Here is a 144,179-nt window from a genome sequence, read left to right on the forward strand (position 1 = left end):
ATCCATCATTTCATGAACCTGAGATACAACTTCTAGAACATTCTCATTCTAGTCTCTTTGTTTTAAAATATAGAATTTCAAATTATATGGGTTAATCAAACAAAAGACGAAAAATCAAATAAAGGAGGAAACCTCATTAATTCCATTACTACTTTGTTTATCTGCCCCTAACTTTGGTAACATCCTGGATTCAGACATAGAAAGTCAATGCCTTCTGGCATCTATTTTAGAAGGTTGGTTTGCTTGTGCAGGGGATATTTGTATGTGCAATTGTGGTGGTAAGTTATTTTCATATACAGTCACTGCACTGAACTGAAAGGGACTGAGCATTGAACTCAAATTTTGTGGAAAACAAGACCGTAGTGTAATTTGAAAATAAACATTAGGAGATTGGTTCAAGATGGTGGAGTAGAAGGATGTGTGCTCGCTCCCTCTTGCAAGACCACTAGAATCAAAACTGCTGAACAGTCATTGGCAGGAAGACACTGGAACTCACCAAAAAAAGATACCCCACATCCAAAGACAAAGGAGAAGCTGCAATGAGGTGGTAGGAGGGGTGCAATCACAATAAAATCAAATACCATAATCACTGTGTGGGTGACTCACAAACTGAAGAACAATTATACCACAGAACTCCACTCACTGTAGTGAAGGCTCTGAGCCCCATGTCAGGCTTCCCAACCTGGGGGTCCAGCAATGAGAGGAGGACTTCCCAGAAAAATCAGACTTTGAAGGCTAGTGGGATTTGATTGCAGGACTTCAACAGGATTGGGGGAAATAGAGACTCCACTCTTGGAGGGCACACACAAAATAGTGTGCACATCAGGACCCAGGGGGAAGGAGCAGTGACCCCATAGGAGACTGAACCCGACCTACCTGCTAGTGTTGGAGGGTCTCCTGCAGAGGCAGGGGGTGGCTGTGGCTCACTGTGGAGACAGAGACACTGGCTGCAAAAGTTCTGGGAAGTACTCCTTGGCATGAGCCCTCCCAGAGTCCGTCCACTATTAGCCCCACAAAAGAGCCTGTAGCTTCCAGTGCTGGGTCACCTCAGGCTAAACAACCAACAGGGAGGGAATTCAGCGCCACCCATTAGCAGGCAAGCAAATTGAACTTTTACTGAGCTCTGCCCACCACAGCAAAACCCAGCTCTATCCACCACCAGTCCCTCCCACCAGAAAGCTTGCACAAGCCCCTTAGATAGCCTCATCCACCAGAGGGCAGACAGCAGAAGCAAGAAGTACAATCCTGCAGGCTTCAGAATGAAAACCACAATCATAGAAAGTCAGACAAAATAAAAAGAAAGAGGATTATGTCCCAGACAAAGGAACAGGGTAAAACCCCAGAAAAACAATTAAATGAAGTGGAGACAGGCAACCTTTCAGAAAAAGAATTCACAATAATGATAGTGAAAATGATCCAGGACCTCGGAAAAAGAAGGGAAGCAAAGATCGACAAGATGCAAGAAATGTTTAACAAAGACCTAGAAGAATTAAAGAACAAACAAACAGAGATGAACAATACAATAACTGAAATGAAAAATACACCAGAAGGAATCAAGAGCAGAATAACTGAGGCAGAAGAATGGATAAGTGATTTGGAAGACAGAATGGTGGAATGCACTGCCATGAAACAGAATAAAGAAAAAAGAATGTAAAGAAATGAAGACAGTCTAAGAGACCTCTGGGACAATATTAAATGCACCAACATTTGCATTATAGGGGTCCCAGAAGGGGAAGAGAGAGAGAAAGAACCCGAGAAAATATTTGAAGAGATTATAGCTGAAAACTTCCCTAACATGGGAAAGGAAATAGCCACCCAAGTCCAGGAAGCTCAGAGAGTCGCACATAGGGTTAACCTAAGGAGAAACACAATGATACACATAGTAATCAAATTGACAAAAATTAAAGACAAAGAAAAATTAAAAGCAACAAGGGAAAAACAACAAAAAATATACAAGGGAACTCCCATAAGGTTAACAGCTGATTTCTCAGCAGAAACTCTACAAGCCAGAAGGGAGTCACATGATATATTTAAAGTGATGAAAGGGAAGAAGCTACAACCCAGATTACTCTACCTAGCAAGGATTTCATTCAGATTTGACGGAGAAATGAAAAGCTTTACAGACAAGCAAAAGCTAAGAGGATTCAGCACCACCAAACCAGCCCTCCAACAAAGGCTAAAGGAACTTCTCTAAGTGGGAAACACAAGAGAAAAAAGGACCCACAAAAACAAACCCAAAACAATTAAGAAAATGGTAATAAGAACATACATATCGATAATTACCTTAAATGTGAATGGATTAAATGCTCCAACCAAAAGACACAAACTCACTGGATGGATACAAAAACAAGATCCATAAATATGCTGTCTACAAGAGACCCACTTCAGACCTAGGGACACATACAGACTGAAAGTGAGGGGATGGAAAGAGATATTCCATGCAAATGGAAATCAAAAGAAATCTGGAGTAGCAATACTCATATGAGATAAAATAGACGTTAAAATAAAGAATGCTACAAGAGACAAGGAAGGACACTACATAATGATCAAGGGATCAACCCAAGAAGAAGATATAACAATTATAAATATATATGCACCCAACACAGGATCACCTCAATACATAAGGCAAATTCTTAAGAGCTAAAAAAGAGGAAATCAACAGTAACAAAAGTTGTGGGGGACTTTAATACCACACTTACACCAGTGGACAGATCAACCAGAGAGAAAATTAATAAGGACACAAAAGCTTTAAATGACAAAATAGACCAGATATATTTATTTAATATTTTTAGGACATTCCATCTGAAAACAGCAGATTACATTTTCTTCTCAAGTGCACACAGAACATTCTCCAGGATAGATCACATCTTGGGTCACAAATCAAGCCTTGGTAAAAATTAAGAAATGTGAAATCGTATCAAGCATCTTTTCCGACCACAATGCTATGAGATTAGAAATAAATTACAGGGAAAAAAACATAGAAAACACAAACAAATGGAGGCTAAACAATACATTACTAAATAACCAAGAGATCACTGAAGAAATCAAAGAGGAAATCAAAAAATACCTAGAGAAAAATGACTATGAAAACACGATGATCCAAAACCTATGGGATGCAGCAAAAGCAGTTCTAAGATGGAAGTTTATAGCAATAGAATCCTACCTCAAAAAACAAGAAAAATCTCAAATAAACAATCTAACCTTACACCTAAAGGAACTAGAAAAAGAAGAACAAACAAAACCCAAAGTTAGTAGAAGGAAAGAAATCATAAAGATCAGAGCAGATATAAATGAAATAGAAACCAAAAAAAAAAAAATAGTAAAGATCAATAAAACTAAAAGCTGGTTCTTTGAGAAGAAAAACAAAATTGATAAACCTTTAGCCAGACTCATCAAGAAAAAGAGTGAGAGAACTCAAATCAATAAAATTAGAAATGAAAAAGGAGAAGTTACAACAGACAATGCAGAAATACAAAGCATCCTAAGAGACCACTACAAGCAACTCTATGCCAATAAAATGGACAACCTGGAAGAAATGGACAAATCCTTAGAAAGGCACAGTCTCCCAAGACTGAACCAGGAAGAAATAGAAAATATGAACAGACAAATCACAAGTAATGTAATTGAAACTGTGATTTAAAATCTTCCAGAAAACAAAAGTTCAGGACCAGACAGCTTCACAGGTAAATTCTATCAATCATTTAGAGAAGAGCTAACACCCATCCTTCTCAAACTCTTCCAAAAAATTGCAGAGGAAGGAACATTCCCAAACTCATTCTATGAGGCCAACATCACACTGATACCAAAACCAGACAAAGATACTACAAAAAAAGAAAATTTTCTTATGATGAATTTTTATGCTGATGAATATAGATGCAAAAATCCTCAACAAAATACTAGAAAACAGAATCTAACAACACATTGAAAGGGTCATACACCATGATCAAGTGGGATTTATCCCAGGGATGCAAGGATTCTTCAGTATATGCAAATCAATCAATGTGATACACCACATTAACAAATTGAAGAATAAAAACCAAAATGCAATCTCAATAGATGCAGAAAAAGCTTTTGAAAAAATTCAACACCCATTTATGATAAAAACTCTCCAGAACGTGGGTATAGAAGGAACCTACCTCAACATAATAAAGGCCATATTTGACAAACCCACAGCAAACATCATTCTCAATGGTGAAAAACTGAAGCATTTCCTCTAAGACCAGGAACAAGACAAGCATGTCCACTCTCACCACTATTGTTCAAAATAGTTTTGGAAGTCATAGCTGCAGCAATCAAAGAAGAAAAAGAAATAAAAGGAATACAAATTAGAAAAGAAGTAAAACTGTCACTGTTTGCAGATGACATGATACTATACATAGATAATCCTAAAGCTGCCACCAGAAAACTATTAGAGTAATCAATGAATTTTCTAAAGTTGCAGGATACAAAATTAATGCACAGAAATCTCTTGCATTCCTATACACTAACAACAAAAGATCAGAAAGAAATTAAGGAAACAATCCCATTCACCTTTGCAACAAAAAGAATAAAATACCTAGGAATAAATCTACATAAGGAGGTAAAAGACCTGTACTCGGAAAACTATAAGACACTGATTAAAGAAATCAAAGATGACACAAACAGATGAAGAGATATACAATGTTCCTGGATTGGAAGAATGAATACTGTGAAAATGACTATACTACCCAAAGCAATCTACAGATTCAATGCAATCCCTATCAAATTACCAATGGCATTTTTTACAGAACTAGAACAAAAAAATCTTTAAATTTGTATGGAAACACAAAAGACCCTGAATAGCCAAAGCAATATTGAGAAAGAAAAATGGAGCTGGAGGAATCAGGCTCTCTGACTTCTGACTATACTACAAAGCTACAGTAATCAAGACTGTATGTACTTGCACAAAAACAAATATATAGATCAATGGAACTAGATAGAAACCCCAGAGGTAAACCCCCCTCACCTATGGTCAACTAATCTATGACAAAGGAGTAAAACACATACAATGGAGGAAAGACAGTCTCTTCAATAAGGGGTGCTGGGAAAACTGGACAGCTACATGTAAAAGAATGAAATTAGAACACTCCTTAACACCATACACAAACATAAACTCAAAATAGATTAAAGACTTAAATGTAAGACCAGACACTATAAAACTCTTAGAGGAAAACATAGGAAGAACACTCTTTGACATAAATCACAGCAAGATCTTTTTTGACCCACCTCCTAGAGTAATGGAAATAAAAACAAAAATAAACAAATGTTACCTAATGAAACGTAAAAGCTTTTGTACAGAAAAGGAAACTATAAACAAGATGAAAAGACAGCCCTCAGAATGGGAGAAAATATTTGCAAATGAATCAGCCGACAAAGGATTAATTTCCAAAATATATAAACAGCTCATGCAGCTCAATATTAAAAGAAGAAACAACCCTATCAAAAAATGGGCAGAAGACCTAAATAGACATTTCTCCAAAGAAGACATACAGATGGCCAAGAAACACATGAAAAGCTGCTCAACATCTCTAACTATTAGAGAAATGCAAATCAAAACTACAGTGAGGTATCACCTCACACTGGTTAGAATGGGCATCATCAGAAAATCTACAAACAACAAATGCTGGAGAGGGTATGGAGAAAAGGGAACCCTCTTGCACTGTTGGTGGGAATGTAAATTGATACAGCCACTATGGAGAACACTATGGCGGTTCCTTAAAAAACTAAAAATAGAATTACCATATGACCCAGCAATCCCACTGCTGGGCATATACCCAGAGAAAACCATAATTCAAATAGACACCTGCACCCCATTGTTCATTGCAGCACTATTTACAATAGCCAGGTCATGGAAGCAACCTAAATGCCCATTGACAGATGAATGGATAAAGAATATGTGGTACATATATACAAGGAATATTTCTCAGCCATAAAAAGGAACGAAATTGGGTCATTTTTAGAGACATGGATGGATTTAGAGACTGTCATACAGAGTGAAGTGAGTCAGAAAGAGAAAAATAAATATCGTATAGTAACACATATAGTGGAATCAGAAAAATGGTACAGATGAACTGGTTCGCAAGGCAAAACAGAGACACAGATGCCAAGAACAAACGTATGGACACCAAGGGGGGAAAGAGGGGGCGTGGGGAGTTGGTGGTGGTGGTGGGATGAATTGGGAGATTGGGATTGACATATATACACTAATATGTATAAAATAGATAACTAATAAGAACATGTTGTATAAAAAAATTAAAATTAAGAAAAAGAAACATTAGCCTTACACGTGTTAAATTAATTAAACAAGGCGGTCATTAGACTGCGGTGGTTCTAATACCTTAGCAGTCTGCTTAAGCAAACCAAAACCTAAGCCTAAATTCCTCACGGTTAAAAAATCAAAACCTAAGGGTAACCAATCACAAAAGCCAACTCAGCTTTTTCATATAAGGCAAATGATTAAGTCACAGCCATCAAATAATTTCCACACTTTGCTTCCACCTTTTCCAGCAGCGGCACACTCCTAAACACTTGAGTTTGGTGCTGGCACTTGGAATCAATTTTTGCTTAAACTCTTAATTTTTAAAATATGCCTCAGTTTATCATTTAACACAGGTGAAAGTCAACTTTAAACATTCATATTGACTACAACATGAATTAATATGGAATTTTTTGGAAGGATGAACACAATCCAATCTTTATTTTTATAACTGTATAAATGTGATTCAAATGTGTCCACCAATAGTTTTTCAAAAATAAACCACTATAAATAAGCAAACTATATCTGCTCATTGATATGGAGATGGATACCCTAGGTCTCTCATTGGGCTCAATTAAGGGCCACTCACATTTTTAGTATAAAGTGTAGCATGATGTTAAGCCGTTTTATCTTTCACACATACATGTTGTACTTCTGGCTGACAATGCCAAAAAAAGTGAAATGCGTCACCAATTTGCATGTCATCTTATCTTAGGGTCATACTAATTTGTGTATCAGTCCAAATTTAGTATATGTGTTGCCAAAGCAAGCTCAATATTGGCACTTTTAATAAAAGTGAACTTTGAAATACTTTAAAATAATGCTACTTTATTATTTTGAGTGACTCAGTGGTTAAAGTTTCCTTTCTCCAGAGCACATTTTGCATATTTCCTCTCTTTTCTCCACATAAACACTCAATTATCTGGAACACTTTGAGTAGTTAAATTGCTGGGGAGTCGGTTTTTGCCCCTCCACCCGATAAGCACTGCATATCAAAGGTCTGGAGCTGAAATTTCTGAACCACAGATATGAAATGGCCATATTGACAATTATTCAATCCTTAGAGAGACAAAGACCCAGTGTTCTATCCTTATTGGGCAAAATTACTGTCCATGTTCAGCTGATGGGAATTCATTTGTCCCAAAGCCAAAAGGTCTCTGAACTCATTCAGGACATAAAAACAAATTATAATAGTTTTAAGGCAGTGGAATTTCGAGTTAGGATAAAGTAATGTTTTGAGTTTTTCTGCATCTTAGAATGTACACATCCTGGTTTAAGATTCAGACCAATAATTATGGTTGACCAGTAGGTTTTTTAGCTGACAAATGACTGGCTGACTTGGAAATCCGTTCTGAAAGCCTCCAGAGAGCAACATGCTCATATCCCTGAGCTTCCAGCTCCTGGATTTTTCACATAGTTTTTACAAAAGGTGTATCAAAGCTTTGTGTAATGAAATCTTTCAGAGCAGCCAAAAAAATATAACTTCCCCACCTGGATTCAGTTGTGAGTTAGAGCACATTTAATTTCAAGTCAATAGATTCCCTGCACATCAGCCCTTAAGGGATTAAAAGACAATTCTAGTTTTGTTGCCCTAAATGTACTGTTATTGTTATCAATTCATACAGCCTTGAAATAAGTTTTCAATAAATCTAAGATTAACTATTATTTTCTCACCTATAAATAAAATATAATCATCTTAAAAATCAATGAAGGGAAAACCATCATATCCATTAACCTGGCTCAGAATCCCTCTAGGCCCTTGCTATGAATCACAGTGCTGTGGATTTTTCATTTTATTGAGCTATATCTCTTTATATGGCAACCAGCAGGCAAAAGAAAAAATATCATATCTAAAAATCAAAGACTACAGTTTTTTGTTCTGGAAACCACTGAGGCAGGGGCTGAATATTCTTTTCTGCCTGCGGTTAATTTTTTTTCCACTTTAATTTGCAATTAGATGCAATAAAAGAAAAAAATAAAATAAAATAAGGACATTGCCTCAAGCAGCTAGTGGCTTTATTACCATCTCTACTGCCAGTCTCCACTTTTTATCACTTCCAAATCCTTTGTTTTTAAAGTCACCTGCACAACCCTGCAATGTTATAAACACCTTTAGTTGTCTTCACCAACTGTCATTTCATACCATCTGCTGTTACAATCTCAAAAGCAGTAATGCATGGGGGTCAAGGCCACTTTCTCTCAGGAAACTAAAAAAAACAGAGCCAAGTCATTTAGTGTTTTTTTTTTTCTTTCCCCTGTCAGCTTTACTACACCCTGGAGTGGACATTTTCCTTTCCTTTCAGCTGTGAATGTTCCTCAAAATACGTGAACTTCACAATAAGGTAACTATACAAAAACAAGGTTTTATAGACAACCCATTATCAACTAGCAGAAGGGGGTGATTAGTCATCTGCTCCACTTGAAATAGATCCAAAAACTTAAAGCCAGTACTGCAAAGAGAAATGCATTCATCTCAAGAATCTAGAACTAGAGCAATGTGAGGGTCATCTGCAGCAACCTTTTGAAAGGCTGTTAGTAATCTCAAAAGCTGAGCAACGAGGAGTTGACCAGCTCTCCCACTGCCCAAGATACAGTATTTTCCCCACCCCCATAGCACCTCACCTTAGATGATCCACAGTTTTGACCTATCTTTGGAATAGAGTCATAAAGACCACCTTTTGTTTCTGCTTTTGCTGGCTACTAAAAATGATCTATTCAATTAATCTACTTCAACCACTTTGTCCAGTTAGATTCTCTAAAGTCATAACCCTTTCTTAAAATGAAAGGAGTATTTATCAGCATGTTCCCCTCTCTTTATTTCAAGTCATTACAAATTCACGTAAGATTTTTCAACATGTGAGAGGCCTAGTTTGCCCTCAAGACAGTTCACATGCAACTCCAAGTTTTCCCCACATAAATAAAATATAATCACCTTAAAAATCAATATAAGAAAACAATCAGAACCATTAACCTATCTCAAAATCCCTTCAGCCACTTGTATGAACCACACAGTGCTGAGTCTTTCATTTTACTGAACTGTATAATTCTTTGTATGGCAACCAGCAAGGGAAGAAAAATCAAAGACTCGCGTGTTGTGTTCTGGAAATCGAAGAGAAGTGAGAATGTGAAAATAGATTTTGACCTTTTTTGATTGTATAAAAAAAATAAATTTTGGAGACCCGGGAAACAATGGTTTTGAGCTACTGGAAAGACATTAGCTTGGTCTGGATTCTGACTTTGACAATGCTTCATCATGAGCAAGTTATAAACCTGGGCATCAGTTCTGAAAATTGTCAGAAACTTTTCTTTAAGATTTAAAAAAAAAAAAAAAGGAAGAGAAAGAAAAGACTGGTTTTAAAAGTGGAAGTGTGTGTCAAATGCAATGAAAAGACAAGACTGATTCAGGCTCAGACCTGTAAAAGATGAGCTGAAATGTAAATACTCATATGAACTTGGTCACTGTCACTGCTTATTGGTTACCTATTCTCTCCTTTCTCACTGAAATTTCTTTGTAAGGTTCAATAATGAGGAGAAATCAGAAACTGTAACTGGACTTTAAACATTTAATTTTATCAATGTTTGTAGAATCTCATAATACATTATAATATATCTCATTGAGACTTTAAGAAAATATCCCTTCTTCCTTAACAATCCCCCATCCCTTTGAAAAACTGAAATTCCTCTTCAATTAATGCAAGGATAAAGTAAATAATTTTCTAGTAGTGTATCTAACAAGCCATGAACATGTTAAAAATATAAATAAGGACATTATTATGAAAACCACATAATAGGGCTTCCCTGGCGGCGCAGCGGTTGAGAGTCCGCCTGCCGATGCAGGGGACACAGGTTCGTGCCCCAGTCCGGGAAGATCCCACATGCCGTGGAGCGGCTGGGCCCGTGAGCCATGGCCGCTGAGCCTGCGCGTCCAGAGCCTATGCTCCACAACGGGAGAGGCCACAACAGTGAGAGGCCCGCGTACCACCAAAAAAAAAAAAAAAAAAAAACACATAATAACTCTGTATAGGATGGGAAAAGGTATAACTGGGTAGTCAGTCATTATGAAAACTGACTAAAAAGCCAGTTTTTGGTAGAACTTTGAGAAAACAATCTCGTATTTTTAATGTTTGAGCAAAACAGAATTTAAATTATCGTTTTGCTCAATATCCCTAAACCCAACATAATAGCTAAACATTTATAGAAAGAAAACTATACCTGATTTCCTCAGGAAAAATGCAATAAGAAAATAATAGAATCTAAAATATAAATGCTATTTTCATAACTAAATGCATAAAAATCAAATTAATTTTGAAGTTTTAAATTACATCTTATGCCAGAAAATTAAAAGTATTACACAAAAGAGAGTAGAAGACATAGCATTCTTTACCAGCACCTAACATATGGCCAAGTACCCAGCCCATTTGATTTACTGAGATGGCTGGCTTTATTCCTTTAATCTTATTTTCTTTTTAGTGTTTATCTTAATTTAATATTGTTTCTTCTGTTTCCCTTTCTTACATTTTACTGGCTTGTCCACATTTCTCTTCATTCTCCCTCTCACTCTCCCTCCCAGGTATTTTGGATATAAAATTCTGTTCATTGATATCTCTAGTGATTATAGTCCCATCACAAATAAAGATAATTTATAATATATATGCTATTAATGTATCAACATTAAATAATATTTGTGCTTCCCACCAATAGGCTTGCTTAATCACTGCTTCCTCTCCTCTTTTCCCTGCCATCGAAAGAGATTATCAGGATCTCTTATTCCCCAATTTTCCACCTTTCCCCCATTCTCAGGGACCATTAGAATGTTTCTCCCTGCCACAGAATTTTACTTAGTCTATAATTTTTAATTTCAAGCTATGATTATGTTATCCTTTTCAGTGTTTCTCTTTTGTTTAACTAATCCTCACTTTATATAATAAATTCTCACTTAATTTTTAATCACCTACTGAGGCTTAATTATTGTAAGATTTCTTATCACTCTTTCCTCCCCTCCTTATCTCCCACTGTCTTGAGACAGATGATCTGACCTCTGGCAAAATACTGGAATCCTTCCTCAAGGATTTTCTTCAAATAGGTGCCTGAGTGGTATATTCTCAAATGCTTTAACTTTGTCTTGCCCTGCCAGATAAATGATCTTGGATAGGTAAAGAGTCTCTGGTTAGCAGTTCTTTCTTCTGTTTTCTTTAAAAAAACAAAAACAAAAACAACAAAAACCTGCCTTTTCTTTATAAAGAATGATAAGATGTTTATTCTAGACTGATTCTCATTTTTCTCCTTTATAATTTATTCTTAAAAATTCACCAGGATTAAAAAAAAATTCACCAGGATATATTTAGTTGTAAATTTGTTTGTTTTCCTTAATTCTCTTTGGGACTGAATGAGCCCTTTCAGTCTAAAGATTCAGGTCTTTTTTTAGCTCAAGGACATTTTCTTCAATTATGTGTTGAATTGTGTTGTATTTTTGTCATATTTTTACTGTGATTATGCTGCCTAACCTATAACCCCAAAATTGTACTGAGTTACAACAAGCCTGCTCCCAGGTCCGTAGTTTGGCTACAGGTCAGCTGGTCTTGACTGGGCTCAGCTGGGCTGGTTAGTCCAGACCCTCAACCTTGTGTAGGGCTCAGATCAATTCCACATGTCTTTGCCCAGGACAGTATCTTAAGGAACCAGAGCTCTAGGGCATGTACTTCTCATGGTGGAGAAAAGTAGACACTTCAGAGAGCTGGCAGAAGTTTGGCTGACTTCTGCAGGTCTCAGCTCAGAAACTGACATACTGTCCATGTGGCCAAGACCAGAGTCAGTGGGGCAGGAAATACATTCTGCCATGAAGGGGTGAAGTGAAGAGTCTTTTTGAACAATAACCTAATCTTCCACCTATTGCTTTTTCACATATTCTATTTTCTCTTTCTAGAAGTCCTGTTATTCACATTATATTTCCTGAATATTGCCTGATCCCTGCAGTCATGTTCCCCTGTGTTTTTGCTGTGTTGTGTAAGTTATTTCTTTCCCTTGATCTCCCCGAACACTAATTCTATTCTCAGCAAACATTATACTCTTTTTCAGTTCAACTATTAAAATTTTTTCATTTGGAAATCAGTTATGGATTGAATGTTAATGTTCCCCCCAAATTTACATGTTGAAGCCATAACCCCAATGTGGTGGTAGTAGCAAGAGAGGCCTTTGGGAGGTAATTAGGTTTAAATGAAGTCATAAGGGTGGAGCCTCCAGGATGGGATTAGTGCCCTTATAAGAAGAGACACCAGACCTTCTTCTCTCCACCATGTGAGAACACAAGAGAAGGCAGCTGTCTGCAAGACAGGAACAGGGCCCTGAACAAGAACTGAATCTGCTGACACCCTGATCTTAGATTTCCCAGACTCCAGAACTGTGAGAACTAAATGTCTGTTATTTAAGTTACCCATACTCTGGTATTTTGTTATAGCAGCCCAAGCTGATTTAGTCAGTTCTCAAAAATCCTTTTTATACTCTAAATGTATCTCTTTGAGAGTCATTACTTTTTGCTTAATTTCTCTTCCAACTTTTCATTACTTCTGATTTGATAGAACCCTTTCTATCCTAGCTATTCAATTTGGTCTTCTTTCCTCAAGTGACTTAGTCTCCCCAAATTAGTTGTGCTCCTTCTTCGTTTCTACAGGATTGTGTTTTCTCTCAATGTTACTGCAGGTCAGCCTCTTTGTCTCTCTCGGGGAGTGGCAATCAGACTCATGGTAGAAGGCACAGAAGTTTCTGTTTTTATGAGCTAGCATCAGAGCAGCATAAACTGGCAAAATGACATCCTTCTGCTGATACTTGGCAGAAGGCATACTCCCCACCTCTCCCAAGTCCCTCTTGGAGTCATCATATAGCTGCAAGACCTGGAGATGCTTCAACACACTGCTGTTATCCTCCTTCAAGGGTCCGCAGTTAGCAGATCTAGCCACCCCTTCTGGCCAAACGCAGTGAGCCAATAGGTGTGCCCCTTTCTGAGGAACCTTGAAATGTAGGCTCTTACCCTAGATCCTGAACAAAGGCAAGCCCTCACTTCCTACACTGGTCCCAAGTGTTTTCTCAGTGATGCCAGCAATTCTCACTAACCAATATGGTAGCCACTGACTACATGTGACTATCAAGCACTTGAAATATGGCTAGACTGAATTGAGATGCCCCATAAGTGTAAAACATGAGCAAGTTTTGAAAGATTAGTACAAAAAAGATAAAATATCTTATTAATATTTTTACATTGGTTACATGTTGAAATGATAACATTTTGCATATGAGTTAAATGTGTTATTAAAATTAATTTCTTTTTCCTTTTTTTTTTAACGTGATTACTAGAAAGTTTTACATTATATATATGACTCGTAACATGGCTCACTTTATTTTTCAGTTGGACAGTGCTGCCATGGGGATGGAGGCTCTGTTCTGGTCAATCTCCTCTAGGAGGTTTGGCGATAGATATTTTTATTTTCACATTCAGTGACTCAGAGTCACAACTGAATTTTGACATTACCCAACCTATTAACTTAGGTACCACCAGCATAAGGGAATAAAGAGGCAAGGGATGTCAGAGCAGCTTCTTCTCAATGGCCTTGTCTTTTTTTTTTTGTTTAACATCTTTATTGGAGTATAATTGCTTTACAATGGTGTGTTAGTTTCTGCTTTATAACAAACTGAATCAGCTATACATACACATATATCCCCATATCTCCTCCCTCTTGCATCTTCCTCCCACCCTCCCTATCCCACCCCTCTAGGTGGTTACAAAGCACCGAGCTGATCTCCCTGTGCTATGTGGCTGCTTCTCACTAGCTATCTATTTTACTTTTGGTAGTGTATATATGTCCATGCCCCTCTCTTTGTCACAGCTTACCCTTCCCACTCCCCGTGTCCTCAAGTCTATTCTCTACATCTGTGTCTTTATTCCTGTCCTGCCCCGAGGTTCTTCAGAACCATTTTTGTTTTGTTTTGTTTTTAGATTCTATATATATGTATTGGCATATGGTATTTGTTTTTCTCTTTCTGACTGACTTCACTCTGTATGACAGACTCTAGGTCCATCCACCTCACTACAAATATCTCAATTTTGTTTCTTTTTATGGCTGAGTAATATTCCTCAATGGCCTTGTCTTAAAAGAATAAACCTCATTTTTGTCCATGAACTTTATTCTTCAAATTATTTATGATTTTTATTTTCTCAAATGGACATTTCACCTTGAAAAACAAGAGTAATCCCTAGGAAAATGATGTAAATTGAGAAATTCAGCTTTCAAAATATTTCTAATTAAGATATCTGAAAGATTTTCAACATTCAAACACATTTGAAGTGTTAATAACAAATTTCTTTAAACATTCAGAATATCCAGTCTTCATTTGCACAGACTTTTGAAGGCATTTAACATATCTGAGATTTATATTATGAAATCTATATCCAGTTGTGGTTACAAATGTACTCCTAATAACTGGAATGTTTGACTAGTTCATACCAGACCAGAGAATTCCTAAATTTTAGAAGATTGAACAATGGGCATTACATTGTATGGCCTTAAATCATCAATAGAGAAAAATAAAATAACCAGAGTCAGTTGGTTTTAATTTTGTTTCTAATCACTTGAGTCTTCCAAATTTATTGAGCCATTAGTGTTTATATAGTTCAATCATCTGTAAGCTTTTATTCATGGCATAGCATGCAAAACCCACAACCACACTTACAGGTTAAGCACACAGACTTAACAGAGGATGTTTAAGCAAAAGATGTTGGTCATCATATCTCCCTATCACAGCCTTCTTTTGCCAGCACTCAAGCACTTGGTGATGTTTTCAAGCTATGGGAGTCTCTTCCCCTCTCGTCCTACAAGGTTCTTTCTCAGCCTTACCTCTCCTGAAAGGACGTTGTCCCCTAAAACTTGATCCTTCTTACTATCCCTCAAAAAGTTTGCTACCTCTTTGCCCCAAAACCCACGTCTATTGTCTAGGTTAATACGATGGGGTAATGTCAAAATATAAATGTGACTCTGAGTCACTGGCTGTGAAAATTAAAATATCTATGACTTATATGACACATTCTATAGACAAGAACTGCAATTTGAGGCAACTTCATATATTATTTCATATCATTGTCAAGACTTAGCTTAGTCATCAACTAAAATTTTAAGGACTTTCTGTTTAACAAAAATTTTTAATAAGAACTGTGAGAAAAATAAAAATTATAAGCTACAATCAACTCAAGAAAAATTTACTTGGGCAAATTTAAAATAATAAGAACTTTGAACTTCTAAGCACATTGTTAAACACACTCCTTTACTCAGATATTTAGCAGACTCTAAAATCCTAAACTACAGGTTTACCAGAGATTTCTTAATATTTCTTATCTATTTATTATTTATTTTAGAAATTTATTAGAACTTACTTTAACTTACAACCCAGTAATAGAGAGAAGGCTTAAGCTTTGCCTCATAAGCTAACAAGGTTATGACATCCAGCAACATCTACCATATTTCTCTTTGATCCCCAATTTCCATACTGACCTATTAACTAGCCCTACAGTACTAAAATCCAAGTTCTGGTATTGCTAAGATATTATTTTTCTGTAGGGGGAAATGTGACGAAGCTTTCAGCATCCGTCTCCTACAACTAGACATTCTATTTTACCACATGCTCCAATTATGGGTTCAAATCCTAGCTCTGCAATTTTCCAGCTGTGTGGCATCGGCCAAGTTACTTAAGAACTCTCTGAGCTTCAGTTTTCTCATCTTCATAGCAGAGATAATCCCTGTTATAGATTGCGGTGAGAATTAAATGAGTGTGTGAATCATGTAGAACACTGCCTGCCAACAAAATATGTATGCAATTAAAGTTAGTTAATGAACTGGTTCTCAATGTTGGATGCACATTCAAAGTTACAAGGGAGCTATTTAAAAACACTGATGCCTGCACCCCTACCCAGACCAATGAAATTAGATTTTGGGAGTAGGGCCCAAGGTTTTGTATTTGGTAGGGCTCTAAAGCCAGAACATCCTTTAAAATAATAAGAATGAGAATAGTTATTCTTTGAGTGCTAATTATGTGTCAGGCTCTTCCTTAATCACTTTACTTACACACAGGAAATGGGGTGATGCATGTGATGTAGTTCTATAAGTAGTCATAAATGTGACCTTCTTCATGAATGAGCCCAATCAAGATTAAGCTGGTGAGGTGCGCTATTTCACAAGGTGTTCTCAGGAATTTGGTCCATTAAAGCTTGGAGCCAGGAGTTCCAAGAGGAGAAAGTAAAACTCACAATCCACATTTCATACGTGGGCCTGAGAGTCTAGTCTCCTTTGTGGAGCTTTCCTAGCTATCACAGTTCGTGGCTGAAAAGTTTAAACTGGGGGCATGGGAGAAGAGATGAAGAGACTGTTCACTGAATGAAGAACCAGCCTACTCCTTGACTTTGTTTCCCAAACTGCCCACACTTGCCCCTTTTCCATACTGGATGGATTTGTAACATAAATTATATACATTATATATTAAGGGTACTACAAAGTAGACATAAAAGCCCAACAGTTACCCCCTGCTATTGGTTCTTGCATAGATATTAGTGTGGATACTTTAAGAAGAAATATTAATTTAAAAATTAACTTACAAACACAACTAAAAAAGTAATTTCTTGTAAAAAATTAATATATGCTATGATATAGCAGAAAATGTATTCTAATATTTATGATATATTATAAGTGAAAAAAGCAAGATATAAAATAATATGAACATTATGATCCTGTTTCTGCAAAAATTATTATTTTCTATTAATATTGTATACAGATATAGTCATGTATATTCATACCAAAATATTATCAGGCAGGCATACATATTACAACTATACCATTAACATCATTTTTAATAATAATTCAAGAATAATTTTAAGTTCTTTAAATAAAGTATGATACTGAAATGACCTTTCCATGATATAAAATGACCAAAAACAAGTCTATCATAATTTTTCCAAAAGACTTCAGGACAAAAATGTTCATCATATTTTGAAAGCTTCTTTATCTGCATAAAAGCTTGCTATGTCATATTTTGACATTCTATTGAACTTCTATTAAAAATATATGTAATCCAGATGTTCCTTGATTTCAAAAAACAATTTTTCTTAAATCTGAACTTATTTCCATTAAAAGAGGCTCTTCTTTTTAACAAAAAAAAGAGAAATGTTCTTTTAAAACACGAATTCCTGTGTAAATTTACTTTATTAAAATTATGTTTCAACTCATCAGATGTTCTGATAATATAAATTATATTAGGTGTCCATATTATTTGCTTGTAAAATATAGTGGCTAGATTTATGTACAATAATTTGGGAGGAGGTCATTTCCCCAATGCCCTAAGAGTGAAAGTCCACCTGTGCTTTTTCTACTGATGGAGGAAAAGGAATGTTATTCAAGGCAATGCCTCCTCCATCATCCCTCAGATCTCAAAAGTTGTAATATCTTATGCAGAATTTTTAGATGGCAACTTTAACTGTGGATCCAACTTCTAAATATCTCTTTCCTAATGAATTAATGTAGTTTTAATTCTTTCAAACTCTTTTTTTACTAAATATGAAAAATGTTAAAATGGAAAATTAAAAGAAATAACATTTTTTCTTAATATTTGCAATGAATTTTAGAAAGCTCACTCCAGTAGACTTGATGTTGGTGACAAAGGCAATAGGGAGATAATTCAGGAGTCTGTTAAAATAGCTCATGCCAGACATGATAAAATCCTGAACTCCAGCAAGAGCTGAGAAACTGAGGGGAGGTAGGAGAAGATGGAGAATATGACAGACACCCAATAGCTACTTTCTTACATTCCTTCCTTCCTGCCTCAGCCCACTTCTAACTGCAGAGGCCCAGAGGGCCAGATAGACAAAGAGCCTGGGTGCTGTAACCCAATTCTGCCCAAGGGACCTGAGGGAGAGCTGATGGTGGATGTGTGTGTGTACATATGTATGTATTGGGTGGCGGGTAGAGGGGAACTCCTAGGAAAGATTTTTCCACCCCGATAAAGATATTGAGGATTTCAAGAAATAACTTTATCCTTTTGGCCTCTGGATAATATTATGTGGAAGAGTGATGCTTACTGCTGCCCTACTATATGCAGCCCAGAGAGGAAGGCCAAAGACATTGTAGAAAAGATATCCTAGAGCTCTGATAGCTCTAGACTACCTAGACTGCTGAACTAGAGCTGGAGATAGCTTAACTCCAGTATCTTTGTCATGTGAAATTCCAAAGTCCTTGATGTTTAAACAACTTTTAGTCAGGTTGCTGTTATTATAAACACAACAGAGTGTATGGATTAAACACAATATTCAGTAGGTGGGATCTACAGTACTTGATCAATGACAGATTATAGATGATGAGGAAAAGAAAGAAGTTATAGGATGACTCCCAGGAAATCTAGGTTGAAGGGCTTAGGGTAATATGATTTACAAAATAGAGGAATGGAAATACAGAAAAAGTAAAGATGGCAGGAGAGTGGGGACGAATTAATAAAACGTGGGACATGTTGGGACATGTTAACATTTGTGTTTCTCTGGGACATTCAGATGACTGCATAGTATGTGGTGGGTTATAGTCCTAGAGCTCAAACATTAAACGAATGGAAGAAATAGAGTAGATAATATTTGATATTTTTTGGGCTCTAGGCTATTTATCTAAATTTCTAGCATGCATTTCTTGCTTAATTCTGCCTCATATATCTAAATGCCTAAAGTAAGTCACTTAAGGAATTTCATAGCTACCTTAAATTAAACTCAACATGACCCCACCTGAACATCTAATATCCCCCTCTTCCCCTGCTCTCTTTCCATTCTTGTATGTAATATATAAGATTATGACAAGAACGCATACTCTCTGAAAAGGCCAATGGGTCAAGAAACACAGTGGTTTTAAAAGCAGTCAGAGGAAGAAGTTCTCATGAAGAAACCAAGCAAGAAGAGCAAGAAAGATTGGAATTGACTCAGAAAAATTTAGTAGGAGCAAAAGAATACAGTTTTATAGAGGACATGGTCAATAGTGTAAAATGCCACCCACAATGAAATACGGGCTTATAAACCAATGTCCAAAAAGGGTCAGCCACTTGCCCATAATGGAGACATTTAGTCATCAAAAGCCATTAAGATAAGGATATTATTCATAGAAAACTACTTTCTAATACTAACACTACAAATACACTGTATAATTGCACATTTAGTGTTTTAGATACATCAACTGGAAAGGTTAGAGATGATTTTTAAGTAAAAGTGTGAAATTAGAACTCAGAATCTCTTTTCCTAAGTATCCAAAAAAGTTACAAATCGTAGTTTAAAGGTGTGTGGGGGCGTTGACCAGCAGCAGCAACTAAATATAAAAGGGGTACAGTTATAAAATCACTAAAAGGAGACCTTCAAGATGGCGGAAGAGTAAGACATGGAGATCACCTTACTCCTCAAAAACACATCAGAAATACATCTACACGTGGAACAACACCTACAGAACACCTACTGAACGCTGGCAGAAGACCTCAGACCTCCCCAAAGGCAAGAAACTCCCCCACGTAACTGGGTAGAGCAAAAGAAAAAACAGAGACAAAAGAATAGGGACAGGACCTGAACCACTGGGAGGGAGCTGTGAAGGAGGAAAAGTTTCCACACACTAGGAAAGCCCTTCACTGGCGGAGATGGCGGGTGGCTGGGAGGAAGCTTCAGAGCCATGGAGGAGAGTGCAGCAACAGGGGTGCAGAGGGCAAAGAGGAGAGATTCCCGCACAGAGGATTGGTACCGACCAGCAATCACCAGCCCAAGAGGCTTCTCTGCTCACCCACAGGGGCGGGCTGCAGCTGGGAACTGAGGCTCCAGGCTTCAAAGGTCAGATCCCAAGGAGAGGACTGGTGTTGGCTGCATGAACACAGCCTGAAGGGGGCTAGTGCACCACAGCTAGCTGGGAGGGAGTTGGGGAAATAGTCTGGAACTGCCTGAGAGGCAAGAGACCATTGTTTCGCGGTGCGCGAGGAGAAGGAATTCAGAGCACCACCTAAATGAGCTCCAGAGACGGGCATGAGCTGCAGCTATCAGTGCAGACACCAGAGACAGGCATGAAACGCTAAGGCTGCTGCTGCAGCCACCAAGAAGCCTGTGTGCAAGCACAGGTCACTATCCACACCTCCCCTCCTGGAAGCCTATGCAGCCCACCTCTGCCAGGGTCCCGTGATCCATGGACAACTTCCCCGGGAGAATGCACGCTGGCCTCTGCCGCCGCAGGCTCGCCTCACATTACGTACCGTTTCCTGCCCCCCACCTGAGTGAGCCAGAGCCCCCAAAGCAGCTGCTCCTTTAACCCCGTCCTGTCTGAGCGAAGAACAGATGCCGTCCACCAACCTACACACAGAGGCAGGGCCAAATCCAAAGCTGAGCCCCGGGAGCTGTGTGAACAAAGAAGAGAAAGGGAAATCTCTCCCAGCGGCCTCAGGAGCAGACGTTTAAATCTCCACAATCAACTTGATGTTCCGGGCATCTGTGGAATACATGAATAGACAATGAATCATCCCAAATTAAGGGGGTGGACATTGGGAGCAACGATATACATATTTTTTTCCTTTTTCTCTTTTTGTGAGTTTGTATGTGTATGCTTCCGTGTGTGATTTTGTCTGTATAGCTTTGCTTTTAACATTTCTCCTAGGGTTCTGTCTGTCCGTTTTTTTGTTTGTTTCTTTGTTTAGTATAGTTTTTAGCGCTTGTTATCAGTGGTAGATGTGTTTCTTGGTTTGGTTGCTCTCCTCTTTTTTTTCTTACTTTTAAATTTTTTTATTCTTAATAATTATTTTTTATTTTAATAACTTTATTTTATTATATTTATTTATATACTTTCTTTTTTCTTTCTTTATTTCTCCCTTTTATTCTGAGCCGTGTGGACGACAGGGTCTTGGTGCCCCAGCCAGGTGTCAGGCCTGTGCCTCCGAGGTGGGAGAGCCGAGTTCAGGACATTGGTCCACCAGAGACCTCCCAGCTCCACGTAATATCAAATGGCGAAAATCTCCCAGATATCTCCATCTCAATGCCAAGACCCAGCTCCACTCAATGACCAGCAAGCTACAGTGCTGGACAGCCTATGCCAAACAACTAGCAAGACAGGAACACAAACCCACCCATTAGCAGAAAGGCTACCTAAAATCATACGAAGGTCACAGACACCCCACAACACACCACAGGACGAGGACCTGCTCACCAGAAAGACAAGATCCAGCCTCATCCACCATAACACAGGCACTAGTCCCCTCCAACAGGAAGCAGACAAAACCCACTGAACCAACCTTAGCCACTAGAGGCAGACACCAAAAACAACGAGAACTACGAACATGCAACCAGCAAAAAGTAGACTCCAAACACAGAAAGGTAAGCAAAATGAGAAGACAGAGAAACATACAGCAGATGAAGGAGCAAGGTAAAAACCCACTGGACCAAACAAATGAAGAGGAAATAGGCAGTCTACTTGAAAAAGAACTCAGAGTAATAATAGTAAACATGATCCAAAATCTTGGAAATAGAATGGAGAAAAGACAAGAAACGTTTATCAAGGAACTAGAAGAACTAAAGAGCAAACAAATAATGATGAACGACACAATAAATGAAATTAAAAATTCTCTAGAAGGAAACAATAGCAGAATAACTGAGGCAGAAGAATGGATAAGTGACCTGGAAGATAAAATAATGGAAATAACTACTGCAGAGCAGAATAAAGATAAAAGAATGAAAAGAATTGAGGACCGCCTCAGAGACCTCCGGGACAACATTAAACACAACAACATTCGAACTATAAGGGTCCCAGAAGAAGAAGAGAAAAAGAAAGGGGCTGAGAAAATATTTGAAAAGATTATAATTGAAAATTTCCCTAATATGGGAAAGGAAAAAGTTACTCAAGGAAGCATAGAGAGTCCCATACAGGATAAATACAAGGAGAAACACACCAAGACACATATTAATCAAGCTATCAAAAATTAAATACAAAGAAAAAATATTAAAAGCAGCAAGGGAAGAGCAAAAACTAACATACAAGGGAATCCCCAGAAGGATAAAGGCTGATCTTTCAGCAGAAAATCTGCAAGACAGAGGGAGTGGCAGAACATATTTAAAGTGATGAAAGGGAAAAACCTACAACCAAGATTACCATACCCAGCAAGGATCTCATTCAGATTCCACAGAGAAATTAAAACCTTTACAGACAAGCAAAAGCTAAGAGAATTCAGCACCACCAAACCAGCTTTACAACAAATGCTAACGGAACTTCTCTAGGCAGGATAAACAAGAGATGGAAAAAATCTACAATAACAGACCCAAAACAATTGAGAAAATGGTAATAAGAACATACATATCTATAACTACGTTAAATGTAAATGGATTAAATGCTCCAACCCAAAGACATAGACTGGCTGAATGGATACAAAAACAAGACCTGTATATATATTGTCTACAAGGGACCCACTTCAGACATAGGGACACATACAGACTGAAAGTGAGGGGAAAGAAAAAGATATTCCAGGTAAATGGAAATCAAAAGAAAGCTGGAGTAGCAATTCCCATATCAGACAAAATAGACTTTAAAAAAAAGACTACTACAAGAAACAAAGAAGGACACTACATAATGATCAAGGGATCAATGCAAGAAGAAGATATAACAATTGTAAATATTTATGCACCCAACATGGGAGCACTTTAATATATAAGGCAAATGCTAACAGCCATAAAAGGGGAAATCCAGTCACACATTCATAGTAGGGGACTTCAACACCCCACTTTCACCAATGGATCGATCATCCAAAATGAAAATAAATAAGGAAAAACAAGCTTTAAATGACACATTAGACAAGATGGACTTAACTGATATTTATAGGACATTCCATCCACAAAATAATAGAATAAACGTTCTTCTCAAGTGCTCATGCAACATTCTCCAGTATAGATCATATTTCGGTCACAAATCAAGCCTTGGGAAATTTAGGAAAATTGAAATCGTACCACATATCTTTTCCCACCACAGCGCTATGAGACTAGGTTATCAATTACAGGAAAAAATGTGTAAAAAATACAAACACGTGGAAGCTAAACAATACACTACTTAATAATCAAGAGATCATTGAAGAAATCAAAGAGGAAATGAAAAAGTACCTAGAAACAAATGACAATGAAAACACAATGACCCAAAACCTATGGGATGCAGCAGAAGCAGTTCTAAGAGGGAAGTTTATGGCAATAGAGTCATACCTTAAGAAACAAGAAACATCTCAAACAAACAACCTAACCCTATACCTAGAGCAATTAGAGAAAGAAGAACAAAAAACCCACAAAGTTGGGGCTTCCCTGGTGGCGCAGTGGTTGAGAGTCCACCTGCTGATGCAGGGACATGGGTTTGTGCCCTGGTCCTGGAGGAACCCACATGCCACGGAGCAGCTGGGCCCGTGAGCCATGGTTGCGGAGACTGCACGTCCGGAGCCTGTGCTCCGCAACGGGAGAGGCCACAGCAGTGAGAGGCCCACGTACCACAAAACAACAACAAAAAAAAAACCCACAAAGTTAGCAGAAGGAAAGAAATCATAAGGATCAGATGAGAAATAAATGAAAAAGAAATGAAGGAAACAATAACAAAGATCAATAAAACTACAAGCTGGTTCTTTGAGAAGATAAACAATATTGATAAACCATTAGCCAGACTCATCAAGAAAAAAAGGGTGAAGACTCAAATCAATAGAATTAGAAATGAAAAAGAAGTAACAACTGACACTGCAGACATACAAAGGATCATGAGAGATTACTACTACAAGCAACTATATGCCAATAAAATGGACAACCTGGAAGAAATGGACAAATTCTTAGAAAAGCACAACCTTCTGAGACGGAACCAGGAAGGAATAGAAATATAAACAGACCAATCACAAGCACTGAAATTGAAACAGTTATTAAAAATCTTCCAACAAAAAAAAAAACCCAGAACCAGATGGCTTCACAGGCGACTTCCATTGAACATTTAGAGAAGAGCTAACATCTATACTTCTCAAACTCTTCCAAAATATAGCAGAGGGAACACTCCCAAACTCATACTACGAGGACACCATCACCCTGATACCAAAACCAGACAAGGATGTCACAAGAAAGAAAACTACAGGCCAGTATCACTGATGAACATAGATGCAAAAATCCTCAACAAAATACCAGCAAACAGAATCCAACAGCAAATTAAAAGGATCATACACCATGATCAAGTGGGGTTTATTCCACGAATGCAAGGATTCTTCAATATATGCAACTCAATCAATGTGATACACCATATTAACAAATTGAAGAATAAAAACCATATGGTCATCTCAATAATGCACAAAAACCTTTCGACAAAATTCAACACCCATTTATGATAAAAACCCTCCAGAAAGGAGGTATAGAGGAAACTTACCTAAACCTAATAAAGGCCATATATGACAAACCCACAGCCAACATCATCCTCAATGGTGAAAAAGTGAAACCATTTCCACTAAGATCAGGAACAAGACAAGGTGGCCCACTCTCACCACTATTATTCAACATTGTTTTGGAAGTTTTAGCCACAGCAATCAGAGAAGAAAAAGAAATAAAAGGAATCCAAACCAGAAAAGAAGTAAAGCTGCCACTGTTTTCAGATGACATGATACTATACATAGACAATCCTAAAGATGCTACTAGAAAATTACTAGAACTAATCAATGAATTTGGTAAAGTAGCAGGATACAAACTTAATACACAGAAGTCTCTTGCATTCCTATATACTAATGATGAAAAATCTGAAAGAGAAATTAAGGAACACTCCCATTTACCATTGCAACAAAAAGAATAAAATACCTAGGAATAAACCTACCTAAGGAGACAAAAGACCTCTATACAGAAAACTATAAGACACTAATGAAAGATATTAAAGATGATACCAACAGATGGAGAGATATACCATGTTCTGGGATTGGAAGAATCAACATTGTGAAAATGACTGTATTACCTAAAGCAATCTACAGATCAATGCAATCCCTATCAAACTACCACTGGCATTTTTCACAGAACTAGAACAAAAAATTTCACAATTTGTATAGAAACACAAAAGACCCCAAATAGCCAAAGCAATCTTGAGAAAGAAAAACAGAGTTGGAGGAATCAGGCTCCATGACTTCAGACTATATTACAAAGCTACAGTAATCAAGACAGTATGGTACTGGCACAAAAACAGAAAATATACATCAATGGAACAGGATAGAAAGCCCAGAGATAAACCCATTCACATATGGTCACCTTATTTTTGATAAAGGAAGCAAGAATATACAATGGAAAAAAGACAGCCTCTACAATAAGTGGTGCTGGGAAAACTGGACAGCTATATGTAAAAGAATGAAATTAGAACACTCCTAACACCATACACAAAAATAAACTCAAAATGGATTAAAGACCTAAAATGTAAGGCCAGACACTATCAAACTCTTAGAGAAAAACACAGACAGAATATTCTATGACATAAATCACAGCAAGATCCTTTTTGACCCTCCTCGTAGAGAAATGGAAATAAAAACAAAAATAAACTAATGGGACCTAATGAAACTCAAAAGCTTTTGCACAGCAAAGGAAACCAGAAACAAGACTAAAAGATAACCCGCAGAATGGGTGAAAATATCTGCAAATGAAGCAACTGACAAAGAATTACTCTCCAAAATCTACAAGCAGCTCAATATCAAAAAAACCAACAACCCAATTAAAAAATGGGCAGAAGACCTAAATAGACATTTCTCTAAAGAAGATATACAGATTGCCAACAAACATATGAAAGAATGCTCAACATCCTTAATCTTTAGAGAAATACAAATCAAAACTACAATGAGTTATCACCTCACACCACTCAGAATGTCCATCACCAAAAAATCTACAAACAATAAATGCTGGAGAGGGTATGGAGAAAAGGGAACACTCTTGCACTGTTGGTGGGAATGTAAATTGATACAGCCACTATGGAGAACAGTATGGAGGTTCCTTATAAAACTAAAAATAGTACTACCATACAACCCAGCAGTCCCATTCTTGGGCATATACCCTGCGAAAACAATAATTCAAAAAGAGTCATGTACCACAATGATTATTGCAGCTCTATTTACAATAACCAGGACGTGGAAGCAACCTAAGTGTCCATCGACAGATGAATGGATAAAGAAGATGTGGCACATATATACAATGGAATATTACTCATCCATATAAAGAAACAAAATTGAGTAATCTGTAGTGAAGTGGATGGAACTAGAGTCTGCATACAGAGTGAAGTAAGTCAGAAAGAGAAAAACAAATACTGTATGCTAGCACATATATATGGCATCTAAAAAAAAAAAAGGTCATAAAACCTAGGGGTAGGACGGGAATGAAGACACAGACCTACTAGAGAATGGACCTGAGGACATGGGGAGGGGGAATGTGAGAGACTGGCATGGACATATATACACTACCAAATGTAGAGTTCATACCTAGTGGGAAGCAGCCGCATAGCACAGGGAGATCAGCTCGGTGCTTTGTGACCACTTAGGGGGTGGGATACGGAGGGTGGGAGGGAGGGAGATGCAAGAGGGAAGAGATATGGGGATATATGTGTATGTGTAGCTGATTCACTTTGTTATAAAGCAGAAACTAACACAACATTGTAAAGCAATTATACTCCAATAAAGATGTTAAAAAAAAATCACTAAAAATCTTTTCAGTGGGGTTGCTGCCATTCCCAACCCAAATGCCCATCCTGGAGGTAATACCAGAAAAAGAAGGTGAGTCAACAAAACCTCACTAATAGCCCCGATTGGTTCTAGATGGTGGAGTAGAATGACATGCGCTCACCTCTTCTTGCACGAGCACTGAAATCACAACTAACTGCTGAACAGCCATCAACAGGAAGATGCTAAAACCCACCAGAAAGCACACCCCACATCCAAAGACAAAGGAAAAGCCACAACGAGACATAGGAGGGGCACAAGCACGATAAAATCAAATCCCATAACTGCCGGGTGGGCAACTCACAAGCTAGAGAACAATTATACCACAGAAGTTCTCCCAGTGGTTGAAGGTTCTGAGCCCCACATCAGGCTTCCCAGTCTGGGGGTCCAGCAATGGGAGTAGGAATCCCTGGAGAATCAGACTTTGAAGCCTAGTGGGATTTGACTGCAGGACTTTGACAGAACTGGGGGAAACAGAGACTCCACCTTTGGAGGGACACACAAAGTCTTGTGTTCATCAGGACCCAGGGGAAGGAGCAGTGACCCCATAGGAGACTGAACCAGACCTACCTGCTAGTGTTGGAGGGTTTCCTACAGAGGTGTGGAGTGGCTGTATCTCAGCACAGGGACAAGGGCACTGGTAGCAGCAGTTCTGGGAAGTACTCATTGGCATGAACCCTCCCAGAGGCCACCATTAGCCCTACCAAACAACCTGTAGGCTCCAGTGCTGGGTTTCCTCAGGCCAACAGGTAGGGAACACAGCCCCACCCATCAGCAGACAAGCAGATTAAAGTTTTACTGAACATAGTCCTGCCCACAAGAGCAAGACCCAGTTTTACCCACCACCAGTCCCTCCCATCAAGAAGCTTGCACAACCCTCTTAGATAGCCTCATCCACCGGAGGGCAGACAGCAGAAGCAAGAAGAACTACAATTCTGCAGCCTGCAGAATGAAAACCACATTCAAAGAAAGACAAAATGAAAAGGCAGAGAATTGTGTTCCAGATGAAGGAACAGGATAAAACCCCAGAGATACAACTAAATGAAGTGGAGATAGGCAACCTTTCAGAAAAAGGACTCAGAATAATGATAATGAGATGATCCAGGATCTCGGAAAAAGAATGGAGGCAAAGATCAAGAGGGTGCAGTAAATTTTTAACAAAGACCTAGAAGAACTAAAGAACAAACAAACAGAGATGAACAATATAATAACTAAAATGAAAAATAGACTAGAAGGAATCAATAGCAGAATAACTGAGGCAGAAGAATGGATAAGTGACCTGGAAGACACAATTGTGGAAATCACTGCCATGGAACAGAATAAAGAATACAGAACAAAGAATGAAAAGAAATGAAGATAGCCGAAGAGACTTCTGGGACAACATTAAATGCACCAATCTTTGAATTATATGGGTCCCAGAAGGAGAAGAGAGAAAGTACCTGAGAAAATATTTGAAGAGATAATAGCTGAAAACTTGGCTAATGTGGGAAAGGAAATAGTCAACCAAGTCCAAGAAGCACAGGGAGTCCCAGGCAGGATAAACCCAAGGAGGAACACACCGAGACACATAGTAATCAAATTGACAAAAATTAAAGACAAAGAAAAAAATATTAAAAGCAACAAGGGAAAAACGACAAATAACATACAAGGGAACTCCCATAAGGTTATCAGCTGATTTCTCAGTAGAAACTTTGCAAGCCAGAATGGAGTGGTACGATATATTTAAAATTATAAAAGGAAAGAACCTAAAACCAAGAATACTCTACCCACCAAGGCTCTCCTTCATATTTGATGGAGAAATCAAATGCTTTACACACAAGCAAAAGCCGAGAGAATTCAGCACCACCAGACGAGCTTTGCAACAAAAGCTAGAGGAAATCCTCTAGGCGGGAAGGAGACTAGCAACTTAATAAAAACCTTGTATATATACAGACTGCTATATCAAAACCTCATGGAAACAGCAAACCCAAAAACTACAATAGATACACCCACACAAAAGAAAAGGAAACCCAAACACAACATTAAAGATGGTCATCAAACCACAATAGAAGAGAACAAAAGAGGAAGGGAAGAAAAAAGACCTACAAAAACAAACCCAAAACAATTAAGAAAATGGCAATAGGAATACACAAATTGATAATTACCTTCAAAATAAATGGATTAAATGTGCCAACCAAAAGACATAGCCTGGCTGAATGGATACAAAAACAAGACCCGTACATATGTTTTCTACAAGAGACCACCTCAGAACTAGGGACACATACAGACTGAGAGTGAGGGGATGGAAAAAGGTATTCCATGAAAATGGAACTCAGAAGAAAGCTGGAGTAGCAATTCTCATATCAGATAAAATAGACTTTAAAATAAAGACTGTTATAAGAGAAAATGACACCGCATAATGATCAAGGGATCAATCCAAGAAGAAGATCTAACAATTGAAAATATATATGCACCCAACATAGGAGCACCTCAATATATAAGGCAAATACTAACAGCCATAATGGGAGAAATCAACAGCAACACAATAATAGTGGGGGACTTTAACACCCCACTTTCATCAATGGACATATCATCCAGACAGAAAATCAATAAGGAACCATAGGCCTTAAATGACACATTATACTAGATGGACTTAATTGATATCTAGAAAACATTCCATCCAAAAGCAGCAGAATACACATTCTTCTCAAGTGCACACAGAACATTCTCCACAACTGACCACATGCTGGTCCACAAGGAGAGCCTAGGTGAATTTAAGAAAATTGAAATCATATCAAGCATCTTTTCCAACCACAACACTATGAGATTAGAAATCAATTACAAGAAAAACAACTATAAAAACACAAATATGGGTGGACTTCCCTGGTGGCACAGTGGTTGGGAGTCCGCCTGCCGATGCAGGGGACACAGGGGTTTGTGCCCCAGTCCGGGAGGATCCCGCATGCCGCGGAGCGGCTGGGCCCGTGAGCCACGGCTGCTGGGCCTGAGTGTCCAGAGCTTGTGCTCCACAGCGGCAGAGGCCGCGGCAGTGAGAGGCCCGCGTACGGCAAAAAAAAATATATATATATATGGGGAGGCTAAACAATATGCTACTAAACCACCAATGGATCACTGAAGAAATCAAAGAGGAAATCAGAAAATACCTAGAGACAAATGATAATGAAAGCACAATGATCCAAAATCTATGGGATGCAAAAAAGCAGTTCTAAGAGGGAAGTTTATAGCAATACAATCTTACCTCAGGGAATAAGAAAAATCTCAAATAAACAACCTAAACTTACACCTAAAGCAACTAGGGAAAGAAGAACAAATAAAACCTAAAGTTACTAGAAGGAAAGAAATCATAAAGATCAAAGCTGGTTCTTTGAAAAGATAAACAAAATTGATAAATCTTTAGCCAGACTCATCAAGAAAAAAAGGGAGAGGACTCAAATCAATAAAATTACAAATGAAGAGGGAGAAGTTACAACTAACACCACAGAAATACAAAGGATCATAAGAGAATACTACAAGCAACTGTATGCCAATAAAATGGACAACCTGGAAAAAATGGACAAATTCTTAGAAAGGTACAGTCTCCCAAGACTGAACCAGGAAGAAATAGAAAATATTAACAGACCAATCACAAGCACTGAAATTGAAACTGTGATTAAAAAACTCCCAAAATATTCATTGCAGCTCTATTTACAATAGCCCAGAGATGAAAACAACCTAAGTGTCTATCATTGGATGAATAGATAAAGAAGATGTGGTATATATATATACAATGGAATATTACTCAGCCATAAAAAGAAATGAAATTGAGCTCCTTGTAATGAGGTGGATAGACCTAGAGTCTGTCATACAGAGTGAAGTAAGTCAGAAAGAGAGAGACAAATACCATATGCTAAAACATATATATGGAATTTAAGGAAAAAAAAATGTCATGAAGAACCTAGGGGTAAGACAGGAATAAAGACACAGACCTAATAGAGAATGGACTTGAGGCTATGAGGAGTGGGAAGGGTAAGCTGTGACAAAGCGAGAGAGAGTCATGGACATATATACACTACCAAACGTAAGGAAGATAGCTAGTGGGAAGCAGCCGCATAGCACAGGGAGATCAGCTCGGTGCTTTGTGACCGCCTGGAGGGGTGGGATAGGGAGGGCGGGAGGGAGGGAGATGCAAGAGGGAAGAGATATGGGAACATATGTATATGTATAACTGATTCACTTTGTTATGAAGCAGAAACTAACACACCATTGTAAAGCAATTATACTCCAATAAAGATGTAAAAAAAAAAAAAAAAAACTCCCAACAAACAAAAGTCCAGGACCTGATGGCTTCACAGTTGAATTCTATCAAACCTTTAGAGAAGAGCTAACACCTATCCTTCTGAAACTGTTCCAAGAAATTTCAGAGGAAGGAAAACTCCCTAACTCATTCTATGAGGCCATCATCACCCTGATACCAAAACCAGACAAAGGTACCACAATAAAAAGAAAATTACAGGCTAATATCACTGATGAACATAGACGCAAAAATCCTCAACAAAATACTAGCACTCCAAATCCCACAATACATTAAAAGGATCATACACCATGATCAAGTTGGCTTTATCCCAGGGATGCAAGGATTTTTCAATATCCACAGATCAATCAGTGTGATACATCACATCAACAAATTGAAGAATAAAAAATATATGATCATCTCAATAGATGCAGAAAAAGCTTTTGACAAAATTCAACACACATTTATGATAAAAAGTCTCCAGAAAGTGGGCATAGAGGGAACATACCGCAACATAATAAAGGCCATATACAGCAAAGCTACAGCTAACATCATACTCAATGGCAAAATGCTGAAAGCATTTCTTCTAAGATCAGGAACAAGACAAAGATGTCCGCTCTCACCAATTTTATTCAACATAGTTTTGGAAGTTTTAGCCACAGCAATCAGAGAAGAAAAAGATATAAAAGGAATCCAAACTGGAAAAGAAGAAGTTAAACTCACATTGTTTGCAGATGACATGATACTATACATAGAAACTTCTAAAGACAACACCAGAAAACTAGTAGAGCTCATCAATGAAATTGGTAAAGTTGCAGGATACAAAATTAATACACAGAAATCTGTTGCATTTCTATACACTAACAACAAAAGATCAGAAAGAGAAATTCAAGATACAATCCCATTTACCACTGCATCAGAAAGAATAAAATACCTATGAAGAAACGTACCTAAGGAGACAAAAGACCTCTACTCCAAAAACTACAAGATGCCAATGAAAGAAATCGAAGAAGATACAAAAAGATGGAAAGATATACCAGGTTCATGGATTGGAACAATCAATATTGTCAAATGACTATACTACCCAAGGCAATCTACAGATTCAATGCAATCCCAATCAAATTACCAATGGCATTTTTCACAGAACTAGAATAAGAAAATCTTAAAATTTGTATGGAGACTCAAAAGACCCCAAATAGCCAAAGGAATCTTGAGAAAGAAAAATGGAGCTGAAGGAATCAGGCTTCCTGAATTCAGACAAAGCTATAGTCATCAAAACAGTATGGTACTGGCACAAAAATAGAAATATAGATCAACGGAACAGGATAGAAAGCCCAGAAATAAAACCACGCACCCATGGTCAATTAATCTACAACAAAGAAGGCAAGACTACACAATGGTGGAGAGACCGTCTCTTCAACAAATAGTGCTGGTAAAACTGGACAGCTACATGTAAAAAAAAATGAAAATTAGATCATTCCTTAACACCATACACAAAAATAAGCTCAAAATGGATTAAAGGCCTAAATGTAAGACCAGACACTATAAAACTCCCAGAGGAAAACATAGGCAGAACACTCTCTGACTTAAATCGCAGCAATATCTTTTTCAACCTTCTTCCAGAATAATGGAATGAAAACAAAAATAAACAAATGGGGCCTAGATAAACTCAAAAGCTTTTGCACAGCAAAGGAAACCATAAACAAAATGAAAAGGCAACCCACAGATTGGGAGAAAATATTTGCAAATGATGTGCCCAACAAGGGATTAGTCTCCAAAATTTACAAACAGCTCATGAGGTGTAATATTATTAAAATAAACAAACCAATCAAAAAACGGGCAGAAGACCTAAATAGACATTTCTCCAAAGAAGACATACAGATGGCCAAGAGACACATGAAAAGATGTTCAACACCGCTAATTATTAGAGAAATGCAAATCAAAACTACAATCAGATATCATCTCACACCAGTCAGAATGCCATCATCAAAAACTCTACAAACAATAAATGTCGGAGAGGGTGTGGTGAAAAGCGAACCCTCCTACACTGTGGTGGGAAGGTAAACTGGTACAGCCACTATGGAGAACAGTATGGAGGTTCCTTAAAAAACTAAAAATAGAGCTGCCATATGACCCTGCAATCCCACTCCTGGGCATATATCTGGACAAAAACATGGTCCAAAAGAATACTTGCACCCCAGTGTTCACTGAAGCACTGTTTACAATAGCCAAGACATGGAAGCAACCTAAATGTCCATCAGCAGAGGAATGGATAAAGAATTGTACATATATACAATGGAATATTAGTCAGCCATTAAGAAGAATGAAATAATGCCATTTGCAGCAACCTGGATGGACTTAGAGGTTGTCATACTGAGTGAAGTAAGTCAGACAGAGAAAGAGAAATAACTTATGATATCCCTTATATGTGGAATCTAAAAAGAAATGATACAAATGAACTTACTTACAAAACAACTCTGCTCAATGTTATGTGGCAGCCTGGATGGGAGAGGAGTTTGGGGGAGAATGGATACATGTATATGTATGGCTGAGTCGCTTTGCTATGCACCTGAAACTATCATAACATTGTTAATCGGCGATAGTACAATATAAAATTAAAAGTTTTTGAAAAAATCTTAATAATAACCCTAAATTTTAGAAACGTATATATAGCAAAAGAATAAGTAGGCAACTCAGAAAAGTTTCAAGAATAGGAGCCCCCTCCTAAGACTCCAGGATGACAGGAGAAATAGTTACCAGGGTCTTAGCATTTTTGGTCTCTATTTTGGTCTTTCTAGGAAGGAATCAGTAGAACAGGAAAGTAAAGTGACTGCAAACAGTCAAAGCTATTTACCCTTAGCAGTAAAACAAGGATTTAGAGAACTGAACCCAAAAGAGGAGATAAATAGACAAGATCCTGTGGGGTATCATAAGATTTTAACAAAACTTCAGTGCTGACTTTGCAACTATTTCCTATGAAATGTATGGAATTTATAATTTGTCCAGCTTACCTGGAAACAATATTGCCCTCAGTCATTTGGTAATTGGGTAGATATTTACTGTAACATCTCATACTCTCCATGTAAACAATTGATATTACTAGCTACTCATAACTGCAGCTTGGCGTGTTCATGAAATTAAACAAAGTAATTAATTTAGTTTCAGGCATAAAACAAGGAAATATGCAGGGCTACTGAAGCAGCATACACATATGAAAACTCATAGAATTATTGTAATAACAAAAATGTGTAGCCTGCAGTAATAAAGTGATTTTTAAATTATTTTGTCAAAGAAATACATTAATTTATCATTAGTAGCCTTAAAGATACAAATTTTAATATTTCTCCCTTACATTATCAGACTACTTTCCATATATATTGACTATAATTATTGTTAGTGAGATCCCAAATTAAACTACTGCACGTGAGACATATCATTTCTTATGTTTGAAAATCTCCTTATTTCACTAAGGCAAAACATCAACAAGATAATATCATTCAAAACAACCTGTTATCTAGAGTGAACATCATGGGAGGAAAACAATCATGAATATAATCAAAGTTAAGGTGATAGGAGAAAAGGAAAAAAAAAAGTCTTCTCTGTTCTCAAAATGTCACCTAGTTTAGGCATCTGACTTGGTATCCTGGTTAATCCATCAGCAACAAGAGAATGCAAAGTGCTTCAAAATATTTATATAAAAATACTACCTGGCATGGATGGAGAATGAAGCATTCTAGTCAACTTTCACGTAGTCATTATATACACCACACCTGGATTTCCACTTCTCAAATGATTGCAATATAATAAAAAATTATAACACTATAACCCACACTGGATAGAAGTTATTCTTTCACAATTCCAAACTTTATGCATAATCTTGCCATATCAGTATGATCATAAATTATACTGAAGCTACATAAGAATCCCAGCTAAAGTGTGCATATTGGTAAAAGGCTGGCTAGCAGAGCATTTAATATATTTCAAAACTAAAATGTGATTAAAATTATACATTAAGAAACAATTCTCCATTGAAAAGGTGAACAAATTAAAGGCAAATGAGCAACTTAAGACTTACATATCAACTGTTGAAATGTTATTTATTAATAAAGCATTGATTTATGCCTTGCATGCTTTGTACATTTAATAAACATTTTGGGATAATAAGACAGAAAGAAGGAAGAGTGAAAAGAAAGAAGGAAGGAAAAAAGAGGGGGAGGGAGGAAAGGAAGGAGAAAAGCAGGCAAACCAGGGGTGAAGTGAATTACAGGGACCACCTGTTTGTAACATAATTTTTTTCTCATACGTTCAAAACATCATTTTTCATCATATTAAATAAGAGAGGAAAAATACCCCTCCACAACCTACAAGTTGTAATTCAGGAACATCATAAGGGCCAGTCATTTTAAATGCCAGAATTAGTAAAGGTGAGAAGAGAGCCTTGCTAAATACAGTAATTGAAAGGAAGAAAGAAAAAGCTATGTGAGAATGAACATGGCTTTGGCTTTAGAAATCTCCCACTGGTGTTTACCACTTTTCTGTCTCTGTCTCTGTCTCTCTCTCTCCCCAACACCAAAGAAGGTTAATATTTTCCCCTCTATTTTGCCAAACCTGACAGAGTGTTTTGTTTGTTCATTTAAAACTCAGAAATCATTGAGGGTTGGTGATGCTCTTTCCATGCGAAAGACTTTAAGAATTATGGTGCCCCACGGTCATAGTGAGCAGTGGCTAAGAGTTGTCCAAAGTTATTAACAGGATGCTGCTCCTCACTCAGCCTTCTGTCTTCACAACTATGCTTAGCTTTCTTCTCTCATTTCTGCTGAACTGAAGCTGCCAGATGGGGCAGAAAAATCCTTTTTATATTTTTCTTTGACCCTATCAACAATGAATGTGAGGTTTTGGAGGATCCAACAGCTCAAAGGTTTTTTATCACTACCATTTCTAAACATGCACACACACAGCTAGCTTTTCAAATGAATAAACAAACAGATGCCAATGACAAACTTTAGTAGTTTTTCTAGCTTTGTAAAATTATCCTAGAGTTTCAAAGTTTGAAATTTCAGTTTGTTTCCAATGACAGTCAAAAGCCTATCTTTTTTTTTTTTGGAGTATGTTGTTGTGGCTATTGTTATAATTTGCTTGGTTTAGTTTGATTTTTACTCTTGACTCTCCACTGAGAATTAAAAGCAAAATTCACCAACACCATTTCTCTTCTACTATTGTATTCTGCTTTATTAACCTGACTGGGTTACTTGGTTATGCCATAAGGATATTTTCTGTGTAAATCAAGTGCCAAAATACCTGTAAATGTGGTGAGGGACACATTACCAAACCAAAGTAGGTTGGGATCTACCAGTAGGGTCCAAGCCTGCTCAACGTATGTTTCATTTGCAAAGCACTGCTAACAAATCTCATTCTCTGAAGTTCTCCAAGTTTCCAAAAGTAAGAGAATAAGCACTCCCACTATAACTGAGACTCATACAAATGTCCTCCTCACTTCACGTTTTATTAATATCACCTCCAAATTTGGGGACTTAACTGCCAACACTACATCCAACCACTTCAGTGATAATAGAAAGATGACCACTGAAAAATTAAAACTAGCTTCATCTTACAAAATTGTTGATAAATCTTCACCAAGAAAATCATTCTTGTTCTGTATTTACCTACAACAGATAATGGTTTTCAATTAACAGATTTATCAGAGAAAGAGACTTGATTCTGATACGTAAGATACTGGCTTACGCGAACCACTAAAATACTGAATTAGCCAAAATAATTTATTTCTTTTGACTCATAAATTAAGCATATCATTTAACTTATTTCTGCCTCCATTCCCCATATTATAAAGTGGTTAGAAAAACTAGTGGTCTTCACCATGCTACAGAAGACTAAAAAAAACATTAGATAACAAGCAAGGTATCTTTATAAAATGTGACAGTAAATCAGTCAAGCTAATAACTTTCTATATCAATTAATTTCTAAAGATAGGTTTTGAGGAATTTTACTTGAAGATATCTATTTCTCTAGTCTTTTCCTATACTTATGTGCATTTTGTTATTATGATCTTGCTAAGAGTTCTGAGTACATTCATCTCTTTAGAATCTCCATTACAAACCAGATTTATTGCATATTTTTATTTTGTTATATTCTACATCTTGACCACAGTTGGGCACTGGGTTGGGAATAAAAGGAAATTGAGAGAAGCAAAGGAATGGGGATGGGTTTTATAGGACATTAAAGGGATATCCAGGATGAATTCATTTCCTTACAGGGAATGTGTGTAAATAAACTGAAATGACACCATTTCACAGAATTAAAAGTAAAACTTGATTTACTGAAAAAGAGTAAGAATATAAACAATATGGGGTATTATATAACATAAGCCTGTTACATGAGTATCTTATTACCCATATATTGTATTCATAAGATTGCACATTTCATAGGATAATCAGAAGCAGCTCTTGAATGAGGAAGTGTCCTCTTTCTCTCATTTAAAATGAGGGTATAATCTTCAGGCATCCTGCAACATTATCAGAATATTCTGTCTGACCATTTCCTAGGCTCTCCCTCTCTAACTGATTAGAGCCCATGTCTTTAATGCAGTAAAGCTATCTACCAAGTTCTTAATTGGAAACGACACAAAAACCCTTTCTGATGGGAAACCCTGGTTCCAGTTTGTACATAGCCTGCCTTATGTAGCTTGTCTGTTTGAATGGTGGTGTCTTCCCTTAACTGCAAGGAAACAAATAAGGTTCATGCACAGGTTTCATTTGGCATAGAGCTCCCACTTAGTCCCTTGTGCTTGTTTATTGCACATCTGCAGCTGTTACTCTTTTTCCTCCCCTGTCTGCTGCTTTCCTCCACAACCTGTGGGCTGTTACTCCTCTTGGTTTTCCCCTTCAGTGTGTGTGCCCCATTTTCACTGATGACCTTATCCTTGCTCTGCAGAGTAACTGAAAAATATTTTCTTCATAATATATTTTTGAATAACATGTTCGAAGAGAGTATCTGAGATTTCTTTTTAATGAATGAAAGAAAAACCAAATCAAATGCCAGTATGTCTCGTGTTGCAAATTTAATGAGTTTTTTTACTTAACTTTTTCTCCTTTAGTTCTTTTTTTTGCTGTGGCCCAAGACTCCCAACAAAATACTAAATGTTGACTAATTCTCATAATGGTCTCTCTGGAAAAACAGCAATGAGCTTCTAAATTCTGGGGTGTCAGATTGCTCAAACTGTACAAACTAAGAAGATTAGGAACAAAATCTTTAAAACACTTCATCAGGTCTCAGCAGAGTCTCTTGGGATAGCAGGCAAATCAAGTGGTACCATTCTTTCTTAATTCTGGAATTCTCAAATGATCATCTGTGATTTTTCCACTCCAACAATGATTCTTCCCATCTTCCTTCAAACTCCAATTCGATTGTTCTTGATTTTATTCCTGAAATCTCACTCCCTTATGTATTCATCAATTCATTTATTCATTCCACAGTTATTTGATAGATATTTAGTGGGACCCTGGGGCCAGACTCAGAACTTCAAAGGAAAAAGAGTGGGGACTGGGGAGAAAAGAACGCTGGATCTAGACTTAGAAGATCAGAGTTCACTGAGAAGCAGGTACCAGGTTACCTGACCATCCTCACACCACTCTGCAGATCATCCTGGCATGCATAATAAGAACAAATATACGTTCATTACCTCGGGCTATCTGACCATGTAAAGAAACAGATTCCATAAATGGCACAACAGGTAAGCATGTGCCCAGAGTACCTGGGTTCAAGTCTCAATTTTGCAGCTTTTAGCCATATGACCTCAAAAACACTCCATGACTCTTTGCCCATAAAATGAGATAATAATAGTAACTACCTCATAAGTTCTCATTAAATGAATCAATTGTTGTAAAGTACTTAGAACAGTGCCTGGTACAGAGTAACTGCTACATATAATACTTATAAATGTTTACATAAATTTATATTTATATAAAGTTTCTTATATTTGTTTTTATTTATATAAATAAAAACAAATTATGTAAGTTATGAACATTAAACAAGTTAGTACATATGTAAAATGCTCAGATCTGTGCCGCATGTTCTAACTAAACGTTAGCTATAAATACAACAATCCCCTTCTGGGAAGCCCAGGCCCCTTCTGCGGGAATTCCTACATACATTTCACCATGATACCTGCCAGCCAGTCATGACTGGCTTGACTACAGAGAAAGCACCTGGCCAAAGGCTGATGATCCACTATGAGTAACTGGACCAATCTGATTGACCCTCTCTGGAATTTCCATTGAGGATATAGGAGAGAGTCAGTGAGTTGGTAGTAAGAGCTAGAGTGAAAATTCACACAGAGAAATAGCAGGGATTGGGAAAGTAGCTGAGTCGTATTCACAGCACAAAATGAGAAGGGATCCCTGGACCCCTGCTGATCACTCGGCTACACAGCTTAACCCTGAATCACCTTCCTATCTGTGAACTTCAATCCAGTCACCCGAGCAACCAAGCATGCTCTCTGTCCCATACTGCCTACTGCCCAGCTGTCATTGGTTTCCCTGAGCCACAACCAGTGTCATGATTCCTCTCTTTCTTATTTCCACTTATATCTTAACAGTAAACCACCATAATGTATGGAAATTTCTTGCAACTTAAATAGCCTCCTCACTAAATCATAAGGAGCTATTGGGTAAAGAGCAAGTTCAAAAGGAAGTTTTCAATCCTGTCTGGACATCAGCATCACCAGGAATGATTTTTTGAATGCATGGCCTGAGCCTTACCAACCAGATGCTAACTTTATAGTCTGGAGAAAAACTTAGACATTAATATATTTCTAAAGTTTCATAGAAGATTATCAATGTACACCTCAGACTGAGAACTACATAAAGAATGACACAGGCCAGGACCAGGAAAAGGGAGAAAACAAAATTAAGATCATGATCTCATCACTGATCATGTACCAATGGACACTTTTCCAACCCACTGTAATAGGGTGTAGGATAATCTTTCCAGAATACGTAAAACTCTTTCAAAACCTTCCCTGACTCCCTACTGGGTGTAAAATAAAGCCCAAATCTGTAGCCCAGCATTCAGGCCCTCCTTGAAGGATTCCAAGTACTTCTTTCCACACCTTTTATTCCAGTCACACCAGTGTTCTGGTCATTTCCCGAACACTCTGTGTCATTATACTTCCATGCCTTTAATTCATGCTTGTCTCTCAGCCTAAATGGCCCTCCCATCCTTTCTGTCCACCTCAAAGTAGTAATTGTAAGAGAAATAACAATTTTCAGATCACATTATGCTTTCCTCAAACACTGTTACATTTCTTCCTCACAGCAGCAACCATGAAAAATAGGCTTTTCATCTCAACTTTCTGATCCAGAGACTGAGGCTCACACAGGGTAAATGACATACCCAGTGTTTCACATATAGGAGAAAGTCAATAAAAACTGACCAGAAATAGGAGACTGAACCAAGCATCTTAACAAAGTCCAATTTTTTTATATTTTTCACTTTATTTTAATTAACTATACCGCACTACTTCCCAAGGTTGAAATCTTAATTTTTCAAAAATCAGATCCAATGACATGCCATTAAATCTTACATAATATCCCTAATCATAGTACTTATAATGATTAATCATGATAGCCACCATTTTGAATACTCTATATATGCCCCGCATTATGATAAGGGCTGCAGATATATTACAGCAGAGCAGCTTAGGGGCTGCTTTACCAAGGTGGAGATAGGTGTAGAGAGCTGAAAAAACTTGCAGCTAATAAGTGGAAGAGCCAGGCCATTGATTACAGAGCTCATGTGCTCAACCCTTATGCAATCCTCCCTCTCTACCTGGCTATTACTTTGTTTTGCTTGCTTTAAGGTTAATTATTAACATACCTTTCTTCTCTCCACTCTCAAACTCTTTGGGTTTAGGAAACTTCTCTCATCACATCCCACCACCATGGTGCTTCAAACATTTAATAACTATCTAGAAAACTTGTTAATGTGAGTCTGCCAAAGATGAGACGAGAATTTTTGAGAACCAAATACTCAGAAGAGATTCAATTTCATTTCATTCGATCTCTAGTTACCTTTATTTTCATGGTGGCTCAACAATTCACCTTGGACGAAACACTTCATGAAAACATTTTGCTGGTAAACCTTCTTTCACCATGCCTGCCAAATGAGGGTAAAATGAGGTAAGGTTTGGGAATTCCTAGGCAAGTATGAAACAGCTGACAAATCTGTGCACCCCGAACCCCTGCAACATGTCATGCTCCAACAAGAGTCAAGTATCTGTTCCAAGATGCTCTTCACCTCAAAAGTTGGGTACTCTCTTTCTCAATACCGTATAGATTTTCTGAAGCTGTGGAGTCTCCTGACCACTTAATGCCCAGCTTGGTGTAATATGAACAGTGAATGAATCCAGGAATCCCAATCTTCCAGACCGCCATGCAGTGAGTCATAATCTCATCCCTTGGAAACACACTCCTGCCATGCTTCTGACGAAGTCACACCTGTTTCTGCATTCTTTGTTCTTATGTTTTCATCACCATGTGACTCATTGTTATTTTACCCATCTTATTTACATTATTTTGACCTGGATCCCTGATGATTTTCACCACTCCCAAACCTGTCTGGCTTACAGGTGGTTCTCATTGCAATCCGTTTAAGTGCATCAACAGTGGTTTAGCAACAGGGACGCTGTTCTCCCGAACAGCTTGTGACAGTTCCACGTGCAGATTTTTATCTCTTTACATAAAACTCCAGCAATGTTGCAGGCTCAGACACAGAACTTTAAAACCATATGTTTCTGATATTTGAGGTTTTCCCCCCTTAGGCTTTGTGAGTGGAAGAGAGAGATGACATCCTTCTTGTTCTTTCACTGACAAAGGGTTCATTCACACAACCTAAAGGCGTTTGAGAATGAGTCTTCATGACGCCTTATTTTCAAGTATTGTTATCAATTCTGTCAAATTTATAAAGATTGCAATCCATGCTCACGTAAGAGGAACACTCAGTGAATCACTCTTGTCCCAGAATAGTCAGTATTTTATATTTGTCCACTTTTAATAATAACGTTTCAGCTTCCACTCTTAGAAAGCATTTAAAATGTCTCCCCGCTGCAATGTTTTCACAGGTGATGAAAATAAGAATGAATCCAAGTTATTTTTTTTAACCCAATGTGCTACCACTAGGGTGTTTCAGTTATATGAAGCCAACTCTGATTTTCTGGACTGCATGTTTACCATGATCATATCAGCTTCCATGTATTAGCTTCTCTTGTGACTAATTATCGAAACTGTATCGTGCACGTGCTAAGTGCCAGGACCTCTCTGCTAAGCAGATTCCCCCACAGAATCTCATTTGTAGGAGAGGTTTACCATTATTGAATTCATTTTACAGGAGAAGAAATTGAACATAAAGAGATTTAGTAAATTTTTCAGGCACCCAGCTAGTAACTGTGGAGCTAGGATTTGAACCTAGGTGTGTCGCCTCCAAAGCCCAAGCTTTTAACCACATGAACTAATTACAAAGATGCTGACTCAATATATAAGATGAGCATTCTGTCCCAGTCAGGGTTCAGTGGGCACTACTGACTGGTTTTTCCTTGTGCACAATCCATGTAATAGTCACACCAACTACACTGGCCATTTAGCAACAGCTGTGTCTGACCTTCTTGCTCCTCAGGCCTTCCACTGTAATTGGAAAGAAACGGAGATCAGTGATGTTCTCCTCCAAATTGTATTGAAAGGGATTTTCCAGAACCTATTCTCTGTTGCCATCAGTTCAGTCTCTCTACTGCCTTTCTTCAAATTACTTTAGCCAGTATGTGGGTTATGCAGTAAAAACTGCCCAGGTTTTAGTATGCTTAAAAATAAATTTCCTGGACTTCCCTGGTGGTGCAGTGGTTAAGAATCCCCCTGCCAATGCAGGGGATACGGGTTCAATCCCTGATCCGGGAAGGTCCCACTTGCCACAGAGACACTAAGTCTGTGCACCACAACTACTGAGCCTGCGCCCTAGAACCCACGTGCCACAACTACTGAGCCCACGTGTCACAACTACTGAAGCCCGTGGACCTAGAGCCCGTGCACTGCAACGGAGACCCAACGAAGCCAAAAATAAAAAATAAAGTAAACAAATTTAAAAAAAAATAAATTTCCATGTCAATTTTTACCCCCTCTTTCCTCTACCCAACATAAAAAACCTCCCAAATTCCTAATTTCCCCGGCCAGAGGAATAGGGAATTGCATAACAATTTGCAATGTATCTTCCCAAGTACCCTTTCAGGGGTCTCTGACATTATGTGGAGTGACTATGTAAGAGCAAAATCAAGTCTCTGGAACCATTCTCTGCTACAGAGTGACAGGTTATTTAAGATTTTAAAAAACTTTTACCCTAGATAATACTTGAAAATCCAGCCACATATAAAGAGTTGCTTTCTCTTCTTTAAATCTGTTCCAGGGCCTCAATTCCTTGTTTCCCAGCCTACATATGCCATCATATATAATGTCTGTGGAAACATATTGATTTAAAGATCAAGTCAGCAGTGGAACTGGGCTCTTTGCAAGTTACCTTGGTTTAACTACTGAAAACCTCTGTAATTGCCTCTGAGACTTGAGTCACTGGAACTTTAATTCACTTGTGCTCTCACATGGAAGAACATAACCGCTCACTCTGGGCTTCTGCTCCTCCTAAGTACCTCTGGAAGGGAATGACAAACCAAGCAAACTGCCTATTTGTGGGCATGAGGGGCAACTCCAGTAAAACCTTAGCCACAAATAGCATTCTGGATATTACCCATCTGTAAGACTGGTTATTTGCCACAGCTGTCTTGGGAATCATACATCCTATGACAGTCATGAATTTTAAAAAGTACCCATTGACTTCTGACCTGTTGATTTTGAGAAGGTGAGTAAGCAAACAGTAGAGACTGTGACTCAAAGTTAAACATATTTCAAGGGAAACCTGAAGGAGAGGTCACAGCAGTGAAACTAGAAAGCAGAGCAATGGCTTCTCCAGAAGGAACTTTCAGTTTCCCAGTGGGGCACACAGACTTTCCATATCTCCTATGAAACCATGTAAATTACATACTTAATATTTGTGTGAACATTTCCTTGAATTTAAAGGGTACTTTTCCATAAAAGTCCAAAGCATTTTCTTGTTTCAAGATATACTGAGGCACTAAAACATTATGTGTAGGATACCTCTAGAATTAATTTATTGGATTCTCCCCTTTCTCAATCAACTGTATTTTGTATATACATGCATAAATGTGTGTATAAGATGTTAACATTGTTCAAGGCCACGTGGTAATGAGCTTTTTAATGTTTTCATATGTATGTACGTATGTTTCTTGTCGAGACAGTTAAGTGAGTTATCTCTGTCAGTTCATCAGTAAGAAACAATATTGAAAATAATTTCCTTTTCCTATTATTTGCATTGAAAACTAAAAGTCATTGGGTAGAAAGATAAAAGAAATACCAGTCACTCCTGATTTTTTCATACTAATGTACTTTTTTTTTCTCAATTTAAACCCCATGAATTAATCAGCATTCTTCAGAGAAACAGAACCAACAGGATGTACATATATAGAAAGAGATTTATTATAAGGAATTGGCTCATGTGATTATGGAAGCTGAGAAGTTCCAGGATCTGCATTTGAAAGCTGAAGAGCCAGGGTGGCCAATGGTATAGTTCCAGTCTGAGTTCAAAGGCCTGAGAACCAGGAGAGGTGATAGTATAAGAGTCGACGTTTCAGTTTGAGTCTGAAGTCAGAAAAAGACCAAAATCCCACATCAAGCAGTCAGGCAGGAGGAGTTCTCTCTTACTTAAGGGAGGGTCAGACTTCTTGTTCCATTCAGGCCTTCGACGGATTAGATGAGGCCCACCCATATTAGGAAGAGAAATCTGCTTTACTCAGTCTACTGATTCAAATGTTAATCTCATCCAAAAACAACCTTACAAACACACCCAGAATAATGTTTGAAAAATCTGGGCACCCTGTGGCCCCATCAAGTTGACATCTAAAATTAACTGTCACACCCCATACTATAACCTTTCTAGTTCACTACTTGGATCAGACCTAATTTTACTCTACTTGACATCTTACTGAGGCTTAGTAAGTTAGTCAAAGATATTCACTAAGTTTAATAGCAATATTTTTTAAATATTTAAGAGGTAAAAGTGCTTTGAGAGTTAATATACGATGAAGTAGGCAAAACACTTTATTTCCCAAGCCATTTATTTATTTCTCTATAGTAATGCATATAAAACAAAATAGGAATGATCCTCTTGCTGAATGGATCTTAATGTTAACAAAGGAAGGTTTCAATAAAATATGATGTGTTATTCTGTATAGTGTGGTCAGGTCAATAGGTCTGAGATTTTCTGTATCAGGAAGGTGGCTGCTTCCAACTTACCCACAAACACTTCAGCCTCAGAAGCTTGGTGGTGGAAAACAAAGCTAGAAAGTTTCTAAAACTACCGTGGACCTTCTTAAATGAAATTCCAAAATGGCAGAGCCAATATTCACAAGTTCCCTAGCTTAGCAAGCAGACAAGCAAATGTTTCAGAGTTCCTGTTTTCCATAAATACAGAAATCTTGTAATTATCTCAAGAACCATACATTATTTATCTAGTTTCATGCCTTAATGAAGGAAGACTCAGGGTTTATCACATTAAAATGAGAGGGTGGGGTGATAAATGTGGCTGGGGAGGAGAAAAGCATGGTTCTTTTCTTAATGAATCTCGCCTTATGTTTCTTCAATTTTTTTATCAGCAATTTTATGCTCTGCAGGTAGTAAACAAAAATGGTGACAGCCAAACATGCATTTTGCATCATAACAAACCTGTTGGATCTGCAAACAGTTGTTTAAGGTGCACCTTTTCCATCAGGAAAAACAATAGCATTTATTAGCAGTATTTCACTCCACTCCCATGATTTGTGTGTTCTTCACTCTCAAAGTGTCAGCTGTCAAACGAAATGATGGGGACTGACAGTTCAGAATTTTAAAAGTTCAGCTCCTTTCAAATGCACTAAATGAATAAGAGCTGCCTAATTTGGGCTGAAGAAAAAGCAACAAAAATCCCCTGTAAGTATGCAAGGTTTTATTCTACTTTTGCATGCTTAGTATGCACAGAGAATGTTAAACACTTTTCAGCTGGAGCTGGATACACTGTTAATTCTATGAGTGAGAAAGATTTCATTAGGTGAGCTTCAGGCAAGAGTGAGCTACAAATGGAATTCCCTTTTATTTTCTGAAATTCACAGTATATGACCCATATCCAGTGATAAATGGTCTATAAACTCTCTTGCTGTATTTAATTGCATAAACTTCCATTATATTCTACTATTAACAGGGGAACACTTTGACACAAGATGTCAGAAGGGAGAGAAAAACGAGTAAAGAAAAAAAATAAAACTTTCACTCTTAACAAAACCAACATAACCTTAGTATCCCTCAGAATCACATTCAACATGTAAGTTCCAAGCACACTATTTTAAATATGTTTTTCAACCAATTAGTTACTTTTAATTTTGGTAGCACAAAAATCTATTAATCACTATTTAATTATCTGGAGTTCTTGCTTGCCTAATTAGTGCTTTCCGTATTGCATCTTCAACTAAACTGGGGACCCTATCAACTCATTTATCTGATACCTATTTGGTGCACTGGTGACTTAATTAATGAAAAAAGAAAAAAAACTCATTTAAATGGTCATTCAAAAAAAAACCTTATTAAATACTTTGAACATTAAATAAGCTGACCGATTTTATTGGGTTTTCATTGCCCTAAAAAGCATTATAGAGATGCAAAATCCCATGTGACATTTCTGGGTAAATATACATTATAGAAGGAATCAGAAGCTGCAGTCATCAGCTGAGTAACAATCCCTCCTAAGTACACTGCCTGAGGTAGCGGGCTTTTGAAAGCTTTTATACAAAAATGGGGACAGTGATTAGACATAGGATTTTATTTGGAATTTTCTGGTGTTAGGAACACTAAGCATGATTGTAAATGAAATTATGTTGTTATATTCCAGGGAATATACTGTAAAATGGTCTGTAACTATGCTTATACTACTGAAGAAAACAAAGAGTAATTTCCAGAATGCAACTCATCCCTTCACCACATCTCCATTTGACTCTGCCTTGCCAAGGTCTGTGAGCTTGTCCGCCAGCATTCTAGCTCACACAACACCCTGAGACAGCTTTCCTCTGGCACCCCAGTCTAGGTTAGAGGCCTCCCTGGATGCTCTCACAGCACTTGGGCATAAACCTTTGTCTTCTCACTTACTGTGAGGAAGCAGCATGGTACAGAACATGGCTTTGGCCTGAGAAGGTCTAGATTCAGCCACCAACTAGGTTGTTAGGATCAAATGAAATGGTCTAAGTAAAGCATCTGGTGCAGTGCCTGACACATCGTAAATGTATCATAACCATTAGATATTTTTTTAAATCATACTGTACTATACTTGTCTCTTCAGAAGTTTCTCCTACTAGATCCTGAGCTCCTTGTGTAAAGAGACACATGATCCATCTTTGTAGCTCCAAAGCCCGGCACAGTGTCTGACAGACAGTAAGCATTATATATGCTTGTGTAATAGATGGACAGAGCAACAAATCTTCAGTAAAAGAATCTAAGGGATTTAAGAGTAAAATAAGCAAACAGAAGTCAAATTACCCCTCCTTCTTACAGAGGGCAGTAAGAATTCTGAGGCACAAATCCATACATGCTAAGTGCTTATATCATAGTTCACATTTTTAAAAAATATTAGTTACCTAGCTGTTATTAACACCTACATTGTTTTCTCTGGATCTCCAATAACTTGTGAAATAGACACAGGTATCTAATTCCTAATCTGACTATTCATTTTGTGAGTCTCAACAGTTAAAATATTATCCACTGGAAATCAAAAGTTGTCATTACATGAAAATTATCAGCAGTGAACTGACAACTTTTAAGATTAAGTCAAACTCCCTCTACATTTAACATCCCACCTATTCTAATCCATAGAATCAACATCTTGATCCTGCTGAAAATATGATGTCTACAATTTCCTATGCAAATAGAATAAAAATTTTAAAGTTAAACTGAATATCTTTTCAAAATGCAGGATTTCATAAAGTTTATTAAAGTGATATTGGAGATGTGCTCAAGTCACAGGCAAAGACTGTGGACATATCAAGGTCAAACTGAAAAAAGGAAAATAAAGCAGATGAGATTCAAAAAAGACCAATTTGAAAACCAAATGATTTCGGAAAACCCATTTGAAACTTAATAAAGCCATAGCATATTTTTGCAAAATTGATCCTTTTTTGTGGGAAAAGATTATTCAAAGATCTAAGGCTTGGTTAATTCTTCATTTGTTCTAAAGATTACAGAATAGTTTTTATATAACCTAAATTTTGTTTTTAAAATGTTTTCATTATTTTTAATTTTATATATCTAGATAAAGTCCTAACCAAACATTTCCCACCACTGTCTATAAAATATTGGTTTCAATTTTAAGTAAATTCACAAGTTGTCTTTTCTGGTACCATCTAGACACTGGTTTGAGAGAGAGAATTGTTCTTTGATGTTGCAACCAGCAGTACTCTTGTTTCCGCATCCCACCACCTTCTAATAACTTCCAGGGGAGCCTAGGATGCTAATGTGGGGCATTCTTCAATTCAAGTTCACAGACAATGCACTTTTTAAAGGGAAAACAAATGGTGTTCTGCAGAGATCGTATGAGGCAACTCTCACCTCAAGAAAAGTCCCTTTTCACGGAGTAGTGCCCATTTTGCAGAAACTCTTTGTTCCAGAGAAATAAGGTGATGGAAAGATCCTAGCTCTACTGCACTAGGAAATGGGTACTTAATCCACAGGGGCCTCATAACCAAATCACATTCACTGCCAGACACTGCAGTGCTCCAAACAGTCAATAATGACCATGTGTTGCTGAATACATTATGTACAATATTCCAGAATGTTTTTAATCCTCTCCCACCTTGTTTTGCTTTGCTTTTTCTTTCCTGGTATAACCATTGGTTGAGTAAGAAAAAGAGAGAATCTATAAAATAATATTTTATCTAATTTCTGATGTTGAAATTACTGAAAGGAAAAATACATAATACTAAACTATTTGTACTTTTTATATAATACTTCTAAAAACATATTATAGTTCAACATTCTTTAAAACTATTCTATGGTCTGTGAATACCATTTGCCCAAGGATATTTACTTTATATTATTGGTGATTATGTATTATACATCCTGTGTTTTTCAAATATGACAAGGTATTTTTGTTTCCATTTGAGTGATATCTTTAAAGAAAAACTGAAACATATTCATCAGAATTCGAAAGATAATTTTTTTTCCTCGATCTCTCTGTCAAGTCAATTCAGCTCTAATTCAGTTAAATTCTGGACAGATATCAGAGTTCTATTTACTGATTATTCTTCTTCCCTTTGGGATCATAAGACTTTAAGTGAAAAAAAACTAAAAGATTTATTGCTAATGGGATTCTACAAATGTTATCTTTGTTCAGAGAAAAAGTAATATATGATCCTGGCTTTGCACAGAATCTTTAGTGTTCTTTTTTTGAATATGTATAACTCATTTAAAGACCAAGGATAACTCATCATTTTTGCTACCTGCCTTAGAATATCTGCATTTTATGTTTGAAAATAATATAAACTTGTGATTTAATTTATGTCATAACTTCGATTCATCACCACATTCATTGTAAACAAAGAGGCTCTGAATAATGAACAAAATGCTTATTGTTTACAAGAAAGGTCATAACATGTTATATTTACATTTATGTCATGTCTTATTATTAAATCTGTATAAACCATCTTCCTTCATTATTTCTGAATGGGAGACTGATGATAAGTGCTATTTTGAAGATTTTTTTAATCATTTTTATTTGTCTAGCTAATTTGTGTGCTGACGTATTTCAAGGCTGACTCTATGTTTTGCTTGTTAAGTTATTAGGGATTTGTATCTCCTGAAAATCAAGAACAAGTTCCTAAATTTAACACCTGATGGGTCGACAGCTTCATGGGAGAGAGGTCAGCTGCCCGGTGAAAGAAGAAAAAATCTGTCTGTGAGATCCTAATTTGCTTTATATAACTGACATCAGGCTTGGAAGTGGGAATGATTTGTTGTTATGTTAAGCAGCAGGGAAGCTTATGGCTTATTATTTTTACTCCTGATACAACTGAAACAATGGGTGAGTAATGAGGGGACCATAGATAATCATAACGATACTAGGCAATGAACTGTGTGCGCCCGGGTGATAGGGCAGGTTTTCTCAGACTGTGATGGCCAGTAAGCTAATACAAACTATAAATACGCAGATTAGTCAAATCTTTATTACATCTGTAAACAGCCACTGGCGTGTTTTTCCTCTCCCACTTTATAATTTTGATGATTCTGACTCCAAGCCCTATCTTACATTCAAGGAAATTTAAATTAAAAGAAAATGTATCACACTGTGACAGGGAAATAAAAATGTACCCAGTAACACCGAACAGTCACACAATTAAAGGACCGACATGAACACTGGTTTTCTATCCCTAGAACACCTAGAAATTGATTCCTTACCCAGTACAAGTCTATCCAATTTCCACCCCTTCTCCATCCCTCCCCACCCATTTCAGTGAACTTAACTAGCGCAAGATTTCTCATTTTCTATGCTCTGTCCCTTGTTTAAACTAAAGAAAATACAAGATCAGTCCTCTTTTTTTCTTACTGTAAAGTCTCTTCAGAATCTAATTCAATGAGATTGTATTTGTTACAATGAATGCAGATTGTTCAATGGGGCAGATTTAAGAAATGCTGAAAAAGAGTTCAGGGGTTTGCAGGGTGGGGGCTTGCTGTATGGTGGGGGTGGAGTTTTATACATCACCCCGTGTTCGTTAAGGTCTAAAAGTACTGAAAAGGATTTGTTCTGTTTGTGTGAAGGGCCTCCGTGCTCTGGGTCTCTAAAATGTTATACCAAGCTTTTTAGCACATGCACTCTCTCTTGATCTTGGGCCTGACATGACCAAAACCCAGGGCTCAGGCTCTCCAGGACTGACCCACCTTGTCACTCCAATCCGGCATCCAGGAGTCTGCTACCCAAACAGTTGGCTTCCTGCAATTAACATGTTGTTTATTTTAAAATATGGATTTGGAATATTGTTTCTGAATATCCTATTATTTCAAGGAAGCGTTTTGTATGCTAAATGTTTTCACTTACTAGATTAACTGTTACTAAAAGATCTCTCAGGAAAATGCAGATCTTTAATCACGTAATATGAACTAAACAATCAATTTTTAGAGTCATTGACAATATTGACAGCCCTAGAAAGAGTTCCAAGCCATAGGGTTGCATTCTCCAGTTATAAGTTGCCAGTCATAGACCTGGATGCTATTCTTTGACTCCATCACTGCCCTGTGCTCTATGATTGGGAATTCCATACAACTCCATTTCCCTATTTACCATGATGTATAGACCAAAGGGCTTAGACATATTTCATCAACCTAGAAAGAACGCATCACTGAGAAAATATGTAGATACATATATGTGTGTGCATGTGTGTATATATTAAACAGGCTAGACTTGATGGGGTACAATCAAAAATTAGTTTTCTTCTTCTCTGCTACTATTTTAAGAAATTCTCTGTTAGATCTCCTTTCTGCTCTCTTGGAAAATATCTTGGGCAGTCCCCTGTGGTTTTGTGGTCACTTTGGGTTATCAGAACAGTATTATTTTCAGGTGTGAAAATATCCAATCCAATCTAAATCAAAACTTGAATCATTTCAAAGCTTTCTCCCCTCCCCAGCCCATGCAGGACTTGCAACTTGAGTACAACAAATGGGAAAACGAGGGTAGGGAGCAGTCTGAGGAGGGGGACAGATGGGAGGGACAAAGATTTTCTTGATCAGTGTGTATGTAATGTGGTCCTTTCTCTTCAGACTCTATACATGGACTGTTTTGGGGACTCTGGAGATCCCCAGACAGGGACGTAAGTAGTACCCCATCACTGCACAGGCAATTCATGTTCGGGCTAACTGCTTCTGATTCTGCCTCAGCTCTTAATTTGGTTCTACATCCTATGACTCCTGCCCCTGTATCTTAGTCATTCAGGCTGCTGAAACAAAGTATCTTAGGATCCATGGCTTATAAACAACAGAAATTTATTTCTCACAGTTCTGGAAGCTAAGAAGTCTAAGATCAGGGTAACAACATGGTTGGGCAAGAGCCCTCTTCTGGGTTGCAGACTTCTCATTTTATCCTTACACAATGGAAGGGGCAAGGGAACTCTCCTGACCTCTTTGATAAGGGCACTAATCTCATTGATGAAGGCTCTACCCTCATGACCTTATCAGCTCCCAAAGGCCCTCCTAATACTCTTACACTGGGCATTAGGATTTCAACATACGAATTTTGGGTGGATACAAATCTTCAGACCATAACACCCTGGAAGGCAACACTCATGTGCAGGGTCCTTTCTAAGTGGCTCTAGCCATCAACAGTTCAGGTATCCAGGTGGCCCGTAGGAAAACTCAGCCACAATGCCCCTCAAACTCTGAAAGTAAAAGTTACTCTTAACATAGCTCTCGCTCCAGGCTCTTTTCCAACTCAATGTTGGTTCTGGACCTGGAAGTTTCAGAAGTGGGGGAATGATATGTCAGTCTTTTCTCCTGGCAGACACCTTCAATCTCTGTGTATCATTCTTTTGAAACTTTCACATGGCTGGGGGAAACTAAGAACAACGCAAACTTTCTTTTACTACAAATGAAAACTGAATTTAAAAATAGGCAAGAAATCTGAATAGACAGCTCTCCAAAGAAGATATATAAATGACTCCTAAGCACATGGAAAGATACTCAACATCGTTAGCCATCTTGGAAATGTATATCAAAACTAAAATGAGATACCACTTCACACCTACTAGGATGGCTATCATAGGGTAGCTAATAACAAGTGTTGGCTGGGGTATGGAAGAATTGGAACCCTCATACATTGCTAGTGAAAGTGAAAAATGGTTCAGACACTGTTGAAAACAGTCTGGCAGTTCCTCAAAAGATTAAATACAGAGTTACTATACTAAGCAGCAATTGCACTCCTAGGTATACACGTCAGAGAAATAAAAACATATGTGCACACAAAAATTTGTATGCAAATATTTATAGCACCACTAGTCATAATAGCAAAAAGTAAAACTAACCCAAAGATCCATCAACTCATGAATGGCTAAATAAAATACAGTATATCTATATATTGGAGTATTATTAGGCAATAAAAAGAGGTACTGATACATGCTACAATGTGGATGAAACTTGAAAACATTATGCTAAGTGAAAGAAGGTAGTCACAAACGACAAACAAATTGTATGATTCCATTTGTATGAAACATCCAAAACAGGCAAATCTATAGAGACAAAAACTAGATTAGTGGTTGCCTAGGACTGGGAGGTGAGAAGGAGGTGATGGCTAAGGGGTGAAGAGTTTCTTTTGTAGGTAATGAAAATGTTTTAACATTGATTCTTGTAATGGTTTCTCAACTCTGTGAATATATTAAAAGACACTGGATTGTACACTTTACTCTGATGAATTGTATATTATGTGAATTATATCTCAATCATAGAGCTATGTTAATAAACATATCCTCACTCTCTTTCTTCAAAAGTCTAGAATTCTGTTCTACACACTAGAAGAGAAAGGTTAGTCCTGTACAGACGAGCTTCACACCTTTCCTTAGAATGTGCAGTATTTATCATTGATTTCTTCAGCTTTCACGTCACAACCAAGACTTTGCAGAATGGTACATATATTTCATAGGCCGCATTACTCTCTTAACTGATTCAGTTTCCAATAACTCTGCTGGTTATGTATTTCAATTAAAGGATTAAGTGCTAGTCTTACAATAAACTCAATAAACATTTGAGGACTGCCCAACTATTCTAATATGAATATAGTATTTTGTTTAATGAATTCCAATATTCTAATCTTTAAACAACCCTATAAGGTAAGTGCTAGTAAATAATCATTTCACAGGTAAGGAAACTGAAGCTCAGAATGGTTAAAAATATATGCAAAATAAAGCAGTCAATGCGTGACAGAGCCAGGACTCAAATCAGCGTGTCTGTCCCTCACTCAAAGCCTCTGAGATTCTTTTTTTTTGGCTGTCCAATGATAAGAGAAATATTCACATAATTTGTAAATAAAATGCCTAATTGCTGCTTCTAAGGGTAAGACCTGAAAACATACAAGAGTATGCAAAGTAAGTTCGAAAACACTTGGCCTTTTGCCATAAGCAACTTATTTTTAAGGTTTAGAAATTGGGACATAGATTGTCATCAGTCAGGCTCTGTCCATCTCTGAGTGTGTTCTCTCTTAAACACTGATGTCGCTTAAATTTTATTTTGGAAATGCATTCTTACAAAAACAGTGGAAAATGTGGCAGAGACGATCATGAGAATAAAAACTGAGACCGTAGATTCTGAGAAAGGCAATGAAACAATGTGAGAATCTCAATGGCCAGTTGAGAGAGTCACTTCAACAGGCAGAGTACTTTGCCATCTCAGTATTACCTTCCATAAAGACTAATCCAGGAGACCTTCAAGATGCGGAGGAATAAGACGTGGAGATCACCTTCCTCCCCACAAATACATCAGAAATACATCTACATGTGGAACAACTCCTACGGAACACCTACTGAATGCTGGCAGAAGACCTCAGACTTCCCAAAAGGAAAGAAAATCCCCACATACCTGAGTAAGGCAAAAGAAAAAACAGAGACAAAAGAATAGGGAGAGGACCTGCACCTCTGGGAGGGAGCTGTATAGGAGGAGAAGTTTCCACACACTAGGAAGCCCCTTCACTGGCAGAGATGGGATGGGGGGAACTTCAGAGCCACAGAGGAGAGCATAGCAATAGGGGTGCAGAGGGCAAAGCAGAGAGATTTCCGCAAAGAGGATCAGTACCGACCAGCACTCACCAGCCTGAGAGGCTTGTCTGCTCACCCACCGGGGCAGATGGGGGATGTGAGCTGAGGCTCGGGCTTCAGAGATCAGATCCCAGGGAGAGGACTGGGGTTGGCTGCGTAAAGACAGCCTGAAGGGGGCTACTGAACCACAGGTAGCTGGGAGGGAGTCTGGGAAAAAGTCTGGACCTGCCGGAGAGGCAAGAGACCATTGTTTTGGGCTGCGCAGAGAGGGGATTCCTGCTCCGTGTGCCCACAGAAGGCAGAGCACTGCCTAAGCGAGCTCCAGAGACAGGCACAAGCCATGGCTATCAGCTCAGACCCCAGAGACGGGCATGAACTGCTAATGCTGCCACCACTGCCAACAAGAATCCTGTGTGCAAGTGCAGGTCACTACCCACACCCACCCAGGAGCCTGTGCAGCATGCTACTGCCAGGGTCCCATGATCCATGGACAACTTCCCTGGGAGAACACACAGTGTACCTCAGGCTGTTGCTATGTCACGCTGAACTCTGCCACTGCAGGCTCGCCCTGCATTCCAATTATGATTACCGTACCCTTCCTTCTTTGCAGCCTGAGTGAGCAAGAGAGCCCTAATCAGCTGCTGCGTTAACCCCTTCCTGTCTGGGCAGGGAACAGATACCTGAGGGCGACCTACTCGCAGAGGCCAGGCCAAAACCACAGCTGAACCCCAGGAGCTGTGCAAACAAAGAAGAGAAAGGGAACTTCTCTGGGCAGCTCAGGAGCAGCAGATTAAATCCCCACAACCAACCTGATAAACCCTGCATCTGTGGAATACCTGAACAGAAAACAAATGTTCACAAACTTCAGGCAGTGGACTGTGGAAGCAATGGGAGACTTGGGGGTTGCCTTCTGTGTCTGCTTTGTTTTTGGTTTTAGGTTTATCTTAGTTTTTAGTGCTTCTTATCATTGGTGGATTTGTCTATTGGCTTGGTTGCTTTCTTTGTTTTTTTATTTTATTTTATTTTTCCTTTTTTCTCTTTTTGTGAGTGTGTATGTGTCTGTGTGATTCAGTCTGTCTAGGTTTGCTTTTACCATTTGTCCTAGGGTTCTGTCTGTTCATTTATTTTGTTTGTTTGTTTTAGTTTTTTGTTATTGTTGCTGTTTGTTTTCCTTTTTACAAGTGTGTGTATGTATCTTTCTTTGTATGATGTTGTCTGTTTAGTTTTGCTTTTACCATTTGGTATGGGGTTCTATCTGTTCGGCGTTATTTGTTGTTTTTCTGTTTTTGTTTTTTCTTCTTTTTCATACAAGCCGTGTGGCTGGCAGGGTCTTGGTGCTTTGGCCAGGTCTCGGGCCTAAGCCTCAGAGATGGGAGAGCCATGTCCAGGACATTGGACCACGAGAGACCTCCCAGACCCACGTAATATCAATTGGTGACAGCTCTCCCAGAGATCTCTGTCTAAACGCTAAGATCCAGCTCCACCCAATGGCCATCAAGCTCCAGTGTTGGACACCCCAGGTCAAACAACTACCAAGACAGGAACACAGCCGCACCCATGAGCAGAGAGGCTGCCTAAAATCATACAAGTTCACAGACACCTCAAACACACCACTGCACATGGCCCAGCCCACCAGAAGGACAAGATCCACCCCACCTACCAAGAACACAGGCACCAGTCCCCTCCATCAGGAAGCCTACACAAGCCACTGAACCAACCTCAACCTCTGGGGGAAAACACCAAAGACAGTGGGAACTACGAACCTGCAGTCTGCAAAAAGGAGACACCAAACAGAGTAAGTTAAACAAAATGAGAAGACAGAGAAGTATGCAGCAGATGAAGGAGCAAGGTAAAAAACCCACCAGACCAAACAAATGAAGAGGAAATAGGCAGTCTACCTGAAAAAGAATTCAGAGTAATGACAGGAAAGATGATCCAAAAATCTCAGAAATAGAATGGAGAAAATACAAGAAATGTTTAACAAAGACCTAGAACTAAAGGGCAAACAAACATGATGAACAACAAAATAAATGAAATTAAACATGCTCTGGAAGGAATCAATAGCAGAATAACTGGGGCAGAAGAGTGGATAAGTGACCTGGAAGATAAAATAGTGGAAATAACTGCCACAGAGCAGAATAAAGAAAAAAAAATGAAAAGAATTGAGGACAGTCTCAGAGACCTCTGGGACAACATTAAATGAACCAACATTTGGATTTCAAAGGTCCCAGAAGTAGAAGAGAAAAAGAAAGGGTCTGAGAAAATATTTGAAGAGATTATAGTCGAAAACTTCCTTAACATGGGAAAGAAAATAGTCAAACAAATCCAGGAAGCACAGTGTCCCATACAGGACAAATACAAGGAGAAACACGCCAAGACACATATTAATCAAACTATGGAAAATTAAATACAAAGAAAAAATATTAAAAGCAACAAGGGAAAAGCAACAAATAATATACAAGGGAATCCCCATAAGGTTAACAGCTGATCTTTCAGCAGAAACTCTGCAAGTCTGAAGGGAGTGGCAGGATATATATAAAGTGATGAAAGGGAAGAACCTACAACCAAGATTACTCTACCCAGCAAGGATCTCATTCAGATTTGACAGAGAAATTAAAACCTTTACAGACAAGCAAAAGTTAAGAGAATACAGCTCCACCAAAACAGCTTTACAACAAATGCTAAAGGAACTTGTCTAGGCAGGAAACACAAGAGAAGGAAAAGACCCAAAAAAACAAACCCAATCAACAAAACCAAGTAAGAATATGGTAATAGGAACATACATATCAATAAACCTTACGTGTAAATGGATGAAATGCTCCAGCCAAAAGACACAGACTGGCTGAATGGATATAGAAACAAGACCTGTATATATGCTTTCTACAAGAGACCCACTTCAGACCTAGGGAAACATACAGACTGAAAGTGAAGGGATGGAAAAAGATATTCCATGCAAATGGAAACCAAAAGAAAGCTGGAGTGGCAATTCTCATATCAGACAAAACAGACTTTAAAAGAAAGACGGATTACAAGAGACAAAGAAGGACACTACATAATGATCAAGAGATCAATCCAAGAAGAAGATATAACAATTATAAATGTATATGCACCCAACATAGGAGCACCTCAATACATAAGGCAAATGTTAACAGCCATGAAAGGGGAAATCGACAGTAACACAATCATAGTAGGGGACTTCAACACCCCACTTTCACCAATGGACAGATCATCCAAAATGAAAATAAATAAGTAAACACAAGCTTTAAATGACACATTAAACCAGATGGACTTCACTGATATTTAGAGGACATTCCATCCAAAAACAACAGAAAACACTTTCTTCTCAAGTGCTCATGGAATATTCTCCAGGTTAGACCACATCTTGGGTCACAAATCAAGCCTTGGTAAATATAAGAAAACTGAAGTCATATCAAGTATCTTTTCCAACCACAATGCTATGAGACTAGATATGAATTACAGGAAAAATACTGTAAAAATTACACACACAGAGGCTAAACGATACACTACTAAATAACCAAGAGATCACTGAAGAAATCAAAGTGGAAATGAAAACATACCTAGAAAAAATGACAGTGAAAACACGATGACCTGGGCTTCCCTGGTGGAGCAGTGGTTGAGAGTCTGCCTGCCAACGCAGGGGACACGGGTTCATGCCCTGGTCTGGGAAGATCCCACATGCCGCGGAGCAGCTGGGCCCATGAGCCATGGCTTCTGAGCCTGCGCGTCCGGAGCCTGTGCTCCACAACGGGAGAGGCCACAACAGTGAGAGGCCCGCATATCACACACACACAAAAAAAACCCACGATGACCCAAAACCTATGGGCCGCAGCAAAAGCAGTTCCAAGAGGGAAGTTTATAGCAATACAATCCTACCTAAAGAAACTAAAAAGTCTCAAATAAACAACCTAACCTTACAACTAAAGCAACAAGAGAAAGAAGAACAAAAAAAATTCCAAGTTAGCAGAATGAAAGAAATCATAAAGATCAGATCAGAAATAAATGAAAAGAAATGAAGGAAACAATAGCAAAGATCAATAAAACTAAAAGCTGGTTCTTTGAGAAGGTGAACAAAATTGATAAACCCTTAGGCAGACAAATCAAGAAAAAAAGGGAGAAGACTCAAATCAACAGAATTAGTAATGAAAAAAGGAGAAGTAACAACTGACACTGCCGAAATACAAAAGATCATGAGAGAGTACTACAAGCAACTATATGCCAATAAAATGGACAACCTGGAAGAAATTGACAAATTCTTACAAAAGTACAACATTCCATGACTAAACCAGAAAGAAATAGAAAATATGAACAGATGAATCACAAGCACTGAAATTGAAACTGTGATCAAAACTCTTCCAACAGGGCTTCCCTGGTGGCGCAGTGGTTGGGAGTCCACCTGCCGATGCGGGGGACACGAGTTCGTGCCCCGGTCTGTGAGGATCCCACATGCTGCGGAGCGGCTGGGCCCGTGAGCCATGGCCGTTGGGCCTGTGCATCCGGAGCCTGTGCTCCATGGCAGGAGGGGCCGCAGCAGTGAGAGGCCCACGTACCGCAAAAAAAAAAAAAACTCTTCCAACAAACAAAAGCCCAGGACCAGATGGCTTCACAGGTGAATTCTATGAAATATTTACAGAAGAGCTAACACGTATCCTTCTCAAACTCTTCCAAAATATGGCAGAGGAAGGACACTAGCAAACTCATTCTATGAGGCCAACATCACCCTGATACCAAAATCAGACAAAGGTGTCACAAAAAAAGAAAACTACAGCCCAGTATCACTGATGAACATAGTGCAAAATTCTCAACAAAATACTAGCAAACAGAATCCAACAGCACATTAGAAGTATCATACACCATGTTAAAGTGGGGATTACCCCAGGAATGCTAGGATTCTTCAATATACGCAAATCAATCAATGTGATACACCATATTAACAAACTGAAGGAGAAAAACCATATGATCATCTCAATAGATGCAGAGAAAGCTTTTGACAATATTCAACACCCATTTATGATAAAAACCCTCCAGAAGGTAGGCATAGAGGGAACATACCTCAACATAATAAAGGCCATATAGGACAAAACCACAGCCAACATCGTCCTCAATGGTGGAAAAACTGAAACCATTTCCCCTAAGATCAGGAACAAGAGAAGGTAGCCCACTCTCACCACTCATATTCAATATAGTTTTGGAGGTTTTAGCCACAGCAATCAGAGAAGAAAAATAAGTAAAAGTAATCCAAATCGGAAAAGAAGTAAAACTGTCACTGTTTGCAGATGACAAGATAGTATACATAGAGAATCCTAAAGATGCTACCAGAAAACTACTAGAGCTAAACAATGGATTTGGTAAAGTAGCAGGATACAAAATTAATGCACAGAAATCTCTTGCATTCCTATAAACTAATGACAAAAAATCTGAAAGAGAAATTAAGGAAACACTCCCATTTACCATGGCAGCAAAAAGAATAAAATACCTAGGAATAAACCTACGTAAGGAGACAAAAGACCTGTATGCAGAAAACTGTAAGACACTGATGAAAGAAATTAAAGATGATATAAACAGATGAAGAGATATACCATGTTCCTGGATTGGAAGAATCAACATTGTGAAAATGACTATATTACCCAAAGCAATCTACAGATTCAGTGCAATCCCTATCAAACTACCAGTGGCATTTTTCACAGAACTAGAACAAAAAATTTCACAATTTGTATGGAAACACAAAAGACCCTGAATAGCCAAAGCAATCTTGAGAATGAAAAATGAATGGAGCAGGAGGAATAAGGCTCTGGACTTCAGACTATACTACAAAGCTACAGTAATCAAGACAGTATGGTACTGGCACAAAAACAGAAATATACATCAATTGAACAGGATAGAAAGCCCAGAGATAAATCCACGCACCTATGGTCACCTTATCTTCAATAAAGGAGGCAAGAATATACAACGGAGAAAAGACAGCCTCTTCAATAAGTGGTGCTGGGAAATCTGGACTGCTACATGTAAAAGAATGAAATTAGAATACTTCCTAACACCATACACAAAAATAAACTCAAAATGGATTGAAGACCTACATGTAAGGCCAGACACTATAAAACTCTTAGAGGAAAACATAGGCAGAACATTCTAAGACATAAATCAAAGCAAGATCCTTTTTGACCCACCTCCTAGAGAAATGGAAATAAAAACAAAAATAAACAAATGGGACCTAATGAGAGTTAAAAGCTTTTGCACAGCAAAGGAAACCATAAACAAGATGAAAAGACAACCCTCCGAATGGGAGAAAATATTTGCAAACAAAGCAACTGACAAAGGATTAGTCTCCAAAATATACAAGCAGCTCATGCAGCTCAATATCAAAAAAACAAACAACCCAATCCAAAAATGGACAGAAGACATAAATAGACATTTCTCCAAAGAAGATATACAGATTGCCAACAAACGCATGAAAGGATGCCAACATCACCAACATTAGAGAAAGGCAAATCAACACCACAATGAGGTATAACCTCACACCGGTCAGAAAGGCCATCATCAAAAAATCTACAAACGATAAATGCTGGAGAGGGTGTGGAGAAAGGGAACCCTCTTTCACTGTTGGTGGGAATGTAAATTGATACAGCCACTATGGAGAACGGTATGGAGGTTCCTTCAAAAACTAAAAATAGAACTACCATACGACCCAGCAAACCCACTACTGGGAATATACCCTGAGAAAACCATAATTCAAAAAGAGACATGCACCACAATGTTCACTGCAGCACTGTTTACAATATCTAGGACATGAGAGCCACCAAAGTGTCCGTCGAGAGATGAATGGATAAAGAAGATATGACACATATATACAATGGAATATTACTGAGCCATCAAAAGAAATGAAATTGAGTTATTTGTAGTGAGGTGGATGGACCTAGAGTCTGTCATACAGAATGAAGTAAGTCAGAAAGAGAAAAACAAATACTGTATGCTAACACACATATATGGAATCTAAAAATTAATGGTTCTGGTGAACCTAGGGGCAGGACAGGAATATAGATACAGACGTAGAGAATGAACTTGAGGACAGTGGGAGAGGCAAGGGTAAGCTGGGACAAAGTGAGAGAGTAACACTGACATATATACACTACCAAATGTAAAACAGATCCTAGTGGGAAGCAGCTGGATAGCAAAGGGTGATCAGTTCGGTGCTTTGTGACCACCTAGTGGGATGGGATTGGGATGGTAGGAGGGAGGTGCAAGAGGGAGGGGATATGGGGATATATGTATACATACAGCTGATTCACTTTGTTATACAGCAGAAAGTAACACAGCATTGTAAAGCAATTATACACTAATAAAGAGGTTAAAAAAATAATAAAAACAATAAATAAATAAATAAAATCCTCAAAAAAACAATAAATAAATAAATAAAATCCTCAAAAAAAAAGACTAATCAGTATGCAAGGCAAAGTCAGTGTAGCTTCAAAGAAATTTAAAATGTTCTTCCTTTAGAAATATAATTATGATTTCAGGGCTTCCTTGGGGGCGCAGTGGTTGAGAGTCCGCCTGCCGATGCAGGGGACACAGCTTCGAGCCCTGGACCGGGAAGATCCCACATGCCGCGGAGCGGCTAGGCCCATGAGCCATGGCCGCTGAGCCTGCGCATCCAGAGCCTATGCTCCGCAACAGGAGAGGCCACAACAGTGAGAGGCTCGTGTACCGCAAAACAAACAAACAAAAAATTATGGTTTCAAAAGAAAATTCATAATTGCTGTTTTTGACAAATCACTTACCCTTCTGCCTATTCCTCATTTGTAAAATGCAGTGTTCTGGCTATGGCTCCATGTCTGCTCCAGTTCTAGGAATGTGTCAACTCCAAAGCTTGTTCCTGTCTTCTCTTTGCATCCTCCTAGACTTTATTAAAGAAAATACAACCAAATCATAATATTAAGGTGTGTTTACAGTTTACAGCTGCAGAGTAAGTGGAATTAATTTACATCAATTAAATTGTTCCATCATTCACAAATATGAACTGACAATCCAGGAGTCTTGGCCATTTGGGGTAAGACAATGGCATGAAAGAGAAGGATGAAAACTAACAACAACAAAAAAAATGTGACCTTTGCAGAAACAGGGATATACTTTTTAAAAATTCTGATTACTTTCCTCAGAGAGACTAAATACGTGAATATATCCATAAAACTAGAATAGGCCGCAATAAGAGCAATATAAGACATTAAATTGTTACAGACATTAAAGAGATATTAGAAATATGAATGACAAAATTAAATCTGGTGTATAAACTAAATAAGAGAAAAAAATGTTGCAATAACCAAACTGGTGACCAGGAATACGGAGTTGACAGAATTTTCTAGAACTAAGAGAAAAACAAAAAAGAGTAAGGAAAATATTAAAAGATGTGGCTTTCTAACATCCATCTAGCAAGAAATTGAGAGGTGGAGAAGAGCAAAGGGGTAAAGGAAATAACGTTTTAGAAAGAGAAAATTCTATGAACTGAAGCAGATTAAAAAAAAAAGATTAGCACGAAAGAATGATAGTTTGAATTGTCTTTGAATGCTGTAAAACAGTGGAGCAATTCCTCTAACTGTCTGAGAAGAAGTCACTTTAACCCATAATTTTATTCTCAAGTATAAAAGCAAAATAAAAAAAATTTTTCAGTCTGGCAAGGACTAGGAAAACTTACTGCCCAAGCCACTCCCACAAAAGCCATTTATTGAGAAGGATACCCCAGGAAAATAAAAAAGAATACAAACTAGAGGATGACCTAAGATAACAAGAAACAGGAGCAACTGAGTATGAATGAGAGGAAGTGAAGAAAACTCAAAAACGTTAAAAAAGATTTTGCTATCCATTCATGAATTATGCTAAGAATATTTTCCTTCACAGGTGTTTAGTGACTTAACACTCAGTGTATTTCTTCTTCTGTGCATCCATGTACAATATTTGATTTTACAATGAGTAATATTCATATAATATTATAAAGACTGTTTTATTAATTTTAAAGTTTGGGTCTCAACTTTTACAAATAAAGCATGAAGTCTGAGTAATAGTTAATTATAATTATATAATAGAATGTAAATGTTATAAACCTTGAAAAGGTAAAAGTAATAATATAGCCTAAAAATCCACAAAATCACATCTTCTTTGACACTGCCTAAAGTTAGTAAATCACAAAATAAAGTCATAAATATAATATTACAATACAAATTAGCAGAAAGCAAGCATAGAGGTCAAATGTACTGATGAGTCATCAGGCATTTTTTAAAGTTGATAAAGCTAAAAAGAATTTGACAAAATATATGACTTAATATTTATAATGGTAACTAACAAAACAACTGAAAAATGGAAACTGTTCAAAGTTTCTTTTAACTTGGAGGATGAAGAGAGATCTGTCCTATTCATTCTAAACCTTTCTAATGGGTTGGATTTTTACTCAACAGTTTAGATATTACTTTAAATTTTTTATAAAGTTTAACATATTTCAGTACATAAAAAGCATAACAGAAATACACCAAAATATTAATAGTCATTTTTTTTCTGGATGGGAGAAATTCTGGATGATTTTTCATATCACTTTTTCATATTTTGTTAGTTTCCAAATGTCCTATGCATAATACTTTCTTCTTCAGAAAGCATAAGCTAAATTTAATTTTTAAGTCCTTGATAAAGTCATCTAACATGATTTTGAAAATGCAAAATCATTAGTATTTTAAATTTCTTTGACCTGCACTTTGAAGGTCATGACAGCATGCAATCAGGATAAATGGTACAAAGTTTCGCTAGGAATGTACCTGTTTACCCATTCCCAAACTCTACAGCAAGAGAAAGTGTCTCTGTCCGCCATAAAGGTAATAGTACTAATAGCCAAGAATAGCCCTGTCCACTCAGGTGTTTCACTAAATGTTCGCCCTTAGTAGTCCCCACCAGCCCAAGTTCTTGTCCTCCACTTTATATATTCAGGAATCCAATTTCCCGGCTCACTCAAGATTGACAGGATTCTGAGTTAGCCAATTCCTATTAGTCTAGCAAGAGTGGGCTAGATTATCCAAAACAACAGCACTTTCAAAAATAGAACTGCCAACGTTTCCATCAGCAGAACCAAATACCCTTTCCCTGGAATTGGTCTGTAAATACACTGAGAAGGATGATAATAAAGGTTAGTATTTGTTGAGCACCCCATGTGCCTAAATTGGATGCGTTAGACTTTTCTTCTCCTTTTTTTAACTCCATTCTTCATATCCCCTTTCCACCTATTACCTCCCCGCATCTTGTCAGTAATACTTCCTTTTTTTTTTTAATTTATTTTTTTATGGCTGCGTTGGGTCTTCGTTGCTGCACGCGGGCTGTCTCTAGCTGCGGCGAGCAGGGGCTACTCTTCGTTGCAGTGCGCGGGCTTCTCGCTGCGGTGGTTTCTCTTGTTGCGGAGTACAGGCTCTAGGCACACGGGCTTCAGTAGCTGTGGCACGCGGGCTTCAGTAGTTGTGGCTTGCAGGCTCAGTAGTTGTGCCGCACGGGCTTAGTTGCTCCACAGCATGTGGGATCTTCCAGGACCAGGGCTCGAACCTGTGTCCCCTGCATTGGCAGGTGGATTCTTCGTGACTGCGCCACCAGGGAAGTCCCAGTAATACTTCCTTGATGTAAAATTTAATCATCTCATTTATTTTACTTTAGTCCTCATTACAATCAGTGTCTCCTTGCTGGGCTCCAGGGAAGGTGTGGGGTTGGGGGCAGGTGGGTGAAACACACAAACAATTAAGACTTAAGAAGATCCTTCAGCACCACAGCAGACACATGGTGTGTGCTCCTCACGCAAATTTCTAACTCCAACCATTTCATCTTCTTATTCACTTCCATCACAGAGAGAAGTAATTTCAAATCTTGCCCTAGGTTTCTAGGTGTTTCTTCAGCCTACAGCTCAGAGTGGCCTACACAGGGGCTGTGAAAAACAATCAGTGGATTTCCTGCCCTTGATATCAGAATAGATGCTTTGAAAGTGTAAGTGCTGTCCCTCTGCAAAGATATTCTTGTTATTGTTGTTGTCATGTCCAATAGACTATGATGGGAGAAGCTGGTTCATTATTAAAAGCAGAAAAGAATCACATGTGTAACTACAGATAGATCTGACAGCTAAAAGCAATGCATAGTAGCCATTTCTTTAGGGAGACTGACAGTAACTTCAGAAAACTTATATTGAATTATCTAATCAGGTTTTTCTGCTCTTAAATTCTGTGAAAAGACATTAAATATCATTAATTCATTAAAGAAATGCCTTGTGGGTTTTATGAATGCTCATGAATATTTCTTAAAGTGATTAAAATTGTTAATCCTGCTCCCAATTAATTTTAAGTAATTCTTAGACCACGTATGTAAATAACAGGTAATTATAATGTTTTATTATGTGTCATTTACATAACTTAGGCCATTAAAATTGCATTTCTGATGTGATACATTTCTTAGGGCCCTATGTCATTTTTTTAAAGCAACAATTCATTTTTACTTTATTTGAGCCTGCATTAATTTTGAGGTTTTGTTTTTTGTTTTTTGCAGTACGCGGGCCTCTCACTCTTGTGGCCTCTCCCGTTGCAGAGCACAGGTTCCGGACACGCAGGCTCAGCGGCCATGGCTCATGGGCCCAGCCGCTCCACGGCATGTGGGATCTTCCCGGACTGGGGCACGAACCCATGTCCCCTGCATCGGCAGGCGGACTCTCAACCGCTGCACCACCAGGGAAGCCCTGAGGTGATTTTGAGGCAGCAATTTTGAGGGACTTTAAGAGAAGAAAAATAGGTTCTAAGAGTATAAACACTAGCCCATCTATGAAGTATTATTACCAAAGTTTTAGGCTTTTCTCCTCCACCAATCTGTTCAAGTGGAATTCAGCGTATCAATTCTAATTAAGAAACTATCATCTGAGGAATCAGACACAAAGCTAATTCTATTCTTTTCTTTCTTTATTTCATCTCTTTCTTTTTTTCTTTATTTCAGCTTTCCATTATGTTTGGTTACTACATGGGAAGAAAAAGGAACTTAAATCTGGAGGCAATTTAGAATGATGGAAAAGTTCACAGAGTCAAAAAGAGCTAGCTCTAAGGAATGATGACTTCCTAGCTATGCGGTCTTGGGCAAATTATTTTACCTCTCAGAATTTCAGTTCCTTTACCTGTAACATTTTGAAGATAATACCTTTCCTACTTACCTGGTAAGATTTCTTTGAGAATTAGTTAAAACACATATTAAAGGCATTTTTTAAAATGCTCTGCAATTGACCCTGACCAACCAAATAAATAGGTAATTTGAGCAAGTTACTTCACCATTTTCATTCTTCTAGGCCTCAGTCTCCTGATGCCAAATGAGGGAATTGAAAACTCCTTGTTAAAACAAATTCAGGGACTTTCTGGCAGTCCAGTGGTTAAGACTCCACGCTTCCACTGCAGGGGCATGGGTTTGATTCCTGGTTGGGAACTAAGATCCCACATGCGTGCGGTGCAGCCAATAAGTAAATAAAACAAGTTCATTTTTCCACTGGTCTGTTTCCATGTTGCTGACTTCTTCTTTAACTTCCAACTTATGGATGGTTTTTTGCAAGTTCAGATGGAGTAGGACTTGGAGAGATAAAAAGAATGAGATACTGCAAAGGTGGTCCAAGTATCCTGGTGAATTCTGTGGTCCTTAGGTCTCATGACATCTGGTAGAAATTTGCATGCTTGGACATCTCCCCAAACACATTCTGAGCTCATGCTCTTGATCCACAGGGCTTACATCCTGAATACCCATCACTTCCAAAGCAATGCTTTTGTCAGTGTCTTGACTTACTCTGGGGCGGATTGTTTCCACCATAAGTAGCCAAGTGAAGTTCTGTTTTGCCTTTGCCTGTTGTGTTCTGTGAGAACTAATTCCAGTCTTTGACACAGGGAGGCATATTTATGACATTTGGCTTCTTCGTTCCAACAGATTTTTCCCTTCTGTGTTTATGAGAGGTAGCATTCAATATTAGTGCTCCATCCTACTGGGTTCCCTTTGTTTAAAAGCATCTGTGTCCTTTGCACTTACTTTGGCCGTTATTATGAGGAGTTAGAAGTGTAGAGGCACAGCTCCAGAGTTGCTTGACTGCTTTTATGTCCTTTTATAAAAGGTTTCCAAATCAAGAGGATCATGTATTTGTTACTTCTGGGTCCATTAAATACCCGAGTAATTAACATTAGCCATTTTGACACTAACAAAGCATGGAAACCACAACATTTTTGTGATGTACAGTCATTTCAATGTCAGCTTACAGTTGCACAAGCCCATCTAATCACCTGAATGACAATACAATGAGACAGGCGCCAAGATTATATGGCCTGGCAACCAAATGACTCTTAACATTGTTTGGAAATGTACAGGTTCCATCCAACCAATAATGTGTTATTTTAAAGTTTTTGAAGTTGTGCAGAGAAGCTCTTAAAATACAGATTATAGTGGTAAGGGTCTGAAAAAGGGTCTAACCTGTACCCAGCATTAACATAAACACAGAAGAAAGTGACGTTTCAGACAGATTCATAACATAATCAGAAATCAGGATCTGACAGTGCATATTTTCCATTTGCAAATGCATTCCTTTCTAAAAAGCTGCAATTAATTACAAACTAGTTTTGATGCCGTTTTTGCTTTCCTTAAATATGGAGTGAATTCACCCCATAAAATAATGAACCAAAGTAGAGCCAAATAGAGACCAGCTGGCTGGATGGCTCAGTAATTTTATCCACATGATTGACTTTATGATCCTTTCACTGAAGGAACTAGTCTCCATTCTTGCAATCAGCACCAATGACAATTTGGGAAGGGTGGAGAATTATTAAAATCTGGAGAAAGAAGAGGTACAGTTTGTTTGATGTGGAAAAACACATTCTTCCACACAGTTCCCTAGTATTATAGGTGCCGAATTCTGAGCTTCTCTGGCTTCCAAAGAAACACACTGATTAGTTGCCACAGAGACGTAATAAGCAACCAATGCCTAAATAATCATTACAGATACTCCATTAAGGGCATCTAACTGTGTGGCTTTTAACCATACAAATTGTTTTTCGACGGCTTGTAACCTTTTCAAATAGATTCCTTTGGGCATTATACCACACTCAGATCTAATTTTAACTTTTGCTTAGTTTATAATTTATGAGTTTCTTTGGAGATGCATAATGCGCTTGAGGAGAAAGGATACATTCAAATAAAAGCTAAAAACAAAATCAATTGCTGTCTTAATCCATGAAACCTTTGCTCACCAGGAGGTAACTATAATAGGATGAAACAAAAAGAGGGGAGGGAAGACCTCAATGATCTAGAATTCCCATAGAACCTGTTTTAAAACAAGTAAGTTTAATGCATTTAAACAAGATCGTAGCTATAAAGAAATGAAGCATATCACTGGTGCATACAAAAGTTTATCTTAAGATACATGAAATTCCACAACACAAAAATTAAAAATTATAAAATGGCTTAATGGGGCTGTCAGTGAAGAGCTAAATTATACAACACTCCTTTAGCACAGAAAATCCCCAGGTTTACAATTCCCAGACATTGGAATGCATCCACTCAAGGAGAAGGAAGAGTATCGTTCCAAACTCTGGTCAAAATGGATTCCTTAAAAATCATAGATCACAAGTTGTTGGAGCTAAAAAGTACTTTAGAAATCATCTGGTCAGGCTCAAAATGAAGCCTGGTGCCTTCATTCTTAAGACTTTTCCCTTCCCTCTCCCTGAACAGCCAGACTATCAACAGGTCCAGCCATCTCTACCATGGGAACTATATTCCTCCCACAGCTGCCCTTTCAGCTTCCAAGCACCAAGCCCTCTCACCTGGGTTCTGCCAAAAAGCCCTGACCTGGGGGTCAGCAAACTCCAGCTCACCATTCCACTTGCTGCCTCCTTCTGTACGTCCTACAAGCTAAGAATAGTTTTTACATTTTTAAATGATTATAAAAATAAAAAGAGTGATAATATTTCAGGACATGAAATTATATGAAATTCATATTCCGGTGTTCATCAATAAAGTTTTATTGGAACACCGTCATGCTCATTCTTTCATGTACTGCCTATGGCTGCTTTGACTTTACAATGGCAGAGTTACAAAATCTCTCACAGAGACCATGTGACCCACAAATCCTAAAATATTTACTATCTGGCCACATTTTACTATCGAGCCCTTTACAGAAGAAGTTTGCTGACCTCTCTGTAATTAGTCCCTTTACCCGTGCTTCCTCTGCCACAGTCAGTTCTTCACACAGCAACTGGTGATCTTTTTTAAAGCAAATCAAATCCTGTCACTCCCTGCTTAAAACCCTCAAATGCTGAGCTGTACAATATGGCAGCCACTAGCCATATGCGTCTATTAATCACTCGTGTCTAGTGCAACTGAAGAACTGAATTTTTAATTTTATGTAAGTTCAATTATTCTAAATTTAAAAATTGGTACTTGATTCAATTATTGGAAAGCATTTAAGTATGTCTGGAGCAACGTGGATATGTGAATCCACTATTTCAACTGTAAGTTTTGTAAAATCTCAATACAGATCAATTATCTCCAATGAAAATTTGGCATCCAAACTGAGATGTGCTATAAATGTAAAATACACACTGGATTTCAAAGACTTAATCCAAAAAAAGAGTGTAAAATATCTCATTAATAATTTTTAATAGTGAATACACGTTTAAATGATAGTCTTTTTAATGTATTCTGCTACATAATACCTTACTGAATCTAATTTATCTATTTCTTTTTACTTTTTTCATGTGGCTACTAGATAATTTTAAATTACATGTGTGTCTTGCATTATATTTTTATTGGACAGCGCCGCTTCAGTGGGCTTATAAAATAAGAATAAATTAAAACACTTTACAGTGTCAACAAGGCCTTCCGTGGCCCCTGCCCATCTCTTTAATCCCATCTCGTCACTCTCCCTTCATTCCCTTCACTGGGAGAGAATGAAGGTATTTTGCCAGTCCCTCACTAACCTAACTTTTGCCTTCAAATCTTTCTTTGCACCAACTGTGCCTTCTCTCTGAAAACTGCTTCCCTATATCATGACTCTTCCTCATCATTCAAGTACACCTTACATGCCAGTCTCCATGGAGAGATGATCCTTAATCCACCCCCAGTCACTTTCTATCACTCCACCCAGTTTTATTCTCTCTACACCTACTATCAGTAGCTGGAATTTTCTTCCACATCAATTTATGCATCTTTTGACTGCCTCCAATCCCTGCATACTTCCCACCCCAGCACCCCAAGAGAAGGAAGCTTGTCAGTTTGTTTCTCTGCCATATCTCCGGCACTTAAAACCATGTCTCGCACTCAGTATTTCAGTGAATGACCTTTCATTTTACAGATGAAAACCTAAGATGCAGGGCAGCATAAAAGCTTAATGACAGAGCTCAGAGTTGGAAAACAGGTCTCCTCCTTCCAGCTCAGTGTTTCTCAAGGAGTGGCATAGCTTAGCATCTCCCCTGGTCAGAACATAAAGACCTTATGCTTAGCTCTGTGACGTTTTGTTGCGATGCCAACTTCAGAAGCAAAAGGTCAGCTAAGCCAACCATTTCATTTACCCATGGGCACCTAAAACCTTCTCCATAGCTGCATCTGCTCTCTTGAGTGCCTCGCCAGATTGTTAGCAGCATTTAGGATTGCTTCTCAGATGATCTTTTTCCTCTGGGCGTGGAAATAATCACCAAAATTAAAGAAGGAAACCAGTGGCATTTAGCTACTCTCTCACACCAAAGTGACAGTCACAAAGCAGAAAGAACTAGGTCATAAGGATGGAAAAGAGACCAATTAAATAGTCTGAAGTAGCAGCGCGACCACCACCAGTGAAGATGAGCGGAAAAATAAACACTAGGGGTCAGGCTGCCCTTCCCCTTTTATCTTTTTCATTTTCCTCCTTCGTTAATTAACATTCAAACTATGTTCATGTTCCTGCAAATTAAGCAACAGCCCAAAGGGTGATATTTGAAGGCAACTTGGAAAAAAATTATGCACTCCACACCTCAGTTACAGCCTAAAATGTCACTCTTTGAAACATACTATACTTTAGGCTTTAATCCTCACTTAAAATCATGTATCTCTGGGAAAGGCATTGGCACCTTCATTTAGGTGAAAAGGGTTTGGAGAAAGGAACTGGAGGAGGTATCTAAGTTTCACTTACAAGTAGACATACTATGGTGAGCATATTGTATTCAAAGGTGATAAATGTCCCAACAAAAGTCTTTTATTTAAATTCTCATTTACCATCAGCTACAGAACTCTTGGATTTCCCTTTTCTTCCTTCATTTTTTCACTCACCACTGAGGAAGGTAATTTTTTTCTTTGACTTTCACATGCACATATCAAGTGTCGTTTGAGAATGAATCTTGTGCATTTTACTATGAGGTGTGTTCGGCAACATGAGAGGAGGCTTAGAGCTGTGAGTGAACAGAGGAAGATGGGGCTGTCTGTGAGCAAACCACTGTGGCTAAAGTGGAGGCTTTATCGTATGTCAAAGAGGGTATATAATTGAATGGATGTGGCGAGCAGACTTTAAATGTCAGGTTGAGGTGTAGGAACTTTACTCTGTCAGTAACATGAAACTCCTAGAAATTTTATTATATGAATAAAATAGTCATTTATTGCATAAAATGACATATTTAGGAGAATATTAGTGACAAGCATTTATTGAGCGCTATGTGCTAGACAATGTTTCTAAGCAATTTACATGATTCTGTGTCATTCAGTCCTTCCGGTGACCCTATAAAGTAAGTAGAACCTTTATTATTCCTATTTTACAGATGAGGAAAATGAGATACAGATAGATTAAATAACTTGCCCACCATCACACAGCTAGTGTGAGGCAGAGACAAGATTCAAACCCAGGCAGTCTGTCTTCAGAACTCTTCCGAAGAATGGCTGAGCAATTTGGCAGAGTGACGAACAGAGCTGCTGCTAGCCTATGTGAAGCCTTGTATAAAGTCCGGAAGTATGTTACTTCTGGGTAAGCACAGTGTAAGTGTTGGTAAGTAGATGGTGTGGTGTCTTTGTGTGAGTTTTAAAAGGTGACCTTTCCTGTGGGCAGGCACAGGCCAATGCCCTAGTGTATGGCTTGGTTTACGGAGCAAAGAGGCTAGATTCAGCCCTTATTTGTCTCCATCACACATACCTTTGAACATTTTACTTTCAATTGAATTGCTAAAATATATTAAACTTTCATATCCCAAAACCATCAGTAAAGTTAGCTCTAGAGCACAAAGCCTTGTTTCAAAGATGAATTTTTGTGACTATCTGAGTGTGCATTGTGTGTGCATCCGTGTGAAGTAAAGAAACAGGTGAAGTTCTATGTTTGGGTTGGTGCCAGAACAAGATCAAAGAAGAGCCACAAAGTCTTGGGGTTGAGAACACAAATCCCTGAAGAAATCTCTGAGGAATTCACAAAAAAATTCATCTTCAAAGATTCATCAAAATTCTACTGGGGGTTCAAACTAATCTTTCTCCATTGTATTACTAAAAATTTTGATTAGGAAGAGAGGAGTGATCTAGAAGACTTACATAGAGTAAGTGACTTTAGATCATGCTAGAATCTGCCTACTAATATAGAAGAATTTATTTAGATACATAGAAACTACATAGAGAAATCCATGTGCTTTTCGAAAAGAATTCACCCTGCTTTGGGGTCCATATTAGCACTGCTCTTCTACCCTTACCAGACTGCAGGCTTTTTCCTACTTGTGAACTCAATCCAGCCTGCCTTTTGTCCCAATACTAGTGAAAACTGCCTACATCCAAAGATCGAGGTTCAAGATCAAGTCAGCCACAGTGCCTATTGCTTAGTCATTCCCCACCCCCTCTTCTTGACCAATCATTCTCTAGATCCATTGCCCAGTACTTCAGTGCCCAGGTTCCAAGACCTCCTCCTGTACCTCTGGAACCTCCTGTCACATCCTCTGTACATGTTAACCCCACCAGCCTTGATGACACAGCAATAAATATCACTGGGTGCTCCTCTTGCTCTTTCTTACCTACTTCAAATTTCACTCACAAATCTGGTTGGGGAAATGATGGTTTCATATAAATATACACTGTGAAATGATCAACATATTCAAAATAATTAGCATTCATTACCTCACATAGTTACTTTTTTTTTTCCTTTTCATCCCCCCCTCCACTCCTGGAGTATCTTGAGAAACTGAAGTTCAAGTTGATTGTATTAGTGTAGTCCCGAGAAGAAAGCCACAATGGGTTTTTTTTGTCTTTGTTTTTTTGTTCTTTTAAGGAAAACATGCTATTTATTTCTGCATAATGTCTTGGGTAAAACTGAAAATCTCACTCATTTTTTTCAATGATTCAAAATTGAATTATTTCTGTATTACCAAAATGGCCATGTCTTATTTATAATTTATTTAATTATACTAATGTTTAATAAAATCAATTGTTATTTAACAAATATCATTTTTAATGCTTCCGCTTAACAAAAAGGAAAACATATATATATTTTTTTTTTTTTTTTCGTACAACAGCAGAAATTTATTCTCTTACAGCTCTGAAGGCTAGAAGTCCAAAGTCAAGGTGTCAGTAGGGCCATGCTCTTTGAAGGCTCTAAGGAAGAATCCTTCCTTGCTTTTTCATAGCTTCTTATGATTGCAATCCTTGATGCTCTTTTTTTACGGAGTATAATTGCTTTACAATGTTGTGTTAGTTTCTGCTGTATAACAAAGTGAAACAGCTATATGTATACATATATCCCCTATCCCCTCCCTCTTGAGCCTCCCTCCCACCCTCCCTATCCCACACCTCTAGGTGTTCACAAAGCACAGAGCTGACCTCCCTGTACTATGCAGCTGCTTCCCTCTAGCTATCTATTTTACATTTGGTAGTGTATATATGTCAATGCTACTCTCTCACTTCGTCCCAGGGAACACTCCCATTTACCATTGCAACAAAAAGAATAAAATACCTAGGAATAAACCTACGTAAGAGACAAAAGACACTGATGAAAGAAATCAAAGATGATACAAACAGATGCAAAGATATACCATATTCTTGGATTGGAAGAATCAACATTGTGAAAATGACTATGATACCCACAGCAAACTACAGATTCAATACAATCCCTATCAAATTACCAATGGCATTTTTCACAGAACTAGAACAAAAAGTTTCATAATTTGTATGTTAACACAAAAGATCCCGAATAGCCAAAACAATCTTGAGAAAGAAAAAAGGAGCTGGAGGAATCAGGCTCCCTGACTTCAGACTATATTACAAAGTTACAGTAATCAAGACAGGATGCTACTGACAAAAAACAGAAATATAGATCAATGGAACAGGATAGAAAGCCCAGAGATAGACCCACGCACATTTGGTCAACTTATCTTTGACAAAGGAGGCAAGAATATACTATGGAGAAAAGACAGCCTCTTCAATAAGTGATGCAGGGAAAACTGGACCACTACATGTAAAAGAATGAAATTAGAATACTTCCTAACACCATACACAAAAATAAACTCAAAATGGATTGAAGACTAAATGTAAGGCCAGACACTATAAAACTCTTAGAGGAAAACATAGGCAGAACACTCTATGACATAAATAATAGCAAGATCCTTTTTGACTCACCTCCTAGAGAAATGGAAATAAAACCAAAAATAAACTAATGGGACCTAATGAAAGTTAAAAGCTTTTGCACAGCAAAGGAAACCATAAACAAGATGAAAAGACAACCCTAAGAATGGGAGAAAATATTTGCAAACAAAGCACTGACAAAGGATTAATCTCCAAAATATACAAGCAGCTCATGCAGCTCAATATCACAAAAACAAACAACCCAATCCAAAAATGGGCAGAAGATCTAAATAGACCATTTCTCCAAAGAAGATATACAGATTGTCAACAAACACATGAAAGGATGCTCAATATCACCACTCATTAGAGAAATGCAAATCAAAACCACAATGAGGTATCACCTCACACTGGTCAGAATGGCCATCATCAAAAAATCTACAAACAATAAATGCTGGAGAGGGTGTGGAGAAAAGGGAACCCTCTTTCACTGTTGGTGGGAATGTAAATTGATACAGCCACTATGGAGAACAGTATGGAGGTTCCTTCAAAAACTAAAAATAGGGCTTCCCTGGTGGCGCAGTGGTTGAGAGTCCGCCTGTCAATGCAGGGGACAGGGGTTCGTGCCCCGGTCCGGGAAGATCCCACATGCCGCAGAGTGGCTAGGCCCGTGAGCCATGGCCGCTGAGCCTGCGCGTCCGGAGCCTGTGCTCTGCAACGGGAGAGGCCACAACAGTGAGAGGCCCGCATACCACAAAAGCAAAACAAAACTAAACTAAAAATAAAATTACCATATGACCCAGCAATCCCAGTACTGGGCATATACCCTGAGAAAACCATAATTCAAAAAGAGACATGTACCACAATGTTCATTGCAGCACTATTTACAGTAGCCAGGACATGGAACCAATCTAAATGTCCATCAACAGATGAATGGATAAAGAAGATGTGGCACATATATACAATGGAATATTACTCAGACATAAAAAGAAATGAAATTGAGTTATTTGTAGTGAAGTGGATGGACCTAGAGTCTGTCTTACAGAGTGAAGTAAGTCAGAAAGAGAAAAACAAATACCATATGCTAACACATTTATATGGAATATATATAACATATATATATGGAATCTAAAAAAAAAAAAATGGTTCTGAAGAACCTAGGGGCAGGACAGGAATAAAGATGCAGGTGTAGAGAATGGACTTGAGGACACAGGGAGTGGGAAGGGTAAGCTGGGATGAAGTGAGAGAGTGGCATGGACATATATACACTACCAAATGTAAAATAGATAGCTAGTGGAAAGCAGCCACATGGCACAGGGAGATCAACTTGGGGCTTTGTGTCCACCTAGAGGGGTGGGATAGGGAGGGTAGGAGGGAGACGCAAGAGGGTGGAGATATAGGGATATATATATATGTATAGCTGATTCACTTTGTTATAAAGCAGAAACTAACACATAACTGTAAAGCAATTATACTCAAAGATGTTAAAAATAAATAAATAAAATTTTATACAACAGCTTTCAAAAAAAAAGAAGAAAAAACTTTTTCTAATCATTAAGTCTAAGAGTCTCTTCCCAGACTCATTCACCTCAATAACTCTATAGTTAGTACAGGATGAATCCCTCTTTTTTTTTAATAGATCGTTATTGGAGTATAATTCGCCCTCCCACCCCATGTCATCAGGTCCACTCTCTATGTCTATCTCTTTATTCCTGCCCTGCAACTAGGTTCATCAGAACCATTTTTTTTTTTTTTTTTAGATTCCATATATACGTGTCAGCATATGGTAGTTGTTTTTCTCTTTCTGACTTACTTCACTCTGCATGACAGACTCTAGGTTCATCCATCTCACTACAAATAACTCAATTTCATTTCTTTTTATGGCTGAGCAATATTCCATTTATACATGTGCCACATCTTCTTTATCCATTCATCTGTCGATGCAGATTTAGGTTGCTTCCATGACCTGGCTATTTTAAATAGTGCTTCAGTGAACATTGTGGTGCATGTGTCTTTTTGAATTATGGTTTTCTCAGGGTATATGCCCAGTAGTGGGATTGCTGGGTCATATTGTAGTTTTCTAAGGAACCTCCATACTGTTCTCCATAGTGGCTGTGTCAATTTACATTCCCACCAACAGTGTAGGAGGGTTCCCTTTTCACCACACCTTTTCCAGCATTTATTGTTTCTAGCTTTTTTGATAATGGCCATTTTGACCGGCGTGAGGTGATACCTCACTGTAGTTTTGATTTACATGTCTCTAATAATTAGTGATGTTGAGCATCTTTGATGACTCCCTTCTTAATACAACTAATTAAACACACGTACTCAGGGATGCATGGACACACAGACACACACACACACAAACACACATACACGCATATATATATGCACACAATAATTCCCTTTAGCTCTTTCCTTGCAGAAAAAAAAACAAAACCAAAAAACACATGACTTAGAATTAACCAATACTGGAATTATAAAGTAAAGAGACAGATTTATGGCGGTGATCATTTTGTAATGCATAGAAATCTCGAATCACTATGTTGTACACCAGGAACTAAGTGTTGTAGGTCAAGTATACTTCAAAAACAAATAAACCAGCCCATAGAAAAAGATCGGATTTGAGGTTACCAGAGCTGGGGATAAGGGGAGGGTGAATTGGATGCAGGTAGTCAAAAGGTATAAACTTCCAGTTATAAGATAAATAAGTACTAGGGATGTAATGTACAATATGATAAATATAATTAAGACTGCTATATGTGAAAGTTGTTAAGAGAATAAATCCTAAGAGTTATCACAGGGAAAAAATGTTTTTCTTTTTTTTTTTTTTTTGAATCTATGAGATGATAGATGTTCACTAAACTTGTGATAATCATTTCATAGTATATGTAAGTCAAAATCATTGTGGTGTACACCTTAAACTTATACGGTGCTGTATGTCAATTGTATCTCAATGAAACTGAAGGGAAAGTAAATAAAGTAAGGAAACAGAGAATCTTTTACATTCAAAATGTTCTACTGAGTTACTGCCTGAACTCCTTCCTAGAGTTCTAAGTGAGAGACAACATTGAGGTTCTTTTTTCTTCTTTTTTCCAATAAATACTCAACTCTCTAGAGAGTTACGTAAACTTCTATCAATATATACTTCTGGTGATATAATGGCTTGAACTTATACATGTGTGATATTTTCAGAAAAAGTGAAATTTTATTTATTTTGTTGGGAATATTAATTCTTAGAAAACCTGAAAAACCCCTACTATAACTGCAGCCCAGAATATTCTTCATGGGCATAACAACTCAATAAAAAAAAGCTCAACTCAAGGTCAAATGGATTGCGCCCTTGTTGATTTTGTCATTCCCAGAAATCTATAGCCTTGTTTATTTCACTGAGATATTAGTGAAATAACTTCCTCAACAGGGACTTTGAACATATCCAAAGGGCATGAGTTAAGAAAGTGCTGATTGCTCACTTGTGGCTGAAACTTGTACATAGATTAGAAGGTGCCTGGTCATCCAGACAACACAAAGTAAAGATTGTCCCTAAATAGTTCAAGTAACCCTAAATTCACTTCATTCAGTGTTCTTCCTTATAGTAAATAATTCATGATAAGTTTGATCAGAATTCACTAGGTAGTATTGTTTCTTTTTCCAGGTTGTCCTCCAAGTATGAAAATATTATTTGCAGTAATAGAGCATAAATTAATAAGTTATTTTACTGGTAGCTAAGATGAATTTTCTCTTAGACTAACACACTGTCTAGAATAATTCTCTTTACAAACCCTTGGTAAATATTTTCAAAAATGCTACTCATGGGGCTTCCCTGGTGGCGCAGTGGTTGAGAGTCCGCCTGCCAATGCAGGGGACACAGGTTCGTGCCCCGGTCCGGGAAGACCCCACATGCCGCAGAGCGGCTGGGCCCGTGAGCCATGGCCACTGAGCCTGCGCGTCCGGAGCCTGTGCTCCGCAACGGGAGAGGCCACAGCAGTGAGAGGCCCGCATACCTAAAAAAAAAAAAAAAAAAAAAAAAGCTAATCATAGTAGATGTAGATGTGACCCTAGAACAAAATGAGGCCAATTGGTCTGCATGGGAACTCATATCAAAAATTACTTTGATTAAGTTTAGAGAAAGAAAACTTTTTAACGTAAAGGACCATAGTTCAGCCAAGCCAAAGGAGAAGATTATCTTTGGGTCACTTTGCTCAGGAATAGAGGAGAGAATCACTCCAGCAGAGTAAAAACTCCTCTCCTGATTCAGAGCCCTGCAGTGATGCCATTTGTGAACGAACTGGAAAGCCAGAAGCAGACTTGTGACAACATTTCTCACCCACACATAGAAGAACACCCAAGGTGGTGCTGTGATCGCCACACAAGCCAAGTGTGAGCAGATATAGGCCTTGGAAACAAAGTACAATCCATTCAAAGAAATGCTCTGATTCAAATGGCCTCAACGGAAAGTATAAAATACAGTTGAATCTTAAATCAATGTTACATTATTCACAACTTTGAGCTCAATGTCTACTGTTCCCCCTTACCCAAGAACTTGATTTTAAATGACAGTTTCAGTTTGGACTTTAATATTCCTTCCAGTAGACTTTTCCCTGATGGAATTTAAATGATTAAAAGCAAACAGACCCGCAGTCATTAGCCTACATCCTTCTGGAGGCATTTTGTGCGGCAGGTATGTTTATTTTTCTGAAATCAATGGAATAGACTCATAACATCCTGATTTTCTCTTTGCCTTAAAAAACAAAAAAACTAATTTATGTTTCTCACACATAAATTAGATACTGATCTTGGAATATGTAGCTATTAGAAAACTACACACACATGAACTAAATCAAATTCCTCACAACAAGAAAACTGGTGGAAGAAAATTTGTCTTAGAGCTGCCTTTAGTACTTCCTTGACTGACTAATTTAATTGATAAGAAATAACCCTAACATAACTAGCTAGAGAGGAAAAAAAAAGCTTTATTGTAAATGAAGTGTACTATTATTTTAAAAATATACAGAACTTACAATCTTTGATTTAAGGTTTTTCCCAGAAACTGATTTTACCATGAACATCTGCACTATTGGTTTCTCCTTTCATTTCGTTAAAATCTAGTCATTCATTTGTAATCCACAGGAAATTCCTATTCCTTCTTTATACACACTGACCCAAGTATAATTCTTGCCCTTCCCATCATTTCAAAAACAAAAAACAAAACCTCACATGCAAACTATTTAATTGCAACTAAGAGAAGAATATGGGGGGAAAAACCCAACTCATATACATAATGGAAAAAGACATTATAAATCTAAAACAAATTAATAATACCAAAATGTTTATCTTTTAGAACTAATGCATTTTTGTTAAATTGAGAGCGTGTCAAAATATATGGTGTGAGTTTAAAGGAAGTAAAATATCCTGATATACGGTGCACACATTTCTAAAACATATTTCTCAAGAGAGTTCATGAAAACTAATGTTTAATTTTTCTTACAGTGCATCCTGACCCAAGTTTCTTCATAAAAGGAGTCCTTCAAACTTTCAGAATGAAATGCAAGACATTTTCTTTGTTTCAGTTCTCCTCCAACCACAGAAAATATAAAGCGGTGACTAAATTGTTATAGTGTCTATTCCCTCAAAAGAAAAAAAAAATGGGAGAATTATGCTTTTGAGCAAGGCAAAAAAAATCACAAGTAACTTTCAGAGATTTTCTGTGACTCAGGCCTCAATCTTACCAAGTGGCACCTCAGAGTTTCCTGGTGAATTTTCTCCTTATGCCTTCGTAGGACACCAAAGTTCTAGAAACACAACTGGAAACAGCATCACTACTCCTTTTCAGAGACTTCCTTCAAAAGAGTGATGAGAGGCCAGATTCTAACCTAGCTCAGTGGTTCTGCAAACCTGGCTGCACATCAGTACTATATGGGGAGATTTTGAAAAATACAGGTGCCCTGGGCATACCTGCTAGTGATTCTTATTCAATATAACTGGAGGGAAGCTCAGAAATCTGAATTTTTTTTAACACTTCCCAAATGATTCTGATCAACCAGGTTTGGAAACCATCAACAATACTAGTTAAGTGCTACTGCACTTACTGACAAACTAGCCTTGTTGAGGTTGATACTAATGGATTATATCCTTATCTTCAACCTCTCTGATAATGATCATTGATAAGATCCTAATATGCACTACCCACTTATATTCATGCCTTTATAGAAAGTGTTGTTAAAAAAAGAAGAGAAATCAGATGTTTTATGATATTCTCCAGATTTCAAGATAGTGTCTACTTATCTTTTCCAAAGTGAACTTTTGAACTCTTAAACTATCTGACTTTCAAAAGGCTACTTTATAAAAATTAACAGCATGGGTCTGATCTTAGTGACTCTCCCCCATCAATCCTACAGGTCCTCCAAGGTTTTGTTTGGGGTTTGGAGCTTAACCTACTTGTTCTATTGCCTTGTCCAAAGATTATGAAAATAAATAATATTTTCCATGTCATTACCTAACATTTGCCCTAATGAATTTGAATGTGCCAATCTAAAGTCAAATCCAATTTTTTAAACAAAATGCTACCTACTTATGCAACATAGTTGGGTATGCCCAGGCATCCAACTGCTGTGGTAAAAAGGACTTGGTTGCTAGAATAAGACTGATTAAGGAATGAATCTTGGCTTTCCTGCTCAGCATCTCCCCTGTCACTCTTAGTAGGGTTCTGAATTTTTTTTTTTTTTTTTTGACGGTACGCGGGTCTCTCACTGCCGCGGCCCCTCCCATTGCGGAGCACAGGCTCCAGACGCGCAGGCTCAGAGGCCACGGCTCAAGGTCCCAGCCGCTCCGCAGCGCGTGGGATCCTCCCGGACCAGGGCACGAACCTGCGTCCCCTGCATCGGCAGGCGGACCCCCAACCACTGCGCCACCAAGGAAGCCCCAGGTTCTGAATTTTTTAAGCTACAATTCTTCTATCTGCATAGTGGGAATGATGAGAACAGCTTTACAGTGTTATTTTGAAGATTAAATGGGATAATGTACAGAAACTGCTGTGTACATAAAAAGAGCTCAAAAATTATGAAGACTCAGGCTTTGGTATCAGAGAGACCTGAGCTTTCATTCCAGCTCTATCTCTTGTGGCATTTGGAAATTCCATAAATGTTCCAAGTCAATTTCATCACCTATAATATGGACATAATAGTAGTACCTACTTCCTTTAATGATTGTAATCAGCAATACATGTAGAGCATTTCATGTATTCTTCCATGTTGCTGGCACTTAGTAGGTATCATTAAATGTCAGCTTTTTATTTCTACTTTCCTCCTCGGCTTGCATTCTGAATATTCAGGAAGAAGTCTAGGTTTGCAGAGATAAAGAGGATCTCAATTCTCCTCTTATAGATGAGGACACTGAGGTCGAAGGGGCTAGGTGACTTGCTTCAAGTCACACAGCTAATTAGTGCCAGATCTGGGTCTCTAACCCTTAGTCCAGCATTGTCCTTGGTAGATGGCATTGTACTTACTATACTGACCTTCTTAACAGAGACGTATACTATTTGTGATGAACCCAGATCACTCAGAAAACAGCTATTTAACTACCCTCACGGCTAGAGAGTAAGTCTTGATTGTCAGTTAAAATAAAAGCAACCAGATGGCAGTTTGTTGTAAAATACTATTACTCGAATATAACAACATAACTCTATGGATCTTCATTACTGAATAAAAGCCAAAGAATGACTAAATTTGATTAAGAATCAAAAAGAGGCATTTTTGTATTTTTTTCCTAAGTGTACATGAACATGGACTCTCTGGAGCGCCCTGTTCATTCCTGGGATATTGGCTGTATATAAACAGAAACTCTCCTTGTCTACCAACAACTGGAAAACAAATCCCCAAGGAGCATAGTGAGCACTCTCAGGGTGATCGATGACAGATGTACAGTCAGGAGCCACTTTCTATGCTCGGAGCAGAGGAAAGGTCCACAGAGATGTGAACCCAAAAAAACTGTGCATAAAACTTGAAAAGAGGGCAATGCATATTCTGGAGTCCCTTTGGATTTTTTCTTTTACTAACAGAGGATTGTAACCTAAGTGGTTTCTGGCCACAGCAGAAAGCAACAAAAGGCTGCATGGCTGATTTTTCTTAAATGAAAAAAAAGAAGGGTTTATGCTATTTAAATTGCACGGTCCAGATGGTGTTTTCCACCCTTCATGCTCCTTTGGTTGTGGCCGTGTCTTGCCTATGGCTTTTGTGGCAGGACACACTCACCAGTCAGCAATTTCACCACTGCTTGGGTCCAAATGAGCTATGGAGAAATCAGGGTGAGCGGAGAGGCCACAGCTGGGAGAGATCAGCCACACTCAACAGGCCTCTCCCACATACATAAACAGAGCAGACCAGGGAAAGAAGGGCAGAAAAACAAAATACTGAGATTTAGAGGGTAGTGCTTGAGGCCTGCAAAGTCCCGTAACGACATGATATGTGCCTACAGGTTCTAACCCAATTGCTGAAAATCCCTGAGTGTCTCTGAAAAGGTGACTATTAAATGTCTCAGCGAAACATTCAAGTGCTTTTTGATACCACAAAATGTTTTTTCATTCACTTAAACTGTTTCTTAATACCTAACTGAAAGGAGAGAATAATTTAGTAAGTTTATTCTCATGCACGAAAATGTCTCCTTTAATAATGGACTGTGTTCTCTGGGTTTTGAGTTCCTGCTGTGGTTTTAAATCTCTATCTTCACTGCAGGTCCCAGTTGAAAATTTCTAGGATTCAAAATTCATGTGAACCAAAATCCTACCCTGTTTATTAGAAGAAATATTAAAGAATGTAGCATGTCTTTCACAGCATATTGCATTTGCACCTGAACTGTAAAAGGAAACTAATGCCTCTAGCAATGGATTATGGCTTTTTAAGTACCACTTTCCTTGCATAATACTGCAATAAAAAAAAGAAAGCAACCAAATGAGATATCAGTATTTTTTCTACAGAGTGAAGGAAATATTTTTAACTCCATAGTTGTGGTTTATGTTCAGCCACCTGCTATTGAAACACTAAGGTTTCTTTATTGTTTATTCTTTTGCCCAAAAGCAAACGGTCACCCTTCCATTCCTCTTTCTCTTTCCTCCATGTCAAGGAGAATGCATGCCAACTCAGCCTCTTCCTGAAATAAACAAAATCCTATGAATAAGAAACACTTCACCAGAATTCTACTGGCCCAGGATGCTCTTATGATGTGCAGCATAACTGGGTCCTCCCCAGGAAAGAACACTAAATTTAAATTGTGGACTCCATCAACAGCAAAGGCAACAAAAAGTAAGCTCTGAGCAGCACACCCAGTGACTGTTTTAGAATAAATAGTTCTTGAAAATACTGGGCATAGCTTCTAAAAATTAATTATGGGGTTCATTTTTTAATCTTTGTCTTCAAGGCTAGATTTTTTTTTAAGAAGAAAAGGAAACCCACTCTTACATGCTTCTAGTTGGAATATACTGATTTTCTGGAAGACAAAATGTATTGAGGAACAAAGTTGTTCCTACCCTTGGAAACAGCAATTCTATGTCTAGGGATTTATTCTAAATCAGAGATTCAAGCAACTTTTGAATATAATGGTAACACATAAGAAACAGGGTCAGTGTTCAAAAGTAGACAAAGGATCAAATCAATTACGGGATAGAATGGTTTGAAGAATATTTATTAATATTGGAAAATATTGTGAGACAATTTTAAGTTTTCCAAATGATACAAACTACTGATTAACTTGATCTTCATCTTTTAAGTATATATTTATATATGTGTGTATTTATATGTACATGCTGATTTATATCTATATATACAAGTAGAATCTGAGAATGAAAGGAAAAAATATTATTTTTGTTTTCTACTTCAACATTGCCTATTATTCTCAAATTTTCTACAATGAACACAGATTGATGTTAAAATTAGAAAAAATAAATGTAAAAAAGTATGTTAAAAATTTCAAAATTGGATATCCTGAAGAATTTAAAAATCATACATCTTGGAACGAAAAAAATCCCATCTGGCCTAATTTTTTATTAAAAAGTTAATGTGTTTTTCAGATAAAGTCCAGAGATCTTAATTCATTTATCTAAGCAAATACTTTGAAGATTCCACCTATCTTTTAACTGAAAAAAAAAAATACAATTTACTTATCATAAGAAAGCCTGAGCATGCTATTTCAAAGGCCTCTATTCGCCCACCATCAGCTTTCAGGTTTCTTCTGGTTACCAAGGACAAGTTCTAAGAATTGAAATAAATACTAAAAACCCACAAAGTGATAGAATTAGAGTTGGGTGGGCCCCAGAGATTTCCATGCCATGTACAATGGAATGACCAGTTCAGCAGTGGTTCAGAGAAGCCTCCTCAGGGGAACAAGGACACAGAGCATGTATGGCTGCTTCTACTAAAGCAGTGCCGTTTTCATTTGTTTTATATAGTGGGTCTCAGTTTAGATCCCTCCAGTAGAAAACTAGGATTCGGGTACAAGTATTTTATTTGAGAGATGAACCCAGGAAGTACTGTGAGGGAAATGGAGAAGAAAAATTGGGAGGAGAAGGAACACTAACACACTCGAAGGTGTGTTAGTGTGAGGGTTACCACTGTAGACAAGTGGGGATCCTTTTGGCTGGGGACCCTCTGGGAGGTAGTGGAACATGCCTTAATAATGTTTCACTGCAGTGAGACTCTGAGAAATCTGGACTATTTATCCACCAACTCTTGTTCCACACTGACTGAGGGTCCATCCTGGAAGGTTAACTTACCGGCACTTGATGCCTAACCAACTACCTAACCAACTAAGCACTCTTCTGCAAACTGCCCTGGGTAGAGAGAAGCAGGAAGCCTTCAATGAGCGTATAAGTGTTCACTTGAAGTCATGGAGAGAACATAGGCTTAGAGGCGGGTTGGACCTGAGGTTGAATCATGGCTCTGCCACCTACAAAACTTTGGGCAGCCTATTAAGTCAACCTGGCACTCTAGTTTTTCATCAAAGAAGGTAACTAAACTGTAAATGTTTAGCAGGAACACTTTCATTAAGTATTCATTCCCTTCCACCTTAGAATATCAAGCAATCTTCCATTGTGCCAGTTCACTAGTCAGGGCTGCTAAAAGCAACAGTCTACTTATCATTTGAATAAAGCACAAAATGTGAACTTTAAGCTCTGCTCTATCACTTGCCATTTTGGTATTCCCACCCTGAGCACTCATTTATCTTTTATGATAATTATTCTATATGATAATTTGGTGGGTTCCTGTATCATTCAGGAATATTTTTCTATTTTATTTTTTTATTGGGGTATCGTTGTTTTACAATGTTGCATTAGTTTCTATTGTACAGAGAAGTGGAGTTCCCTGTGCTATACATACAGCAGGTTCTCATTAGTTATGTATTTTATACATATTAGTGTATATATGTCAATCCCAATCTCCCAGTTCATCCCACCACCCCCTTTCCTCACTTGGTGTCCATACATTTGTTCTCTACATCTGTGTCTCTGTTTCTGCCTTGCAAATATTTTAGATCAACAATTTCTGTGTTATAATAAAGTAATAACTATTCTAACTTTTAATTTTATAATAATAATAAGCAGCACACTATTGAGTGCATAATATATACAAAACAATCTTTACAGCAGACTTCACATGCATCACCTCAATAAAGTTCAATAATTATACTTGTTAGGTACTATTACTAAGCCTATTTTACTGATGATAAAAATTGAAACTTGGAGAAGGTAAGTAAATTGCTCATAATTGGTAACTAAAATACAATATAACCTGAGCCCCAGCCTAGATCTGAATGACTCCAGAACTAACACTCAACAATTGCACTCTACTCCCTTCCACTTTACTGGCAACTGGGCAGACCACATGCATACAAGTGAACATGATCTGCCAACCCTCGAATCACCAATAAGCTAGGGCAGCACTCTAATAGTCAATAGTGGTTTAGTAGAAATGATCAACGTCCTGCCTTAACAGATCACTACTACACACCATTTCAAACTTGTCATTTCCAGTCTCCTTTATTGGACCTTTGGAGCCAAAGAGATCTGGGTTTAAAATCTGGTCGAGCATTTCATATCTGTATGCTGTTGGACAAATGGCTTTACTTCCACGTGACTAAGTTCCCAACAATGCCCAACATGAAGAGCTGGCAGAATATAAAAATGAATGAATATGTATTACAAGTGTCTGAGATACAGTACGTCTCACAAAAGCATTGCTGGAAACTACTACTCCCCAATCATCAGCAAAGCATTCATTCCATGTCCATTAACTGATTATAACGCTTTGGATTCCAGGCTGGTAGGGTAGATGTCCTAGTGCTCAAAGTATATGAAAATGGAACTATTACGTTAATTAAACTTCTCCATGGTTGTGAGTAGTTATCATGGCTAAAATGTTGTGCCAGATTTTTCACAATCAGTAAAATTGGTCCTATATCCTTGAATAAGTATCCATTTATAGATTTATGTAGAATATAGATATAGACGGAGAGAGAACAGTTGTTCATATATAATGATATGTATATGTTTATGTATTTATATGTATAAATAAAATAAATTCACTTCTGCTTTATATAGGTTGTTGAAGAAAACATGCAATTTTACTACTCCTACAACATAATAAATTTATTAACTCATCTTGGTGAATGGATGATGTGATGATAGCAGTAAAGAGTTAAGAGTGAGAAAAGAGGTAGAGGAAATAAAATTAAGAAATGAAATCTATCCTGAAAATCCTGTGATTGCCAATTGGTGAAGTCATTCTGGAAAAATAGCCTGTGGGTAAAATTGTAAACACCATATGTTTTTGAGTATTGAAGTGTTGTCTAAGAAAATTACTGAAAATAAAAAAACTTTAATCCCAAGATTATTTTGAATTGGCAGAAATAGTCATAATATTAATAACCCTTTTCCTTTAACACTTTGCTGGTTCTGCAAATAATTATTTATACTAACTAAAATGAAGGCTACAAAGAATATATGTCTTTATTGAACTTTATAAATTCCATATTATTGGGAGAGAAGGAGCTTCTAAGGGATAAAAAGCTGTATTTTTTGGTATTTCTGTCATTAACTCACTCTGACCTTTCTCTGTCTGAGATTTCTCACACAAACCCAGGCAAAACGGTGCTATTTGTCCTCTAAGTTCAATTTTTTTAAAAAAAGTTCTAAATAGGATTAGATACTGTAAAATAAAAACTATCACACATCCAAAATTAGATATTTTTCATTTTTAGTTTCCTCCATGATTCTTAAAAAGAAACTTAAACAGTATCATAGATAAATGCAAGCTTCAGGATCATCTTGTAGCACTAGTATTGAGTCCCAGTAGAACCCTTAACAAGTGTAAAAGCAGTAGAGAGGAGATGGCTGTCATGATCCCTATCAGTGTTTGATTAGATAGATATAATATTTGTAATAAAGCATGTCCTAACACAACATCTGAGGAAGAAACAGAGGAAATAACATGGAATCCAAAATTCATTTTCACACAGTGTTAGCACGTACATCAGTCAACCATCACATGGTTTGGGAGTTGTATAAATTTTCATGCAGCACTTTGAGTAAGTTTATCAGTTGTGATGCTTTCAGCTGTTGAACAACAACAGATTTATCAAACTGATTCATGTGCAATTTAATGAGGATATAAAAATGCTTAACAAAAAGTGGTTTACCACTAGTTAATAGAGATTTACATGAACAATCATTTCCTGCTAATGCCTGTTAATCAGACAAACAGAACTCCCACAAATAGAACTGCTGTGTGATTTGGGCAAGTCCTTCAACCACTCTGATCTTTAGTAACTTCATGCAGAGGGCATGGATTTGTTGATTGCTTTCATAAGTTAAATTCATTTTAAGAGTACAATTATACTGAACTAGGAAGTTAAAAGATGATGCAATGTCTTTTGGAAGGTTTTGGAAATTTTTTTCCTGAACTATTCGCATTCTTCCTCTCATATTTGCCCACTTGCATATTTACATAACCACGCAATAAATTAAGTCCTTTTTCCCCTACTACTTAATTTAGGAATGACATACATTTTTGCACTTTTTATTGTATTTCTTTCATAGATTTCCACTCCATTAGAAACTAAGCTCTTTGAGACATGATCTATGCCTATTTCTTTTTCGTATTTTTCACTGTACTTAGTAAAATGCTCTGCTCATAAGATACAGTCATTAAATATTTTTTAATAACTTAATGTTGCCTGAGGGTATCAATTTAGTGTGAGCACTGGTGTCTGCCTCTCCCAGCCACTACCACAGTTACTGAGGCTGTGGATATGACATAATCTGAAATCCAGATTGGAGAGTTTCTCCACTCTTGTCTTTATTCCATTGTTCTAAGTTTCAGAAATCTGCTCTTGCTTTCTACCCTTTTGGCTTTGAGAACTGGTTCACCCTCCTTGTTTTGTTCCATTTGGCTTTGGCAACTATTCCCAGACTGTTTACCTTGTGTACTGACCTTGGAAACCCTTAAAATTTGCCTCTGCTAATTGTCTCCGCCTGCTTTGGCTCCAAATTCAAAATCATTGCCCAGAGTAGTCACCTGAGACACCACCTGCCCCATCACATGGAAAGAAGATCATATTTGATTTCTTTGGACAACATCCATCTTATCAGATTCATCCAAAACTCAGATTTGTTTGTAATGGACACTTGAAACACAAACTGCTATGTTTAAAAGTTTCTAGCTGTGAAGATGAAGAGAAAATTCATTTGGTTCCAAGAGAACATTCATTTGGTTCCAACATTCAGCTGTGAAGATGAAGAGAACATTCATTTGGTTCCAATTTGCCTACACTGAAATAAAGCAGTAGAGGAGTAGATGCACTTTTTGATAGAATACATGAAGAATGTGGAAAAATAATTAAGAATTAAGAAAGATAAAATATAACTGAATTATAGGATCCTGGGGTTAAAAAGAACTCCAGAGGTTTAAATAAATAGGAATTCTTATAAAAATCTTCACACAAAAGAAATCTCCTCTATATAGTATTTCTGATACATGATCATTTAGACTGTGTTTTAATATTTCCAGGAATAAAGAGCTAAGTAAGCCAATATCTTAGGAATTCTATATTGAATGGAAATTTACATTTAGTAATTTCCACGATTTGTCCTAGTTCAATCCTTTGAAACCACCAAAAAAAGACTTCTTTCTTTTCCATACAGCTCTTTAAAATACTGTAAGGTGACCATGACAGCCCCCACTACCATCATCACCTCTGTGTGTGTGTGTGTGTGTGTGTGTGTGTGTGTGTGTCCGCCCAAACTAATCATAAGAGCTTTCTACTTATTAGTACTGAGGCAAGTACTTTACATATATTACTTCCTTATCATAATTTATGAAGTTGTTATTAATTTCACTGCAGGCTCATGTTTAACTTTTCAGAGCATGATTTCTACCATGTACTAATAATGTGGTCTTTAAGCTTGAATTTTAAAATGCGGATGATGATACATACCTCATACAGTTGTTGTGAGGCTTAAGTGAATTAAAGTTTGTTGTAAGGATTAAGTTTGGTAAAGCATGAAAAGCACAGGATTTTCAACAAACTGTGATTGTCATTAGCCATCAGGATTAACTGCTTTCAAGCCAGATATCCTCAATCTACTACTTCTGTGACTGACTTTAAAATATTCATATAATTATAAAAAATAATATATATTCAGTATAAAAACTGAGACAAAAAGCAGAACTAAGATAGTGCATAGTAGAAAGACAAAGATAGTATTTGGAATATACTTGTTCAATTTTTATTTGCATAGCATTTTAATTATTTATTTAGATTAAGGCATCTGATTTGTATTAAGGTTTTTAGCATTAATACACAAGCATCTTACCATGTTGTTGGAAACTCTTGTCTCTTCATAAGTTTCATTTTGATGAACGCATGATATTCCATCAAGTGAATATATCATGATTATAGTAACTAATTTCCTCATTTGGACATTTACTTATTTTAAATAGTTCACTATTATAACACTGTATAACAAGCATGTTTATTGATAACTATTGCTCTGTTTTCAGTTCTTATTAGGATAGAGCTCAGATTTTTTTAAAAAAAGAGATAATCCTGATATATATACTTCCACTTGATACTGTTAACCAAAATGGAAGACTGCATATTTACATATCTTACATTGTGTGTGTGAGTGTGTGACTATTAAACTTCATTGTGTTGATTTTGTCACATATTGATTTGATGGGTTCAGTGTTTTCATATATATCTCTCAATTCTGCTTCTTCTACAAACACAATGTATCTAAGTCTTCATTCAAATTATTTATATGAACTTTAAGGAAGAAGTATATAGGATAGACACTCTTGATATGCCACTGGAGATATCACCTCCAGGTTAGTACTGGTCCATTAATCAACACTCTGGAAACACTGTTTAAATAGCTAAAAATTTACTAACTATACCATCTTTTAGTCCACATGTCTCTATATCAACAACAAGATGGTAAAATTCCTCCTAAAATATGCTATCCCAAGGCAAATTCATTTTTATATGGATTCAAACAATTATATGAAATTTGAAACTACATAGGGAAATTCTGGATGCATACCATCTTAAAATAGCTGTTAGTAGATAATATGAATTAATCAATCTGTCTCACTTCTACTGCCTAGACAATTATCTATGCAATATTTAGAGAACACTTGTTAAGGACCTTGCCCTGTGTCTCATGTACATTTCTCAATAGAAAGAAATAATAATTTTGCCTAAAAAGGCAGGTTTATTGTTTTAAAAATAAAAGCATAGAAAATTATTGTCTGATAATTTTTTTTTAAATATAAAAGCATGAGTGGTTGCATGGATGGATGGATAGGTGAATGGATAGGTGGATGAATGAAAGATAATGTCTGAAATGTTTACAGCATCTTTAAGCTTTTTTGATCAACAGTACATTGTCCTGCATTCATTGAGTTTTACTTGTGGCTTGACAGGCAAGTCTTATCAAAGTACATATTTGCTAAAAGAATCGGCTCTCATCAGTTAGTTCTGAATACATCTAATGGCAGCATTGTCTTGGTCCAATGCTTAATAAATGTTTCAATGCATAGACTGTACTCTCTGCAAATATGACTCTTGACATAATAAAAATAATTTCAAGTGAAATTAGATTTTAGATATCAGCTTATCACTAAAATACTGTTTATTCCTTTTCAAAGCACTACCCAAAAAATGAATTTCAAAAGACTTACTCATCTTTCCCTTTGACAGATAAAATAAGCCTAACAAAATTAAAGGGGCCTTTCCACCCTACCCAGAAAGGCGTTGTTCTGGGTTCCCATCATGATTAAAGCGAAAATTTACCATGTCCAGGGTCCCTGATGTCCTGAAAATGAAGAAACAAGATGTCCTCAAATTCCTTGCAGCAGGAGCCCACTCAGGTGGCACCAACCTTGATTTCCAAATGCAAGTCATTTATAAAAGGAAAAATGATGGCATTACCTCATTAATCTGAAGCGAACCTCGAAAAGCTCCTGCTGGTGGCTCGTGCCATTGTTGCCACTGAAAACCCTGCTGAGGTCAATGTCACATCCTCTAGGAATGCCGGTCCCCCGAACTGTGCTGAAGTTTGCCACTGCCACTGGAGCCCCTCCTGTGGCAGGCGCTCCACACCTAGAAGCTTCCCTAACCGGATCCACGCGGCCTTCTGGGAGCCGAGACTTCCAGTGGGTACTGACTCCAGGACAACCACCAGCCTCTCACAGACGCGTCTTATGTTAACCTACTTAACTGTATCACACAGACCCTCCTTTGCACTGTGCGGATGTTGCCGTCCACGCCAGCGTCCGGCAGGTCTGACGCGTTGGTTGCTGGGCCAGGAAGTTCTGCGCAGGTGCGGCACCGTCTCTGGGCGGCCACGCCTGATCTCTACAGCTACGGAGGTCCTGTAGGTTCAAAAGGAAGAGCAGGCACTGCTGAAAAGGCTGTGACCAGGGAGGGATTTCAGGGTGAATGGACTGTACTTACCGGAGGTCGCTGGCTGGTCTGAAGGCACAGGTGCCCTCTGTGCCCATCCAGCAGTTCCCTGATGAAGACTGGACCTCAGCCTGCCACTGGGGACTGGTCTGCAGCCCCACCGTTCAGTTCACTGAATGGGTAGGAACCACCACTGTGTGGCCTTCTTAAACAGAAAATGGAAACAAGGTGAATGAAAAAGTTTCTATTTTAAAAAGTTTTTAAAAGTTTCTGTTTAAAAATAAACAGTTTCTATTTTAAAAAAATAAAAAGTTTCTATTTAAAGTGCATCTTCCTTACTTTTCCAGTGTTTGGAAACATAGCCTCCTTATCCAGCATTTACAGGAACTATGCAATTTTTATGATCCGTGTATCTAATTTTTATTTGACTTCATTTTAATGTTGCTTTGGTTTGTTATCTAAAAGTTAAGGTTTCTTATAAATTGCCTCCAATGCAGTGTATCATGAAAAGTATACTAAAGGGGAAAAAACTGTAATTTGGTTTGGGTAATTATAGTTAGAGGTACCACGTAATTTTTTTTTTTTTTTTTCCGGTACGCGGGCCTCTCACTGCTGTGGCCTCTCCCACCGCGGAGCATAGGCTCCGGACGCGCAGGCGCAGCGGCCATGGCTCACGGGCCCAGCCGCTCCGCGGCATGTGGGATCCTCCCGAACCAGGGCACGAACCCGTGTCCCCTGCATCGGCAGGCGGACTCTCAACCACTGCGCCACCAGGGAAACCCCACGTAATTTTTTAAAGTATATTGAAAGGAGAAAGTAGTTGAAACCCACTAGACAACCATTTGAGGCTTTATTTACGGGCTCCATTTGGATGACTAAGAGATTGTAAAGTTATACAAAACAAAGGCAGATTCCTTTTTTTTTTTAGCATAAAAATTCATTTTATTTATGTGGATTAAAATTACTTTATAATCTCAATGTCAATACTTCTGATTTGAACAAATATTAACTATTATCTTTAATGCAATTTAAGTAACTTATAATAACTAGGATCAGAAAAGTGAAATAAAGTTTTTTTTTTATCTGTGTAACAATTGAAATAAAAGTTACTTGGAAATTCAATTAATTTCCTAGTGAATAAAAAGGTAGATCCTTTAGCTATCATTTTCTTCAACAGTAACGATGTCCTTGTTATCCATAACAGATTAAATGAGCATTTACATATGGAGCAGAAACTGTATATGAAAAACAGATGAAAAGTTAAGGTAATAAACTGTATTAAGCACCTATCATGTGCCAGCATTTACACAGTGTGATTCAATGAAAGGTATATTTAAAATTCTAGTCAAAAAAATCCCTCTTAAATCAGAACTATCACAGCATCTAGAGTGAAAAATGCAGATTATTTTTGACCCGCCTTTTCTTCATTGTAATCCTTCTCTACTCCTTGCTTTTCTTTGCCTCTTCTTTTTATTTAACAAATATTTGTTTTGCATTTATTTTGTCCCTGGTATTTTGCTGTGACCATTTGCTAATTTCCGGTAAGGGCTACTAGTGAAAATGAAATATTATTTAGTAATATTAGAAAAGAATGTATTATTCAATAGATTGATAAAATTCATTAGTCATGCTGAAGGAAACCTCATTGGGGATGAAGAATAGGAAAATAAGTTTCTTAACAAAATTTAAAAAAACAATGATAAATATAGATATCAATAGATCTTATACCTAAAAGGGAAACTAAGTTTAGAGGCATGTCAATTAAACTTAGGAAGAACAGTAACAAAATGACATCTGATACTTTCATTTAACATCATTCTTAAAAAATTTGGCTAATTTCAAGAAGATATAAGGCAGTAAAAGAAGATTTACTATTAGAAAATAGAAAACAAAATTTTGATAACTTACAATTGATATGGTTGTTTACCTAGAATCTCACCACACAGGAGACTCAACACGAAAGTGTTAGAATTAATAAGAGAGTTCAATGAAATGACCAAATATAAGATTTTTTTTCATCTGTTTATTTTGGAAACTTTATACCTACAAGAAAGTTGCCAGGATAATACAATGAACATCTGCATTTTTTAAACCAAGATTCATCAATTATTACAATTTTGCCACATTTGCTTTCTCTCTCATTTTATCCATACATCTATATGTTTGTATAATTTTACTCTCTGTCTCTTTATATTTTTTATTTTTTGCTAAGGCATTTAAAAGAAAGTTACAGACATTGCAATATTTGATCCCTAAAACTACAGCATGTATACAAAAATATTTTTTAAAGTCAATATCTTCTCATATGTAAGCAATAACTAGTTAGAAAATATAATGAAAAGATATTACTTGCAATAGCAATAAAAATATAATGACCTTATTGAGAAATATGTTGGACCTAAATGAGGAAAATTATTTTAAAATTTACTGAGCTATATAAAAGACAAACTATATTCTTAGACAGAAGATAACATATAATAGAATTACCCTTTTCCTAAAATTAATTCATAAGTACATATTACACAAAATCCAATCAGAATCGTATTGTGATATTTTTTTAAAACTTAAAATGTTGCTAATGTCGGTAAGAAAGATCAAGCAAGAATCAAAAATATAGTTTTGAAAAGAAATAAGGGGGCTTCCCTGGTGGCGCAGTGGTTGACAGTCTGCCTGCCGATGCAGGGGACACAGGTTCATGCCCCGGTCCGGGAAGATCCCACATGCCGCGGAGCGGCTGGGCCCGTGAGCCATGGCCGCTGAGCCTGCGCGTCTGGAGCCTGTGCTCCACAACGGGAGAGGCCACTACAGTGAAAGGCCCGTGTACCGCAAAAAAAAAAAGGAAAGAAGGCTAATCTTACATTTAGGCTTCCTAGTGAACCAGAAACTATAACTACTGGCATTAGAATGAAATGTGAACCCTCTTTTATCACCACAACTTGTTTGACCTTGGACAAGTTGTTAACTTCTCAGAGTTTTGGGTTCTTCATCTATAAAGTAAGCTTGAAAACAACTGTCTTGCAGGGGTTTGTGAGGATTCTAAGCAACCCACTTGAAAAATATAGTACAATGTCCAGGCAATGAAGAAAAAGTCATATATGTTTTAGCAGAATTGTTTGGCTCTTTGAATATTATAATCTATAATCAATATGGATCTAAAATAAATTTCAGCTCTATATAAAGACTGAATATTATGAAATATATATATTACAAAATTTTTAAATTAAAAAATAATAAAAGAAGTGAACCTTAAGAAAAGAAAATACAAACTAAAAGATATCAAATCTCTCAGGTAGAGACTTCTTTATTTTAAAAATGGTACAATAAATTATAAAATTTACGCATAGAAAAAATTCTGGAAGAAAAATGCTATAAGAAGCATATATTAACTTTATGATGAAAAATATTTTCTGAAAAGTCAATCAAAATAAAATAACTACATGACACTTAGGACAAGAGTGACTTTAAAAGAAGCATTAAAAAATAAAATAAAATAAATAATAAATTTTTAAAACACCTTCAGGAGCAAGAAGCACCAAACATTTCCAAGATGAACAAGGAGTCAGAAAAGGCTTCACAGAGGAAAGTACTAAGTATTGTAAGCTAATTCAAGGAATGAATAAGAAATGATAGGTGGAAGGAGGAAGGCACTACACAGCATAGAAGGGATTAAAAATGAAAGCCACAGGGACTTCCCTGGCGGTCCAGTGGTTAATACTTCACCTTTCAATGCAGGGGATGCTGGTTCAGTCCCTGGTCAGGGAGCTAAGATCCCACATGCCTTGTGGCCAGAAAACCAAAACATAAAACAGAAGCAGTATTGTAACAAATTCAATAAAGACTTTAACAATGGTACACACCAAAAAAATCTTTAAAAAGGAAAAAAAAAGAAAGAAAGCCAGGATGGACCAGAGTGTGATAGATGTATTTGCTACATTAAGGGTTTTTTACTTCTCCCTACAGGCAGAAAAGAGCAGTATTTTCATCATTGGGGATATGAATGAATGAATGAATGAATGCGTGAGTGATTTGCTTGAAATTAAGGATTTTAAACTAGTGAGAAATACAATGAGAATGTGAACAGCTGTGGGCAGCACGGACTGGTAGGGACTATGAAGAGACCATTAGGAGACTATTTTGCAGGTAATTAATGGTGAAGCCTGCTTTGTAAAAGAGTGAATCCAGCTAGGAAATTAAGTCAGTTAATCTGCCACCTGCTTGAAGCCAAATTATAATGTCAGTCCCCCTAGTTCTTTTATAGTGCCTCTACCTTAACATTGTTGTATATTTTCTTGTTATACTTCACTGAGGAAGTCTAGGACAGAAACCAGCATATCATTCGTTTCCTCTGTTCAGTACTTGGGCAATGCTTGACATAAAGGGGAGGAAAAAAGAGAAAAGGGATGTGCAGGGAGGGATCCAGAAAGGAAAGGAAGGAAGAAAAGTTAGGATAAGAAAGAGAAAATGTGGTAGAAAAAGAGAGAAGAGAAAAATGAGAGGGGGAAGGGTAAGCTGGGATGAAGTGAGAGAGTGGCGCTGACATATATACACTACCAAATGTAAAATAGATAGCTAGTGGGAAGCAGCTGCATAGCACAGGGAGAGAAAGAAATGGGTGGGAAGAATACACAGGGGAACAAATATTTTTATGGGTAATGAGAAAAGATGAAGGATCTTTCAGATAGTCATTACTGAAATAGCACCTACTTATTCATGGTAAATCATCATAAATTGTTCATTTATGGTTATTTCTATTATTTGTGCTTAATTTGTATTAAGATTATTCCTGCTGTTTCAGTTTCTTTTGCTTTTTTGAGATGGATCAGTCAGCAGATAGATTTCCCAAATACAGTCAATGCACTATTGCTTATTAGTAGGCTCATTTAGGCTCAAGGCTATGTCTAGCCCATGGCTGCATTGCTCAAGTTTCCAAGTTGTCCTCAGTCCTGGTATAGCAGCAATCCATTTCCCACTCCAGCCAAAATGTTTACTATGCTATGTGAATTCTTACTTTAAATAGCTCAAATTAATAAATGTATTGAACAACCTGGTCAGTACCAAAGGGCTAACATTGCTATTATTTGCTAAAGGCAACATAATTTGATCTGGTACATTTCCATTTACTTAACTATAGATCCTCATTCACAGTGCCAAGGGAACAGTTTTGAAGAGATGATATTTTTATCTATCAATAACCAAGGAAGAGAATACAGATCATCTCCTCAAATTTAAAAAAAAAAGCTTTACTTTCATGAACTGGGTTAACCACATCATTTACTGGTGTTGACAAAGGTGCAGAGCCTAATAAGTAAAAATAAAATTGGCGTTGCCCCTCAAGAGGTTATTTTGTAATATGCAGCACATTGGAGGAGTGTTGTTTATTACAGCTTGGTATATTTTTAAAGACTTGTTTTGACGGAAGCTGTGTTTCTTCAAAGAGAGGTTTATGGGGCTATTGTAGCAGCCTAGAAGATGCAAATCAGTAGATTTATGAGCTGGGAAAAGATAGGCATGAAGTTGTACCTGACATACAATGAACATGTACAAATTTGGTCATTAAAATTGCACGTGGAGGGGCTTCCCTGGTGGCTCAGTGGTTGGGAATCCGCCTGCCGACGCAGGGGACACGGGTTCGTGCCCCGGTCCGGGAGGATCCCAAGTGCTGCGGAGCGGCTGGGCCTGTGAGCCGTGGCCGCTGGGCCTGCGCGTCCGGAGCCTGTGCTCCGCAGCGGGAAAGGCCGCAGTGGTGAGAGGCCCGCGTACCGAAAAAAAAAAAAAAAAAATTGCACGTGGATATCTAAGGGAAGTCACTATTTCTCTTACCACATGCCTTCCTAGTGCATCTATAAGATTGTTGTGTATCTCATGGGCATGTTTGCTCTCATTCAAGAAGACATTATACACAAAATCCTAAATTTACAGAAGATATAAATTGGAGGATAATTATGCACAATTCAGAAGGACTTTTTAACATAAGTTTTCTTTAAGAGGTAGCTTGCTCAGTGCATTTAAAATATTATTTGCTATAAAGAACTGTGTACTACATGCAATCCATCAGAATCATATCTATTAGATAAAGGGAGGTATATGAATTTAAAGAATATACTCAGAATATGTCCCACAGAAGCATGAAAATAAATGACACTACCTAAAAACTTCATTTTTTAATTTCAGGAAATACCCTTGACGAATACACAAGAAAGCAAGTATTAATTTAATTTACACATAGAGTTCAAAGAAAGGACCAATATTTTTTTTCTTGCATAATTGAAAGATTATTGGATTGTTAGCCAGATTATTGATTGGAGGTCAGCTTTCAAACCCATCCTGAAAGGTGCTTTATTCTATGAGACTAATACAAGGTTAGTATTCAACTGGATATTTTTTAAATCTGCAAGCTATTATACAGCAATCAAAATGAATGAATATATACTATAGCTGTTCACAAGGCAACAATATGGATAATCTTAATTTTATCTTAAGTTTTTTTGTGTGTTTTTTTTTTTTTTTTTGCGTTACGCGGGCCTCTCACTGTTGTGGCCTCTCCCGTTGCGGAGCACAGGCTCCGGACGCACAGGCTCAGCGGCCATGGCTCACGGGCCCAGCCGCTGCGCGGCATGTGGGATCTTCCCGGACCGGGGCACGAACCCACATCCGCCGCATCAGCAGGCGGACTCTCAACCACTGCGCCACCAGGGAAGCCCTATCTTAAGTTTTAAAAGTCATAGATGACTACATAAAGCATGATCCCTTTTAAAAGTTAAAAATAATTAAAATATAGATATATGCTTTTTAGAAATACAATTAGATGGGATAAAATTCTGTAAAAAGCAAAGCAAGGAAACAATAAACACAAGACTTGGGATAGTGGTTATGTCAGGTAGGAAGAGACAGGGTAAGGATGCTGTGGAGGACCACATAGCCAGATAGAAGTTGCTGTCAAGGTCTCAACGTTTGTGCTGACTGTCTAACTCATTGCATAAATGAGGGAGGGAGGGAGGAAGGAAGGGAAGGGAAGGAAAGAAGAAGGAAGGAAGAGAGGGAAGGAGGGAGGAAGGAAGGGAGGAAGTCATGAATGGACTAATGGTGACTAAGTATGATGGATAATCCAATTTGATTCACCTGGTGTCTACTAAAACATTAAAAGGATTCTAGTCATGAAACCATAGAATACTCACTTGAAAACTATCAGAATCAATACAAAAAAATGAGTTCTTCACTATAATTAGGTTATTAAGGCAAGAGGACCTTTCCTTACACAGCCTTTCCTTAAACAGGCTTTATCTATATGTTGTTTATATTTAACTAAAAAAAGGAAAAATGTAACAAATCTCAGCTCTAGGCAAGATTGATAAAAATAATGTGTCTTCACATTATTGTGAAGTGACATAGTGACATGCTATGCCACTTCTTTAGTACCACCTTATCCTTTATTATCCTATTACTAGATTTCCAGGGCCCTGAGCTATGGAGAACAGGAGTAACTGGGTCACTACTCTCCGTAACCCTAAATATCAATATAATTCCTTGGTTCTAACCACTGCCATCAAACCTGACAGTCTGTGTCAAATTGCCCGAGGCCCTTCTTCTACAGCTTAACAATGAGTAGCAATTATTCCTATAGACAAACTAATCCCTGCTAACAAGCTAGCTACTGGTTAACTCCTCTTAGAGTGATAGCTTAACCTAGTTGAAATGTACAGCTTCTTGAAAGATCCTTAATTTTACATGAATATTTGGAGTTTGGGACTCTGGCATGCCATGGAGGAAGATATATCTGATCACAGAGACTTTTCTTCAAAGCACACCACCTAAATAGCACTCTACCTTACTTACAGGAAAGACTGGTTATGTATGTAATTTTCATTTATAAAGGTAATTTCTAAAGTATGCATATAAGTCCTTGGTGGTAATGGAAGCTGAAATGATTGATTCTGGGAAGCTGAACCATGTTACTACTAAGTCACTGACATTCTGTTAAATAATCACATGCCAGTGGAACGAAGAACATTTTCTCATATTTTACCTTTTGTCCCATTGGACCTTAGTTGTCCCACTGGACCTTAATTTTGTTCCACTGGACCTTAACTGAAGGATTTACAAAGATGCTGTTTGTCAAGCGACATGAAAAGGAAAGGTCATACTAAATAAATATCTTATCCAAATGTCCAAATTTAGATAAAAACATTACTTTAAAATATAGACTGATTCAATCTGCATTTTTCTTTTCACCCAGTGCAATGAAATAAGAACTGGATATTATTAAATTATATATATTACGTTATTATATATATATGAGAGAGAGAGAGACATATACCCATATATACATAACTTGATAATACATAAAAAGATCTAACTATATTTACTTTCAAAGGAATGCCATCTATAATACAACACAATATAATACCCTTAGCTATCTCAACTCAAATGTCTTTAGTCGCTTAAACTATGAATATTCCTTTCTCCATTACCTATGAGTAAGAATACCTTCCGGGCAGGTAATTTTTTTTCCCACTAACATAAAGCAAAAACACTAAGTGGACTAAAGTTCAAGACTTTGCAAAAGGGATTTACCTTTGTACTAAGATCAGATAGTCAAACTCTTGAGAAAATTATGCATAACCTAAGGATATATTTATAATGGAAATCGTTTAGTAAATGGAATTAAGATTTGAAGTGAGTTGCATTGCCTCCATTAGGGAGAAAAGAAAGTGTGATCATTTATTCACAGGCACAGATTCGAGCCAGATATCTATAAAAAGTTAATGGGAAGATTCAGAACCTCATAAAAAGCTATGGAAGAGCATCCTGCCCTATATCAAACCACCACACACATCCGTTGTGTGAGGTGTACATTATATGGTCTGAGAAGGGTGGAAATTATGTATATAAAAGGCTACCAATATGTTAAATCACAAATATTCACTAGCTTGAATATCCACAATACTTAAGGCACCTTAATATCAGCATTTTTTGTGAGAACACTGTCAAATGTACTTTGTTACATTTGAAAGAGCTTATTGTTAATGCTTTCTTGTTAGATGTAATTTGTAGGAGATAACAGATGAAATGGATGTTCAAGCATTTAGGCTTTCTCTAACATACTTCTCAAAATCCTTCCAACCTCAACCCACTTCCAGCAAAATCTGTATTATTTATCTATGGCTGTATAATAATTTATCCCCAAACTCAAAACTTAGTAACTTAAAACAACAAACATTTATTATCTCAGTGATTCTGTAGTTAAGAAACCCAGGCTTGGCTTAGCTGGGTCCCGTGACTCAAGGATTCTCACAGTGTTACAACTAAGGTAACACTGGGCTGTTAGTCAGCTGGTGCTGCATCTCAAGGCTGAACTGGGGGGAGGTCTCTCAAGCCCGTTCACGTGGCTGGCGGTAAGCCTCAGGACTTTGCTAGCTGTTGGCCACAAACATCAGGTCCTTGTCTTTTGTGCACGCTCTCCTATCCATAGGGCCACTCGCAGAATGGGATCTGGCTTCCCTCAAGGCAAGGGCTCAGAGAGAGAGACAGAAAGGGAGAGACCATGAGAGATCAAGATGGAAGTCACAATCTTTCTGTAACCTAATTTCAGAAGAGACATCTCATCACTTTTGCTGAATTCTATTCTTTAGAAGTGAGTCACGATGTCCAGCCCACGCTCAAGGCAAGCGGGGGCATGAATTCCACAAGGCAGGGATCTTGGGGAGACAATTTACCGGCTGCCTACCACAGCAATCTTCTGTACTGAAGGAACTTGTCACATATTTCTGATTGCCTGGGAATTGTACAAAATTTCTGGAAGAATGGCATTTGAGCCCACTGTTTTATCTACATCTAGATTATTAATTAAATCTGAGACAGTCTATCTATAGGGTACAATATGATCATATAAAATTCAAAGTCTAGAAGGTAAGGGAAAATGTCCCTGAAGAGATGATTTTTAAAATACTCCTTGAAGAATAGGCAGTTAGCTATGCCTGGGTGAAGGTTCAGATGCAGGAAGGAACAGTTTAATGTAGAAAACAGCAGAGAAAAGGAAGAATGATATTCAGAACCCCATCTGTTTCTCAGCTACCACTTTTCTTCCTTGTATTCATCTTTTGTTCCTTGATCTGTTAACTTACACTACTAATTTTAGAATATATTTATTCACTTTGATATAAAGAACCTAAAATTTAATGGGTTTGGAACCCCGGTGATTTGAAGAAGAATGAGAAGGAAGAAGGAAGGGGTGTAGGGGAGGGAAAATGGAAAAGGGGAAAGGAGGAAGACCAGGCTGGGGAGGAGTGGTGACAGGGAGAAACAAGTTAAGAAAAGGATGTTTCAGTGAGATCCTCCATCTTTTCTCCTGAGAGATACTCTGCAGGTGGGTGAGGAAATCTTTTCAGGGAAAAACATTAAAGGCTTTCATGGTAAAAAGTCATTAATCGAATTTGAGTTCAATTCATGGTCAATAATATAAAACCAAACTATCTAATAAGGGAGCTATTAGAAATCAAAATTGGAACTCCTGGTTGGAATTAAAAACAAGAAAAACCAAAATGAACATGAAGACTGGCCAGGACCCAGAATGAGGAAACAAAAAAAGGATAAGTGACAAAGGTAAAGGAAAAGTTACATAGGACAAGGAGTGCCCAGGGATTCCAGCTCCACCAAGAGGCAGGGTATGTCTGAGGGTCTTATACATCTTTGTCTGCAGCAGCTCTTTATATTTTAGGTGTTGTTGGTATCTCTGTCTCCATATGAGTGTGGTTCACAGGTAAATTCCTTCCATCCCAGGTCACCTGCTTATTCATAGAGTTCTCAGATATGGAAAGAGATTTCTGTGTGGACAATACTACATAGTTAAAAAGGGAATGTATACACTTGAAAGTCTTTTCATCCCTGCTTACACAAAGGTCATCTTGATGCATGAAGGCTATGGATATATTTGCTTTATTGCTGCATTCCATTTTCAAAGATGGAACTAACCAATTTATGTACATATAGAAAAGATCAACAGGTTAAAAAATGCTCTTTATCACATTGTGAACTCATTATGGTTGCTCTTCAATTTGTTGTTATAGTCACTACTTATAGGATCTTATATAGGATCTATATATTTATAGGATCTCAGCAACAAGGTTAGTTGTCAAAGGACTATACAATTTTTGACAAGTGTACATCAAGCTATCAAGCTGAACTGTTTAGTTATCACAATTTTGTTATAAGGCTTAAAACACATCTCAGGATATTTCTCAACACACTTATTTTGCCTTTCCTGCTTATAATTGTATTACTTCCTATCACCTTACAGATTTAACATTCATCCACATAAACATTTATTGAGCTCTCGCCTGTTATGTGCTAGGAATGTTGGATTCTGAGACTCAAAGATAAATTGAACCCAGATCATATCCTGAAGTCCAGACCATTTCCTGATAGTGAAAATAATCAATAATTTATTGTTTGGGAGCCATTCTTCATCTACCAACATCAATGAAGTTGTTCCCTTGGTTAAAGCAATTGAAAATCTCCAATAACTCTGGTGTGTATGATTCAGAACATTGTTCCCACTGTATAGAAGTTCATGGATAGCCATTTAGATTATTTTCATTGCTGTTGCTTGATCTATTGAAAGTTTTCTGGTTGGCATGCTTTGCAAAAGTCCTCCATGCCCATTACTATCTCCTAGTATAACTCTGTAGACCAGTTGACTAACATCAGTCTTATTCTTTGGAAATTACAACAGAAGCACGACCAATTTTGATTCCCAATCATGCCATCAAAGGGTGGTGGAGAACTTCTTAAGGTCATCTAACTTGCACAACAGCTACCATAGCTCCCGTCTACTGAAAATGTGAAATACTGGAGATGTTGACATGGATGTACAGACCATAACACTATTTCCTATGTTTTTCTTCAATCTTTGTGCAGTGAGGGTCTATCAGCTAAGCCCTAAAGGTTTTCTCCACCCCATTTCTAAACCCTGTAATAGACATCACATCAAAAAGGACTTCTAGCACTCTTGTAGTTTGTGAAAAATTGGCCAACTCCTGTTTCCCACATTTAATCCTTTTTTTTTCCCACACTTAATTCTATGTCCTCTTCAATACTCCTAACTTTTCCCACATTATTGACTGTCCCATTGTGACCTTCATCTAGCCCTGCAGACCCAACACTCTGCACCAATGTACCAGCTATAGCCCTGGGTTCTCTCTGGTTCTTCTATATCAAGCTGGCTTGACTGCACACACGTCCTAATGATTCCCATCTCCTCCTGGGCTGATCATGAACCACTGTGATTATTTTGCTCCACAGGAAACAGAGTATGTTCGATGGAGCAGAAATTCTGAGCGATGTTAATATTTTACTTGGAATAAATGATTTTCAAAGTTAAAAAGTTTTATTTACAACAGGAGCAAAAAGTCAATGAAACTGTGAATCTCAAGGAGGAAAATATAGACGTTATTTTCCAAAGGTATTGAACGTGAGGACACCCTCCTTTTTTGGACTGATGTTGAGAGAATACTTTGTTTGGAAATGTTCATCATGTGGGACTTTATACTCCATAAGGTCATTATGGGTTTGATGATGCTTGATTGACAATATAGGTCCCTAATGATCCAGAAGGTTACCAGGATATTTTGACCAGCAGTGGGAAAGATAGAAATGTTGTGATAATTACTTAATCAGCTTTCTTTGACCTGAAAAAGGAAACTTCTCAATCTTGAGAAGTTTTTTTCATAATTAAGTTGAAGAAGGATTTTTATGGTCACCTGAGGAACATTTTCTAGTCCTTACTTGGATATCTTAGCAATCCTATTATCAGGTTCTCTGATCTCTATAGTACACTTATATAAAATATATGACTATGAACACATACACATTTCTAATGTCTTAAATAATTTCAGCGGATCTTATCCACAGTCCCACATATCATAATTCACAATAAAAACAAAAAGAACAATGACTAGTCCTTTACATATTACATCTAATCCCTTGATAAACTTGTTGGGTCCAGAGTGTTTTGATAAAGATTTTTCTTCACACTATGTGAATAAACAAAGCACACTAGCCGTTTAATTTGAGAATGTAAACTCTATACATGGATAGATTTTAGAATGAGGATTTTGTTACTACAAGGACCATGATAATAAAGTAAAAATTTTAAAATCCATAAAATGTCACAGACCAGAGGAAAAGCAGATCTTTTCTTTAGGTTCTTCTTCAATGCACTTAACATTGTTAAAAATCATTCAGTGTTTATTCTATCAAGTATACTGCTTTCTGGAAAACAACCAACTCAGAAAGTAGTTCAAAGGTTAGTTATAAGATAAACTAATAGCTATGCTAAGCTATTACTTTGTAGAGCTAATAAAGAAAGAAAAAAATAAACTATATTGTTTCCACAATCTATATGGTCAGCTCCAGCAACAACCAAATCAATAATAAAACATTTTTATTGGGCTTCCCTGGTGGCACAGTGGTTGAGAGTCCGCCTGCCAATGCAGGAGACACGGGTTCGTGCCCTGGTCCAGGAAGATCCCACATGCCACGGAGCAGCTGGGCCCGTGAGCCATGGCCGCTGAGCCTGCGCGTCTGGAGCCTGTGCTCCACAACGGGAGAGATCACAGCAGCGAGAGGCCCGTGTACCACCAAAAAAAAAAAAAAAAAAATTTATTTAAACTTCGCCCTGCTTTCCCCTCCCTGCTTATGAAATTTTATCCTAACAGGGAAATCTCTTTGGAATATACCATAAATATAAAAAAGCAAGAGTGGACAATGTAATAAATGTTTTATTTTCATTTGTTAATAGATGGTGAAGTTCAGCTCACTTGTGGTTTGACCTTATCCTAGTACATGAACAATTTTTCTTAAATACAGCTTTCATATAACACCAGCCATCTCAAACTTCTGCACTCACCCCAAAGAAATAGACCTATACATGCACAGACATGTATGCATGCAAGCAGTCATTGCAATATAATATTATTTCATAAATTTGTACATACCACAATTCAAATCATACAGTGCCAAACATTACAGTTACACGTATAAGTGGCTGATAAAATGCTGATAAAAATCCCACAAATGTAGCCTTTAGACCAAGTCGTCAGATACAATTTTTTTGTTGTTTCATTGCATATATTAATTTTAATAACAATTGGTAATAATCAATGATAAATATTGAATCTTTATTGCAATGATTTTCATCTGGGCTATACATCAAGAATATACTCAGATATTCAGATCTGATACGTTTGGAGGATGGCCCAGGCCACTGTCTTTTTTTTAAGTTCCAGATGTTACTGACACAAATTTCAGGTTAAAAACTCCTGACTTATTAAACGCTTTCTGTGTGCTGAGTCCTGTGTTCAGTGACTGACATTCATTAACTCATTTAATCTTCATAACTACATCAGGTAAGTTTTCTTATTTCCATTTCACAGATGAAGGTACTGACACATGGAGCAGTTAAATAACGTGTTCAAGGTCTCCCAGAGCTGGGATTTAAACCTAGATTGCATACATGTGTATGAAAGCAAATACATGATTCTGTATTTTTTATCACCTAATTCTTCAAATAAAGAAAAATAAGGCTAAGGCAAAACTAAAATGGGTCAGTGAAAATTCAAATTAAGATAGCACCTGAACTCCCCAAAGAGTCTCCTTCTGCAGGGTCTGCCGTAAACTACTCTGACCCTCCCCAACGTACTCTCCACCATTTCAAATGTCATCATTTCAAAAAGCAAGCTGATTGAGCTACCAGTGCCCTGAGTTCTGCATTCCCTGGGATTGTGCTTCTCAGTTTTTCCCTATCCCTGTCACGGTGCTTAGGGCATGATGAGGCGTCAACACGTTATCTGTTAAATAAATAAACGTCACAGATTTGGTCCCCTGCTTTCTCAACAAGTCCCATCTTCTGTCTCTGGATTCCTTTAGGGTACGTCCTGGTTCCTAACTCTAGTTCCTTCCTCAACTCCAGCTCTCAGAACCTCCCTACTAGGCCCTTGGGCTCCTGGTGAGCACTTGTATCAAGCTTGATCCTTCAATCACAGGTTGAACCACCCACTCTCTGATCTCCCCCTAGGAGGTCCAGATTGTTCTTTGAGCAGACCCCCAAGTCACTCCACGGCACAGTGAGTGGGCAACATAGGGAAGCCGAGGCCCAGGGCCCAGGTTACTCCATGGCCTTTCAGACTACAACGCAGGACTGCACTTCAGTGTTCCTGTCCCCAGGGGTATTGTGCTGATTCAATTCTTCCGTTAGGTTATTCTGTCTCTCCTCACTGAGGGAACTCCAGAAATGGGACGACAGAAAGCAAAAGCCATTTATTTACATGGCTCTGAGTAAGGACTAAACTGGAGAAGATGATGTGATTTAAGAGATGTCTTTTTCAGCCTGAATTAAATACAACTACTCAAACCACCTAAAATGGTTTCCTAGAGATATCACATGTGAATTCGAGTTCATGGGGCACACTAAAGAATTAATCCTCTGTGACTTGCCTACATTTCAAGAGAAACAATAGCTTATCCTCAGAACTTGAAGAGAGATACACCTCAACAGAAGTCTCATAATTAATACATTAGAGCCTAACGTTTTAGGCCAAAACAAACATTTAATTCGAGGTATTTAAAAATACTAGGCATTACTCTAGTGAAGAAAGATTTTGATAATGATGGACAATATTAGTGTGGGTCCTCCACAAAGACTTTTGCTTCTTGCATACTATTATGATTGCATGGTAATCTTACCCAGCTAGTGTTTTCTTAATGTCCTGGGGAGGCTGATCATTGTAAATTACCTGTGACATCTCATTAATCCTCTTTTTCCTCACAAACGCATAATTAATGGTAACATTGACAATAATACACAAATTAGCTAAGTGACGCTTTATGGTGTTGGTTTTGATTAACGTCAGGAACCCAAAAATGACATTAATGTAATGCAGATCCCAAAAGGCAGTCTGCACTTTGACCCCAGACATACATTTTGTTTGCACCATCACCAAGATTAATCCTCCTCTGGATGAAGACAAGACAAAACTCTGGCCACTGGCAGTGTATGCCGGGCTGTCGGAAAACAAACTGCCTCAATTGCATTTGTTTAAGAAGGAAATCTTAATGCATAGAAAACAACAGCATAGTGTCATTTCCTATTGTCTAGTTAGGACAAAGATAAATGAGCAACTGTCATGATTTAGATCAACTGCTTCTCTGCTAACTTCTATTATTTGCTTATTTATGGAGCAGTGTTTAATTAAAAGTATACCTAGATGATATGAAGCACATGATAAAATGATTAAAATTCCTTCTGCTTTCACTGTAAATGGTTTTTGGAAATCAAAACTGATTTTTATATGCATTTCAACCTTCAGGACCTCTAAATGATACATTCTTACTAACCACAAGAGAGTAAAAAAAAAAATCAATGCCTGAGAAAATATTCTTTGTCTCTGACTTGAGTAACAAAGTGAAAGCACTAAAAGGAATTTGGATAAACTTCTCTGCTTCAAACGTGAGGCACCTTTGCTGAGAGTGAGGAGGTTGATTTAGAAACACTTTTTCCAAATTATAAAAGAGAAACAGACACTGTACTTAGTCACAGTATTTTCTATTGCTGCATCATCAACTTCTAAATTCAGGGTTAATCATGTGACTTTATTATGATCATGAACAGTTCCTTAATCATGATTTTCACAAATCCAAGTTGAGTACTGAATCTTTTTACCACTTGAAAGAGGTATAGTATGCTCATTTTTAAAGATGCAACCTTCTATTTTCTTCCTAACAATTATTAATAGCTGAAAATTTTTAATGGTATGTCGTTTTCTGAAAATAATTACAATAGTCCTTTCTTGATTCGTTTGACATTTATTTATTTAGGCTATTTTTCAAAATGTTGTAAACCACAGCCCTGGCTAGTGATTATATTCCATTTCAATAATGGAATAGGGAGAAAAGCCATATTTTCGTACTATTTTTCTATTCACATAAATAACTACCATTTGGAGAATGCTTTATAGACAAAAATATATAATACATAAAGTGATGTTGTAAAATTTGAAATAAATCCACCACAACTGGAAAGTAAAGATCACCAAAAGTATAAAAACACTGTGTATGTATTTGATTGAAAGAAGAGGAATTTGAATATCTTAACAGATGATTTTAGTTGCTATGGGTATACATTTTCAATTATAATACTCCTAATTTCCACTTCCCTCCCAAAAAATAAGAAAGCAGACTGCCTTACAACTGCTTGTCATAGCAGTTTAATTTTGAAAAATGCCTTGTCTGTCCCCACTTGCAATATATTTATCATATGACTTGGTTTACCTTTTTTTTGGTTATTTAAAATTACAAAATAATCCACTGGAAGAGGCTCAGGTTTTTCTTTTTCTCTGTTTAAACATTATTTTAAAATCAAAAGCAGCTTATTTTTAAGTAGACTTATTAAGTGTTAGTTGCACCAACTTTCACCAGCACACAAACCTACTGGAAAGCAAACTGGAATTTAAGGGGCAACAGGGATTCCCATAGAAGTCATATTTTCAGTCAACCTAACTAAACTGTAAATCGAGATTATGACAATAAATTATTTTTTATTATTTTGTCAGGAATAAGTACAGCACTGAATTTTGAAAGAGATTTGGGCTTAATTCATATGTTAAATAGGTCGGGATAAACCAGTGCTAGAAGAAATTGAAACTGGCCCTATATTACATAGAAACCCAAATTAGGCACTCATCACTAAACTAATTAGTCATTGATAAATTTATTATAGAAATGCAATTCCTTTACACTGCAGAGCCTAAGGAATGAAATGATTGAAAGCTTCAAATTAAAAAAAAAATCGGTGACAATCTTTTCATCAGAGACATTGTTTATAACATGGTTTGAAGGTAGCTGTAGTAACATCTTTAACTGGTTAAAAACACTCATCAAGCTATAAAACTACTTTCTTAGATGAGTCCTCTGTAGCAAACTGTTTGAAACCTCCCAAAGTGCCTTCATTTGTATTTTTTCAGCACTTAGGATGAAGATTACTCTTCATCCAAATGTATAATTTTCACTTTTCGTTTTTATTCAGGTTCATTGGGAGCAAATGTGTCAAGCCATGATTTTATAGAAATCTCTTTTTCAGGTTTACATGTGGTACACTGAATTTTAATAAGCCCCAATAGATGTGCCAAGTTACTTTTTTTGTTGTTCTAAGAAATTACTCCACGCAAATAAAGAGGCTGCTGTGTGGGAAAGCATGTTTTCTTAAGTGTTTAATCGGACATTTCCATCCCACAAGACTTTGTAGATGTGTTTTTGCTTTGAAAACATATCTTATCAGGGTGGTTGGTGTAAAATTCTTGTCTGTTTTCTTACCTTTGAATTTGAGCTCTATTTATAAGACTCAGCTGAATGATGTCTACAGCTAAGGAATTTCCTTACTAGGGAGTTTTACATGAACACGATTAATGAGAAAGCACCACGAGGCAAGGAGCAGGGTGTCAATTTAGGTTTCCTTTACAGGCTAACCTTATCAAAATGTTCCCCTTTACATAGGAGAAAAAGACGTGACAAAGTGGTTAACTATGTATCTGATTTTATCTTTCTGTCACTTTCCTCTTGATAGGATATCTTTTCAGAATAAACAAAAGGAGATGAATTCTTCATTCCCTATTTGTATATGCAAGTGAAATGGGGTCCCTCTCCCTGTGGAAAGCACTGGCCTTTCTCACATGGAACAAACTGCTAGAGAAACTTGGTTTAGATGAAATGCAAATATTTAATTCTTGAATCTATATTTTGAAATATAACAGGGTATTTTCCCATAAATCTATGTGCAGTGACATATTTCATAACATTACATAAGGTTTTCCATGCATTTTTATTCATGGAAGAACAGTTTGCAGAATATCACAACATTGTACTAGTCATCTCCAGTGAGTTAATTTTCACTTTAATGTGAATATACAATTTATGGAAAAATAATAGTTATTCAGGCAGAAAAGCACTTACCTGTTGCTGTGTGAAAATTTCTACCCTCAAAAATGTGCTTTTACTTCAGTTATTATTAGTAGGCTATACCAATGCCTTAAAATTTTTATAAACAGAACCTTAAATCTGCATTTTGGTTGAGGACTTCCCTTTTTTAGACAACTGAAAATGAAACAGCACGACCTAAAGTCCAAAGAGCATTCTTATACATGCCTCGACTTTGGTGTTTTGGTAACTGCCCTATGGAGACTGTCCTTTATTAAGACTCCTAATGAGTGTTCTGCCTGTAGTTTTCGACCAAGAATGTCAAATAAGGTTTGAAAGCAAATGTAAACTGTAATGCAAGTGACACACACTAAAAATAGCCCTATAAATCTGTTCATTTTGTTTAGATAGTCTCCAGAGTTGTAAAAAGTAGGACTGCTCGGCTCTATTATTTGTTTTGGAAACACTAATTCTGTAGAGAATAGGCCACTGATAATGCTATATTACATTAGAGAAGATTTATTGACTGTCTCTAGATTCAATTTTTTTTAAAAAAGATATTTTTTTCTGCCCTCATTTTCCAAATAATCTACAAGATAATTAACTGAATGGAATCTACAATGGCAAAGAAATTTGCCCATTTAGTCATTAGAACTAAGATTTTGAAAGAATCACATTTATCTAAAATGAAATTAATTAAATTTTCTAATGGAATTCTCATCCCTATTAACCTGTCAAATACGTTGTTGCCAGTGTTTCCAATGACAGAGTAACAATATTTATTATCCAACATACCATGAGTTTTTAAAAATAACTCCAGGAGAACATTTTTAGAACATTGACATGCTGAATAGACAACTAAAAAAAAGAAAATCAGACATTTCTCTGCAAAAAATAGCTATTGTAACTTACAGTGTTTGATGGAGGATGTATTTTTAGGAAACCATAAAATTTGAATTTGAGATATTGAGTGGTGGGTTAAAATTGAGGGAGGGAGCATGAGTTCTCTCGTATGTTAAGGAAGTTTAAAAAAAGTGGCTTATCTTTCTCTTGAGAAAAAGTTTAGGCGTTTAAACTCTTCCATTTCCCTTTCCACATGATAGTCAATAGGATTTCTTGGATTGGTTGGATGGCTTTGCACTTAAGCCAAGATTGATTGCCATCTAAGGCTTTGTTTTTGGATATCTTATCCCAATGGAGGCATGTATAAACAGACAAAATGACTAAATTGGGCAGTGATCTGACCTTTCAGAAGAGAGGCAGTTAAAAACTACACCAACTGTTCTTTGAAGAAACAAGAATATTGTCATTTAACAGAACCTTCCAGTTTAGTTATTTTTCTTCCACACGGCTAAACTGAACACTGAATTACTAAGAAATAGGAGTTTCCAGGGTTTTGGGCCTCCTTTCCCCCCTAGAACACTTCCCTCCATCCCCAAGTTCAGAAAGAAAAAAGTGTTGCTATTCATGTGATAATTGTCAAAACCATGATAAGTGCCAAACAAGTCAGTGCCAAGAAATCATTAGTTCAGTATACGTTTCGGATTCCTGTAATGTTCAGTTAATGGGCCAGATTTCACCAGACCTTTTTTTCTTGTAAATTCTTCTTGGTTTGTTTTTAGCCATCTTTTAAAAGAATTGTGTAAGCCAGCCTTACAGTGATCCTGCATGAGTTAAAATTAAATATTAAAAAACCTGAAATATTGTTTTTGACAAATTTTTACATTCCATTCTCATTACATACATTTTGGCATGCTAATTTAGAAAACCAAAATGCTGCACTGAAAAATTTACCGGCCCCATATCACAGCTGAACAGTATATCTCAAACACATAAAACACAGAAGGAAGATAAGATAACCAAACCATCTTTAAATCTTAAAAATAATTCTGATTCATGTAAAAAGAAAGTTAACATCCAGAAAAATTTAGGAATATGTTTTAATCTTTTTTTAATCCTCATGGTATATGTTGATGCAAAATCTTTTCCGTAAGTGAATTACATCTAATGCTTCAAATACATACAGTTTTATTGTATCTTTCTAAATAGTTCATAGAAAAATGTCACCATGAAATTAGCAAATATGACAATGATAGTAACCAACCAGGACTTTGAAAAGCAAAGGAAAAGGAATAGAACAATTTTTGTTTGTAAACCTATTGACATAAATAGTCTGACCTGTCACAAATTACCTTTCAGCTACCGTATGTTATGTATAGAACAGTCAAAACTGATAACATTTTGCTTTCATCAGTTTTGTGTTAAATTCTGAAAACCTGAAATGTTTATTGTGGTGAGATAACACAATGAATCTAGATAGCATGCACTCCCTGTACATGTTTACTAGGGTAAGAATTCATAAATGGAAAACTGTTTGGACTAAACAACAGGGTTATTGCTTCTAAAAGGCAGCTCATGGGTTGTTTAATAGTATTTTAAATGTCTGCTAATGAGAGTCACAAAAAAACACAGAAGAGTAGAGAATTGGTTCCAGAGGCGATCACACAGTAGTCAAGAAGATTAACATGCCGCTAGGGGACAGCAGAAAGTCACAGAATGAGGTAGTGCCAGAGAGACCAGAACAAAAGGCTTTTCTTTGTCGGGAGTGAGAGAGAGAGAGACACTAAGATGTATTTCCAAACCAAAATCTTTTACAAGTGAAGTGTTTGTAACTATATTTTTAAAAAGCAGTAAAAAATATTTGCAGAGATCTATTTTTAGATTGCTAAGATCTGTGTACCAGAATGTTATAAAATATACATAACTATCATCTTGGCAAAATAAATTCAAATATGGACTATTCTATTTTCTGCAGTTGAGAGTGAAGGAAAGTTTTAAACATCAGAAAAAAAACGTGAGTTGCAAAACACATTAGACTGAACCTATCAATGACAAAATACAGCTGAGAAATACTGAAAATTTGTTCAACAAAGCTAAACATAGGCAGAATCTATTCCATTTTCAAAGAGTGACTATCCAAAAAATAAAAGTAACTAGAAGATTGATCAAACTAACCAAATATTCTACAAATCAAGCTGCTTACCCAGACTCACAATATATTCATAATTTTTAAGCCCAATTTTGATTATTGGTTTGAGTTGCAGTCGTAGTTCCAGGGGACTGGAAATCTTAACCTCTTCAATTATTTTAAAAGCTAATGCACATCCTTTAACAATTCAACTCACTGAAATGGTCATTTATACTTCTATATTTATACACCTAAGCATCATTTTAAGTGCAATAGATTCTGCAATCCCAGGTGATTTACCTATAAAGCAACATTTGTATCAAATCTTAGACTCTAAATTTCTGAAATTCATGGATCACTGTTCCTTTGTTTGATCTGCTTAATCCTGGATCACTGAATACTCAGTTAATATATCCTATGATAAAGATGTTGATAACTTTTGCAATCATTTTTCTCGGTTCTAGTATTGCTTCTTGAATGCTATCTATTCTTTATTCTTGTTTTGTGTAATATATATATACCATTTCTTACCACACAATCACAATTTTCTCATATGTCATAAGATCAAAAAGCTGAAAAGAATTTAAGTTAGTTCATTTCCCCATTATTTTTTTTAAACTGTTCATTAAATATTGCAAATGTATGTTGGTCCTGTGTTTATTATTCAAGAACCAATATGTCAAGCACAGAATTTTTTTTTAATTACTAGTAGCTGGTATATATTGTACACATAAATACTTAGAATTCTTTTCCCAGCACCAAAATGAAATTTTAATTAAAATTGTACATTTGTTTCCAAATACATGCCATACCCTTGAGTTTTCATTGTTTTATCTTTACCTGTTTAATCTTCTCCTTTTTTCTGTAACGTACTTTCCCTTCTGGTCAAGTATTCTGACTCTTACACACTCCTAGAATTTAGTATTTCTTTTTTCCCAGAGGGGCTTTATCCCTAGATCACAAGTATTCATTCTTTGTCTCCTTTTCCCCATAGGTTCCGGTTTTATAGATTGTATTCTCTCTTTTTATTCTGCAATTTGGACTGACTCCAAAAAAATAATAATAATAATTCCCTCAACACATTCTAAATCCTGAGGATCCTTTCTCTGCACTCCCCCCCAAGGTAGAGAAGATCTTCCTAACATCTTGCCTAAATCCTGTCTCCTGCATTTAAGACCCTGCTGTCTTGTACTATCCTCAGAGGAAACAGAGACCAGCTGTTCACTCTACCTGCAAAGGACTGTGTTCCTTCATGAACTTGAAGACTGCTATTAATTCCCTCCAAGTCTTTTCTTCTCCAGACTAAACAAGGCCAGTTCCTTTACCCTTGTTTCATTGAGACTGTTTCCCAAGCCTTTAGTTATTTTGCTGCTTCCTCTGGACCTACTCCAAATTCTGCACATTCAGCTTAAGTGGTAGGATCCTAAAGGACACAGTGTGATAACAAGGAACTGATTAATAATACGTATAATGTAGATGATTATTTATGTTCCCTAAATTCTTCAGTGACTATCAGTATTTTGTGTATGAAAAACAGGGCTCTGTTTTTAAGCCATATTTGGCTTGTGATCCACTATGGCCTCCTGTATCTTTTCTCTTACTTATGATTGAACAAACGTCTCCTTTCTTATACTTAAAGTTTATTTTTTTTTCTCTCCACTAGCTAATTGCTTTTACGTTTTACCAATAACCCTCACTCTATTTTTTCTACTTGCTTCTTAACTATTCTCTCTTACTTTAGTTTTTGTCTCTTGCTTAAATTCAGATCACAATATCTTGCAAAACTATCAAATTCTCAACAATTTATTTATAGTGCAAAAATAATTGAAATAATTCTTTGTGTGTTTGATTTCCTTAAGCAGACTCTTAATAAGTAAGATTAGTGAGTTTTGAAGAAGGAACAATATCTGGAAAAGATTAACGTTACACTAAAAGCTAGATAATTGTTCCTTTCAAACAGGAAGACTTGGTTAATACAGCAAGTGTGAAAGACAGAGAGAAGAGAGGGTGTTTGCATAAGTTAATTTCTGGAACACTGGAAGCATTTGGCCTTTACTCCTTTCTTACCTCAGAAAACACCTGAGGTCTGTGATTTCCCTCACAACTGCACACTCTGTCATGTCGAATACTTTATGTGCCTACATAGAGAGATAGAGAAGATAGATATGAATAAAATTATATCTAATCTCTCCCATCCCTAACACCTGTGAATAACAGTTATCTTTCAGGACGTTCACCTTGTAGAGTAGGTTATAACACTTAGAAATTATATTAAGTGTTTAGAGAGAAAAAGCTATGGAATAATTCTGCAAATTCTGAGTAGTTCGCACTGTGGGCCACTGATGACTAAAATGGTCAGTAATAATGAACAAATCAGAGTAAAAAGTACTACGTAATTCTGTTATTGCCCAAATATTGTGCTGTGAAAGGAAAGAAAAAAATTTCAAAATTATACAGGTTTAATAGAAAAGTATGACTTCAAAAGCTGATTTTCAGTACCAGTCATCTAACATAAAAGAACAAAGTTACCTCTGCAAAATGATCATTTTTTAATTTGTGCTAAATCACAAACTTTTTTTAAAAAAAGATCCCAAGAAATAGAAAACTATTCGCATTGTATTACCCATTCGTCTCCAATCTAATCTTTATCCAAAAAAAGGAGGAGGGAGGAGAGAAAGAAATAAAGTAAAAAAATATAACCTTCAAAATTTTATTCTCACCCAGAGGTTAGCCTATAAAAAGAAGGCTGTCCAGCATAGACAGTCCAGGACTCTATCGTTTCCAGCGACTGCATTCAAGTTGCTGAAATTGCAAAGAAAAGTTAACTCTATTTAACACATGTCTAGTGCATACAAGCCCTTTTATTGTTTCTTAAACCCTAGAGTTACCTTCATGAAGAAAATACTACCTTCAAGTAAGAAGACAAAAGTAAAGGTCCCCCTCTGTCATTTGTAATTGTAATTTCAATTTACAAAAAATAAAAAGTAAAATAAATAAAACCTTTGGAACAGTACAATAGCTGTCATTTGGCACAGCGTGAATTTAGCCAGACTGTTTACTTACATAGGAGTCTTATCTGAAGGTCAGAAATGTAATAAAAAAACTAACTAAATACAAAGGGAAACCAGTGAAAGGGGAAATAATCCAATCTCAAAATGTCCTACTTACACCATTTACAGTTTGTTGTTTGAGAACTTGTAAAATTATTATTTATCTGGAAATAATTAGAGCTCTAGAAAAAAAAATACCCTAATGTAAAAATCTCCATAATGAACTCTGTAGAATATTTAAAAGTGAAAAGAGGTGCATAAGCACACTGCAGATACACTGCAATGGACGGGGCACAGAGCTTTCTAACAGGCTCATTTACGGGTGGCGTGTGCAGAGGAGAGGTGTAAGGAGCCTCTGACTCCTTCATTGTCACTTGAATGGACAGACACCTTGGCTGGAAAACATCAGGGACTCTTTGCTATTTGTTTCCTTTTTCTCTGTGTAGCATTTTCTTTTCTGATCAGCTTTCTAAACATTATCCCTTTCTCTCTCAATCTCTACAGTCTACCTTTTCTCTTTCTCTCCCTCTCTAGGTTCAGTAACTCACTTTTCCTATGTAACGATTACATTTGTTATGTTAAATTCTATGTATATTTTACCTTCTTAATGCCCCATCTTTATTTCCCTCTCTCTAAACCATTTCTGTCTTTCTATCTCTTTCTCCTTTAGGCCCTGTCTGTCCCCTGCAACATTTTCTCTTATTCTGTCACCTCAGGGTGCAGCTGACTTCACTGCTCTTTTTCCTGTCACTCTGGGACACTCCTCAGGAGCAGATCTCTTTTTCACTTCTCTTTCCACGTGGTTCGTGCTTGCATTTGGAAGGACGACTTATGCCTTGAGTCGGCGTTAGGCAAGGGGGTCATAATACCCAAGGAAATGCAAAATGTCTCAAGAAGAGTAGATTTTTTTCAAAATATTTTATTTTAATGGAGAGTACCAGAAGATGCAAAAATTAAAAAGTAATACCCATAAAATATAATCCCTCTGTGTTTCAAACACACTGCCTTTATATCCTGCAGGTGTTCTTTAAGACCAAGTTGAAGCACATTCATTTAAAAGATCTCTTGCTACTTTATTTTTACTTTTCATTTCCCAAAAGGTTTTAAGTGATTTCTTCAGCACAGTTTACTAAACAGAAGATAGGTGCATTTGTCTACTGAATCTGAATATCTTTGGCTGCAACAGAATGTATTTTAACAAGTCTGTTCTTAGTAGAGACACAGTTTAAGTAACCTGTGCATTTCATTTGTAAATAATTTATTATTGAATACAAATGGCTACACTTTCTAACATGTCAAAATCAACAGGGGGCAGGGCTGGGTATAAGGGTTCACTATTAGCCAACTACATTTTTGTCAAGATTGTATGCAAGGCATAGTTAATATTTAATTTAGCTTATAACACTGAAAGGCTCTGGCATATAACGCATTGCCATGATATACAAAGAGGAGTACACTGTGTCTTCCTCTTTTGGAGAAAAGAAAAATGTTTAAATTTCCCACCAATGAAGCAATCTGAGAAACTGGGTAACTTCTAACGTTTTTTAATCCCAACTTTAAAAGAAACAATGAGCATTTATATGTATATTCAGCAATGATTGCAATACCACCCACGCCCCCCAAAAAGCTCTGATGGGTTTGCGACCTTTGGATCCCCCCAAAATACTCTAGGAGACTAGAGAACAATCGGTGGGTTTCACGTAGCACCTGATTGATATTTCCAGGGTGTGAAAGCCTCCACTGGCAGATTAGGCTGATATTGCATATTCAAACACGTACAATGATATATTTGTCATTGCTATTGACCTTTATCTCTCCAGTTTCCTGACAACCTTCTACAGTTATTGACATTACAAATACCAGCAACAACGTGCAGGGCAAAGTATAACCTTTCATTTACCTTCATGTCCCTCAAATGACTCATGTAGGTAGTTTCAACAAAAGCAGCAAACAATGATACTGTTGATTTTTTTCCTCTTAACTTGCTAAAATGTTTTCCATTTTCCTCTTGTTCTCAGAAAATCATGCCAATAACTCTCTACAAAGGAAATGATTTCAAATGAATACAGGTAATTAGAAGTGCCAAGAAATCAGCAAAGTAGGGTGTCTGCCATCATTTCTTGGAAAGAATGCCAGATTCTCTTTCAAAAAAGGTCTTTGTCATTTTTTAATAGAAGGTAATTAATGTAAACTACAGTAAAATGTACAGGATCCCAGTCGCTTGTCTTTCTTGCCATAGAAATGGGACCATAAAGATGTTTTGATATCTAGAAACAATCTTCTGAGGTTATTTTAACATGACTTTTAATTACAAAAGTAGTCCTTTTAGTCTTTTCATTTTAAAAGAAAAAGGATTTAGAACGGGCACATTTATTAGGAGACAAAAGACAGAAAGTTTTACAAGGAAAAATTATCTGGAAAGTGAAACAACAGGATTTTATAAAGCTGACAAGAGTTAAGGATGCAGTAATTAGCCTATATCTCAAATGTTTCCAACAATAAGAGAAATAATGCATAACATCCTAGTGAAGGTAATTATACACTTTTGATACTATGATACCTTGGACACAATTAGATCTCTTTTTTTCTCTAAGGCTATACAAAATTGACTATTTAGCTTTATTAAAGCCACCTCTTCATGAGATCAGTGACAAGTGGCTCATAGGTATTTATTAAACATGAGAATTTTTAGGGCTGTTCCATTCCTTTGCGGATGAGGGTGAAATTTAAGCCAATTTTGAGATTATCTGAAGTTCATAATTATGAAGGTCATAATTTCCTACTATAAGCTATACGAATGGAATAATCCTTCCAAGATTAAGTTTCTACATGTATGTACATATGAAATTATTCTCATTTTATCTCTTGGTTCCCAAGAAACAGTAATATTCCCTCATTTAAGGTTTCATTATCTTGGGATAGCAAAAAAGTATTAATCACAACAAATATATCCTAAAACCTTGAAATTTGAAATTAAAGTTATGAGGCTATTTCAGTATTGATGACTTTAACATTGAAACATTAATTAATTGGGGAATTTGATAACAGTGCATATAAGAACTCAATAAGTATGACCATTATTATCTATTACTGGGAATAAGATGGACTGGAGAAAAAATATAGCCAAACTCTTATAACAAATCTTTGTCAATGCAACAAGTAGAATAACATCTTCTTTCTCCATAAAACTCTATACTGAGATTATTCTCCTTCATGGAACTCACACCAGTCATCAAACAAACAAAAGAAAAACACTTGTAGTTTTATTGATCTTTGCTATCATTTCCTTCATTTCTTTTTCATTTATTTCTGATCTGATTTTTATGATTTCTTTCCTTCTGCTAAGTTTGGGGTTTTTTTGTTCTTCTTTCTCTAATTGCTTTAGGTGCAAGGTTAAGTTGTTTATTCGAGATGTTTCCTGTTTCTTAAGGTAGGACTGTATTGCTATAAACTTCCCTCTTAGAACTGCTTTTGCTGTATCCCATAGGTTTTGGGTCGTTGTGTCTCCATTGTCATTTGTTTCTAGGTATTTTTTGATTTCCTCTTTGATTTCTTCAGTGATCACTTCGTTATTAAGTAGTGTATTGTTTAGCCTCCATGTGTTTGTATTTTTTACAGAACTTTTCCTGTAATTGATAACTAGTCTCATAGCGTTGTGGTCAGAAAAGATACTTGATACAATTTCAATTTTCTTAAATTTACCAAGGCTTTATTTGTGACCCAAGATATGATCTATCCTGGAGAATGTTCCATGAGCACTTGAGAAAAATATGTATTCTGTAGTTCTTGGATGGAAGGTCCTATAAAGATCAATAAAACTAAAAGCTGGTTCTTTGAGAAGATAAATAAAAGTGATAAACCATTAGCCAGACTCATCAAGAAAAAGAGGGAGAAGACTCAAATCAATACAATTAGAAATGAAAAAGGAGAAGTAACAACTGACACTGCAGAAATACAAAAGATCATGAGAGAGTACTAAGCAACTCTATGCCAATAAGATGGACAACCTGGAAGAAATGGACAAATTCTTAGAAATGCACCATCTGCCAAGACTGAATCAGGAAGAAATAGAAAATATGAACAGACCAATCACAAGCACTGAAATTGAAACTGTGATTAAAAATCTTCCAACAAACAAAAGCCCAGGACCAGATGGCTTCACAGGCGAATTCTATCAAACATTTAGAGAAGAGCTAACACCTATCCTCCTCAAACTCTTCCAAAATATAGCAGAAGGAGGAACACTCCCAAACTCATTCTACGAGGCCACCATCACCCTGATACCAAAACCAGACAAGGATGTCACAAAGAAAGAAAACTACAGGCCAATATCACTGATGAACATAGATGCAAATATCCTCAACAAAATACTTGCAAACAGAATCCAACAGCACATTAAAAGGATCATACAGCATGATCAAGTGGGGTTTATTCCAGGAATGCCAAGATGCTTCAATATACGCAAATCAATCAACGTGATACACCATATTAACAAATTGAAGGAGAAAAACCGTATGATCGTCTCAATAGGTGCAGAGAAAGCTTTCGACAAAATTCAACACCATTTATGATAAAAACCCTGCAGAAAGCAGGCATAGAGGGAACTTTCCTCAACATAATAAAGGCCATATAAAACAAACCCACAGCCAACATCGTCCTCAAAGGTGAAAAACTGAAACCATTTCCACTAAGATCAGGAACAAGACAAGGTTGCCCACTCTCACCACTCTTATTCAACATAGTTTTGGAAGTTTTAGCCACAGCAATCAGAGGAGAAAAGGAAATAAAAGGAATCCAAATCGGAAAAGAAGAAGTAAAACTGTCACTGTTTGCAGATGACATGATACTATACATAGAGAATCCTAAGGATGCTACCAGAAAACTACTAGAGCTAATCAATGAATTTGGTAAAGTAGCAGGATACAAAATTCATGCATAGAAATCTGTGGCATTCCTATACACTAATGATGAAAACTCTGAAAGTGAAATCAAGAAAACACTCCCATTTACCACTGCAACAAAAAGAATAAAATATCTAGGAATAAACCCACCTAAGGAGACAAAAGACCTGTATGCAGAAAATTATAAGACACTGATGAAAGAAATTAAAGATGATACAAATAGATGGAGAGATATACCATGTCCTTGGATTGGAAGAATCAACATTGTGAAAATGACTCTAACCCAAAGCAATCTACAGATTCAATGCAATGCATATCAAACTACCACTGGCATTTTTCACAGAACTAGAACAAAAAATTTCACAATTTGTATGGAAACACAAAGGACCCTGAATAGCCAAAGCAATCTTGAGAACGAAAACGGAGCTGGAGGAATCAGGTTCCCTGACTTCAGACTATACTACAAAGCTACAGTAATCAAGACAGTATGGTACTGGCACAAAAACAGAAAGATAGATCAATGGAACAGGATAGAAAGCCCAGAGATAAACCCACACACATATGGTCACCTTATCTTTGAAAAAGGAGGCAGGAATGTACAGTGGAGAAAGGACGGCCTCTTCAATAAGTGGTGCTGGGAAAACTGGACAGGTACATGTAAAAGTATGAGATTAGATCACTCCCTAACACCATGCACAAAAATAACCTCAAAATGGATTAAAGACCTAAATGTAAGGCCAGAAACTATCAAACTCTTAGAGGAAAACATAGGCAGAACACTCTATGACATACATCTCAGCAAGATCCTTTTTGACCCACCTCCTAGGGAAATGGAAATAAAAACAAAAATAAACAAATGTGACCTAATGAAACTTCAAAGCTTTTGCACAGCAAAGAAACCATAAACAAGACCAAAAGACAATCCTCAGAATGGGAGAAAATATTTGCAAATGAAGCAACTGACAAAGGATTAATCTCCAAAATTTACAAGCAGCTCATGCTGCTCAATAACAAAAAAACAAACAACCCAATCCAAAAATGGGCAGAAGACCTAAATAGACATTTCTCCAAAGAAGATATACAGACTGCAACAAACACGTGAAACAATGCTCAACATCATTAATCATTAGAGAAATGCAAATCAAAACTACAATGAGGTATCTCACACCAGTCAGAATAGCCATCATCAAAAAATCTAGAAACAATAAATGCTGGAGAGGGTGTGGAGAAAAGGGAACACTCTTGCACTGCTGGTGGGAATGTGAATTGGTACAGCTACTATGGAGAACAGTATGGAGGTTCCTTAAAAAACTACAAATAGAACTACCATATGACCCAGCAGTCCACTACTGGGCATATACCCTGAGAAAACCATAATTCAAAAAGAGTCATGTACCCAAATGTTCATTGCAGCTCTATTTACAATAGCCCAGAGATGGAAACAACCTAAGTGTCCATCATTGGATGAATGGATAAAGAAGATGGGGCACATATATACAATGGAATATTACTCAGCCATAAAAAGAAATGAAATTGAGCTATTTGTAATGAGGTGGATAGACCTAGAGTCTGTCATACAGAGTGAAGTAAGTCAGAAAGAGAAAGACAAATACCATACGCTAACACATATATATGGAATTTAAGGGGAATAAAAGGTCATGAAAAACCTAGGGGTTAGACAGGAATAAAGACACAGACCTACTAGAGAACGGACTTGAGGATATGGGGAGGGGGAAGGGGAAGCTGTGACAAAGTGAGAGAGTGGCATGGACATATATACACTACCAAACGTAAAATAGGTAGCTAGTGGGAAGCAGCCGCATAGCACAGGGAGATCAGCTTGGTGCTTTGTGACCACCTAGAGGGGTAGGATAAGGAGGGTGGGAGGGAGGGAGACACAAGAGGGAAGAGATATGGGAACATATGTATAACTGATTCACTTTGTTATAAAGCAGAAACTAACACACCATTGTAAAGCAATTATACTCCAATGAAGATGTAAAAAAATAAAAAAGAAAGAAAAACACTGAACTGTAATTGATGTGTTAATCATATGCTATTCCATTTACCAATAATATGCTTCTGGGAATCATGATTTAGTGTATTTTTGTTTATAAACCAGTCAAATCAAATTTTCAGAGTGGATGAATCTGGCCATTTTAGGGAAGAGACTACGCTTCCTACAAGCATTAACTTTTAAAGTCTGGCATTAAACTAATATATAAGGGTAGTGCAAAATGGCACAGAATCATTTATAATAGATATTACCCCAAAGGTGGGAGAAGGAGCAAAGTAGTAATGAAGATTGAGTCTAGGAAATGTGGCTTGGTTGATATACTCAGATTGACCAAGGCCCAGGCAAGATTTACAAGTGATGGACCCAAGCTTTAACCACCATTTAGAAGAAATAATCAGAGTCTATTTTAGTTACTAAAGTTCAGTTCAAAAGCTGAAGTGAATTCACAATATTATGAGAGAAATACAGTCAAAAATACAGAACACAGTCAGAAAAATTGACAGAGAAGGTAGAAAAAGTTGCTTCCAAGCAGCACATTAGCATCAAGGAAGAGAAAGCTGGACTGCCTCAAGTACCTGGATTCAGCTGATGGTTCTTTCTCACTTATATGACTCTGGTTCTTTTAGCCCCAGGATAGTGGGTGGTCAGGAAAGTAGCCATTGATGGCAGGATCATTTCAAGCTGTGTAGCCGCATCCTCCAAATCATATCATCTCAGCTCAGAGCCCTGACTCAGTATTTTCTCAGAGCTGGTTGTCCTAAAACCCTTCCCAGAATCAAAGGAGTTTGGAAGAGTCATTTGAAACACCATATTCAAAGTGTAATGGTGTACAACTGGTTTGTCTTTCACTCCTTCCCTGCTTGTAAATAAGAAATTCCATTCTCATTATTGCCCTCCAGCCAGACAGTGAAGACGAGTCATTTCTTCTGTTACTAATGGTATAGTTTATTGCGTATGGCCTTAAAAAGCAGATGAAACTATTGGTTCATCACTGTCAAAAATAATAGCAAAATATTAACCATGTTCAAATCAAAGATTATTGGTTTCATCATTCCTTGTTGTTCAAATGTGTAATTGTAGGCAGGGCTGGTATTCAGCCAGGGAGTAATAGAACAGGCCATATTGGTTGTTAAAATAATGAAACACTATTATCCACAGTCACAGACCACTAACTGCTCTAACCCCTCAAAGACTGACCATGCTCCTAGCAGCCTGGCTTCTCATCCCCAAAATAACTACCCTAAGCTAATTCAAGTAATGCCTTTATAGCAACAGGTTCTCCAGCACGCTCAGCGATATGATTGATGTCTTACTGGTTTGTGCTCTTACCGTATCATTTTTTCAATATTTTTATAATTACCCCTGATTCCAGCTCCTCCCTCCACCCAATGGGTTAATTTGTTAACCCTCCTGAGCATGTATTTTGCAGATGGTAAACTTATTCTATAAAAGCCACACTTACATTTTCAGAGCTGATTCAGCTCATTCATAAAATCTACCCTTAAATTTTCTAGTCAAATTATATCTTCCACACTAGTTGTATGTGTCCATGTATCTGAGTAGAATCAGAGATATTTTAGAGATTAGCTTTAGCACAGCTCAGATGCACCTCTGCAGCCCTTCTCTGCATAGAGGTAGGATGACACTCTATTTGAATGAGAAGTTTTATCAGGCTCATTAATTTTCATAATAGAATACCAGCTTTACCACCTACAAGTCTGATACCTAAAATATACAGCTCTCACTTCAACAATCAGCAATTTAAATATTATTGTGGGTCTATTATGGACTAGGTACTTGGCAACATATAATATCCATGCTTAAAGTACAGGGAATTCAATTTTTAAATGAGTTCCATCCAACTTCTGCCAAAGCATGGTGAAGACAACCTATATTTGAGAAAGCTTAAAAAATATACTATCCATCTCTCTCTGATTCTCTAAAATCTATTCCAGATTCTACTTTAAACAATAGAAACCAGTGGAGCTGGATTATATTAATTTGGCACTCTATAAAAATGCTTTTATTAAATTAGCAAGCATTATTGGAATTCAATATGAGAGATAGTACAATGAAAATCTTTTTGTGCCTCTTTCCTAAATAAATTATCCAACATATTACCCATCTTACTCCCAAATTTATATCTCAAATCCAGACCAGCCTGAACCTAGTTTTATAACAACCTCTGATGTCTCCACTACCTCAAAGGCACCTGAAATTCAACATTTATAATACTCAACTGATTATTTCCCTTCCAATCTGGTCGCCTTTCAGGGATTCCCTGTCTCAACACCTTGATCCATCCAGAAGGGGCAAGTTTGAAACTTGAGAGTAATCCTTGACCCCTCACTCTCCTTCACCCTCATATTAAATCTATTGCCAAAGCTAATTAATTTAACCCCCTAAATGTCTCTCAAACCTCTCTGCTTTTCACCATCTCTACACTATCATCTTTTACTTAGACACCATAATGGCCACCAAAATGGCCCTCTGCTTCCACCTTGAATATCCTGTGCTCTCTGCAGTGCAAAGTGATGTTTTCCAAAGATAAATCTGATTATCTTCTTTCTCTGCTTAGAAATCTTCAAATATCCCTGAGTCTCTCAGGCCTGCAAAGCCCTGCTTCAGTGGCCCCAGTATGCGTAGATCTCCATTACCTTCTCATGCAGGATTCCCCCTCCCTTACGACAAAGACTCCAGCCACACTTCCTGAATTTCAGTTCCTCTATTCTCCTTCCTGTCCCAGAGTCTTTGGACACACTGCTCCCTTTGTCCCCTCCGACCCTTTCTCCTAGATCAGTGCCCCTCAAACCTTAATGTTCAAAGGAATTACCTGTGTGTCTAGTTAAGACAGAAGCAGACTCTCATTCGGTAGGTCCAAGCTGGAGCCTAAGATTCTGCATCTCTGAGAAGCTCCCAGCTGGTGCCAGTGCTGTTGGTCTACGGGCAGCACTTGGAAAGCAAGGACCTAAATAGCTTCTGCGTATCCTTAAGATTTCAGCTCTATCATCCCTTCTTTAGGAAAGCCTTTCCTAACCCCAAGTCTAGTTCGTATAATTTTGTTATGTGCTGTCATAGAACTACGCTCCTTTCCACATAGCAATGATCTCACTTTGTAATTACTCTGTAATTACAAACTAATATAAGGATTCATTGCTATTTCTCCACTACTGTAGTTTCCACTGGGAGCACCACTGAACCCTCAGTGACTAGCATAATACTAAGGCCATATAAGGCATTCAATAAATAGTTGTTGAATGAATGACAAAAAGGGAGAAGGGAAGATTCATGTCATAAATTGCTAGAATTTAGTATCAGAATAAAGTTTGAAGTTTGTTCCTACTGAGGAATATGTAAATATTTCCTTTTATTAAATGACAGCCATGTAACCCATCACATTTTCCTTTTTTTGCCTTATCTGTGGGAACTGTTCCTAAATTTACTGTTATATTGCAGTAATCAGTTTAGTACAGGTTTTAGTTTTTTAAATTACAATAATTTCACCTCCATTTTTCTATATTTATGATCCCTTGTTTTATCCTAATTTTTAACTGTCTTGTATGTTGATGTTTGATGGTAAGCTGCATCAAGTTATTTTTTAAATAGTGAAGTAAAATTACTTTAAAAATTGTAAATGAAGATACTTGATACCTTAGTAGTTACAGACTCTAGGTAAAGAACGTGGACTCTGGAGTCCAACAGTTGGTATCTGAATCCTGACTTTCTGACTTAGAACAGTGTGGCTTGGATAAGTTACTTACACTTAGTTATTTATTAGTTAATATTTCTATCCCTGTTAAGAAGCACAGTTAGCAGATGAAAACTGTTCCCAAATTGAGTTGCCACTAATTTCAGATTGTGAAATTAGAGTACTCCATTGGTTAAGACTTTGGAAACTTATAGTAGGCATAAAATTGGGGCAGGCATCAGTGAGACTCTATAAAGGCAGTTATGATCCTAAGGAAAGACTTGAGGTCTCTATAAAGATAGAATAATATTGCCTCATGTTCAAATAATATTAGACACAGTGTGATTAATTGATTGGAACAAAGTCATAAAGCCAGCCAGTGGTGAAAGTACACATGTGTCAACATAGACCTCATAATTCCTATTCCAGTTTTGATTCCTCAGTGATAGCATGATATCAACATTAAATACCTAGATATCAAGAAGAGCATTTTAAAAGTTGAAAGTAAACTTTATAGCATAATAAATAAAGTAGGACAAATCATATTGAAAATACTTGTCCACAACTAAAGATGCCGTAAAAGGCTCATATGATGTACTGCAACTGAATAGAAATGTTGCCCTCAGGGAAGCTTCTATTTAAAAAATTCAGTGTGTGCTGTATTCCCTATGTGTAAAAAGTACTTAAGCTTAACTGCAACTTAAAAGTTAATTGATAATCAATATAAAATGTAACATCAAGGGCAAAATTCAGCTTCTAAATGAATATATAGAGAGGTCTTATTGTCTTCAAATAGAGACCAGGTGAGTGCTACTGGGAATAAAAGTGACTTTGGATATGAGGACACCATTTTATAAAGGCCCCACATGAGGTTGTAAGTGGACCTATTTTAAACAGCCCATTGTAGATCCAAGAGGAGAAGTTTAAGAGGATGAAAGAAAGAAGGGAGGTGAGAAAATATGTATTTCCAGTCTGTTAACAAATGTTAATTTAGTGGCAGTGCAGTCAGGTTTTTGTGTACATTTTTATTTCGGTGGTACCAGATGAAAAGAAGCAAGTTCTTTACAGTAAAATCCCAAAGTAGTCAAAAAGTCTCTTGGGGTATTAAGGAGTTTGTCTCACATTTTATTTTTCAGTTTTACATCTGTAATTCATGAGTCTCCAAATAGGATGCAAAAGAGACTTAAGGAAAGAGAAAATATTGATTTTAGTCTAAGAATATATCAAACCCCAAAGCTGAAATTAAAGTTCAGAGTAATTGATGCTCATAAGTAAAGAGGTAATAAAGCCCCCTATGGAACGAAATCAACTGAGTTGCACTTACCTCCCGTAAACGCCCGACAACTCGATAGGTATTTAACTGAATTCAAATGTTTCTTGTCGTTATCTTTCATTCCCCAGTTGAGCCTCTTCAGCAAATGTTTGGTGGGATAAGCAGGACTTTCCTTTCTTTCTGTGTTTTAAGACTCCCGGGTTGTGTAGTACGGACCTATTCTTTTAAAGTTCAATTCCATTCAAATCAGTAGGAGAGACACGTTGCCTTATGTGTGATGGAACTTTTAAAACCATGTATGTTGCTTTTACAGACACGTACATCACTGCAAACCAGAAGAATTCCATATAAAAGAAAAATTTCCCTTGGAAAGAGAAAAAATATGGCTAATTTCTGGTTTTAAAAAATGACATTCCACCTTCCAAAAAAAAAAAAGTGCATAGCTGTGGGGAAAATAAAATACATTTTAAGGGCTGAAATGTAAGAAAACCCTCTGTCATGAAGACATCCAAATATCTTTTGAACTATTTATGCCATATGTGTCCCAATAAGGCTCTTTTCTGATTAAATAATGACAAGTAAGTGGAACCAAAGATGGCTTCAAAGACCCTTGAATCTTTACACAGCTTTTTGTAATTTTGCAAGTGTGAAATTTAGCTATCATTATACAAATGTTCTAAAGCATAATTTTCTTGGTCTGTGAAATATGTCTAGGAACAAGATGCTGTGCCCATAGTAGGCACTCAAAAAATATGAACAAACAAATTAGTAGCAAATGAATGCTTAGGAAAGCAATCCTTATAAAATACACGTTATCTTTTTAAAAATTCTGAGCACAAATTTAATTACTTGAAAAGAGTAATTGTGAACTTAAGGTGGACAGCCACTTCTTAAAGAAAATTCATTGAGAGCTAACGGAGTACAACAATAGGGTAATGGCCAAAAATATGTGGAACACACAAAGAGGGAGAAAGTGTACAGCCATTAAAATTCTGAATAGCTGGTAGTGATGTGGGAAAATATTTATAATAAAATGTTAAGTGAAAAAAGCAGGAAAAGCTACATACGCAGTAAAATACGAATGCTTTCATACACATAGAAAACAAAACTGGTATTAAATGTGCAAAAAATTAATAGTGGATATCTCTAGGTAATGGGATTATAAATATTTAGTTTCAATTTTTGATGAAAATACCTTATCAATGAGTATATAAGACTTTTAAATTCAGAATAAAAAGACGCCTTTTGAATGGCAAATAAGGGTGCTGTAACGTTCTAATACCTTTCAAGATCTAAAATTCCTTTCAAAAAAATGTGACTGGTTAAGCAGTGTTACAAAACCCATGGGTTATTCATGGATTCAGCTGCACCACCCCTCCCAGAGAGCCCAGGCGTGGTAAGCGTCAACATCTAGATGAGATCGTGATGGCTTGAACTCCCCAGGCAAAAAGGAGGAAGGATACCAAAAGAAAAACTTCGTTATTGTTGAAATAAAACTAAGGGAGACAAATCCAGAGCTCCAGGGACACTTTAGATACCATAAACTTTAGGTTTCTACTCTGTAATAATATTCCAAGCCAGTCATCCAGATACTTTATTCTAATATATAAGAATGTAACAGTCTAACCCTTGGTAACATAGATTTTCAGGAACTGATGGAAGCTAAAAGGGCCATCTGGTATAGCAGTTGACCTGATGCTTGCCATCCAAGGGTCAGCGTTACTGTCAAACAAATGCCTAGGTCTAGACAATCTTCTAGAAAATTTGCTACCTCCTATGGCAAAGTTGACAGCTAGAATGTATTTTTTCCCTCAGTATCCTTAGGGTAGCAAGTACTTTAGCTTGATTTAAAAAAAAAAAAAAGGAATACATTAACCAGCACTCTTCGGGTTACAATGGTGGGGATGGTTGCTGGGGGGCGGGGGGAGGGGTAGGCAGGATTCAAACTGGCTTAACCAAAAAACAAACAAAACAGAGACATAAAGCTGGCTCAGGTACAACTGGATCCAAGACCTCAAATGATGAAATCAGGATTCAAGTTCCCGCTATCACTTGGCTCTTCCTCTTTCTATTTTGGCTTCATCCTCAGTCAATTCAGCTCTGAAACTGTGGTGACAAGATGGCCTCAGCAGCTCCCAAGCCCCAATTCTCTCCTCTCAGCCATCCTCTTAAAATACACGTACACTCACACATACAGCCTTTTCCCCCAACTGTTTTTAAACAATGAAAATTCTAGGCCTGGCCATTATTGCTTGAATTGAACTTTGTAACTGGCTTGAACCAGTTTTGTGGTCAAGGGTATGAAATCCATTGATTGATTCCTTTGGACTGTGCACCCGCTCTTAGAAATGAGCGCAGGGCCAGTTCCAGGCAAACCATATGAACTACGAAAAAATAGCAAGGGGTGACCCTAAATGAATGTAAAAGAAAGCAGAAGAGATCATAGATGATAGATCAATCAATCGACAGATAGGCAGGCAGGTAGACAGTCATTCATCTGTTACAAGGTAATTTCTTTGTAGCTATGCTCTCCAGTGCCTTGACAGAAAGAGGGAAAAAGAAAAAGATGGAGTAAAATTGTACCAATGCAAATGCAGGAAAAAACTGTTGCTCTGTGTTAGCATCATAGGGCTTTACAGGTTTTAAAATAAAGAAACAGAAAAATGAGCATAATGGCGAACCATTTCACAAATATGATGGTGATATTAGGAAACAATAAAACAGAATCAAAGATAAATTTGATGATGACCCATGCCATCTGCTGCCTGGTATGGTCTAACATAAAACTGAAAATTCTGTCACCAAACACCACATGCCTCAGCCTTTCAACAAAAGCAGCATCCAGTTATTCAAGGTGTTGGGTACAAAATGACTAGTCAGAAATGTACGTGCTCGGGTGACTATCTCTGATAATCCCACACAGCTTGTGGCAGGGGTAAATGTGCTAGCAGCAGTTAAATGAAGTTGAGAAATGTACCATGGAGTGAAAGATGAGGGCAATCGTGTTTTGTGATGACTGGCTCAGACAGAACTTCTGGTGGAAGATGTTTTAGGAAACTGTGAAACAATACCTGATAGGAAAACCTTGGTGAGACAGCTAAAATTTAACAGATAAAGCTGAATAAAGACACTAAGGTGCATCCCTATTCACATGTCAACAGAAAGAAAGTCCTGAAATTTTCTGTATAAATCCTTAAGTCTCAATCAGAAAAAAAAATCTTTAAGATATAGAAATTTAAAAATACAAGAAAGATGATTCCAGGGAAGAAAATAAGTAAGAGATGTAAATCTTTTAAAGAGAAAAATCACCCTATTTATCTATAGTATTGAAACAGTCATGACAGACAAAGATAATCCTGGGCAAAACTCTTTCATCCTCTCAGTAAGTGTTTATTGAGCAACTATTATATGCGAGTCACCCTATTCCATCCTTCCTGGAAATAAAATACATGAGCCAAATAGGTATGGTCTGTCATCAAAGAACTTACACTACTGAGAGACTATCTAGACTAGGGTATCACAAAGACTTCCATGGAAAAGTGTTATTTAAACAGGGGTATTAAGAGAGAGTAGGAGATATTTAGGCAAAGAGTAAGTCAGAAGCAAAGGGAATTGTATACTCAAGAACATTCTAAGGCAGATGGAAGAATGGAACTTCTTCAGTATAGAAAAGACAGTGTGAGTTGTGTGTAACAAGAAAGGAAGCAAGTGCTACAAGAATAGGCTAGAAGGAGGGGTTATCACCAGATCACACAGAGTCTTATCAACCCTGTTAAGGATGTTAGTCTTTAGTCCATGAGCAGTGAAAAGCCAACAAACAGCTTTTTGTTTTTGTTTTTTTTTACTTTTATTTATTTATTTTTACAGCAGGTTCTCGTTAGTTATCAATTTTATACATATTGATGTATAGATGTCAATCCCAATCTCTCAATTCATCCCACCACCACTCCCCCCCAACTTTTCCCCCTTGGTGTCCATACATTTGTTCTCTACATCTGTGTCTTGATTTCTGCCTTACAAACCGGTTCATCTGTACCATTCTTCTAGATTCCACATATATGCGTTAATATACGATATTTGTTTTTCTCTTTCTGACTTACTTCACTCTGTATGACAGTCTCTAGGTCCATCCACGTCTCTACAAATGACCCAATTTTGTTTCTTTTTATGGCTGAGTAATATTCCATTGTATATATGTACCACATCTTCTTTATCCATTCATCTGTCAGTCATCGAACAGTTTTAAGCAGAGTGGAGTCTTGAGAAGGTGTGTCCTTCAAAAAGGTCACCCTGGCTATAATGCGGAAAAATAATTATTTTTACATGTAAGATTTGAGGGTGGGAGAGCAGGCTGGTAGAGTACATACCAGAACTATCAGAAGGGGTTGACAATAGAGAGGAAAAGGGGTGAGGGAATCTGAGAAACATGAGGCGGTCTCATTGACAGAACTCAGGGATGAACTGGTTAAGAAAGACAAGGGAAATGGATATGTGAAGGATGAACTCTGTTTTTTTATGCCCACTGGTTATAGGTTCACTGAAATGGGAAACACTGTAGAAGCAGCAGGTCCAGGGGGAGGCTAGAATCTCAATTGTCTTGAATGTCTTGAGTCTGTAGTGCTTTTGATACATCTGCTTAAGAAAGCAGAGTAGACAGTTTGATATATGGATGTTGAACCCAAAAGAGAGATCTGAACTGGAAATATAAACATGGAATACATTTGATTCAATAGCAGAACATTTGGTGCCATGGGGGTGGACAAGATCACCTGAAAGTAATACAGAAAAGAGGAGGGCAATTTTAGAGCCAGTTTTGAGGAACTTCAAAATCTAATAGCCAGTAAGAAGAGTATATGCTTGAAAAAGGTCCAAGATAGAATGTCCTGCATAGTAAGAGGAAAAATCAGGATTGTGGGTTAAGGAATTGCTGGGAAAAAAAGAGAGTAAGAGGGAAGGACTGCTGGACGTGAAGTAACCTTCCATTACCGACAAGCTTCTGCAAATTCAGAAGAACCAACCCCAAAAAACCACCTCCCCTACCCAAACAACAAAAACTTATTTCTTCAAGCCACTAACATATTTTCTTAAAATAACAGTGGTGCTTTAGTCTTGTACTACGGGCAGGCCTATATTGTGTAAAACTTTAGATTGACCTGAAAATAGGAAATCCATACTTAAGATCATCCCTTACTAAGCAGCAGCTGCAACAGAATTTTGATGGGCTGCCCCTTTTACTGCTTCTTTCTTACAGGTGGGAGGGAGTAGGAGAGGAAACTTCTTTAATTCCAGGAAAATCAAGGCGAGAAAAAAATGCCTCCCCACAACCAGCACTATTTTCTAGAGGCCAGTGAGAAGGGAGGTGGGTTCTTTTGTCACTACCGCCCCACATTGGTGGTAATGAACTCAGGACAGAAACATTATAAGAAACAATCATTAAACTGGATTATAGGTCAAGTAGGTTTTATCTGGATCAGCTGGGACTGAAACCACCATTTAAATCCTTTCCTCCCTGGGAAAATGTGTTCTAAATTTGCCTTCACTTGGGGCAAATTCTCTAATAAGCCTCTGATCCTATCTCCAGTTAGTATCTTTGAGCTCAGGGCAGCCCACATCCTCCGAAGAGTATAAAACAAGCAAGAGAGAAAGCAGTGTTTGTCAATGTTTATGTTGCAAGGACCCCCTGTTCATGCTTTTGGAAGATACTGGAGTAAAGAAAACACAGCCGTCATTTCTCACAGAGTAATAGGGCATTCGAATGCCATCTAAGCTCAAGGCCATGGAGTTAATATGACCTTAATTTCAGACAGATCTTAAGTGTTCCCGAGTTAATGAAAATGCAGTTTTGTTCCTCTTGGATCAGAAACTTCCTTAACAGACCTGACCACTTAAACAACTAAAAGGTTTGTGTTTTAAGGGTAGACCTAGCCAAAGAAGACCAGGAATAAATGGAAAGTACTTGTTTTCTGCCTTCCAAGGATTATAACACTGGGAGCTCTCCCTGGTGCTACTAATACCATGACCCTGCCTAGTTTGCTTGATCCAATCTTTGCTCTTGTTTCTCTGTGCAAATCTCCTGCCAGAACCCCAACCTGATGGGACCCTAATTTGCTATTTCTGTCTCTGGTCAGCAGCACTGGGCTACCACCATGTCCACCATCACCCCCATCTCCACCCAATCTGTCTTTGTTCCACCTGAAGCAGAACTAGGATGCAGCTTTGATGATGCTCCTGCCTGGCACTCCCCCTTCAAACTCTCAAACCTCACTGTAAATTCTTCAGTCTTCTATCCAAAAACTACAGAACCTGAAGTCAGCTTAAAGATGATTTACTAGGGCTTCCCTGGTGGCGCAGTGGTTGAGAGTCCGCCTGCCGATGCAGGGGACACGGGTTCGTGCCCGGGTCTGGGAGGATCCCACATGCCGCGGAGTGGCTGGGCCCGTGAGCCATGGCCGCTGAGCCTGCGCATCCGGAGCCTGTGCTCCACAACGGGAGAGGCCGCAACGGGAGAGGCCGCAACAGTGAGAGGCCCGCGTACCGCAAAAACAAAAACAAAAAGATGGTTTACTAAATACTAATCCTTATTGTCCGAAGTGCAAGGTACTATCCTAGAATTCCTTTAACTTTCATAACATCCTTAAGAGTGAGGTAGTTCTTTAAGCCTCATTTTATAAATGAGGACATGAGACCGAGAAAAGTGAAGTAGTTTGCTGTGTTGATGCCTGGCTTCGCTCCGATTACCTGTCCCCTACTCTTTATTGCCCGCTTGGGCCTGTGGCCACTCCTTCTTCTCCCTGACCTGGGTTATCCCACTGGACTTGATTACTTGCTGGGGAGTCCTACAACATCTGCCAGACTCAGTCTGCCTCTCTGGGTACCAGTCTTGACCTCATACGTGTCAATATTCATTCAACAACTCACATCATACAGCAATTATAAGTTCAGACTTCAGATTTCAATGGACAGAATTTGAATCTTGGCTCTGCTGCTTCATGGCTCTGGCAAAATGTGCAATCACTGACGATCACAGCCCAATTTGTCATCTGTAAAATGGAACTTCTTTTACCTATCAATACTTCCTCAGGTTGCTTGGAGGCATACATGAGAGAATATATCTAAAATGATTTGTGCCCAATAGCTGCTCAATAAAAGAAAGTTGTTATTTGTGAGCACTTCCTATGTGTCAGTCTTTATTACCCATCATGCTCTGGCATGCCAAGAACAAACTTTTGGAACAGGGCTCACATATAAATTGGGGACAAATTTTATACAGTTTTCTGTATAGTCACACACACGCATATACACCCCACAGATTATGGAATATTGCTTTATCACATTTTAGAAATCTTATGTCACTAAAAGATCAGTATTGCAAATAATCTGTTAAAATTTTATATTTTTGCAGTTACTTAATGGTTAGTGAGGTTAACATGTGTACCCAACACTTACTTGGGTGGATTCAAATGATGTTAATGTACTTTAATGCTCATAATCACAAGACCCCTGAGACTGTTTCCTGTGCACTTTACACCAAGAGGTCCATGGGGTGACTAAATCTAGGCAGTTTATACCTGATACCAAAACCTACCCAGACCCCACCAACTGGTGTCATGGTCATGCTATGAGGACAAAGGCATTCATATGTGGAATGGAAAGAGCTGTTCCAATTAAGACGTGTAACACTGAGTTCCACAGCGAGAATGTCTAGCTTCTGGGTCTGAACTCCTCACAAAGGTTTTCTCTGAGATAGTCCATTGTCCTTTCTGAAATAGAGTCTTGATTTGAACCTCCACAGTTCCTTAGATGTGCTTTTAATAATCTTGAGGCTTAGCTGGGGATTAAGAATAAAAGGTTTAGATCCAAGATCCTTGTTCATTGCAAAGACTACTCTACCACTATGTAAATTTATGGACGCAGCTATGTAGATGTGTAGGAAAAGGGATATTACTTGGTGCAGGGACCATTGCTATCCAATAAAATCCAGGTTCTTTTTCTTCAAGCGTTTAGTTAGACAACATTTCGTAATCTCCCTGAAGTTAGGGTTTGGTCCCAAGGCCAAGCTCTCAGCAGTGGATTCAAGCAGACGTGTGTTGGGGGAGAGGTAAGACATCTCCAGCATGTACAGCATCTAAGTCTCAGGCTCTGAGTCCATCCAAAATGCTCTGTACAAAAATCTGGTTTAGAGTCAGTCTTATCATTTCTTCATGAGAGATAAGAACACATAAATGAATTGCCTAAGATGACACCCCTTGTTCACAGCAAAGCTAATATTTGAATCCCAGTTTTAGACTCAGTCCAATGTACCTTCCACCATACACCACAAGCAGGCTGTATTAAGAACTTCCATTTTGAGGATCATTAACTAAGAATACTACTTTTCCTTTGAACCCTGGCCTCTAGAATGTATTTCCCTTTTCATATGCATGTTGCTAAATTCTTTTCAAGTAATTTTTTTTACCCATTCTAGAGGTAGAAACATTAAGGGGTTTGGTAAGAAAGTTTAAGGAGCTACAAAAAACACCGGTAATAAATGGTAGATTTCAGAGGAATTATTTTCTAGATTTCCTCTAAAAGTGTGATTTCTCTTACCAATCAAACCCATTTGTTTATATTTGTTTTTATGCATGAACTCTTCTAAGCTTATCTCTTTTACTCAGTATCTTAACAGGAGCTTTATTATACTGATACTCTGATAGATTTAACTGTCTATATTTTTAAGTCTCCATAATAAGAATCAATGTAGATAAAACTCAGATTTTTAAAAATAACTTTTTCCGTCCAAGTGTGTACCTTTCGGGGTTTAATTTCAGAAGCATCTCAGAGGTTGTAAAGACATAATCTGTGAGTAATATTTAAGTCAATAATAGATACAATGCTGTATAAATTTTAAGTTGAATGTTGCAATATGTACAGAAAGATACTGAATGCTCTGAGGGGAGTCAAATTCTGCAGACTTGCAGCATCAAGCATGATTCTATTGACAACTTGACATAGCAATTAATGGCATATCTGACACGTATAGGTGCCTCTAATCCTGTCTTTGACTACCTACCAAAATAATACCGGGCAAAGACGTCCAGTAAATTACTTTCATTTACTCTGCACAACTGAGTGGAAATTCTTCTGAGCACTTTGGACAAATTACTTCTGCCACATGTGTATTTTTGACTTGGACAAGAGGGTACATAGAAATGGTGGTGATCACTCAGGCAACACACTGACTGAATCATGTGATGATCAGTTATGATGCCCAGCTGAGGAGCACCAGTTTCCATCCTTTTTAGAAAATACTTCTGCCAGGGTTGGAAAGACAGCCTTTTTATCTATTAAACCAAATGGTTCTCAAGTGACTGTACTATAACATCAGTGCAAAGAAGAGTTGACTACGTAGAAAACATTTTCCTCGCCGCCATCCCAATGTCTAGGCAATCTGGAGCTATAAGCATAGTTTCAACGTTAAACTGTTTTGTGTTTCTTCTCATTCCAAGTGCTTTGTATAATATTTGAACTTCATAATGTCTTGTATCATTTTAACTATAGCTGTGCTGCCATGCTACTTTTTGCATTAACTGATCATTTCTAGGCACTGTATTAAATATGACTCATTTTAATGCTATACCGATAGGCCTGACCTCATAATAGATATTGCTGTCTTAGGTCTTTAAGTGTCGAGCAGCGTGTTCAGGTCAATGGCATATTAATAGGGGTCAGCTATGCTCATGAATTGTTAGTTATTTTTGTTGTTTTAAATGTTCCTGAGATAAGAACATAAAGTGGGATACTTTCACACACACATACACATACACACACACACATACACACTCATACATACCACAGTGCCTACATAGGTTTGAGAGAGAGACTAAGTTTCTGTGATTCAAGAAGTTTTATTCATATCTATATATTCCCTGAGACAAGAGAAGTTTTTTTTGCCGAGGGTAAAATTCACTGAAGTTTGTTTTTAATTGAACTTCAGAAGGATGAGATACATAATTTTTGAAAAAGTAGAAGAAACTGGTCTCAAAGTAAAACAGATGTGTGCAGAAGAAAAAACTGTATAAGGTTCAACCTAAAATGTGTTGTGAAATGTAGCTATTTGATTAATGAATATTCTTTTCTTACTTTTAAGCTGAGACATCTCTTTCTTTGCACATAGGGTTTCCCCTCGTATATTTAAATATAGCTTGCGTGTAATCACTGTATTTGCAAAGACAATATAGTTTTATCTGCTGCCCTCAAAATTTTTTGGCTGCATTACAGGTAAGTTTGATAGCAACTTCACCTTAATATGAAGAAAAAGGACACAATGGCCTGGGCCAAGTTCTCATAAATGTCAGATACACTTGTGTAAGCTGAGATTAGCATGTCTGTTAGGTCACGAGGGCATGGTCATTTCAGTTCAAAACTCCCCAAATTCATTTACCTTTTATTTGTCATCTGTTATGACATTTGAAGCTCAGTTTGTATGATTTTCTTAGAATGCCTTATCTAATTGTTTTTATAATTCAGAATTGCATTCTACATCTTACACTGAAAAAAGAAAGCATTTGCATCTGCTATCCATGTTTCCAAGTGCTTATTTCCAAATGATATTTTCATAAGTGGAGTTTGAAGGTTTTCTATAATGCAATTCAAAAGTGCCTCTTCCGAAAGGGATGGGTTCCTAAAGCAATGACTCAAGATATATTAGATATGGAAAAAGAAAAGAAAAGCCAAACTTCTTCCACTGATATCTCACTATCCAGCCACAATATATCTGCTTCTTTTTTTCTATCTTGACAGGGATTCACAGACGTCTTTTTAACAGCTGTAAAACAGAAATACTCAATATGGAAACAAAGGAACATATTGCCAGTAATATTCGGGTAATCTACAACTCCTTCCATTAACACTGTTGTTTTTATCCATTTCCACATGCAAACTTCTTTCTGCTTATAAATCAGGAGACTAAAGGGGAATAAATACATACGTATCATAGTGATCTAACAGCCATCCCAAGCAAGCCTCATCCTGTGTCACTGCCTAAGTCATGCAAATTACACCAGAGCTGCCAGTTGACTAAGATTAATGACACTGCGCCAGCTTCTTTGTTTCTCTCTGCGGCCGTTTAGTGTGAAATACTATCCAAAAACATTATCTATCCTCGATTAATCCCACAAATTTGTTCACACGATGCACATTGTTTAGGGCAATTTACAACAGGAACATACTGAGCACAATTGCATTTAATTACTTGGGTTCTAATTACATTCATTAAAGGCTAATAAAATAAATGAAACAGCTTTAAAAGCTTCTGCAAAACACATGGGTCTTGTCTCCCTAGTGAAACATACAGTAGATGTTTGACGGGAAACACAGATTTGACCATATCTGTGTGGTTATAGACATATATATATGCATATTCCATATGTTAAATAAAGTAGATTTTAAAATCATAAGCAATAAAACATCAAGTGTGGTAGGAATACATTTACTTAATGAGTGGTTGAGAGATTTTAGGAACCCAGAACTACTTTTTATGTGGCGAATAAAGAGAAAAGCAAATCCGTTTTCAAAATCCATTTTGAATCTTAATTGTTTCCACCTGCGTGGCTCAGATGCCCAGCCCGCTCTTTCCCATGTCCACATTATGAAGGCTCCTGACCAACAGAACAGGGAGGCATTCCACTCAACCTGGGTTCTGAAGAACATTTCCATCAGGTTGAATCCCCAAACTCAGTCAGGACTTTTGGATTCCTTCCCTCCAACACTAGAGGCAGTTTATTTAAAGACCGTATAACAATATGAAAATTCATACTTTAAGGCACATTGGGCACTCTGAATAATTTATTTTGTAAGGGTTAAAAAAGTGAGCTTGTAAATATCTGATTTTCCTAATATTTGCGTACCTATTTAATGCAGTGTGTTTGGACCATTTGAGAAAGAGAAAAATGTAAAACATCGGTGTTGACAACTATGCCAGTGAGAAAACAATATGGAAACTCAAAATAAGGACTTTCATTTTAAACCTTTCTGTCACTCTACTGGAGCTCTGAATAATCTGAATACCCAAAGACAAATGTCTACCTAACTGTCTTATATGCCTTTGAAATCGATGCTCTACTTTATCAAGTCCATGGTGATTTGATCTGGCGAAGGTATACTGAGCCTGGCAAAGCCCTCTTTAGTGCTCAGCACTAGCAAACGGAGCAGCAGTATGTAAATCTAAATACATGTGATTAACATGTCTCATCACAAACAGCATTTTACTTCTAGAGTAGCTTTTTAGCATTATCCAAAATAAATCAAGAACTTTGGGGATGATTTTGATAGGCACTTGGATTTAGGATTTCAACTGGATTCAGATCTTTGACAAAGAATAAAAATTTTTTAAAACAAATCTTATGTAAATGCATTGATAATTATCATGTTATTGTCTTTTTTCTGTGGGTGCTCTTTTTTTTGGTAATCTACATTTTTATTATAAATTTTTGACCCAGATTAAATGGATATATTATATTTCACAGTTATTTCTTTTTATGCTGTAAAGTGACAGAATTGTTCAGTATTGTATCTATTGTCAAATATTTTTGTTGTTGTTGTTAGTTTCTGCTTTATAACAAAGTGAATCAGTTATACATATACATATGTTCCCATATCTCTTCCCTCTTGCATCTCCCTCCCTCCCACCCCTCTAGGTGGTCACAAAGCACAGAGCTGATCTCACTGTGCTATGCGGCTGCTTCCCACTACTATTTTATGTTTGGTAGTGTATATACGTCCATGCCACTCTCTCACTTTGTCACAGTTTACCCTTCCCCCGCCCCATATCCTCAAGTCCATTCTCAGTAAGTGTGTGTCTTTATTCCCATCTTGCCCCTAGGTTCTTCATGACTTTTTTTGCTTTTTTCTTAGATTCCATATATATGTGTTAGCATACGGTATTTGTTTTTCTCTTTCTGACTTACTTCACTCTGTATGACAGACTCTAGGTCCATCCACCTCACTACAAATAACTCAATTTCATTTCTTTTTATAGCTGAATAATATTCCATTGTATATATGGGCCACATCTTCTTTATCCATTCATCTGTCGATGGACACTTAGGTTGCTTCCATGTCCTGGCTATTGTAAATAGAGCTGCAATGAACATTTTGGTACATGACTCTTTTTGAATTATGGTTTTCTCAGGGTATATGCCCAGTAGTGGGATTGCTGGGTAATATGGTAGTTGTATTTGTAGTTTTTTAAGGAACTTCTATACTGTTCTCCATAGTGGCTGTATCAATTTACCTTCCTACCAACAGTGCAAGAGGGTTCCCTTTTCTCCACACCCTCTCCAGCATTTATTGTTTCTAGATTTTTTGATGATGGCCATTCTGACCAGTGTGAGATGATATGTCATTGTAGTTTTGATTTGAATTTCTCTAATGATTAATGATGTTGAGCATTATTTCATGTATTTAGACAAAGCAATCTTGAGAACAAAAAACGGAGCTGGAGGAATCAGGCTCCCTGACTTCAGACTATACTATAAAGCTACAGTAATCAAGACAGTATGGTACTGGCACAAAAACAGAAAGATA

General features: G+C 37.3%; 1 long non-coding RNA gene across 2 annotated transcripts; it reads right to left on the minus strand.

Annotated features, from left to right (window-relative positions):
- Positions 1 to 41,399: 41,399 nt before the first annotated feature.
- LOC307181879 lies at positions 41,400 to 93,708 on the minus strand. 2 transcript variants are annotated; one of them, XR_013827074.1, is made up of 5 exons: positions 93,283 to 93,708; positions 70,080 to 70,167; positions 63,021 to 63,141; positions 51,374 to 51,425; positions 41,400 to 41,468 (listed from the first exon to the last, which is right to left on the minus strand). It is a non-coding gene; the product is annotated as an uncharacterized lncRNA (long non-coding RNA). The 2 variants fall into 2 exon arrangements; XR_013827073.1 differs by lacking the exon at positions 70,080 to 70,167.
- Between the last annotated feature and the right edge of the window lie 50,471 nt (positions 93,709 to 144,179).

Source organism: Stenella coeruleoalba (assembly GCF_951394435.1).
Source record: "Stenella coeruleoalba genome assembly, chromosome: 2".
Classification (NCBI taxonomy): Eukaryota; Metazoa; Chordata; class Mammalia; order Artiodactyla; family Delphinidae; genus Stenella; species Stenella coeruleoalba.